This window comes from Mesoplodon densirostris, chromosome 10 (assembly GCF_025265405.1).
Source record: "Mesoplodon densirostris isolate mMesDen1 chromosome 10, mMesDen1 primary haplotype, whole genome shotgun sequence".
Lineage (NCBI taxonomy): Eukaryota > Metazoa > Chordata > Mammalia > Artiodactyla > Ziphiidae > Mesoplodon > Mesoplodon densirostris.
The window spans coordinates 22,558,646-22,663,014 of record NC_082670.1 but is presented as its reverse complement, the minus strand read 5'-3'; the positions used below and the strand labels follow the sequence as shown (position 1 = coordinate 22,663,014).

General features: G+C 41.8%; 6 protein-coding genes and 1 non-coding gene across 12 annotated transcripts; all 7 read right to left on the bottom strand.

Moving 5' to 3' along the window:
- Window positions 1-1,963: 1,963 nt before the first annotated feature.
- PGBD1 (piggyBac transposable element derived 1) lies at window positions 1,964-17,067 on the bottom strand. Of its 3 annotated transcripts, none has more exons than XM_060110416.1 (8): window positions 16,392-17,067; window positions 15,651-15,821; window positions 14,103-14,512; window positions 12,580-12,736; window positions 8,901-8,989; window positions 7,221-7,350; window positions 6,488-6,584; window positions 1,964-3,815 (listed from the first exon to the last, which is right to left on the bottom strand). In XM_060110416.1, the coding sequence occupies exons 2-8, from the start codon at window positions 15,712-15,714 to the stop codon at window positions 2,258-2,260; spliced, it is 2,505 nt and encodes an 834-aa protein (XP_059966399.1). In that variant the 5' UTR covers window positions 15,715-15,821; window positions 16,392-17,067; the 3' UTR covers window positions 1,964-2,257. The 3 variants fall into 3 exon arrangements, with proteins under 3 accessions (XP_059966399.1, XP_059966401.1, XP_059966400.1); XM_060110418.1 differs by having other exon boundaries at window positions 15,670-15,821; XM_060110417.1 differs by lacking the exon at window positions 15,651-15,821.
- A 1,654-nt stretch (window positions 17,068-18,721) lies between these two features.
- On the bottom strand, window positions 18,722-28,845 carry ZSCAN26 (zinc finger and SCAN domain containing 26). 3 transcript variants are annotated; one of them, XM_060110441.1, is made up of 5 exons: window positions 28,786-28,831; window positions 26,976-27,126; window positions 25,577-26,062; window positions 25,150-25,267; window positions 18,722-21,730 (listed from the first exon to the last, which is right to left on the bottom strand). In XM_060110441.1, exons 3-5 carry the CDS (start codon window positions 25,994-25,996, stop codon window positions 20,829-20,831), a joined length of 1,440 nt encoding a protein of 479 aa, XP_059966424.1. In that variant the 5' UTR covers window positions 25,997-26,062; window positions 26,976-27,126; window positions 28,786-28,831; the 3' UTR covers window positions 18,722-20,828. The 3 variants fall into 3 exon arrangements, with proteins under 3 accessions (XP_059966424.1, XP_059966426.1, XP_059966425.1); XM_060110443.1 differs by having other exon boundaries at window positions 25,580-26,062; XM_060110442.1 differs by lacking the exon at window positions 26,976-27,126 and having other exon boundaries at window positions 28,786-28,845.
- A 3,824-nt stretch (window positions 28,846-32,669) lies between these two features.
- NKAPL (NFKB activating protein like) lies at window positions 32,670-33,923 on the bottom strand. Its single transcript, XM_060111393.1, is given in 5 exon segments — window positions 32,670-32,749; window positions 32,752-32,789; window positions 32,791-33,276; window positions 33,278-33,686; window positions 33,689-33,923. Coding segments are annotated over 5 exon segments (1,248 nt in total).
- A 4,778-nt stretch (window positions 33,924-38,701) lies between these two features.
- On the bottom strand, window positions 38,702-47,505 carry ZKSCAN4 (zinc finger with KRAB and SCAN domains 4). Its single transcript, XM_060110433.1, has 5 exons — window positions 46,830-47,505; window positions 45,298-45,445; window positions 43,532-43,614; window positions 42,437-42,560; window positions 38,702-41,416 (listed from the first exon to the last, which is right to left on the bottom strand). Exons 1-5 carry the CDS (start codon window positions 47,250-47,252, stop codon window positions 40,554-40,556), a joined length of 1,641 nt encoding a protein of 546 aa, XP_059966416.1. The 5' UTR covers window positions 47,253-47,505; the 3' UTR covers window positions 38,702-40,553.
- Window positions 47,506-57,444: 9,939 nt separating this feature from the next.
- On the bottom strand, window positions 57,445-63,243 carry LOC132497338 (zinc finger and SCAN domain-containing protein 9-like). Of its 2 annotated transcripts, XM_060110454.1 has the most exons (4): window positions 62,851-63,243; window positions 62,521-62,668; window positions 59,425-59,508; window positions 57,445-58,007 (listed from the first exon to the last, which is right to left on the bottom strand). In XM_060110454.1, exons 1-4 carry the CDS (start codon window positions 63,241-63,243, stop codon window positions 57,445-57,447), a joined length of 1,188 nt encoding a protein of 395 aa, XP_059966437.1. The 2 variants fall into 2 exon arrangements, with proteins under 2 accessions (XP_059966437.1, XP_059966438.1); XM_060110455.1 differs by lacking the exon at window positions 59,425-59,508.
- Window positions 63,244-75,026: 11,783 nt separating this feature from the next.
- Window positions 75,027-75,108, bottom strand: TRNAS-GCU (transfer RNA serine (anticodon GCU)). Its single transcript has one exon. It is a non-coding gene; the product is annotated as a tRNA-Ser (tRNA).
- Window positions 75,109-87,250: 12,142 nt separating this feature from the next.
- On the bottom strand, window positions 87,251-95,146 carry LOC132497339 (zinc finger protein 595-like). The gene is given in 4 exon segments (XM_060110456.1): window positions 87,251-88,339; window positions 88,341-89,028; window positions 93,156-94,277; window positions 95,107-95,146. Coding segments are annotated over 2 exon segments (1,152 nt in total). The 5' UTR covers window positions 88,790-89,028; window positions 93,156-94,277; window positions 95,107-95,146; the 3' UTR covers window positions 87,251-87,636.
- Between the last annotated feature and the right edge of the window lie 9,223 nt (window positions 95,147-104,369).

Genomic DNA, 104,369 nt, shown 5'->3' with positions numbered 1-104,369 from the left:
ATTTTTATTTTCCATATAGTTTATTACAAGATATTGAATATACTTCCCTGTGCTATACAGTAGGACCTTGTTGTTTACCTACTTTATATATAGTAGTGTGTATCTGCTAATCCCCAACTCCTAACTTACCCCTCCCCCACCCTCTCCCCTTTGGTAACCATAAGTTTTCTATGTCTATGTGTTTGTTTCTGTTCTGTAAATAAGTTCATTTGTAGCCTATTTTAGATTCCACTTATAAGTGATATCATATTTGTCTTTTTCTGTGTGACTTACTTCACTTAGTATGATAATCTCTAGGTCCATCCATGTTGCTGCAAATGGCATTATTTCATTCTTTTTTATGGCTGAGTAGTATTTCATTGTATATATGTACCACATCTTCTTCACCCATTCATCTGTCAATAGACATTTAGGTTGCTTCTGTGTCTTGGCTATTATAAATAGTATTGCTATGAATACTGGGGTGCATGTATCTTTTCAAATTAGTTTTTTCTCCAGATATATGCCCAGGAGTGGGATTGCTAGATCATATGGTAGCTATATTTTTAGTTTTTCTAAGGAATCTCCATACTGTTCTCCACAGTGGCTGCACCAATTTACATTCCCACCAACAGTGCAGGAGGGCTCCCTTTTCCCCACATCCTCTCTAACATTTGTTATTTGTAGACTTTTTAATGATGGCAATTCTGACTGGTGTGAGGTGATACCTCATTGTAGTTTTGATTTGCATTTATCTAATAATTAGCAATGTTGAGCATCTTTTCATGTGCCTTTTGGCCATCTGTATGTCGTCTTTGGAGAAATGTCTATTTAGGTTTTCTCATTTTTTGATTGGGTTTTTTGTTGTTATTGATTTGTATGAGCTGTTTGTCTATTTTGGAAATTAAGCCCTTGTCAGTCACATCATTTGCAAATATTTTCTCCCTGTCCATAAGTTGTCTTTTCGCCTTATTGTTCCCTTTGCTGTGCAAAAATCTTGTAAGTTTGATTAGGTCCCATTTGTTTATTTTTGCTTTTATTTCTATTGCCTTGGGAAACTGACCTAAGAAAACATGGCTACAATTTATATCAGAGAATGTTCTGCCTAGGTCCTCTTCTAGAAGTTTTATGGTGTCATGCCTTATATTTAAGTCTTTAAGCCATTTTATTTTTGTGTATGGTGTGAGGGTGTGTTCTAACTTCATTGATTTACATGCGGTTGTCCAACTCTCCCAACACCACTTGCTGGAGAGTGTCTTTTCTCCATTGTATATTCTTGCCTCCTTTGTCGAAGATTAACTGACCATAGGTGTAGGTTTATTTCTGGGCTCTCTGTTCTGTTCCATTGATCCATGTGTCTACTTTTGTGCCAGTATGACACTGTTTTGATTACTGTAGCTTTGTAGTATTGTCTGAAGTCTGGGAGGGTTATGCCTCCAGCTTTGTATCTTTTCCTCAGCATTGCTTTGGCAATTCTGGGTCTGTTATGATTCCATGTAAATTTTAGGTTTATTTATTCTAGTTCTGTGAAAAATGTTAATGGGTAATTTGATAGGGATTGCATTAAATTCTGCCTGCATTTTAAAATGGCATTCCCGAGGCTTCCCTGGTGGTGCAGTGGTTAAGAATCCACCTGCCAATGCAGGGGACACAGGTTCAAGCCCTGGTCCGGGAAGATCCCACATGCTGTGGAGCAACTAAGCCCATGTGCCACAACTACTGAGTCTGTGCTCTAGAGCCCGCAAGCCACAACTACTGAGCCCATGTGCCACAACTACTGAAGCCCGTGTGCCTAGAGTCCGTGCTCCGCAACAAGAGAAGCCACCACAATGAGAAGCCCACGCACCATAATGAAGAGTAGCTCCCACCCGCCACAACTAGAGCAAGCCCCTGCGAAGCAACGAAGACCCAACGCAGCCAAAAAAAGAAAAAAAAAAAAAGACATTCCCCAGAGAAAACTACCAGGAAAAAAAAGGAGGCAGGATTTCATTCTTTAAATGCACAAATTAATCAATTCAATTCAACTAATAAAGGAGTTCCCACGTTTGATATCAAAACTAGACCTAGTAAAAGATACCAATAGATTTCAACATTTTTACAGATCATTAACATTGTTATAACAGTTTTTGAAACTCTACATAGATTTTTTAAAAGAAATATTAGTCAATTAATAATTTCATTGTATACATACATCAGGTTTGCTTTGGGTACAATCTGATGTGTAGTTGTGATTTTTCTGTGTCTTACTAATGTCTGCATTGTAGCTGTTTTACCTGCCTTAATCTGACATACTTGCATTATGTGCCAAGTAGAAATGGGCAACATCCCTCCGAAAATCCCCGAGTTCTAGAGAGGCACCTGGGTTACAGGCTCTGTGCAGGTGCCATGCATTGCTCATGGCTACATCAATCATGTAGCTCACCAAAACTGAGTACCATTTCTTGCCTCTTATTCTCACCCTATATTTGGAAATGATCTGTTCCATTTTAGCTACGCCTTCCCTGCATTCATCATACAGTTTCACTATGGAAGGTTGACTTATCTGAGGGATCTCCTTGTCATCGGCAAAACAACATATCTCATTGACTGGCTCTATGCCAACAGCGTTGGAGCACAGACTGATAATACCATCACCATGCCAATGACACACAATTATCTCATCATTTTCTTCTACTCGGAAATCGAAATACCCCTTCTTCATTTTTTTCATATGTTCTACACTCACCAGGGGACATTTTTCAGTCCTGTTCTCACGAATTGTTCCTGTTGCCCTCACCCCTTTCTTCTTCAAGGCTGACATCAATTTGACACTTGTAAAGAAGCTATCAAAACACAGGTGATAGGGATATTGACCTCTCTCTAAAAGAACATCAGCAAAATTCATCACTAGATTTCCACCTAAACCAAGATCAAGATCCTTACCTGCCATCATAGTTGACTCTTCTTGATAGGGCTCAAACCAAACCAGATAACCCTGTGTGGTTGTACCACACCAGACTTTATAGCCAATTCTAATAGGTTTCCCATTCAGGAATTGGTCACTGTCAAAGCACTCACACATTGTCTTATCAAAACAATAGTATTCTTCAAGGGGAGCATACAGGAGAAAATTTTTATTCATTTGCTTTATGAGAGGCCTCAATTTTGTAAACTTATCATTTTGATCTAGGTGGCTATTATCTGCAAAATGCAGGTATGAGAAAATCAATTCAAATCTGTCCCTTCTGATTGAATCTCTAACCAGATTCTGATCGGCATCAGACATTTCCCAATACATTCCCCTTCTGGGACGCCTCACAAGGCCACTCAAAAGCAGGACACCAAGCACACACCTCATTTCCTGAACTGTGACTTCCAAGTTGACATTTTTCTGAGAAGCGTAATTGTTGGTTTCACTGACAATCAAGTTGAATGTTTCATCATCAAAAAATAACTCAAAGAGCTCCACTGGGTTCAACTTTTCACTCTTGAGATTCAAAAGTCCAGAATCCAGTGCTGACCAGCTTGGAAAGTTGGGTTTAATGTCTCTTTTAATCCAGTTCTTCTCTGGGATGCTTGACACCTTTGGTCTTTTTGGAGGAGGCTGAGTCTCAGGCTCGTCATCCTCTTCCACATCTGAATCACCAGAAAATGTGAGGCCTTGGAGCAGTTCACTCACTCGAGCTTTGTCTTTTTTTCTCCCTTTTCGGGTAATGTCTCCTGCAGCATATTCCAGGGATGAGATGTGCATCCGAGCCCACAAGTCAGCAGGGTGACGGTCCTTCAGAGTGTTCGAATGTGCAACTGTCCTTTCAGCAGGAACAGGGGTACTACAAGCGGCCTGGGGTACACAATCTCTGGGAAAGAAAAAAGAACATATGCTATAAAAATTCTGTCTCATTCACTGATACAGGATAAATCCACTGACGCCTAAGGATGCTTTTGTGGGGAATAATTCCTTCTCACTCCTCATGTTTCCCTGGGGAGGGCTTTGGCCAGACTGAACATTTCTGGCCTCTTTCCACTTCCCACTCACTCCTCATGACTTAACTAATTGTTGAATCTGGGAGAAAGAACTGGGCTGTCCTCTTTAGAAGCCAGTTGCAGACATTCCATGTTCCTTTTTCCCCCAAGATGGATCAGGAAGGCCTATGTGGGGGTAGGGTCTGCTGTCACTATGCGGCCACTTAGCTCTGCCTCTGAGCGGCTTTATCAGTCTAGCTTCTGTCAGTCATAAAGCAGAGGTTTCCAGAATCATCTGTTTTACTCCTGTGTCTCTATCAATTGGTTCTGAATTTGGACAAGGAAATGGGTTGTTATTTACTGAGCCCCCTCACCTCTCACAGAATTTCTGAACATGGAACAATTTAGCCTCCCCTAGTTCTGCATTCATCTGGTGGACACACTGTTTCTGGGGAGAAACAAAAGAGAAACTCAAACTTATTGCCCTTGGACTGATTTTTATGCAGTTTTCAAGGAACTAGGCTAAAGTTACTACGATGAAAAGTATTATTTTACACAAACTTCTTTAATTCTAGAAATGTGCATTTCATTTACAAATGTCCTGTTGGTACATTAAATTAGACCAATTTAAGAAGACATAAGGGAGGAAAAAGCAGTGAAAAGAGTATGTTGTAATATAATTTACACTATATATACTTATTTGTTTGCTTAGAGCATTTATCATCCTGGGTGTCTTTAATGTCTGCATGTATGATCCATTCAGTAGATCCATCTTAGAGTTCCCTGACATCTTCAACTTCCGGGGCCCTCCTTGAATCCTGTCACTACACTGAACTTTCCACTGGTGAAAACTGAACTCCAAGAGCTCATTCTAGCCTCCTCGCACTCTTGTCCCACAACACCTGTTCTTCCATCTCACTCTGACTCCTCCGTTTCCTCCTGCTTTTACCTCCCTTCCTATTCTGTCTAGACCTCGTGATCCATCATCACCTGAGTCCTTCTCTTGCCAGGATCATCAATCACCCTGCCCCAGTGTCCTTCTGTAGTGGTGGGCTAGCAAAACTCAGCACCAGATCAAGTCCATCCTTAGTCTTCTCTGTTCCTCACCCAGGAGTGAGTAGTGCCAGAGAAATCAAACAACGAGGTAGACCGACACTGCTAAATATGATGGTCTCCAAAACTCAGCTAGTTACTCAACACTGCCCAGAAATCCTTCTCATGGCCTCTCGTCCCTTTCTTCCCTGTTCCCCACAACAGGTATTTCATCACTCTTCTCAAATCTACCAGTCTATCTCCAAACATGACTTCTTTTCCTACTCCAAAGAGGACCCAGAATTTTTCAAGCAGAAACTTGTTTTTTTTTTTTTTTTTTTTTTTTGTGGTACGCGGGCCTCTCACTGTTGTGGTCTCTCCCGTTGCGGAGCACAGGCTCCGGACGCGCAGGCTCAACGGCCATGGCTCACGGGCCCAGCTGCTCCGCAGCATGTGGGATATTCCCAGACCGGGGCACGAACCCGTGTCCCCTGCATCGGCAGGCGAACTCTCAACCACTGCGCCACCAGGGAAGCCCAGAAACTTGCTCTTTAAAATGATCCTCTGGGACGTCCCTAGTGGTCCAGCGGTTAAGACTGCGGTCCCAGTGCAGGGGGCCGTATCTGACAGACACAACAGCAGGTTCCTATTCTCCAGTTATAACTCTGAGCTAAGTCAGAGTGTTCTTTCTCTTACTTTAGTGCAGCTTGGCTCGGACTTCACCAGCTTTATGAAAGATCTTACTTCTCTTCTTAGGCTTCAAGACATCTCTTTTAACTGAGATTTAGCTCCCTGTTTCCCTAAGATGAACAAATGTCAATAAGGAGAATCCTCATCCCCTGCCCTACTCTTCAGTGTAATTATCGCACGCTGTTTCCTTTTTCTTCTTTTCTCACTTCTCCAAGGAGTTAATGGCCTCACCAGAACCCAACCTTTGCTCATGATCCGGTCCCTCTCCTTCTGCTTTAGGAACACCTATGCTAGACATCCATTGCACAACCAACACTCATTAAACACCCACTACTATCTTTAATTTGTCCTTCGTCATCAGCTACTCTCCTTTTAATTCTTGCTCAGGATCCTCCTAATGGAGGTCGAAGATACCCTACCTGTCTTCCCTAAGTCCTCTTCCAGGTCTGATGATATTTCTTTCTTAACCATCGTGGCAACAAATGTTACCTGCAGCCCTCACTCTCTTGTCTAAGTCCTCTGCTTCTCTATATTCTTCTCTTTCTGGCTTCACTATCTGTAGCCCCATGACATAAGGGAGCCAGGGGAAGAGTGATCAGGCAAGGTAAACTGAGTCAGAGAGGATTCTTGGAGGCAACTGTATACCAACTGGAAGTTTTGTATAATTATGATACACTGACAGGTCACCTCCTTGGCGTGGGACCTCCTATGATCACAGAAGTGAGTGTTACTCTTTCTGTATTATTCCAGGGAAGCAGGCTTTTACCAACTGGTTTCTCTGGTTTCATTTCAATTTCTTCTTACATTTGTAGGATTTGTTCTACTTAGGACCATGGACACTCACCTGTTGGGTATTCCTGAGACCTCAGCACCTTGTTCCATTTCTTCAGAAGTTTCTTGCTTTGTGTTAAACAATCCATCTTTAGTTACAACTTCTTCAGCTAAAATAATATGTTAATAATTTAAATGTCATTTGTTGCCTGAATCTAGAAAAAACAATCTCTAGGGTAAGGAACAGGATGTTCCAAATTAAAACAAACAAAAAATCAACAGGTGTACCAGGAGTGCAGTCACAACAGTCCTAAAAATGTGGCAGAGTACAGGAAGATAGTAAGAAAGGTCAATTTGCAGGGGAGAGTATCTAACAGGGCAAAGCATATTTAAAGAAAATTACACATAGACAGTAGTGTTCACAGAGAGTGAAGAGAACTTCCTCTGAGGTAAAGAAGGGATCAGGCAGAGGTGTTTGTGGAACTTTCAGGTATTAAGGGATGTCTGAAAAGGACAAATTATATGGGACCCTTGAAAAGGGAAGAAAACAGGGAGCAGAGGAGGAGATGTTGAGGGAATCGTGATCAGAGATGACAGCAAGACTCAGTAGTGATTAGCAACAGAAGGAGATAAGGGCATTGGGAGGGGTTCAGAATGGCGGGGCTGAGAGGAGTGTGGAAGCAGAGCCAGAAGAAGGGGAAGGAAGGGTGAGGGCATGTAGGAAATGTGGGTTCACAAGGGCCGAGTCAGGGTTAATGATGGGAAAGGTGAGCACAGCTGGGGACCAGCCAGAGGCCTGTCCTTACCCATCAGACTGATGTTTGTAACCTTCTCCTGAGCCGAGTTTCCACAGAGGTTCCTCTGGGGCGGACTCAGATGTGGCCACTCCTCTGGGACAAGAGCCTGGGCTGCTGCTTCCTCAGTCTTCACTGATGTCTAAAAAGGCAAAAAATGGCCTCTTAGTCTTCACTGTGGTAAGGATAAGGGGTCCAGGTGTGAAGGGTGTTGAATACCACACTGCAGACCAGTCGTACCAAGCCAACCAGCAGGGGCCTGCTCTCTCCGAAGGTCTAAGGGACGACTGTCCTGCCTCTCTCTCAGCTTCTGGGGGTTGTCAGCAGTCCTGAGTGTTCCTTGGCTGGTAGATGCATCACTGCAGTCTCTGCCTCTGCAGTCACATGGCCTTCTCCCTGTGTGTCTCCCTGTCTTCACATGGCCTTCTTATAAGGACATCGACCGTTGGATGCTGGGCCCACCCTCCTCCAGTAGGACCTCATCTTAACTTGATTACATCTACAAAGAATCTATTTCCAAATCGGATCACAGTCATAGGTACCTGGGGTTAGGACTTCAATGTATCTTTTCGGGACACAACAGAAGCCATAACTTCATCTTAGCTCTACTTCAATTAATGTTATTTTTCTCTCTCTCTGGCTGGTCTTTCATTATTCAACTCAATGCTAGTTTCATTCTACTGTCCACCCACATCTCTGCCCTTTCATTTTCCTAGCCTTTTGATCTTCTTATTCCTCCTTAATTCAAACCTAATGATTACACATCAGTGCAAACGTTTAACTACTTTGTTATTTCTTGGTGTGATCATGTCCAAACATTTGCATTTTTGAAATATTTTTTAATAAATTGCTTTTTGTTTCTCCATTATATAGCATTTTAGATAATTATATTGATTTAAATATACATATAGGTAAGTTTTACTTGCTATACATTTCTTTTCAGGAAGGTGAAGTATTTGTTAAGAACAGGAGGCACTGGGTCTGATAGGATTAAGAACGAATTAAAAGTCACAGAATGAGGAAAGGACTCCATGAAGACCCTGTTCTTGAGGAAACTGACTCAGCAGCAGAGGACTTAAATAGGAGACTTAAATATTTTTTAACTAAATGACTAGGAAAATTATTGGACCACTAAGAGAATAGGGGGAAAAAAAACCAAGAGTCTATTTTGTGGAGATGTGAAGTTTTGCCTTGGATACACAGAATTTCCATTATCATCTCCAAATATTATTGGGTATGTGCAGAACACTGGGACTATAAAGTAACATGAGGAAGAGTACTGCTTCTCAGACTGGGGGGAGAAACCAGAGACCCCCTCAAAAGATAAAACATCAGTCACTGAGCATCAAATGAGTAGAGGCACTTTCTGAAACCAAGGGCCTAACTCTGCCCCTTATTCTCATACCTTGAGATCTGGATGTGCCTCCTGCATACAGTATGGAATGAGGCCACTGCATAATCTATATGATCTATGTGCGCTCCCCGGATCACATAATCTATGTGATCTATGTGAGCTCCCTGGATGAGGCATAAATGGTCTGTGATATTCTGTGACAAGGTGAAGGCAGAGGGACCGTGCCACCTGAAAGGCTCCCAGGGTGAGCAGTGTGAGGCAAGAGAAGGGCAAGGGATAGGTGGTCGAGGGAAGGAGGGCTGCTACTGAGGTTTGCATAGGCCGGGCATCATGCTTACCTGGGACCTGGCTGAGTTAAACCCCAGTACTGCTGCCTGGTCTCTGGGATTCTCTTCCTGAGGAGGGGCTGGTCCCTGGGGAGCAGGCCCTGTGGAAGGAGGAGACAAGAGTCCTGAATGAGACACAATGGCTTTTAGGAGAGAGCCCTTTGTGGGCGACCCAGACCCCAAATCTTCTTATGTTTGTTAAACATCCAGGAACTAAGATACAGATCTTACGCTAGAACATCATATCTGCTTTCATTCTGTCAGAATTCTAAAATTCTAAAACTTTAGGGTCCCTACCCACAAAATAAGTGGTGTTTATGAACTCATGAGGTGATCTACAGTGATGCATTTTCACGTTCATAAAGAAAAATTAGAAATCATTGATGAAAATAAGGAGAGGGAAGGCAGAACTTGGTGATAAAGGAAACATTAACCAGAGAACAAAGAAGAAAGAAAAGAAGTGGAGAACAGAGAGAGAAGGCAAAGGGGAAACAGGAAAGCAGATAAGAGGAAGATGAAAAGAGAAAATAAAGATACAAAAAATAGAGTTGATAATGGGGGAGGCAACGTATGGGGGGAGGCAGGGGGTAGATGAGAAATCTCTGTACCTTTCTTCCAATTTTGCTTAACATAAAACTGCTCTAAAAAAATAAAGTCATACATGTACACCTGAAACTAACACAACATTGTAAATCAACTGTACGTCAGTAAAAAAAAGTAACACACACACAAAAATAGTCATACATACATACATAGAAGAAATGCTAACCGTGAGCTAGGAGAACTTTTGAAAATCTGCCACACTGGAAACTGTAACAATAATTCAGACAGTCATAATGATTGCAAGGTGCCAGGCACTGCACTGTTACTTAAAAAAATTCTTTCCAATTTCTTATCTGTACAATGGGGAGAACACAGTCTACTTTACAAGGTTAATGAAGATTGAGGCAACATAAAAACTCTCTGTAAAAGCCCTCTGTAAATTGTAAGACCCCACACAAGGTAATGTATCATTATTTTTCAAGATGGCAACAATATAAGGAGCCCAAAATTACTAAATGAAGAGTACAGGGGATAATTCTAACCCAAAATAGAACATAGTACCACTTTTCCTTGCTCCAGACCCAGTGGATCACTGGAATCTTTTTGTTGCTGTTGTTTCATATCTAGAGCAAATAAGGCTTGCTAGGAAAATAAAATAGCCTTGCCCCTGATTCACTGTTACTACCTTACCTCCCCACAATGCATATATGCCAAACACCCAACAGCGTAAAAAGCACAGTGTAAAGCAGGTCTGCTGTCAGAGAAAGGGCTAAGCTGAGGAGGGACAGGATGGCAAGAGAGAATGGAAGGGGGCAAAGGTATAATGCAGTGAGGAAAGAGATCAACAGCAATGAGAAATTTGAGAGAGTAAAGGTCAGATCAGATGCTGTGTTTGCCTCTTATAATCCTCCTGAGGTGGAAAAGCATTAGGGTTAAGCCTGGGAAGAAGGCGGAGCAATGTTTTCAAACATATTAAAGTTCACTACAAATACCACACTGATCTGTTGCTCTATATCTCTGCCAAAGACAGAACAAGAGAAAATGGGCTTAAGTTTCAATGAATAAAATGATCTCAAGATCTTTTCTACTTCTCCGTCAACATATCGAAAATTTAACAATGTGTCTGACCCTAAGAATCAATCACACTTGAGCATTAAGAGACTGACTGGCAAAAATAAAGTACTCAACAGTTTTCATTTTAAATCTAGTGTTCCATGACAGGTGAGAATGATATACTATATACACACAAATAACACAGTCACTATAAATCATATTTTTGATTTTAAAAAAAGGCTTCAATGGCACCCAACTTTTTAATGATAAAGTCCAAACCTCTTGGTTTGAATTTAAACACCCCATAAAATGGCCCCAACTGACCTTCCCATTCCCCCCACCCACTCTTTCCCCTAAACAAACCCCATCCTCCTGTCATGCTGGTTGACTTATTACCCCATTGAAAATACTAGCAGGAGAGGAGGGAATGCAGGTAGCCTGGGAAACTGATCTTCAGTTCATTTGGTCGCAGGTATCCTGGAGAAATGTGCTTGGGTTACGACTAGTAGGCAGGGAGGCCCTTAGCCAGTCTCCAGAATATTTGGGAGGGCCTAAGAGGGTATAAAAAGCCCTTGAGAATGACAGGGTGTGCTAACTAAAGGACAACAGAGCATCCTGATTACACACACCACAGCAGTGGCGCATCGCACGGGGACCTAGAGAACCGAAGAAGCCCCCCCTCCGCCCAGTAGATACTGCTGGGGTCCAGTTCCGTGAGCCAGCTCATGCTCACACGGAAGAATCTTATATCCTATGACCGCTGTTATCTTTCTGTCAATTACCATCACCATTCTGACAAGTACCTCCATTTTCATTACCCCCTCCCCCTCCACAGTCAAAATGAGATGAAACTGATTTCATGCATGTTCATCATCTCACAGGTAGATGGGAATGCTCACCCTATGCCTGCTCCACTGCAAGTCCTCATCTATCAAGGCTCAATGCAGGCTCATGACTCCAGGAAAGCTTTCCCACCCCCAGGGCCGTAAGGCTCCCTACCACCTCTAAACTTCTTCACGTAAAACATTTGGGCTTCATGTCATGGTGGTTTTTAATAACCAAAGAAATAAGACAGAACTATCAGTCAAGTAAGTAGGGAAATATCAAGTTCTATTTATGCTCCAATGGGTAAATATCACAAGTAATCTGAGCCTCATACATTTTCTTTTATTTCCCTTGAATGTTCTCAAATCATTTATTATATGAACCATTTATTCTGCACTTAATATCAAAATATCAGTATTCACAGATCACCAGTGTGGTGACTGTAAACCAATGTGGTAAATCATGAAGTTGTGTGCATCATTTTGTATGCCTTTTCTAGGGAAGAGAGTTAATCCTTCTCAATAAATTCTGGGGGAAAATGATAGCATCCCTCACCACAAAGGTTAAAAAACACTGCACTACGGAGTTCTGAGGTCTCCTTTTTGAACGATCTGTATACTTCTGTGTGTTCTCAAGCCATCTGCAAACTGCAGGCCACAGACTTTGCCTTCTTTGCATGGCCTATCTTACTGCACACAGCTGAAATATAACCAATAGCTGGGATGGATATGGAAAGTGAGAGAGCCATGCACACAGGAGGGTACACTCCAAGTGCAGGAAGGAGAGAACCTGTTTAAACCTAAAGCTGTATGTAAATTACTGAAAGATTAGAGGCAGGGAGGCTACTGAAGAAAATGTTACCATGGGAAAAAGACAAATTTATGGAAAGCTACCAAGTAAATGTTTAAAATATTCACAAGTGTAGAATTAGAAATGTGGAATAGAGATATATAGTAAAGAGAGAATCTTGGTCAGAAGGTCACGTGACTTAACTCTGCCTCTGTTGACCCTGGTCAAGTCACTTAAACTCTGAGTTTTGGTTTTCCTAACTATTAAGGGTGTTGGATGAGAAGATATTAGATTTCTAACATTTTACAATTCCAAATGTTTTTAAAAGTTTGCTTAGGTATAGGGCTAACAAACAAACAAAAAAAAACAAAACAAAAAACAAAAAACACCCCACAGATAAACAAGCTTTTACTTAGAAGACCATGCACCTGCCAGCGGCCTGCTCCCAGTGTCCTTACTAAACTCACCCTCCGGCACTCACCACTCACTTCTTGGGCGACCTCTTGGTGGGGCTCTGGGGGTTCACACTTCAAGGTGGTTACCCCAGGCAGTAGCTGGGGCCTCTGACACTCCAAAGAGGTTCCTTGATATTCTGTCACTGGTAGGTGCATGTCCTGTCCCTGAGTGTAGACAGAAGCCTGGGGACAAAAGGTTCACTTTGAAAAGGCATCCTGGGGTGGGAGGGAGACGCAAGAGGGAGGAGATATGGGAATATATGTATACATATAGCTGATTCACTTTGTTATACAGCAGCAACTAACACAACATTGAAAAACAATTATACTCCAATAAAGATGTTAAAAAAGAAAAGAAAAGAAAAGGCATCCTGGTGGGAACTGGACCGAACAGCAGTTAGGGATATCCTCAAGGGAACACCAGACAAGCCCCATTTAATCCTTAAGCAGCAGCAAGTAAGACAGAGTAGCAAGACAGAGACATTCACTCATTTGGCGAATATGGACTGAATGCCTACTAAAAGCCAGGCTCTGTTCTACGTGCTGGGGATATAGTGGCAAAGAAGAGACACAAGACAGGCAAAGATCCCTGCCTAGAAAAACAAAACAAAAACCCAGACGGATGCTTAACTAGTGGGTGGAAGTTCAATGAGAAACAGGATATGTACACTGTCTCAAAATGTCTCCCACAAATTTCTTATTAATTACAAAGGGGAAAATGGTAACTTTACAGTAGAGAAATCTGACAGATACCACCTTAACCTCATCAGTAATGGGACAATCCATCACCATGTGCCTCCTGATGTGATGCACTGAGGAGACCACAATGTCACTTCTGTGGTATTCTAGCCAAAATGCACAACCCGGGTCTTATCATGAGAAAATACAAGGCAAACCCAAATTGAGGGGCATTCCAAATAATAACTGGTCTGTACTCTTCAAAAATGTCATTGTTATGACAAAGGAAGACTAAACAACCTTTCCAGATCTACAAAGACTGAAGAGACGGCAACTAAATGTAATGTGTGATGCTGGACTGTATCCTGGATTGGGGCAAAACTGTCATAAAGAATACTACTGGGCTATCATGGATGTATCTAAACAAGGACTACTGTTGAGGTGATAGTATCATAAAAATTTTAATTTCCCAAAACTTGATTGTATGTATTCTGGTTATACAAGAGAATATCTTTCTTCTTCAGAAATACACACCGAAGTGTTTAGAGATAAAGGGGTATGGTATCTCCAACTAACTCCAATCTCAAATGGTTCAAGAAAAAAAATGTGCGAGCCTGTGTGTGTGTGTGTGTACACACATATATGTACATATACAGAGAGAGAGGGAGCACGTGCTCGCACACGAGAGGGGCACATCCTGTAACAAATGTTAACAACTGGTGAATCTGGGTGAAGAGTACACAGTAGTTCTCTGTACTACTCTCCCAAAACTTCTGTAAGTTGTAAATTACTTCAAAGTAAAAAGTTAAAACTTAACAGACAAATGTTCGCCATTATTTCTCCCAGGCCACCACGCACATTCTCTTCCCACCTGCTGTCCTGAGTCTCCTGTGTCTTTCTCTAGATTCTCCAGCACTGTCACTGCATCTTCCCCACTCTCCAGAGGATATGCCTGCACCCAGGCCTGGAGCTCCTGGGGCAGGATGGTCAGGAACTGCTCCAGCACCAGCAGCTCCAGGATCTGCTCCTTGGTGTGGGTCTCCGGCCGCAGCCATTGATGGCAAAGTTCTTGGAGCTGGGCCAGAGCCTCCCGGGGCCCGGTTACCTCCTGGTAGCAGAACTGCCGGAAGCGCAGGCGGCAAAGCTCCAGTGTGTGGGAGCTGCTCTCCTGTGAGCTGCACACCTGCTCCCATGTGGGATCTTCCTCCTTCACTTTCACAAGGCTGTCTCCATTCTCAGGAGTGGGGCCTGGCGAAGCTTCATCCATGTTGACCTTAAAGGCTAGAAAAAGGTTCACTTAGCTGAGGTCTATGCTCCAGAAATGTTTTTCCAAATGCACATCTGAAGCATAAGAATTGATCAGTAACATAAAAATTATAAGAGCTTCAAAACTCTATGTAACATACTTATATTTTTGTCCCCACTCTAAGTGATGCTCAAAATCTGAGGCTTCTTGTCAATATTATCAGTGAAATTAATCAGAAGTCTACCTTGAATCCTAAGGGAGTTGAGCCCAGAAGTAAGGGATGTAAGGTAAGGGATACCAGGGAAGAAGGGTTAACAGTAAGAATGCTTGAGCAGCTTATACTTTAGATGGAGGGAAGGGATAATTTGATCCATGGAGGAGCCAGACGGCTGCCTTTATGGACAGATTAATATACTCTTAAAGTTCATCTATCTCTGCATATTTCTCACAGAATACTCCACCTTAAATGTAGGTGAGGTAGACTGTTTCCAAAGCCTCCATCCCCCAAAACCTGTTATGATGAGATTTTGTCACTTTTCTCATCATGAGGTAGAGTCTACTTTTCCTTCCCTTGAGTCTGTGCTGACCTGTGACTTGTTTTAACCAATAGAATATGGCAGAAATGACAGTGTAAGAGGAAGTGCTCTTGTAGTGCCAGACACACAGCCATGAGACTTCCATGCTGTGAGAAAGCCCAAGCTAGCCATGCAGAGGTCACGTGGAAGAAAACCATGGAGCCCCAGCTGGAGCCCAGCTGATTGACCAGCAGCCACATGAGTAACTCCAGTAATACTGCCCAGTCAATCCATAGAATCATAAGAATAAGCTGAGGTTGTTTTAAGCCACTAAGTTTGGGGCTTTATTTTTTTATGTAACAATAGATAACAAACCGTAGAAATACTTCAACTTCTGTTTCTCTTCTCACCTGTTCCTTTTGTGATCTCAATTAATCAAAATTCAATATGTCTCTATTCTAAGAACACTTAAATCTCTGTCTGGCTCTGACTTGCCTTTCGTATTCCAAACTCACATCTTGGGCCTCTCCTGCACTGTAATTTCAACACATCCCAAACTGAAATCAGAGTCCCCTCAAAGCTGCACTCACTCTGTATTTTTCAGTTTCTACTGGCATCACCACTACCTTCCATGCATTCAGGCTCAAAACCAGCTTACATATATTATATATAATCACCAGGAGTCCAGTCAATTCTTCCTCCACAACGCCTCTTGCAGCCATTCCTTCCTTTTTACTCCTGCTTTACGATTTACAATCACTATTACAATAATTTTCTGTGTGGTATTCCTGCCGCACCATACACTCCATCATCACTGGATCGGTATTTCCTAAAGCACAATTTGAAACATATTCGACACATCTGTCCCACCAAAAAGCGGGTTTCAACTGCTCCTAGTTGAACTAAATTCAAACTCCCCAGAACATTTCTGGAGCATAGACCTCAGCTAAGTGATCTTAACTGAGTTTGACTTGTGTGTTTGTCACTCGATAAACATTTATGGAGCACGTTATTTTCCAAGCATAACGCTAACCCCATAATAAAAGACATAGACCCTACCTCCAAGAAAGCCATCGTCTTCCCAAATGCCTCGTAACACTGCCAGCTGATACTCAGATTTGTTCCACCAACCTTGTACTTTATGGCCACGACCAGTCATCTAACGGTATATTCCCAAGGCCCCGTGCAAATGCCACCCCCAAACCTAATGTACAGTCTTCTGTCCTCTGAGCCACTCAGGTGGAGGGTGTTCCCATGGAAAAGTGAGCCCAAACCTGCCTCACCAACCCATTTCCCTCTCCAACCCGCATTACAGATCACACCCCGCATCACCACCACCAACCCTGCCCCTTGAGGACAAGGGTTTATCTTTGCATGACCTCAGCGAGCCCGGGCTTACCTGGTATTCAACAAATACTGGCGGACGTCTTGCCGGAGGCATGTAGATGTACTGGGATGTCGGTAGCCGGGACCTGCGACGGGCCCAGAACGCATCTTACTGCGATTGCCCCCCAGCTCCTAGCGCTTGGCATATAGCGGGCACTCGGTGAGTGTCTAATGGCTGGTTAACGGACCAGAAGTTCAAAGAACATGCACAACGAAGCCGTGGCCGACCCAGTGAAAAGCCCCACCAGAGGGCGGAGGCCCGGCTCTCCACAGTCGGGAGGAGCCAGTCGCCTGTCCCCGCAGGGCCCGGGCGTCTGCCGCTTCCGGCCGTCGGGACTCGGGGGCAGATTTCCCCTCCCGCCGTGCGGGCAGCCGAACCTCAGCCCGGCGGGCTCCATGCCTCTCTAGGAATGCGGCCGCACGTCTCACTGGTGCGCCTGGCGGACCCCCGCAGACACCGCCCGCCCTGCTCAGTTGCTGAGTCCCCACCAGGCCATGGGGATGTTCCCAGCCTGCCCCTCATTTTTGCAATCATTTCAATTAAAAACCAACTAGATGATGAAGACAAAACTGAGTTTCTGTCTTTAGAGTCCTCACAGGCTGCTGGGGGAACAGATGAACAATACAGCAAGCAGCACAAATTTTAAAAACTTAAAATATACAGATCACATATATATATATATCAGCCATTTCTGTTTGGGTCATTTTTTAAAAAATTAATTAATTAATTAATTAATTTTTGGCTGCATTGGTCTTCGTTGCTGCGCGTGGGCTTTCTCTAGTTGTGGCGAGCGGGGGCTACTCTTCTTTGCCCTTGCGGTGTGCGGGCTTCTCATTGCGGTGGCTTCTCTGGTTGCGGAGCACGGGCTCTAGGCACATGGGCTTCATATATATACAATTAAAACACAAGGTGCATAGAAACTATAAAATGAAAAGTATCCCACTCCCCAGAGTTAACCATTGTTAATATTTTGTATATATCTTCCCAGGACGCTAACAGCCACATAGTAGCACTCATTAAACATCTGTTTAATAAGTATGTATTTTAAACCACCTCTGGCATCACAATATAATTTTGCACCTTATCTTTTTCAGTTAAGAAAGCTTGGAGATTTTTCCAAACCACTTTATCTTTTAACAGCTAATTAGTATTCCATTGTACGGGTTAATTTACGTAACTATTCCTACTATATTTTTTCTTTAAGTAGAGAACACCATTGAATATCTTTACATGGTTTTATGAGTATATTTCTAGGGTAAATACTACACACTGAAATTTATTTGTCAAAGGGCATGTGCATTAAAGTTTTGATATACAGCTCCCTTATTTAATTTTTAAGAGCACTGCTGTTTAAGAGTAAAAGGAGAATCTAATAGAATAATTCAGCCAAGGTGAACATGGCGGTTCAAAATCAGAATTAACATGTTACTTACCAACCAATTAACATGTGAAAAGACTTTCAATTTTGACAGTAAAACTATTCTTTAAAAACTCTTTAAAAAGCAGACCCAGGGACTTCCCTGGTGGCGCAGTGGTTAAGAATCTGCCTGCCAATGCAGGGGACCTGGAAGATCCCACATGCCGCGGACCAACTAAGCCCGTGCTCCACAACTGCTGAGCCTGCGCTTTAGAGCCTGTGAGCCACAACTACTGAGCCCACATGCCACAACTACTGAAGCCCATGTGCCTAGAGCCCGTGCTCCGCAACCAGAGAAGCCACCGCAATGAGAAGCCCGCACACCGCAAGGGCAAAGAAGAGTAGCCCCCGCTCGCCACAACTAGAGAAAGCCCACGCGCAGCAACGAAGACCAATGCAGCCAAAAATTAATTAATTAATTAATTAATTTTTTTTTTAAAAAAAAGACCCAAACAGAAATGGCTGATCAGTAGAAGATACTGCTGCAATACAGTTAGTCTTCCTGGACTTCTGCTCTCTGAAAAGATTTTTAACTGCCTTTTAGGGTGTCTAGGATGTCTTACATTGCAAGCAAACCACCAATTAAGAGCTGTTATAACATTTGCCCTTTGTTCAATGTTTCTATAATTTTCAGGAATAAGGAAAACACGTTATTTAAATATATCTGTATCCAAAATTTTGCCCAGGTGGTTATGGATCTGCCCCAGGGTACGGATGAGAACACCATTTCCTTTGGAACTGTAAGGAAGAATTAGGTTAAGGTGTCAATGAACTTAGAATGCTTATAATACCTATACGATGGAATCATCATGAAAAGAGAAAGCCAAAATAAATTTTCCAGATATTTAAGGTATATATCAATTCTTCATACTTTGAATCTTTTAATTATCTTTACTTTTTAATGAGAATAATAAAGATACTCCATGTTCTTTCCTTAAACTGAACAGAGAATCAAATAGATTTAAACTACGACATGGAGCTAAATGTTTAGGTGCTAAACTCAAAACTCTTGGAAAAATCCATTATCAACTTAATTTTACTCATAAAGACAGAATAAAGACACATACCTTTATGGTTTCCTAAGCAATGGAATATGACTGACTTTCCATAAAATTCTTTAATTTCTCAAAAAATTACAGCTGCCCCTCCTGCTGGCTTGGTCCTCCTCCAGATAATGGTATTAACTGTTGCTCTGCTCAGCTTGCACCCACTCAGATCCGAGTGGGAAGTGGGCCAAAGACTCCTAAGTGCCAGGCACCTCCCTTGTGGCGCAGCGGTTAAGAATCTGCCTGTCAATGCAGGGGACTCAGGTTTGATCCCTGGTCCAGGAAGATCCCACATGCCGTGGAGCAACTAAGCACATGCCTACAGCCCATGTTCCTCAGCAAGAGAAGCCGCCACAATGAGAAGCCCACCACTGCAACAAGGAGTAGCCCCCTCTCCTCAACTAGAGAAAGCCCACACGCAGCAACGGAAGACCCAACACAGCCAAAAATAAAAATAAAAATCTGTATCTATATCTAGAAAAAAGGCCCCTAAGTGCCTATTTCAGCCTTCACTCTCCCCTTTACTCTTAGTGTCAGAAGCCTGATTTTCAGCTGGGCATTCTGCAACCCAGGATAAGACACACTTTCCAGCTTCCCTTTTCTAAGATTTGGCCTATGATACAACCGCTGAAGTGATTTACAGGAAGGCTGCTTAAAGGGAGCTGACTGACCAGGAGGAGTCTCTTTTGTCCTTCCCTTTTGTCCACATTTTGCACGTGATGGCTGGAGCTTCAGCAGCCATCAAGGATGATGACCTTAAGGAATGATGGCATGAAAGGCAGAAGCTGGGTCCCTAGTGATGTCATGAAACCACCTTACCAGTGCTGGACTGCTGTCTCTGGCCTTTACTATTTAAGAGAAAAACGAACTTTTATTACATCATTCCCACTTTTTTTTTTTAAACTATATTCAGCTGAACAAAAACCTCAGCAAAACATGAGGGCTCACTAGTCTTCCCACTCACGTGACAGAGTGAGAAGTACCCCAAGCAGCTACCACCAATCAGCAAGTGATGTTTATCATCCTGGTGACATATTCAGAAGTGGACTTCCCTAAGGTTCCTATTCTTCATCATTACCATGACATTTTGGCATTCACAACATGAAGATCATGATCTCTTCCAAGCTGATTTTCTGATTTGACTTTCAAAATTCCAGAACAAGCAGCATTTTAAAATTCTGTCCTCAGTATTAAAGGAAAAAAGTCCAATTTCTTTCCCCGTTTATTGAAGTTTCTATGCAGCAGCCACTAACTGACACTGGAGTTATGAAGTAAGACAGTTGCTACTTGGATTAATTCAGCCCAGTTCATTCAAATGGCTTATGAAATCTCTTCCATAGTCTAAATAAAACCTTACTCTCTAACTTGAATCAATGAGGTATTATGGCAGGGATGGGGCTGCGAAATGGTAAAATTAGATCATCTTTGCTTTCCAAAATGTTGATTGGGGGTGGGGAAGGAGAGGATAATGCTAGGGGCAGGCAGGTAGTAAAACCAGTGGGTGAAAATGTTCACCATTAACCTGTGCTTTAAGATACCTTTGAGTGTGATATATTTCCAAACATCACTGGTTTTATTGTATAGGAGTCTGTTGCTGTAGCATATGCAAAAATATCAACCTGCTCTTTTTCTGTTTAAGCCTGTAAATCTGTGGACACTTGACTCATTGCTGACTTAAAGCCCTCACTCAATCATGAGGCTCTCTACTACTTGGAGATGCATAGCTATGCATTTAGCATGCTAAAGGCTCTGAGAAGTCCTGCAGTAAAGAATGCTATTTACCTTTGATCCCCCAGGGTCTAGGATCAAATTACTGTGGCCCAAAGCTGACTACAAGGAAAATGAAGGAAAGAGAGAGGAGGCAGATAGCCTCCAACTTGGTCCCCAAGAGTTCTCTGCCAGAGTTGGCTAGAGTGACTTTTCCTAAAGTGCCAGCTTGATTGTTAATGTACTGTCTCTGATGGTCCATAAGGAGAGGACACCTCATCAAGCCAGTTTGTCTTTGTGGTGATATCTCTGATGTTGAAAAAGACCTGACCTCTGCCTGAAGGCTTCTCCACATTCATTACACTCGTACGGTTTTTCCTCATTGTGGATTCTCACGTGCTGAGTAAGGTGTGAGTTTAGTCGGAAGGCTTTCTGGCATATAGTACACTTGAAAGGTTTTTCTCCAGTGTGAATCCTGTGGTGTCGAATAAGGTCTGAGGTCAAACTGAAGGCTTTCCCACACTCATTACACTGATGGCTTTTGGAGTGGCTGTGGATTCTCTGATGGTGGGTGAGGAGCAGGGCCTGACTAAAGGTTTTCCCACACTCCTTGCACTCACAGGGCTCCTCCTGACTGTGAATTCTCTGGTGTCGATTAAGGTGAGAGCTGCGCCGGAAGTTCTTTCCACAGTGGATACACAGGTAAGGTTTCTCTCCAGTATGGATTCTGAGATGTTCCAAAAGGCCTGCATTCTGGCTAAAGACTTTTCCACACTCCTTGCACTGATAAGGCTTCTCGCCAAGATGGATTTTCTGATGTCTGACAAGGTGTGAACTTCTCTGAAAGGTTTTCCCACACTCATGACACTGATGACCCTTCTCTCTAGAGTGGATTTTCTGATGTCCAGTAAGACTAGAACTCTGACACACTTCAGATTCACAGAGCTTTTCTCCCCTGTGTGAACCTTCATGCTTAATCAGGTCTGAGTGCTGGATGAACCCCTCCCTACATTCTGAGCATTTATAGTCAGTCCTCTCCTTGGCCTTGGCCTGTTGCCTATCCAAGTTAGAGTCCTCATAATAAGCCTCTTTGGGTTCAGATATTTTCCCAGATGATTCCACTCCTCCACAGGAGTCTGTCTCTACAACCAGCTTCCCGTTCTCAATCCTTGTCTCCTCACCTGAAACATTAAATATATACCACCAGTTACTTGTTTTTTGGTGCTTAGGGAAAGGAATCTACAATTAGGAGGAAAAAAAATTGAATCAAGCCATGTGTGCAAAGCGGAAATGCTGTGGGTGCTGGTGTTTGCATAGAACATACGTGGAATGATACATAAGAAACTGTTTAACAGTGGCTGCCTTTGGGGGATTATGGTGAGAGGCAACTTATTTTAAATGGTTTGAGGTTTATCATGTGATATGCACATCTATACATACATACACACACACAGAAGTTAGCAAGCAAGCAAACTGTCATAAAGGGCATGGCTGTATGTTCTTGATAATGGCCTCATGTGGAAAATTAGAAAGCTAGGTCAACTGAGTACCCTGCGGCCAATAAGAAAGGGCTAGCACCAGAAATGAAGAAATAAACTGGAAATGAAGACATGCAGATGTGGTGCCAATTTTATCATGATTAACTGTGTAATCTTAGGTAATTCCTCTGGGCTCAGTGTCCTCACCAATAAATCAAAAACACTGGGCCACAAGGCCCTGAGGGTAACATGAAGTCCACAAAAATGTCTTAGCCTTTCCTGATCTCGTTGGACAGCAGTAACTGCTTTCCTGTGTGGTTCAATGGAGCTATTATATCTCAGTGCTGTAATAATTTGCTTATATGTCTGGAACATAAGACATATAAGCAAACTATAACAATGTGCGCTGAATAAAACCTTAGCTCAGACACACAGGGAAGAGGGTGAGAGGGAACAGTAGATAGGATAAGTCTTTTAAGTCCAGGAGCCTGAAAGGGGGTGCAAAGTCAGAATGAGAGAGTAAAAGGGGAGATGGATGGAGAAAATAGAAGAGGGAGCATCTAAGCAGCACTCATAACAAGCAAATGAGGGTTACCCGGTGTAAGCAAGATAAAGGCAGCAGATCATTTAAAGAGTGAGAGTAGATGAGAAAGTGAAGGGTGTGGGAAGGAGACATCAGGAAAGTAAAAGCACATGTGGGAGAGGGAAGATTAAAAACATGTACTGTGTGTAAAGGCCTTTTGCAAGACGATGAAGTAGCCTCCATGGGGGAGGGAGTGAGAGTTAAGGGATGAGAACAAGAAAGGTTCTTTTCCAGTGATTTTATAATGACATACACAACTAAAAGGGGAGGCAGGGGCCTCCAAAACTGAAAAACAACCTGAACTTGAATATAAAATAACGGGGCTTCCCTAGTGGCGCAGTAGTTAAGAATCCGCCTGCCAATGCAGGGGACACGGGTTTGAGCCCTTGTCCAGGAAGATCCCACATGCCACGGAGCAACTAAGCCTGTGCACCACAACTACTGAGCCTGCGCTCTAGAGCCCACAAGCCACAACTACTGAGCCTGCACGCCACAACTACTGAAGCCCGCGCACCTAGAGCCTGTGCTCCGCAACAAGAGAAGCCACCGCGATGAGAAGCCTGCGCACCGCAACGAAGAGTAGCCCTCACTCGCCACAACTAGAGAAAGCCCGTGTGCAGCAACGAAGACCCAATGCAGCCAAAAGTAAATAAATAAATAAAAGAAGAATATAAAATAACATTTTCAACAGATCTACAGGGTAAGGAACAGTTTCAAGAATCTACTATTGCTAAATCTACTTTTCATACTTAAACACCCATCACTGATTACATGGCATAAATTCATTTCTGCAAGGCTGTTTAGAAAAGGTAGGCCTCTCTCTTTCAACGACTTTACTCAGAAAGCTTCCAGAAGAGGAGGACTTTTGAAGCAGACTCAGAAATTGAGCAGGGGAAGTAGGTAGTAGGTAAAAGCCTTTAGAATTGAAATCAGCCATTCATCAAATAGACATTTACTGATGGTCTGCTCTAGTCCAGGGACAGTAGCAGACTCAGGAAACAAAACAAAGCCCCTGCCCTTTTGGTCTGGTGGGAGAAAAAGAGAAGTAAACCAGCAACTCTAATATAATACAATCAGTTCCGTGGTAGGAGAAAACTTGGAGCTCTAGCAGCAGAGGTGGGGAAACTGATCCAGACTTGGAGAAATTAGGGAAGGACAAAGAAAGTGATATCTAAGCTAGGTCCTGAAGAATGAGTAGGAATTAGCCAGGGAGAGTGAGGAAAAAGTATTCCAGACAGAAGAGGAGCAAATGGGAAATGGAATGCAACTCAGCATTGAGGGGAACACACAGTGTGAGCAGGTGGGACAAAGGGCGATTAATTGTCCCAATGTGTCTGGGACTGGGGTTTCCCAGCACGTGCAACAGCTGGAGCTAAAAGTCTCAAGCAAATCGGAGCAAGCTGGTGATGTTAGTGGACATGGGGCTGCAAGGTCTGAAAATGCCAGAACATGCCGTGTGAGGCCTTTGTTAAAGGCTATTGGGAGTCACGGAAGATGGTGGGTTCGTTTTTATTTTTTATTTTTTATTATGGAATTTTTCAAACATCAAAAAAAAAAGTTGAAAGAATAACATTACTTAGCTCACTGAAGGGCTTTAACGAGGAGAGCAACATTAATGAATGTGTTTAAATAACAGAGAATGAACAGGAGGTAATTTAACTTCAGTGGAAGCACTAAAATGACAGACAGTAAAACAAAAAGAGAAGCAGGGCTTGTATCAGACTGGAAAGAGGAGAAAATGAAGGGGATAGAAATTAGAAAGAGAAATTCAGAGTCAAAGAAAATATGGTAGAGCAAAAAAAAATAATTCAGGCAACATTTAGAAGTAAAAGACAGTAGTAGTTTACAATAATTTGCATGTGGTAAGAAAAAATGAGTAATGAATCATGTGGCTGGAATTCTTTGCCTTGGGTAAGAAACTAGCACTCCTTTTTTAATTCACTCCTACAGTAATGGGGAGAAGAGGAAGGTTATGGTCTACACAGGAGAAGCATTCAGTTTTAACTGAACAAGAAAAACCCCAGGGCTTCCCTGGTGGCGCAGTGGCTGAGAGTCCGCCTGCCGATGCAGGGGACATGGGTTCGTGCCCCGGTCCAGGAAGATCCCATATGCCGCGGAGCGGCTGGGCCCGTAAGCCATGGCCGCTGAGCCTGCGCATCCGGAGCCTGTGCTCCACAACGGGAGAGGCCACAGCAGTGAGAGGCCCGGGTACCGAAAAAAAAAAAAAAACCCAAACTAGAAACATCCAAAAACAGAAATAAGGATTAGGGAAAAAGGAAATGTCTGGGGTGATGGAAACTTTTATATCTTAACTGTGGTGATTATTAGACAAGTACAATTATTTCATGTTTGTGAAAAGTCATTGGCCTGTACACTTACAAAGAGTGAATTTTACTGCGTGTAATTTACACCTCAGTAAACCTGACTCAAAACAAGAACAAGACGCAAAATGCCAAGGGTGCTGAGCAGGGCCTCGGGTGCGAGGGGACCACGAAGCCCACCAGATCTCACATGCAGGAAGATGCAGTCTACTTCTTACCCTTCTGTCTCTTGGGCTTGGGAATTTCACCCTCAGGCTGGACCTGCAGCTTCGGCACTGCTTTCAGAGGGGCTGTCTCCTCCACAAGCATTTTCTGTTTCTTTGCCTGGTTTGGGTCCTAGGGATGATTAGGTACACGTGGGTTTAGGAGGAAACTGCTGTTCAGAAAAACACTTCAGTGTTAGAAAAGAGAGCAAAGAGAAACCACAGAAGGGCAAAGAAAAGAGGCTGGAGAAGCTGGAGCACATTCAGTTTCCTCCCAGCAGAGACAGGTAAGGCTGAGGTAAGACCTTCAGCAATGAACAGCCAGACTGAAAAGAAACTGAACCAAAGCTTAGCGATTCTCCCACTGGTGAACTCATGGCCACCGCTCTGGCCAGAGGTCTCAATTCCTTCTTTCCTACAAAAGAGCACATCTGACCCTTACCACCTGTTGTTCTGTTCCTCCCAGTTCTGGCTGCAAATCCTCCAGTACAACAACCACATCTTCCCCACTCTCTGGGTGATGCTCCCGCACCCGGGCCTGCAGCTCCTCGGGCAGGATGGTCAGGAACTGCTCCAGCACCAGCAGCTCCAGGATCTGCTCCTTGGTGTGGGCCTCGGGCTGCAGCCACTGTCGGCAGAGCTCCCGGAGCCGGCTCAGCGCTTCTCGAGGTCCTGTGGTCTCTTCATAGCGCAACTGCCTGAACTGTTTGCACAATGGCTCCTGCCCGAGGCCTGCGCCGTTTCCTTGCAGCTTGACCCCCTGCTCCCGAGGAGAGAGGTGATCCTCCTTCACTAAGTGAAGTCCCTCCTTCTTCAGATTCAGAGGAGCCGGGGAAGGAGTGGTTACCAATGCTGTCGCCATGCCCAGCTTCAGACTGCTCTCTCTGTTCTGGAGAACTTTCTTTTGATGGCCTCCTCAGGGATACCCCTGAAAATGTAACAACAAGAATCACAAAAACAGTAATAGTATAGTAGTAGTAATGATAATAACAACCATAGCAATACCCCTTTGTTGGGTTTATACATTTCCAATAATTACTATCCATTTTTTTTTCTCTCTGAAACAACCATACAAAATGAGAAGACTGTTTTACAGAAGACTGCCAGCTAACATAGCAGGAATAACAGATTTGAAAAAAATCACCATTTTGTAGCCCTTGAGGAAATAACTGTTTCAATCAAGGACCACAAATGGGTGAAATCATTGGGTGAAAGGAGTAGGGGGAAAGGACAATCTCATAGTCTCAGGGAATCACCACACTGATTGCTTATGAATTACAAGGGGAAGAATGGAGCTATCTGGCAGTCACAAACTTAATCAAATGAAACCTAGTAACACCAACAGCAAGACAACTGACCTTGTGCCTTATCACTTATGTAGCATTTTTACTAAAACTATTTAACATGAATCTAACAATGAGGAAACTTTCAGATAAATCCAGAATGTCCAGAATGCAGCTTCTCTACAATAGGCATGTACTCTTCCAAACAATCAATATCGTGAAAATAAAAAGACGGTGTGGGGGGGGTATTTTTCTAGATTAAAGAGATACAGCAAAATGCAAAGTGTGAAATTTGCTCTTAAGTTAAAAAAAAAAGATACAAATATGTTTTGAAGAATTCAGAAATCTGAATATGAATAATATATATATGCAAACTATGGCCCAGCAGACCAAATAGAGCCCAAAGGCTGTTTTTGTACATAAAACTTTACTGGAATACAGCCAAACCCATTTGTTTAGATAGTGTTTACATCTGCTTTCACAATACACTGGCAGGACTGAGTACTTGAACAATGGTGCACTGACCCCTGTGTAGTCAAAAATCTGTGTACTACTTACTATTTCTGCCTCAAACACAAAGGAACTGGTAGATGACCAAGGGTAGGAAGCTGAAACAGCCTGGACAGGATCAGGATTCAAACTCTAGTTCTTTTGACTCCACATATTGTGATCTCTAATCAAACACAAACTTTTCCCCACACTTAAAGATCTGTAAAATGAAAACACAGGTATTGATACAATTGATATATTTATTGAAAAAATCCACACATAAGTGGACCCATGCAGTTCAAACCCTTCTGTTCAAGGGTCAACTGTAGTTGCCATAGAGATCGTATCACCTGCAAAGCTCAAAACATTTATTATCTGGCCCTTTACAGAAAAAGTGTGTAGATCTTAAGAGTTTTCTCAGGTGGTCACGTAAGAGAATATCCTTATTCTCAGGAGATGGTACTAAAACTTACTTTCAAATGTTTTGGGGAGGGGGGATTATAGGGGGCGGTAAGTGGAGAGAGAGAGAACACAAATGTAGCAGGAAGTTCACAGCTGCTGCTATATGAGGGGTATATCGTATTAATTGTACTACTCTTTCAAATTTTCGGTAGATTTGAAAATTCTCCAAATGTTGAGAGGGGAAAAAAGACACAAAATGAGTAAAACTGCTTGTAGGTTCATTAATTAAAGCCAGTATCAGAATTAACTAAAAGAATAGACGGATATTCATAACTCATCTCATTTACAGATTGTCTACAATGTGCCAGACTCTCTTAGTTGCTGAGACACAGAGATAAAAGAACTCCGATGCGGCCTTGTGAATACAGAGGACTGACTGTAAAGTTATACTCAGATTTTCGACTGCACTAGGGGTAGGAGCCCTTAACCCCGGCATTGTTCAAGGCAACGGAACTCTTAATAAAAGTGAAAAAAAAAGTCTGCGAAAATAATGATTCTTAGACAGAAAATAAAAATGGTTAATTTTATGTGACAACTTGACTGGGCCACCGAATACCCAGATATTTGGCCAAACATTACTCTCGTGTTTCTGTAAGGGCGTTTTTGGATGAGATTAACACTTAAATCAACCGACTGAGTAAAGCAGATAGCTCTTATTAATGTGAGTGGGCTTCATCCAATCAGTTGAAGGTCAGCATAGAAAATAAAAAAGGCTGACTTTCCCCAAGTAAGAGAGAATTCTCCCTGCCTGACAGCCTTCAAACTGGGACCGGCTTTTTTCCTGCCTTCCTACAGTCTGTTCTCATCATGAGTTCCCAGCTGTAGATGCTTTAAAACATGTCAGATGTTTTTCCTTTGCTTAAAATTTTCCGACAACTCTTCACGCCAAGAAATGACCAAATTCCTTACACAATACAATGCCCACTTTTTCTACAGGCCTCCTCCCACCCCCCAATCTTTCTGATATCATCTTCTACACACTTCCCCCTTATTCACTGCGCTCCAACCACTCTGGTCTCCCTGCTATTCCTCGAATATGTTAAGCAAGCTCCCGCTTTAGGGCCTTTGCACTTGCTGTTCCCCCCTGCTTAGAAAATTCGTACCCCCAAAGGCCACACAGATCTTTTAACCTCCCTCAGGTTTCTGCTCAAATGTTACCTTCTAAGGCTTACCTTTAATAGGTATTTAAAATTGAGCCCAGTGGATGAAAAATATGCAGCAGAAGGCTGTGCCCCAATAACTAGATCCACAGCATGATTCCCCTCCTAGGGCCCAGGACTGACACCTCTCGCCCGCCCCCGCCCCAAGTCCACACGGCCCCTCTGTCGGGTAAGGCACTTCCACCCTCAGGGAATCAGTTAATCCCCAGCCCACGGGCTGCAGTTCCTCCCCAAGGTGGGGCACAGTCACCACTCACCGCTCCGACGACCAGCAGGAAGGGCCAACCGTTCTCAAGCCCCGTCTTAGCTCTTTACTGATCTCCGGCTCTCGCTCCGCGGTTTACTTTAGCGTCGCTCTAGGACTGCGGGAGGACCGCGGCTCTATGGCCTTCTGCTCCCTCCTCGCAGGAGGCGGCCAAGCTTCCAAAGGTTGGCTGAACGTTCTCCAAGTTCCGCGGCTGAGAGGGGCGTCCCGGTGTGCGCTTACGGTTTTTTCATGTTTTAAGCCGAAATTTATTTTATTCATGTAAAAAGCGGGCCAGCTCACTTTACTGTTATCACAAACAGCTGGCGTTCCACTTTGCTTACTCACGTAATTAAAACACGGACACATATATTACCATTTCTTCCCAATTTAAAAAGTCATCAAATACAATGGAAAAAATACATGTCAAAGTATTTTGAAGATTAAATTGAACAATGAACGTATATTTGGATTGAAGGGTTTAAGGTAATAAAAAATTAAGAATTGTTACAAAACGCAGGTTCGTGAGCTGGACGCACAGTGAGGCCAAACAAACCAAAACGTCGGAGTCTGGAACAGAGAAAGGTTTATTGTAGGACCAAGCAAGGAGAACGCGTGGTCCGTGCTCAAAACACCCCCAACTCCCCAAAGGTTTTCAGCAAAGCATTCTTTTAAAAGCCAGGTGACGGTGATCAAGCTCCTAAACACACTTCTCTGATTGGTTGGTGTTGCGGTAACAGGGCGGTTAACATTATCAGTTCTTAGGAGCCTGTAGGTCTGGGGGCTCATGATCATCAAGTAGTTAATTTCTTCCATTTGGTGGTAATTTTAGCATCTGTAAAACAACTCAGGAAGAATGCATCAGATACTATTATCTATGTATCTATACATCAGAGAGAAGCTACAGCAGAGGATATGGGGGAGGTGTCTGTCCTGGGAAGGCCCCATAGGGTCCTGCTCAGTTACAGTCTGTCTATTACTATGGGAGAGGATAATCAACGATTATTCTCTGCAAAGTATGGGGGTGAGGGGGTGATGCAGGGGATCATATATCACTACAAAAATAAATTCTGCAGAAGAAAACAAATATTCCCTCTCTTGCCCACCTCATCACAAACTGTATTTTTATAGTCTGTGAACAAAATAAACCCTTTAAAAAACCTGAACAAACTTTGGTTTAATCATTGATAATTTTGAAACAAATATCATACTAACCATGGTTTTATGACATAATTCATATTGTTTCAAGCCTGAAATTTTCGTAACAGGAAAGAAAAAAAAATCTATCATCAGGAGAGTTATCTTCTCCTTGAGGGTCAGAGCTCGAAAATACCTTTTAAAAGTTAAAGTAAAATATATTTACTTAAAAACTTTTCCTTAGGCTAACAAATCCAGTCAATGCAAATATTTCACTAATTAGAAGTTAATATTCTGTCCTGAAGAGAAAACATACATCTGATTTTTCAAATTTATGAAGAAGAGCTTTCCCCAAAAAAAATTATGAAAGGAGTAAACATAAATTTTAATTTTAAAAGGAAGTAAATGTATTCAAATTCATTTACCCCCTTTCAAACTCCCTACCATGGCTGGCTTCTTAAATGTCACTCATATTATCAAGGCTGAGATTATTGGCATTGCGTTGTTTATCCCATGAAAATAAATACACTTAATGCAGCTTGACAAACAAGAGTTTTTCAACAAAAATTCAAGGTGTGCATTTTTATGTAGTCTGTTTGTATCTTTTGGAAGGGGTAGAGGTAGATAAGGTGAGAACAATTCAAAATGCAATTTTTACCAGGACAGAGCTACATTTCACTAATAATACAGATCAATTTTCGAACTTGAGATTTTCATTTTCCAGGATTATCCTCATTTTTGTAAACAAAACGGTCGTTTATATGTTTCCATCCGGTCCATTCATAGGATATTTAAAATAAAAGCTTCCTTTTCTATATGATCAGAGGCACTGTTGCATTACAGCCATGAGTTACAAGTATCCCAGTAGCATGTAAAATTCTTTGATAGCAGGGATCAAGTGTAACTTGCTCTTTGGTTTATCCCTAATATATGCTATAGTGCCTAGCACATAGAAAGCATTTATAAATATCTTCCCTTTGATTTAATAATTCCACTTCTAGATGGCCATTTTTAGATCACCCAAAGGACTTTTGACCCAATAATTAATTCTATTTCTAGATGAGTATGCTACAGATAATACTCATACATCCACAAAGATTTTCACTGCAAGTATTGTAGAATAGCAAAATACAGAAAACATCTTAAACATTGGATAAAACATGGTTCTTCCATACAACAGATTATAAAGTCATTAAAAAGAATGAGATAGATTTACATGCATTGATATAAAATATCTCCAATATATATTGTTTAGTGAAAAAAGCAAGGTATAGATCCATCTGTATAGTGTGGTATGGTTTGTTTCTAAAAATGGAAATATACATATGTAACAAGGCGGCTTTCACCCAACTCTCTTTGGGGAAAATCTCAAGCTAGTGTGGTCCAGTGTCAATCAAGTCACATACTGGGGTAAAAGTGCCCTTCTACATCACTCTTACCTGCCAGATTCTAGAACTGCACTCCTTCTTCAGCTCTGTGGGGTTACCAGGGTCTTGAGACTTGAAAGGGGGCTTATCCAAATTAGTTTGGTTAGCGCTGAAGTCTCAGAGTTCAGGAAGATGTCACTGGATGACAACAAAAACCTTACCACGAAACATGAGTGGAGCACACTCTAAAAGTCTTTTCCAGCATTGGTGCTAGCCAGTCTCTCAATGTTAACTCTCTTGTCCACCTGGTCCCTCCTGATCTGATCTCCTTTTCATGAGCTCCTCCTTTATTCTCATTTTGTTCTTTCTCCTCCTAGTCTAGCTGGTGCCTAATCTACTCTTTGGAATACTCAAGCACTCTGGATCGTTATCTTTTTTATGTCTATTTTTATGGATAAATCCTATCATCCCTTCAATCAGGTACTCGGCTTCTAAGTCAAAGCCAAGCTTTTCTTCAAGAAAACTTTGGCTTTCAGCACCTGTACTCTCTATTCTGTATTAAAAAAAAAAGTCATTCAAAACTGCAGTGGGCATTTGTTGGTTGCCTACCCCTCCCTTCCCAACATTACTCTGATTTTCTCTCAGGTATCCATTCCTTGCCCATGTAGCTCATTAGGGTGACAAAACCTGCAGATTCAGGAGTAGGCCGTTCTATTTCCCTTGCAACAATTCCTTTTCTGAGGAAGGGCATGTGACCTAAGCTAATCTAATTAGGCTGCATCTCAGTATTCTTGTTTGGAATGCCAGGACAAAAATGTTCTCTCTTCATAGGTGGACCAGGAAAATATATAACCAAACTCAGGAGCTTTGGCAGCCGTTTCATCATTTAAGGGAAACCAGCCAGAAGAGGAAAATGAGCCAATAAACCTCTACTTTTTAACTCAGTGTTAAATGGAAACCAGAAGTATACACTCAATTGAATCCTTTGTTCTTTCTGGGGTTCTTCTGGTTCTCCCTGGGGTAAATGAACGGCTCCATGAGGCAATGAAGCTCTCAAGGAGAGAAAAGTCAGAGCAACAGGGAAAAAAACAAAAAACCCTTCAGGTTAATAGATCCAACTTTAGCCTGCAACATACATGCTTGTATATACACGGAACTTATGGACAGATATAGAAGATTCCAAAAAGAGATTTCTTTGGGGAGAAGGATCAGGGGCTGGGGTAAAAGACTTACATTTTACTGACTTTCTTCCTGTAGTGTTTGAATATTTTTAAGAACGGGCACATTTTACTTTTAAAAATAAAAATAACAAAAAATAAATTGCTAAAGAGATCTCAAAAAGCAGTTTTTTCTTGTGGAACTTATAGTAGGTACAGCAGCATCATAAAGCCTTTTAATTTTGGTGATATAAAATTCTTAAAAGTCCAGCTATAGAACAAAAGTTCTTGTCATCTTTCCCTTTTGTCTTTCGGTCACCATCTCTCTGAAACTAGCTAGAATCTTATTCTCTCTTCCGTCTCTCTTCTTGGTTAAAGGATGCAAGGGCTCTCTTCTCATCAGCACTATAGATCTGGTTCTCTTTACGCAGTTGCACAGCCTCCATTCTGCAATGCCTGCTACCACTCATAACATAACCTAAGCATTCAAAAGAAGCAATCTCTTCACTTCTCAGCCCAATTTCACCTCTTCGTGGGATACGCTTTCCAGCTTTTACATACTCAGCCATAGCTGCACCTTCATCTGGAAGCAGAGCATGGCCGTAGTTCAAAGGTTCCTCATCTTAAGAGGTGTGTATTATAGGTGCCTCTGGACCTATTAGAGCCATGTTATCTGCAATCTTTGACTGCTCAATCCAGATATCTTCCGGCAACTCCCCTTCTGAATCCTTACAGTTTTTGTCACTGAATTCTTTTTTAGTCTTCTTCATCTTTTTCTTGGGCTTTTTAGCTCTGTGTTTCTTTTTCTTCTCTTTCTTCTTGGCTTTTGTTGCTCTCTTTTTTATCATCATCAGAGCTAGTGTCGTAGTCTGAATTATTGTCGCTATTATCAGAATATTTCCTGTGTTTTCCTTTGGACTTTTTCTTTCTTTTCTTATTTTTTGAACGACTAGCCTCTTTCTTTTTTTCTTTGGAGCAGGAATGTGAACTGCTGCTCTTCTTAGTCTTTACCTCTTTATCCTCAACCCAGGTGTGTTCACCAGAATCTGGCTCAGGAAACTCTGGAGACAGCCCCCACACCTCAGGTGCTCCCAACTCCCCAGTCTTTTCTCTCTCTTTCAGCCTCCCCTGACGATAGCTCTCCTTCTCCTTCTCATAGTCTTCCGCCCACTGCCTGTCGCCCGCATAGTGGTGGTGATCGTAGCGGTATCCGCCATAGTAGACAGAAGAGGACGAGAAAGCACAGTTGCGGAGCCGGTGGGCCGCTCTCGAGATCCAGAGCGGCTAAAGGTACAAGGAGCGCCGACGCCCGAACCACCCCACTGAGGCCTGAGGCCCTCGCGGCCGCGGGAGTGCGAGTGGGAGTGGGAGCGGCTGCCCCACGGGGATGGTCTGGCCTGCGCGGAAGGCAGGCTCCCCGACGAGCTACGTCGCCGTCTCCTAGAGCCTGGGGTGTCCTCGGGGTAGCGCGACCGGGACACTGGCACCATGAGCCGCGCTTTCACAAGGGCAGTTAGTACAAAGAACTGGACTGACGGCGACTCCCGGCCACGCAAGAGCTCTAGCAACGGTCCGGCGCACGACTTCCGCTTCCGGCGCTTGCCAGAAGAAAACCCAATCAGCATGTGGGCTGTGAGGCCCGTTTTGGCTGAGGCTGCGTGGTGGCCTCTTCGCAAGAGCGGATAAAGGGGGCGCGGCCGCGCCTGTTGTCAGGATTTACGTTCCCCATCCTGAGCCCAGTGGGAACGTAAAAAGAGGAATTCCCATCAATGAATCCCCCTACTGTTCAAACACTCCCTTCTCTACCTGGTTACTTGCCTTTAAGCATCTTGATACCCTCTCTCCTATCATTCTCACTTCCGCCCTCTTTACCCCTTGGTGAAGTTTCCCTACTTCTCACGCTCCTCTTGTTAACTCCTTAAAAAGGACCTTGTCCACCATCTTTATGGCAGAGATACGTTTACGTTTATTAATGACTACCAAATCCCACTTGGAAGCAAGAACCAGAACTTATTTTAAAATCAGAGTTTGAGCTCAGCCTGAGTTAAGTGAGGACCGGAGTCATGATTTGTATTCTTAAATTCACAGAAACACAGGGAAGCATCTAACCCAGGCTTGTTGATGTCTCCTTATCTAGTTGAGCTTTTCAGAAACTGTTGTTTGGGAACCACGTTCTGCACACACTTTGTTCACTCTCTAAAATGGCAAACATTTCATGCAAGATTACTTCCCCTGGATCTTAAAATGTGCATAGACATTACCGTCATCTTGGTTCTCTATAGTTAAGTTGACCTGCTCAGTTAGTTGACAGACTTGGAAAGTGACAGAAAAGTTAAGTCAGAACTTAGGAATGGTGCTTTCCTGATGCTAGGCGTCTAAATGAATAAAATGGAGAAATTAAATTAAATAGAATCAAATGAGGTCATTTGATCTAAGTAAAATTTTAGTAATGTGATTGAAGGAGACAAGGACTGGCATGGTGCCCTGCCATAAACTATGCTACCTTAGGAACTGGCAAATAGGAGGGAGTATTAAAAATGAAATGGTTACATGTATGGTGAAAATATCACAATGGATAAAGTATTACAGATTCTCTGTAAATAAAAATGTCATACTATATGTAAAAAAAAATTCTTTTGGATAAAATTAAGCCACTTAGTATTATATGGGGTTTTCAAATATTGATTGATTGATGGAATGTCTCTTTCAGCTAATATATGGGAAAATTAGTTTTAGAATATAGTTTTGTTCCTTAAGAAAACTATTATCTAGAACAGGGATTAGCAAACTTTTTCTGTAAAAGGCCAATAGTAAATATTTTAGACTTTGTGGGCCAAGAGACAAAATTGAGGATATTATGTATGCACTTATATAATAAGACAGAAAACAAATTTCCACACATTTTTATTAATGAAATATAATTATCTTATTCAAACTATAATAATTGAGTACAATTTTTCATAATACAGGTCTTCTGATGGGAAGAATGAAAAAATTTTTTTGAGAAAATAACATTTTGCTTAATTGGGGTGCTGCCATTGTAGAGCAAAAGCAGCGCCATAGACAATATGATCACATTTATAAACTAACTCCAGAGTGAATTTTTCTAATGATGACAGAGGCCCAAACATGGAGAGAGAGCTTTTCTCTACATTTCATTTTAAGGGCCTTTTTTCCCATTAAGAAGGAATGTTACCTTTTAAGGAGTACCTTGTTGGTGCTAGAATGTTGCTCTTTATGGTTGAACAGGTATTTCTGCTGATGGGGAGGTTTGGTTGATGCATAATGCAGATACACAATGCACAGTAGAGGAAAGAGAGGAGGCCAAAGGGCAGAGAAAAAAATTTTTTTTTCTTTTGGCCACACCACGCGGCATGCAGGATCTTAGTTCCCCGACCAGGGATCGAACCCAGGCCCCCTGCAGTGGAAATGCAGAGTCTTAACCACTCGACCGCCAGGGAAGTCCCCAGAGAAAATTTTTTATGTTTAAATTTCCTTGTCTTGCCATAAAATATGAATTTTATTTCACAAATAATACAAAAGAACAAGCTGGATCAATTTCCAGATTCACTCATTTAATAGCAACTCTGCTAGGGGCTAAGGATGCTCTGGTAAGCCTGTCATTTATCTCACACACATGACTCAGCCCTTCTATACCTCCTGCTGTTGCGGGTCTGAAAGGCTACAAACTTCATTTCCGAGGATCCCAATGCTGATGGGCAGAATTGGTGAGGAACAGAGGGAAGAAAACGGTTAAAAGTTTTAACATTTTAGTTAATACCTGAAACTATAGTTATTTTCTGACAGCTTAGAAATTATGCAATGTGTTAGCTGTTTAAGAATTCACTCAGATGAAATGAATAATCACATGGTTTATTACTATTATACAAATAAGTTACATTAGGGTTGTTCAGATTTTTTTTCCTAGACCCTTAAAAATCTTGAAGTAGCTTAGAAATTTGAATAAAAATGGGAATTTGGAAAGTTGTGCAGAGGATTTTGGATGACAACCCAATTCCTAATAAACAAAATACATGGAACAGGCAGGAATATATCATACTATTCAGCCATTAATTGGGAAAGGAGACCAGGAGCACTTGCTATGTTCAAATTCCAAGGTCTTAGATTGATGTGGTAAATAGAAAGGAATTGCTAATGCTACAAAGTGAGAAATGTGGGTAGATGCAGAAATAAAAGGATATTTCTACAATAAAATGTTATGTTAACAAAAAAAGTCCACAGGAAAGTAGTCATCCCCAGATATTTCTGTAGCAGCAACTCCATTTGAAACGTACAAAATAGGTACCACATCTACAGAGCTGACCAAAATAAAGTTCCCGCATTTGAATTCGTCAGACCCAATTTTAGCTATCACAAGGAGTAACAAAAGATAGACTAAAAAATGTATTTAGAGAAAAGTAGATAAATTAAGTTTACTGAGTAAAGTTCTCATTATGAATAATTGAGATGGAACCACACAGATGATTTGGGACATCATTACAAGATAAGATCAACACTGTCACACGCTTGTGTCAGGACACTTTTTTTAGAGAGCCTTTACTATTAAACAATTGTCATTCCAATATATAGAGGTTTTGGCTAACAAAGTGTTTAACCTCCATTTCTCTATCAATATTAACGTTTTCAGATTATTTACCCAGCACTTCTTATTTGTATGAGCAGATCCTCAAAAGCCTGTGAAGTAAGTTGGCACTCCTACTATTTTTTTTCCCACTAAAGGAGGAGGAAGAGGGACTTCCCTGGTGGCGCAGTGGTTAAGAATCCGCCTGCCAATGCAGGGGACACGGGAAGATCCCACGTGCCCCAGAGCAACTAAGCCCGTGTGCTACAACTACTGAGCCTGCGCTCTAGAGCCTGTGAGCCACTACTACTGAGCCCCTGCACCATAACTGAAGCCTGGGCGCCTAGAGCCCATGCTCTGCAACAAGAGAAGCCACCACGATGAGAAGTCCATGCACCGCAACAAAGAGTAGCCCCCGTTCACCCTCAACTAGAGTAAGCCCGTGCACAGCAACAAAGACCCAACGCAGCCGGAAAAGGAAACAAAACAGAATCTTTTGCAGGAATACACACATCTTTACCAAAATTAAGAACCCATCTAGGAGGGCTATTCATCAAAAATCTCTTTTCATTGTAACTATTCATTCTACCCAAGTAGAAAAAATAGCTATAATTACTTATTAATGAAAAGGAAGAAGAAAGAAAATGGGGGATTTCAGCATTGTTTCAGTTGGAGAAGTGAAGTATTGGGTTGGCCAAAAATTTCCAAAACCCCAATGAACTTTTTGGCCAATCCAACAGAATGGCTAATTGACACTAAAATTCCTAAAAACAATTTTTAAAAGAATGAAAAGTGATGTTTTATTCCACTTTGTATACTGCTTATATCTAACTAAGCAGCTTATTTTATGGGGTCTAATTTCATCTGAAAATAATTTTTTTGACCATCCTTTTAAATAGGCTAGAGTTAAACCCATTTTCTAATTCACTTACTTATAAACACACATTTGTTATATACAAAAGTGGGGTGTCTAAAAGCCTATCAGCAAAGTAACTTTTCAATCTGAAATTGTACAATAATGCCAGATAGTTTCCTAAATAATATTTTTATCATAAAATGTCAGTGGCTTCCCAGTGTTACTGAATAAAATTTCAACCCCTTGCTCTGGCACTGAAGTCCGCTACAATGTATGTATCTCTTCAAACTTGCCTTAGTTACTAAATTTGACAAACTCCTTTAGTCTTTTCAGCTAACATGTCACCCTGTCCATGCAATAATAGCACACAGCCAGAAGTAACCTTTCCCTCCTCTGAACTTCCACAGCATTCAGTTCACCACTCACAAGTTATTTACCATGGCACTGTCTTATTTTTATGTGCAATTCTTATCAATGTTACTATACTGAAAGCCTAAGCCCAAGTATGTATGCATGTGTGTGTGTATGCTTTATCGCTTTCATTGTCAGGCATAGTAGGCACTCAAAAGTATTTTTCTATAATCTTTCCCTCCTCTATGGAGAAGTCTTTCAGGTTTGGAAGGCACAGAAAGAGTGAAAGGAGGCGCAGTGGTCCTTTGTTAATCTCAATAAATTATACTTATTAAGTGTATAATGTTTTCTGGTTTGTGAAAGGCTTTATATGTATCTCTTCACATGACATAAGAAACAAACACCAAAGAAAAATGAACAGTGTTTAAGATCAGGGCTATTAGCAAATATTTAGGAAAAATAAAGATAAGGCGACAAGAGGAAATGGCTAGCTTTGCAGAGGTAACAAAAATATGGTTAATTTAAAAGGAAATTTTAAAAGGCTAGAAAAGATTAACTGGAGGACGTCTACAGGATTTTAGAACACTAAGGTTTTAAATTATACTGCAACAAGGGGATAATGAAGGCAATGAAAGATTGTAGGGAAGTGATAAAGGAAGAGCCCCACAGTTTGCAAAGTCCCTAGTCAGCCAGGGGTACTTCAGAGCAGGAATCCAGCAAGGGTACTTGAGAACAGAAGAAAACGCTATGCTGGGGACTGAACAAAACGTGGTCTGGGATTTCCTCAGAGGCAGAACCCATTCTTGTTAAAGCTGGAAGCTGGGGACGGGCACTCAGGCACCTACGAAGAAGGTAGCAGTCTCTAAAGAACTTAGCAGAAGGTGATCTGGGTGAAAACAGGAGATATCATGAAATTCATATTGAGAGTCTTGACCTCACAGGTTGGTACTTTGAACGTTGTGGAATCGTTTTGGTCAGATACCCAGGACTCCCAATGTGTTTCTGAAAAGATACATTTTCTCCTACTGCCTATACTCGGGTCTCTATCAACATTGGCTGCCTCTGACCCAATCGCCCTCTCCCCAACCACAGGGCAGTTTTGAAAACATGAACAATACTTGTTATAAACGTTTGGTGTGAATCCTCTGATCTGGAGGGAGTTTAAGCTTAGCTGGCATGAGCTTTCATGCACACCTGGCTTTAAATTGGGAGAGAGGGATATGGATGGGGTCTTGGCACTTGGTTAGGCCCAAGATAACTGAAAGGTGAGAAACAAGCTGTTGAGGATCATAGGATTTTTTTTTTCTTAATTTAAAATTTTTTTTGGCTGCACAGCCTGTGGGATTTTAGTTCCCCGACTAAGAATCGAACATGGGCCCTCAGCAGTGACAGTGTGAAGTCCTAACCACTGGACGGCCAGGGAATTCTCGTATCATAGGATTTTCATCAAGATTCATAATAGTTTTGATCTGACTTGATAAATTGATTTTTATTTACCTGAATGTGAAAGGTTTCCCCCTAAAGAGTAGCAAAATTAATATGAACTAGTGTAGTTAACATTGACTATAGACTGGAATTGTACAGATGGAGCAGTCTCACAATGTCTTAATGATAAAGAAGCTGTTTAAGGCATTCCTACTATAACTACTATGCTGGTGAAGAAATATGGATTCCTCCACCCCAACTCTGACAATCTTACGTATTTGACAATAAATGTACTAGAATCCAAATCTAGATAAATATTCTAGACCCAGAATCTAGAACCTCAGAGAATTAGATGAACACAAATGGCCTTAGATAGTCCTCAGAAATCTAGACAACAATAGATTTTCAGAGCTATGAAGGTCGTTTCACTGGTATATTTAATAAATGCTTATAGCACCTGTATGCAAGGCACAATGGGGGTATAAGACATCATTGATCCAACCAACTGGTGAGGAATTCATTATAGGCAAAATGAACAGTCAGAGCATCAGCCCCCCAAATCAGAGCCATCGACCCAGGAGACGTCATAAAGTGCTGGCCGAGGGTGATTAATTAGCCAGTCTAGAAGCCCATTTAAGTCTAAAAGGTGAGAATCATTTCAGGTCTGACCTCTTCCAGACAACTCTCCCATAGCCTCTTATCAAACAAGTTGTTTTTTTTTTTTTTTTAATCACCTTCTAAGATGTAGTAGATAATTCATCTCAGCCAGTTTCTATTTTCTAACAAACACCTGATGATGTGTGGGAGTAAATAAAGCCCAGCTCACAATTTTCTAGTCAGCAAGGGCTCCAGGGTGGCTTCAGTTCAACGAGGAGTGAGCACCAACTGTGGCATATGAGACGTGGGTCATGGAGATAGAATTTTTTTCCCAACATGGCTTCTCTGATGTTGAATAAGGTATGAAGTTCGGGTGAAGCCTTTTCCACATGTATCACACTGATAGGGTTTCTCACCAGTGTGGATTTTTTGGTGCTCAATAAGGCTTCTATTCCTAGTGAAACTTCTCTCACACTCATTACATTTGTAAGACACGGGAGCCTCAACATTTTCCCACTGGCTTTCCATCCTCCCCTGACTCTCCCAGGTCTCTCCACTGTTAGGATTCTCAACGTTTTTATTGCCGTGGATCCTCTGATGTCTCAGGAGATGTGAATTGCGCCTAAAGGCTTTGCCGCACACATTGCACTGGTATGGCTTCTCCCCAGTGTGGATTTTGTGATGTTCAAGGAGGCTGCAGCTCTGGCTAAAGGTTTTCCCACAGTCATCACACTCGTAGGGCTTCTCTCCGGTGTGAGTTCTCTGGTGTTTGATAAGGTTTGAACTGTGACTGAAGACCTTGCCACATTCCTCACACTCATATGGTTTCTCCCCAGTGTGGACTCTCTGATGAATGACAAGGGCAGAGCTCCCAATGAAGGTCTTGCCACACTCCTCACATTCATAGGGCTTCTCCCCAGTGTGGATTCTCCTGTGCTTAGTCAGGCCTGAACTCTGAGCAAAAGTCTTCCCACATTCATGACAATAATGCCGCCTATTTCCTGCAGCACTTTTCTGCTTTCTTTGTAACCTGCCCTCCTGATCACCAGCTTCTGCACGTGCAGGAATCTTGCCAATGGCTTCACCCAAGTGGCATGGTATCTGACCAGACTCTTGTCCTGGATGGTCCTCGTCTGGAGGCAGGTCCCTGATCTTCGTCTGCACTGCACCACCTGAACAACAAATGGCCAGCAACTGTCAATTATGCCCCGCCACAGAGGAAAGCTTTGTGATGAGCCCCAGGGAGGCAAGAATTATAGAGGTGTATATATGCCATGGATGAAGATTTAAGTATTAGAATAAAGATGGGAATAAAGGGGGAGAACAGGGGTGCTGGGGAGGGAGACCTGAGAATGAGAATGGGGCCATTGGAAGAAGGGTACAATCTGGGAATGGAGAGATTGGAGGGAAGGTGGTGAGGCCTGAAGACTGTGCTGGGGATAAATGCAGATGCTCTAAATTCTAAGAAAGTAAGGCAGGGCCATGTGCTTAGCATTAGATACTAAAAGGGCTGAGCAGAAGGTGACAGTAAACAAGGCAAGTGAAAGGATTTCTGAAATGTTCTATGAGAAACAGGGAAAGTAGGAACTCAGAACTCACTGACCACTGGAAGGTGCAGTCATCTCTGGCTGCACCCCAGGCAGAGGCAGGGTCTGCCAAATAAAACTGGCATCAGTGCTTGGAGATCTGAGCTGGACCCCCCACTGTGCTGCGAGTGAGCTATGTGAACTCAGACAAGCCAGGCAATCTTGTGCGCCTCTGCACTGCACGCTCATCTCTAAGGCCAGGCTCTGCAGTCAATCTCTGGCTCACTTCTAGCTCTCACTCTATGGTCCCATGGCCCACTTCCTGAAGAGATCCCTCAGCTCTCCTGCACTATCAGGGCTAGCAACAGGAAGGGAAGGGGAAGAAATCAGCATTTACTGAGCATCTACTATGAGCTGGACCTGTACTAAGGGCTGTACCTCCTTCATCCCACTTAAACTGAACTGACCAGGACACTGGCAGGACAGATAAAAAAGCAATGCTCAGAAGGGTTAATAAACTAGTCACACAGCTGGTTAGTAGTTGGGATTCAGAAATGGTGGTTCTAATTCCAAACATAATTCAAACAGTTTCTAACAGCCTAGCAGATTCTAATATACAAAGGAAGCCAGGAAACCTTATAAGAAATCAGTGCCCATTAGTCTTACCCAAGGAGATCAGGCTGCCACAGTTCTCCTGCCTTTCATCTCTGTAGAAGTTCACCTGAGATGAATCCAGCTGTGTCCATCCAGGAGTGAGGGTCAGGGCCACATCTTCCATTTTCAGCAGCCCCTGAAACAATGAGTAATTCCATGTAATCCCTCTTGCCCAAAATCACTCCCAAACCTGGGTACATGCAATGAAGGAGCATCCCCTTTACAGGAGCTCTTTACAGAGAAGCAAGTATGGCATACTTATGCCTACTTAACCGTATCTCTAATAACATCTCTGTCAAAAAAATAACCATTAAAGGAAAGAAATTTACACATTATCAGTACTTTCATATAAACATCTAAACAGTACAGAGGTGAAAGGTTTGGAAAAACAAGGGCCAGTGCAGTGAAAGGAGTGGAACCATATCCAAACTTTTCAAAGTATTTGTGGTGTGCTTTGGCAAAGTGGGGATGAGGGCTTATTTGTATTAATGATTTTAACATACAGTGAAATCTAGGTCTAAGGTGAGGAAAAACCAGGGAAAATAGGTTCTACAGAGCCTCAAATACTGAGATCTTCAAGCAGGACATGAAAGATTGGGTAAGAAATTAAAATCCAGGTTAAGTAAAGACTATTCAAATCGTAATATTAAATCTTAGACTAAAAGCACATGCCTTATCTGTTCCTTCAAGTTTAAGTTCCTAGAGGGCAGCAGGCATGACTTTATATCCCTCACTAGCAGCACAGTTTATGATACTTAAAAAAACAAAACTACATCACCATCACAACAAAATCTTCAGTTTGTATTTGCTAAATTTCCCTTGCTGAAGAAGAAAATCTCCTTGATGAAGGAGCTGACCAAACAGATGGCTAGGAAGAGCAGGGAAGCACAGTCTCCAAGCTAGGAGTGAAACAGGAAAATCCTCTTAAGTGAACACCAAAATAATGACAGATGATGATTAGCAACCTTGGGATAAATGAGAATACTCAAACTCCATGTAGATCCAGGATGAGGGTGGAGGAGGCATGGAGAGAAAGGGATCTGATGGGAAGCCCATCAGCAGTGAAGGGTGCTGGGTGCTGGGGGAGGGACAGGGGCTCCACCTCACCTGGGACTCTGGGCCAAGCCTGGCGGCTACCACTTCATCTTCTCTGCAGCGCCCTCCAGAGGCAAGCCTAGGAACCTGGAGAACTAAGAAGGAAAGAAGCTCTGGATGAGACTGACCCTGACATTCAACCTCCCTGGCATTCAGCCTCCCTGGGCCATGAAGTCCAAGTTCAAAAACTGCATAAATTCCCATAAAGAAGTTTATACAGTGTGTCTTTCCAAAATTCCTGATCCCTGCCAGCTCAAATCCTACGGCCTGAAGAGATGTGGTGTACTCCACAGATGCAAAAAACGATGGGCTGGATCCTTGGTAAGAAATGGTAGCAACATAAAAACAAAACAAAGCATTCCATCTGAAGAGTCTTTAATCTTGAATTTTCCTGAGAGAGGGAATAAGAGGATTTCTGTGGTTTCTTTTTTTGGCTGCACCACGCAGCATGAGGAACTTCCTTGACCAGGGATTGAACCCACGCACCCTGCAGTGGAAGCATGGAGTCTTAAGCACTGGACCACCAGGGAAGTCCCAAGGATTTTTGTTGTTAAAATTTCTTTAGTAGCTCTTTGGGTGCTTTATTCTTTTTTTATTATTATTATTATTTTTGGCTGTATTGGGTCTTCGTTGCTGTGAGCAGGCTTTCTTTAGTTGTGGCGAGCGGGGCTACTCTTCGTTGTGGTGCACAGGCTTCTCATTGCGGTGGCTTCTCTTGTTGCGGAGCACGGGCTCTAGGCACATGGGCTTCAGTAGTTGTGGCACGCAGGCTCAGTAGTTGTGGCTTGTGGGCTCTAGAGCACAAGCTCAGTAGTTGTGGCACACAGGCTCGGTTGCTCCACAGCATGTGGGATCTTCCCAGAGCAGGACTCGAACCCGTGTCCCCTGCATCGGCAGGTAGATTCTTAACCACTGCACCACCAGGGAAGCCCTGGGTGCTTTATTCTTTAGTTCTGAAAGACTAAGAGGAGTCAGATAAGGCTGGGCCCAGAAAGGAGGAAAAGGGAGTCTGCCTATATAGAACTTGCTCAGATTTGAGAGAAGTAAAGGGGAACTTTACTTTTTCCTATGAAAGGTGAACTTTGCTGGAGGCAGGAAACAAGTTAGGTTAGGCTAGGACCTCTGTTCAGAAATAAAGATTTCCTGTTGGCTGGTGTATCCCAGTGCTGTTTGTCTTGGAAATCTGCCCAGATGTTCACAGTACATGGGGAACACTCGGGAACATATAACAGTTTCCTACTGAGTGATTTTCACCCTGTTCTAAGTGACAGGTTTAGAAGATTCATACTCTTTGGTTTGTAGAAATCCTACAATTCTGGAATATTCTGACTGGCTTTACATATTCTGCCTTATATTCCTCATAGCACTCACCAATATCTGAAGTCATATTAATTTATTTGCTATTCTCCTCACTAGAATGTAAGTTCCATTGGAGGAAGAAATCTGTCCCTCTGACAATGCTATCCCCAGTACCTACAACACTGGCTACCGTGTAGGGAGCCTCCAGAAATATATGTTGAATGAATGGAGATCACTGTGTTGCTATAAAAATCAACTCTTTCCAAACACCAATTTTAATAAAGTCTTATTTACCATGTCCAGGTTTGGTTAGGAAAGCTTTCCACTGTTGTTTGAAATTTCCCTATTAGTCTCAGTCTCAAAGTAAAGTAGATCTGCAAGGGGCATATAAGACACCTATCAATAGATCTTTTAGGTGATCCTTAAATAAAATTGGTTGAAGTCTGCAGAATTCATACTGCCCAGAAGATCATACTCACCTCTGTCTGGTAAGGACTGGGATCCCAGAGATTCATGCTTGAGTGGAGTCTTTCTTGGCTGGAACTGGGTATTTCGTGACCTCTGAGCTGGTGTCAACACTGCCATCTTGCAACAGAACAGTTCTTGCCCCTGGTCACCACCTGGGACCTAGAAGTCATTCATTTATTTATTCATCAGACACTTCTATCACACTCTCTATGTGCTAGTACTTTCTATTTCCCAGGCACTATTTCTAAGAGCTTTATATTAACTCACTTGATGCAGAGCACAACAACCTTATGAGCTAGGTACTTTTATTATCTGTATTTTTGTAATGGGGAAACTGAGGCACAATGTTTAAGCAACTTGCCCAAGGTCACCCAGGTAAAAGCAGAAATGTTAGGATGGTAGCTCAGGCAGAATGAATCCAACGCCCACGCTCTTAAGCATTACTCTGTGCTCCCTCGTTATATATATTTGTGCTTTTATGAAAACTCTTTGGGAATTGGGGTCAAGTTCTCAGAGAATACTAATATGTTTTCTTATCTAAAACATGAATATAATAATTTCTAGATTACAGGGTTTTGGAGACCAGCAAATAAGATTGCAGTGTGTGAAATCACCTAACACAGGGCCTGGTACATGGTATGTCCTCATTAAATGAAGGTTTCCTTCCAGACATTTGTCATTAATTAATTTTCAAGTCACTTTCATAATAATTAGCTCATGTGCAGCTTAGAATTTCCTATATCTTCTGTAAAGAATGAAGAGCCTGAAGCTGAGACTTGAAATGATTCTTCTCTGTTACAGGGCTAACAGGCACTAATGCCAACTCAGGAACCTTGGTCTCTGGGTCACAGGTTAGAAGTCTTTGGTCTGGTTATGTACACGCTGAAAGGAACACACAAGGACACAGGATACTGCAAAGGGAAAATAGACTCATACAACATTCAGGAAGATGCAAGTAAAAATGAACCCTGGGGTTTCTAACTTGTGGTCCACCGACTCCCTCCCACGTATTCCATGAATGTGAATAGGAAAAATAACTTTATTTTTACTAGCTTCTAAGCAAAATTTAGCATTTCCTTCAATTATGAATGGAAGCAACAAACCAAGGTGTTATAAGAAGTACACAGGAATCTGTCACCAGCTGAAACTGCAGATGTTCTCATACCACATTACAACCAGGTAAATGTCAAAGTCATTCATCACCACTTTGAAATTATACTAGTTATTAGGTCTGTCCCTAGATGTTAATATTTAGTGCGTTAATTTTAAAAAGCACATATATAACTTTATCATACATTTAATGCTTTGCTAACTGTATTTCAGTATAATTGAGTTCTTTTTAATCCTTTATATTTTCCTTTAGGTATTTAAAAAATACTATTATGTGAAGGAGTCCAGGGACTTCACCTTACTGGCAAAGAGGTTCATGGTACAAAAAGAGACTGAGAACTTCTGGATCTTAAAGAAAAGCCCCTCACTCTGATCTGGAGATTTCAGGAAGAAACAGACCACAGCTTTCAGAAGATAAACCTGTTCTCTCTACCTGAGGCATCGGCTCATCCAACTGCTTCTCCAAATACTCCAAGAGCACCACCACGTCCTCCCCGCTCTCCGGATGCTGCTTCCGCACCCAGCTCTGCAGGTCCCCCGGCAGGATGGTCAGGAACTGCTCCAGCACCAGCAGCTCCAGGATCTGCTCCTTGGTGTGCACCTCTGGCCGCAGCCACAGTCGGCAGAGCTCCCGGAGCCGGCTCAGAGCCTCGCGGGGCCCCTCAGCCTCTGGGTAGCGGAAGCCTCGGAAGCGCTGGCGGGAGTGCTCGGTGTCCGGAGCTGGGCTGCCTGGGGCGCCCGCCTCAGTAGCCAAGGCGGAGGCTTCCTCCTTCTCCACCTTCACGGTCAGGATCCCGGTCCGGTCCTCTGCAGACTGGGCGTCCAAGGCTGCGCTTTCCTTCGATTCTCTAGCCATCCTGGACCAAGGCAGTACTTGGGCCTCACTCTAGCTGGGAGCTGTTTCTTCGGAAAATTCCTGAAAGGTGGGAAATCACAATTATACTGTAAAACTGCAGTGGTCCCCTTCCGCGTGTCCAGGGGCCCAGGACACCCCTGGGGCGCAACTTCACAGATTGCCCCCCGTAGTCCGTGCCTTTGCAGCGTCCTCCTCTGCACCCCACCCCGAATCCCACAATAAGTAACCCCAAAGGATGTCTTGGTGGAATGAACAGATTCCAGATGCTGGAGAAAAATTGAGGATGGGGCACAGGAAGCCTCGGTGGGAATCAATGCCACTTCCCGGGCTCTCTAGGAAGCACCTCTCGGTGGTTGTCCTCGAGTTAACCCGTTAGCAACCATGCCCTTACCTCCACTCAAGGGAAGCAGTTAGGGGAAGGAGAAAAAAAGGATGACAGGCTCTGTATCATAAGAAATAAGACTAGATCTTTCAGTCCTGTAAGGATGCTGTTGTGCCCCCCCACCATGCTCTGATGTAAAGCTTGACTACAGAGCTGGCATAAAATTGACACTAAAATTCAGTAGAAAGCAGGGCTTCCTCAGAGCACCAGGCAGGAGGACATGCCCTTTCTCTCAGAAACATCGAGACCACATCACCAGGCACTTGCTTGGAGAAGCAGTGGCTCCCCCTGGCTCTTGCTCCACTCCAGCTGCCATTCTTCCCTCCCCTTCAAGGCTAAACTACTTGAAAGAAAGCCCTCCTATCTCTGACTCTAGTCCTCACCTCACCTTAACACACTGTAGGCGGCAACCTGCCAACAAAGCCATTGAGATTGCTCCTGCAAAAGTAACTAGAGATTCTGTCCCTCTTCCCCTCCACACACAACAGTTACCACTTTCTATTTTCCATGGCTTCCTCTCAGGCAACCAGGATTTCCAGGCTTCCCACTACCAGAAACTCTCTAGTCCCTGGCATCAGGGACCATATTACCTTGGGCTTTCATTCTTCTTGTTTCTTTCCAGCCCTCATTTATGGTCTTGCATAGTGGTTAGAGCCACTGACTCTCAAGCCGTTACCTGGGTATGTAATCCTGGCTGTACTACGTACTAGCTGGGTGACCTTGGTAAATTACTTATCCTCTCTGTGCCTGACTTTCCCAATCTATAAATGGGGATAGTAACAGTAGATAGTGATGGAGGAAATTTTCACCTGTTGAGGTATGGGGAAGTCATTCTGACTTATATGATGTACATCTGTTCTAACCATTAAAAAAGAATGCATTTACCATATTGTTCACAATGTCCACTTTGAAGATAGAAATAAATGTCCCCCCATCCCGCCCATGATGCCAATGCTATTACTCCTTCGAAGATGAGGGTCCCTTCCCAGACACCAAGGTCATGCTGACTTGCTGTGCATGTGCTAATCTGTCTCTTTTGAAACCTTGAAGGAATGCACCCCTGTTTGATATTTGTTCTTTGTTCTGACAAGATATGAAACTGTGGTTCAGGCATCCAAAATGGAACTGGGTAACCATTGTGCATGTGGTTTCAGAAATGTTCCTGTGTCACTGAGAACCTGAATTTCCTGAACTGTATCAAACTCAAGGACACTACCAGCTGTTCTCAAAACAATATCTGCTAGTAGCTGCCAGCTGCAACCTTAAGGTCTCAAGGTCTCTCCTTGTAACTATGTAACCTATTTTGGACCCCAACCAACCCTTGCTTAGCAAGCACCCTTACTTCTTGCCAGCTCCAATCCTAATTCTTTTATTTATTTATTTGGCTGTGTCAGGTCTTAGTTGTGGCATGTGGGATCTTTCGTTGTGGCGCATGTGCAGGCTCAGTAGTTGCAGCATGCAGGCTCTCTAGTTGTGGTGCGTGGGCTCTAGAGCACGTGGGCTTAGATGCCCTGTGGCATGTGGGATCTTAGTTCCCTGACCAGGGATCGTACCCATGTCCCCTGCATTGGAAGGCAGATTCTTAAACACTGGACCACCAGGGAAGTCCCCTCCAATCCTAATTCTTGACAATTTGTGTACAAATAGTTTTTTGCCTCCCTAAGCCCCTGCCCCCCATTTTGTAGTCTGACAGAACATAATTCAAGTGCTTCTTGAATCCATGTCTGTTGGGTTACAGTCCTCAGTTTGGCTCGAATGAAACTCTTTTCTATTATTATTATAGATTGTTTATTGCATTGATGAAAGGGATGTTGTGAGCATTAAGGTGAGTTTTTGTGTAAAGTGCTTAGAACAATGCCTGGCCTATAATAAATTAGGCCTACCCTAAAATGGAAGCCCCGAGATTCCTTTGAACCAGGCAGGATTAGATTTTAAGCCAGAAATGACTGCAAAGTTATTCTGGTGGACCAAGATGTCAGTAAGTCCCCTTTCTACCCAATGGAATACAAGTTGGGTAGGAGTTTATTAAATGGAAGAATACCATGCTGATACCTTCCTGAGTTTGTTTGTTTGTTTTTATAAATTTATTTATTTATTTACTTTTGGCTGTGTTGGGTCTTCATTTCTGTGTGAGGCCTTTCTCCAGTTGCAGCGAGCGGGGGCCACTCTTCATCACGGTGCGCGGGCCTCTCACTGTCGCGGCCTCTTGTTGAGGAGCACAGGCTCCAGACGCGAAGGCTCAGTAGTTGTGGCTCATGGGCCCAGGTGCTCCGCGGCATGTGGGATCCTCCCAGACCAGGGCTCGAACCAGTGTCCCCTGCATTGGCAGGCGGACTCTCAACCACTGCGCCACCAGGGAAGCCCCCTTTCTGGGCTTTTATTCCTTAGTTTTTATTCCCTCTGCAGTTCAAGGGATAACAAAGAGATAAAACTTAATAAAATGAGAGATGTCAAGGCTGTTACAAAGTAAAACTACTAGAAAATATACTTCTCTTGATGAGCTGCCACAAGGTACAGGGCACTGCCATGAAGCATTGGCAAAAAAAAGTGAACCTGAATCTAGTTTCTAGATCCTAATGCCTTTGTATAGGTGAGATACAGAAGCAAATTAAGCAGTTTTCAAACACCTCAGCACATTAGGATCACTGGGGAGCTTTTAAAACATCCTGATACCTTGGCTGAAACCGAAATCAATTAAATCAGAATGTCAGAGGGTGGGACTCAGGCATGAATGACTTTAAATATTTTCTAGGTGATTCCACTATGCAGTTGAGTTTGAGAATTAATGAGTTAAATGATACTTAAAAGAAGTAATCAACCAAATCCAGAATGTGGGACATTCTATATTCTATAGAACAAAAGATTCAGGTTCTTCAACAAATAAATGGCATCTTTCAAAAAGGCAGGGGAGAAAGGGGAGCTGTCATATATTAAAAGAGACTGAATAGATATACCAACCAAATGCAGTGGTAAACCTTATTTGGGCCCTAATCAGACCAAAACAACTGTAAAATGGCATATTTGAGACAACTGGGAAAACTATAACACAATGACATTAAGGAATCACTACCAATTTAGTTGCCACAATGATACTGTTTATGTTAAGAAAAAAGTCCTCATTTGTTAGAAATTCATACTGAAATTTGTACTTGTGGGTGAACTGATATAATGTCTAGATTTGAAATACTCAGAAAGCAACAGAGAAAGAAAGTAAAGGGTGCGAAAATGAGAGTTGTTGAAGTTGCGTGAGAGGCAGAGGGGGGTTCATTGTAATATTCTCTTTACACTTATATATGTTTGAAATTTTCCATAGTAATTTTCTTTTAAATTAAACAAAATCCTACCTTCCTTCCTGAATAATTCCATCCAAAAGCCTTTAGGTAGGGCCAAAGGAAGTGGGAGAGGAGGTGGCAGCCCAGCCCAGAGTGAGTTCGGAGCCCCAGTGAGTGAGAAGAGTGTTCAGAGGGGTGAAGGGAGGAAGCTACAGCAGGAAAATTTCCACTGATACATTACAACTACCTACTCCACAGACCCCATCCAAGTTTCACCAACATAAGATCTGAGGTCTGAGCCCATAAGAGGAGCAAGATGACATGGGGAAATTGATTACACACAGGAAGGATTAATCAATTAAGTAAATATACAAGATATTGGGAGCCAGATTCCTCATGCCAGAAAAGGAGTTACAAACATGAAAAAGAGAAAGGCCAAAATGAATCCTGTGGTGTTGGATTGGAACTGAAGGTATCAGCGTGAACTCAATTCCCAATATCTACAGTTACTTATAGAAATAAATATAGATGTAGGCATGTAGGTGTATAGGTGTATATACAGTATTTGATAAATAGCACTGCAATGTTTTGATATAAATGGAAAAAAATAAAATTTGGTTGACAAATAACAAATTACTTCCAGTTGTTTAAAGACTTAAAAGTCAAAAAGGAGGGCTTCCCTGGTGGCGCAGTGGTTGGGAGTCCGCCTGCTGATGCAGGGGACGCAGGTTCGTGCCCCGGTCCGGGAGGATCCCACATGCCGTGGAATGGCTGGGCCCGTGAGCCATGGCTGCTGAGCCTGCGCGTCCGGAGCCTGTGCTCCGCAACGGGAGAGGCCACAGCAGTGAGAGGCCCGCGTGTCGCAAAAGGAAAAAAAAAAAGTCAAAAAGGAAAACTTTCACACTTTTAGAAAAAAATTAGAAGCATTTTTTATGCTCTTGAATAAAGCAAGATTTCTTTTAAAATACACAAACTGCACAAAATGTGAAGGAAAAATTTCATAAATTTGACATCATTAAAATTTAAAACTACATCAAAAGATATCGGAAACAAGTAGAAACTACAAATATAAGACTGACAGAAGATATTTGCAAGCCATATGATCAACAAGGATCAATATACAGACTATACAGAGAGCACTAACAAATAAACAAGAAAAAAGCCAACAATCAAACAGAATAATTGACAAGAACTATACACAGGCAATTCATAGATGTGGAATCTGGAATGACCAACAAACATAAGCAAAGATCCTTAACCTCATTATTTACTAAGAGAAGATAAATTTTAAGCCATTTCATACCCATACCTCAGCAAAATTTTGCAGAGCTTCAATAATATTTGCTAGTAAGAATGTGAAAAATTTTGAACTCTTGTACACAGCCGATGGGTGTGTAAGCTGGTATGCTCATCTTAAAAAGTAATGTCAGGGACTTCCCTGGTGGTCCAGTGGTTAAGACTCTGTGCTCCCAATGCTGGGGGCATGGGTTAGATCCCTGATCAGGAAACTAAGATTCCACATGGCACGGCCAAAAAAAAAAGCTATGTCAGTATATACTGTATAGTAAAGTTGAAAATGATATACACATGGATTTAACAGCTTTAAATTATTTAAACTATAGGAGTCTGGTACATGAACAACAATGTTAATTGAGTCACTTTTCTGAGCCAGCCACTGTTTTAGATATTCAGGATACAACAGTAACAAAAAAAAGGACAAAGATTTCTGCCCTCATGGAGTTTATATTCCAGTGGGGATTGACAAAAAAATAAACTATGAGAAGAATAAATACATAAATTTTAATAGGACGTCATGAGCACAATATTTTAAAAAAAGTAATAAAAGAATAAAACAGAATTAGGACAAGACCCTGGTCATTTTTTTACCAGTCTACTCCTCAAGATTGTTTATGTAGCTGGTAATCTTGAAAGATGAGATAACACATCCCAGTGGTCAATTACCAGGCTTATTTACTGCTTGTTATAAAAGCTGAGGATTTCCTAAATTCAGGCTTCCCTGGAGGCAACATAGGCATGTTGTGTGTATAGCATCCACCTGAGCCCATCATGTCACCTCCTTGGGACTTGGGGGCAAGGGCAACTGATGCAAATACGATGATCTCATGCTGCTTGCTATCTATGAATAACAAGTGTTAGGCTTGCTATCTATAAGAAATGGGCTGGGAAAAAAAGAAAAAAAGTAAAAAAAAGATCAGGGCCTTATATCCTGGACCCATGCAACAAGACATGTAGGAGCACAAAAGGCCCAAGGAGGACTGTCATGCCTAAGGTTTTTGAGAATTGGAGAAGAATAACAATTACAAAGACTTTTAAATAGTATGGCTACTTGTGGGGTGGGGAGGTGGGTGGGCATCGATGCATTGGAGAAACACAATGAAATTCTGAAGGCAAAATGTGAAAGGCATTGGGCCTCCTTGGAATCATATAAAATCCTTTGTTTCTGACCCAGGAACTCGTATTTTATGCCAGATTCCATGGAACAATCACAGGCTAAGTTAATTAGCTTGTTACTAGAGTAAAATGAAATCCCAGACCCCTAAAATCTGAGAAAATATGCCCAACAGTCTTTGTCGATGTCCTTTTGCATGTATTTGTTCTGGGGTCAAAGACTCTGGTTATGCATACACATCTATCTCATGATTTGGAGCATTACTTATGAATTTTCTTTAGACATATATTCCCTTTCAGTATTATAGTGATAAAGCTTTGCATGCATAATGATTTTTTAATAATTCTAATTCCCTCAAGATATATACATATATTGGTATAGGAGGCCAGCACTCACTCTAGACACATTTTAACTCTTGCACTGCTTTTACCTCTTGAGGAACAGTCACCTTGCTGTCAGAAAAAATTAAAGGTATTATGGCTAATTTGTAGACTCTTTAAAAATATTTCAGTTTATTAACTCCTCCCCATGGTCACTTTTAAAGACCCCCTAGAAACGAAAAGATTCACTTCTCTGCTGAAACACAGAGAAATTTAGGGACTGCACAAGTTCCCCGTCTAATTACTAGCAAAATTAGCACTAGAAGCTTTGTTACCCAGAGCTTCAGTTGTCCAGTAAGATTTCTACCCACCTATATTGTTTCTCATGAACAGTACCCCTCACTTACATTATTCATCAGCTGTTGTACAGGTAACAGTGGTGACTCTCCTGGCTTGGGTAGTCCACAGTCCCGTGAATAAGACTGGAATTTCAGTCATACCTAAGGAAACAGATTCAGGAAAGTAAATAATAGAAGTGGAGGAAGTTGGAAAGTGGCAAATGACATCAAGCACTTGGTTAGGTACTGCCACTGTGAAAGGCTACAGCATGAGCTGTGATGAAAGCCAGCCTTTGATGTGATCTCAAAGAGAAGTCTAGTATAATCCTTCTCTCTCCATTTCTCTACCTTGCTCCCAAGGGGATTGGGCAAACCTGGAAACACTGCATTTTCTCTATGAGTCAAAGAAAGTTTCCTAAGGGAGAACAGAATGTAGAAGACATCTAGAATTTCCCAAATTGTGGGTTGAGTTCTGAGTTAACTTCTTGCTATATGAGCTTCAGAGAATCTCCTGGTTACAGCCTTCATCTAGCTCATCTGATAGTAATACCTTTCTGTTCAACAATTAGTTCTATACCTTAAAAGTGCCCTCAAAGCATTGGCCTCTGATGCATTGGGTATCATCTTGTTAAATATTCAAGGGTAGAATGACCAGCAACTGGTCTGAGTGTGAGGATGTCATCCAGAATGTGAAGAGGAGGTGGTGACTGTGCTGAAGGATCTGGAGAGAGAACTTGGTGAACCAGGAGAGCAGATGAAAAGGTTGATGTGGGACTCTGTGTGTGTGTGTGTGTGTGTGTGTGTGTGTGTGTGTGTGTATGATACAAAACGAAAGTGGGTGAGTCAGGGCTCTTTCTGAATAGGCTCCACCACACCTATTTCTTGTCATTCCACCACCCCTCGAGCAGTGGTTCTTGACTTCATTTAGTTCTCCAACACTTTTGAAAATATGATGGACATTATGGGTCCTCAGTGTATTAAAATTAACCACTACCATAGTAATGCCCTTTTGAATCTAAATGTTCTTAATTACTCATAGGTCCCAACTGATCCTCTCGGGAAGGAAAAAAGTTGTTGTCTCCAAACAGATCAGGAATCCCTGAAATTTCACCTCTGGTCCCATAAGCCGCATCCCTTTTAAGAGGCTGGTCAGGGGAAAGGCTGCCTCTGGGGGCTCACCTTTTCTAGAAAGCCTCAGCTGACTTCAGTGAGTGGTGAGCCACTCTGCAGAAGTGAGAGTTTCAGGTAGTCAAATGGACAAGTATGAATTTTTGGTTTTTTAACACGTTTTTTCTGGTTACACACATTTTTAAAAAAATTGATTGAATGCTAAATTTGTAATTACTCCTTAGTTTATAAGGACAGAGAGACCAGAATCACATGGTAAATAAAAACATCTCCTGAATTGATTCTCTTTAAACTGTAATTTTTAAAAAATCTTGACTCAGTTTTTTGGGATGTTTGATCTCTGACAGCTGTCAACCTCTATCTTCCCCTTCCCTTCTGCCCCACATCTGGGCAAGTTTATAAGAAATCCCAGTGCCTCCTCACTTGGCACCTGAAGGAAGTTCAAGCTATGCAAGCCCTTATCTATTTGTGCAATGAGAACTATTTCCTGGACCCATCCCCTAACCACAATAAAAACCACAATAAAAACCAGGGCCACTAGCTCTCTCTCTCCTTATGCTACTCAAGCCAGTTCTGGACCAGCTTGGGTGCTGCCCTGCTATCCCCAGAGAGTTCCATGATGAGAGTAATAAATTTTTCATACATTCTTGTCTGTGTGCATGGCATCATCCCTAGTAACTGGGAAGGGGGGTGCATACCACCTCTGTAGTATCATCACATTCACAGTTCAAAGATATGTAACACAGAATGTGAAAGGGTCGTATAATCCCCCATCTACCCTAGTTAACCATGTTGACAGTTTGTTGCATATTTGCCCTGCACAGTCAAATCTTGACACATCCATAACCATTCTGTACCATTCTGGATAAGTTCCTATGCCCATCTTCAGTCCTTTTACCGACTGATGTCCACTGTCTGAACCTTTCCTTCCTTTCTTCATCCCATGTACATGTTCTCTGTGTTTCTGGCCCCTGGCACCACAGATTTCATCTTTCTCATGCCCTTCTCATATTATTCCCTTTTCATATACTTTTCAGGTATACACAAACTTCCTACTCTTGCATTTCATTTGGAAGATTTTCTCCCTTACAACAGGTCCCTTCTTTTCACTGGATTATTGTTTCAGATGGAAAGGTCAGGACTGATAAAGGGATAGCAGTTCCAAAGAAAATACAGAGTTAAACGGGAAGGTATGTAGAACACTGAATGGGAGCATTCACCAGGATCCTAAGTGTGAAAAAAACAATGGACATGAGATTAGATCAGAGCATCAGCAGACAGTTCCAGACCTAAGCAAAGCAACAGAAGGGAAAAACTCAGGAGATTTAATATGGTAGTTTTTAAAGCATCTTACGGATGATGACCCAATGCTCTGATGTCTTATACTCAGAATACCGATGACTTTTTGTAACGCTGAAGATGTGATGGGAAAGCACTAAGGGAATTTCAGGTGACTAAGCTTAAATGAGGGAATCTGAGAATACCAGTATGAAGCATGACACTGTAAACAGATTGGAATTTGGAGTCAAAAGCCAAGGGTTTAACTAAGAAGACCCGATGTGAGACATTAACATTAGAGGAAGCTGGGTGAATGGTATATAAGCACTCTATCTTTGCAACTTTGTTATAAGTCTAAAATTATTCCATAATTTAAAGTTACTAAAAATAAAAGTCCAGGGTTTAAGCCTTGGTGCTGGGGCTTGGGTTTTGTGAATCTGCAATTCCTCATCTGTAAAACAGGATAATGATAATACTCATTTCCCTGTGTGGTTGTTGTGAGGACCAGCTGTGGTTAAGTAAGTGGAAGCACTCTGAAAAACAGCAACGCCCCAGCCAGTGCTGGTCACTATCCCAGGGGAGCATCACACAGGTGTCAGAGGGAAGCAGTCGGCACAAAAGCTGTTTACTATGCAGGTACTAGACACAGGGAACACCAAAGACCCATTTACTGTAAAACATCAGCAGAGCTCTATGGGATCTTTAGGGATTAAACACAGATACAGATCTTCCTGGCATGTTGGCTACAGCAGTGCCATTTATTACATTATTAGAAGAGTTTAGCAGCCATCTCAAAGAGAATAAATAAGAGAGATGGGGGTAGTAAGAAACAGGAAGGCGCGAAGGAACCAAAAGGAAAGTAGCAGCTTCAAAAACCCAAACCTGCCTCTCTGAATGTCCCCAGACCAAAATACACTTAGTGGAGACAGGAAGAAAGGCATTTTCTAGTCTTGACCTACCCAGTACGACTTGGCCAGTGATTTGGAAAACTTGCACACAGCTTGGATTAGACCAGCTCTGCCACCACGTGGATCTTCTGATGGCGGATGAGGTTGCAGTGGCGATTAAAGCTTTTCCCACATTTGTTGCAATGGTGAGGTCGTTCCCGTGTGGCTTCTCTGATGCTCGATGAGAAATGAACGCCGACCGTAGCTCTTGTTGCACTGGCTGCACTGATAGGGCTTTTCTCCCTTGTGGATTCTCTGATGCTGGATGAGACCGGCACTCTGACTGAAGGCCTTCCTACACTCCTTACAGTGGTACCGTTTCTGAATATTGTGGATTCCTCGGTGATTAAAAAGACCCGAACTCCGACTGAAGGTTTTCCCACACTCATTACATTCGTAGGGTCTTTCTCCAGTATGAACTCTTTGATGTCGAACAAGATCTGAGCTCTGAGCAAAGCTCTTCCCACATTCTTCACATCTGTATGGTCCGGCTCCTAAGGGGTTTCCCCAGTACCTCTCTACCCCACCCTTGTGGTCACCAACTTCTCTGTGTCGTGGATCCTGCTGTGATATCTCCCAGGTCTGTCCGTAAGACATTTTCCCATGTGGTTCCACTCTCTTAGGACAGTCTTTCCTTAGCACCATGGACACCTCTCTGTCCTCAGTCTTGGTCATTCCATCTGAAATAAAAAAGACCAGGTAAATGTCACTTGTTCCCTGAGCCTAGTGACAGGAGGGTCACTATGTGCACAGAAATGCAAGGTGCTTCTATCCTGATGTCACTCTACGTCATAGAGTAGGGAGGAGGTTAGAAGCAGAAGGGCCAGTGTGTTAACACCTTCCTCTAGGTAATGAGGGAGGTTTGCCCTCTTTGGTGAAATGCAGCTTGGTCCACCCCAACATGGATGGGGCCTGGAGAGAATTTTTTTTATACTTCTTCATGGGAAGAGAAGGGTCAGGATCAGAGTGGCTTCTTTGGAGTCTTCCCTGGAACTCCCTCCCCTCTGTGAGGCAGGGAGCCTCCAAGTGACCCTTTCCAAGGAAACTGACCTCATGTATACATTCATTCATTCAGTCATTTATGGAACAAGTGCTGAGCTTCTCCTGTTCTAGGTGCTTCAGGCAGTACTTTATGTTTCTAATCCATAACCATCCCGGGTACATCCCCAGCACAAAGCCTTTGCTCTAGCGCTTCTCTCTTTCTGGAAAGCTTGGACCTCAGATAACAGCAAGCCTCACTCTCTCACTTCCTTCAAGTTTTTGCTCAATTCTCACCTTAATTCTTCTATTTAAAACTACAATCTGGGCTTCCCTGGTGGCGCAGTGGTTGAGAGTCCGCCTGCCAATGCAGGGGACACGGGTTCGTGCCCCAGTCTGGGAAGATCCCACATGCCATGGAGCGGCTGGGCCCGTGAGCCATGGCTGCTGAGCCTGCGCATCCAGAGCCTGTGCTCCGCAACGGGAGAGGCCACAGCAGTGAGAGGCCCGCGTACCTCAAAAAAAAAAAAAAAACCCTACAATCTGTGTGCCCCATCCATAGCAGTCATAATCCCCCTTGGGCAATTCTATTTGTGCTTCATTCCATAACACCACCTCCTAACATATCATCTCCTTATTTATATGCTTATTGTCTCCCCCTTGCTACAATCTCATCCCCACGGAAACAGTATCTTTCTGGTTTATTCCCTGAGAAGCAAGCTTGGCACATAGTGGCTGATCAATAAATATTTGCTGAATGAATAAAAGAGAAAGGACTGAAATCAGTGCTATTACTATGGCCTCAATTGACTGGCCCAGGGACCAGCACTGAGGCAAAGGCTGCCTGTAGGACTGGTTCATGTTGGACAGTGTCCAACCAACCCAATTAGACCCTCTCTGCTTGGAGGAGTTGAAGGTGAGAATGGTGACAAACAGACCCAAACTGTCTAAACGTTAGAGAGCAGCTGCTGTGGAATTCTTAGGGTTCCCCAGGTGTGATTCCCACCTTGCAACCCAGAAAAGCCCAAGGAAAATTGTCCCCAACCCCCTCCTTTGACCAACATCTGGCTTTTTCTCCCACATCTAACTGCACTGTCCCTCACACACCTGGATAGGTACCTCTTAGGACTCCTCTGGGGTGAGACCATGGTTCTTCTCCTTTTAGCTGGGAGATGACAACAGGTTTGCAAAACAGAGATGTGCCTGCAGAGAATGGGTCACAAGTGAGATCAGTACTGCTGCCCAAACTTCACATTTATATCTGAAATGCACAAAGGAACTGGGTAGAATATAAAAATGAAGACATTTCTCACCTTTTAATAATAATCATTTATATAGCCTTCCATGACTTACAAAGCACTTTCACATACATTATCAAACTAATTCACCACAAACCCCCCTGATGCTATTATCCCACTTCTTTAAAGAACTAGGAAAAAAAAAAGAACTAGGAAAAAAATAAAAAGGAAGACAGACATATAGCTAGACAGACTATTTAGAAAAAAGTCTGGAAAATATACAGCAATTTGACAAGAGTGGTTACTCCTGGGGAGTTGGACTTAGAGGAACTTTTACTTTTTACTATGTAAACTTATGCATTATTTGGAATTTTTTTACTATCACTATGAATTCTAAACGAAATTCAAACTTGGTGATATAAAGTAACTTTAAATGTTGCTTGGTTAAAAAACCAAACAGCTGGAACTTCTATTTGGTCCTTTTAATCCCAAACACTATGTTACTTTACAAAATAAACTTGTCCTAAATGTATAACACACACCTGCATTGATAGTCCTATAGGGAGAATTCTCTGATCTGTAGATGCCCTCTGGATACTCTCCTGTAGCCACTGTAGATGCTTAATAAATATTTGTTGAATGAATGAATGACTAGATGGATGGATGGGGGAATAGACTTACTCAGATGTACCCTGGAAGAAGGGTTCTCAGCAGGGTTCTAGGTGCAGTTTGGAAAGTAGAAGAAAGGAGAAAATAGATGGAAAATGAAAAATCCAAGTCTATGGGGAGAGGAGGAAGAAAGTAGCAAAGGAACTCACTGGAAAGATGCTCATAAAGGGGGAAAATGAAACCAGAAAGAATTTTAATAAGATGAAGTCATGGGAGTCAGAGGAAGGTCTGCAGTGTGCACAGAATTTACTCATCAAATATAATTTTAATTTAAATCAAGAGATGTGTTCCAAAATCCATGATAACTGTATGACTGGTAGGATAAATGAAATAAATAGAAGTAGGAGGCACAGTGGCAAGAAAAGCTGTGACTTTGATACATATGGAGGTAAAGTGAAAATGAAAACAGGAAACCTCTGCTGTAGATGGGTTACCAGAAGCGTAACAAAGTCAGAAAGAGGCTGTGATGTTATGTGTGGGAAATTAGACAGAATTTGGAGCCAAATGCTGCAGGGAGAGCTAGAATGGGAAGTGCCCACTACTATACCCACTGGTGCCCAGTACTGACACCACTAAGGAGACTGCATACAAGGAAATGGCAAAGTCTATTCCATTGGATTTTCTCATCCAGTCTGCCACCTACTAAGCATATCTCATCTCTTCTGACTGCAAGTGTAAACCCAAATTGACAAGGGTGGCACTGGTAATTTCTGATAAGACCAGTTACTATATATTAAGCATAATGCATGCCAAGTGTTTTTCACAAATTGTTTGTATTCAATGCTCACAACAACCTTCTGAGGTACATTTTTGTTATAGACTGAACTGTGTCATTCCCCACTGCAAATTCATATGTTGAAGCCCTGTTTTTGTTTATTTATTTTATTTTGGCTGCATTGGGTGTTCGATGCTGCACCCGGGTTTCTCTAGTTGTGGCAAGTGGGGGCTACTCTTCGTTGCGGTGCGCGGGCTTCTCACTGCGGTGGCTCCTCTTGTTGCGGAGCACGGGCTCTAGGCGCACGGGCTCAGTAGTTGTGGCTCGCGGGCTCTAGAGTGCAGGCTCAGTAGTTGTGGCACATGGGCTTAGTTGCTCCACGGCATGTGGGATTTTCCCAGACCAGGGCTCGAACCCTTGCCTCCTGCATTGGCAGGCGGATTCTTAACCACTGCACCACCAGGGAAGCCCTGAAGCCCTGTTTTTGGAGATAAGGCCTTTAGGGAGATAATTAAGGTAATTAAAGGTGGGGCCATAATCCAATAGGACTGATGTCCTTAGAAGAAGAGGAAGAACTACCAGAGTGTTCTCTGACTCTCTCTCTGTCTCTCTTTCCCTCTCTCCACAGGCACATGCAGAGAGGAATGCCCATGTGAGGACACAGCAAGAAGGCCGCTCTCTACAATCCAGGAAGACAGGTCTCACCAGAAACCAACTCTGATGGCACTCTGACCTTCAATTTCTAGCCTCCAGAACTATAAGAAAAAAAACTTCTGTTGTTTAAGCCAACCAGTCTGTGATATTCTGTTACAGCAGCCTGAGCAGACTAAGACAATACTATTCTTTTTTTTTTTTTTTATTGGCACCTCAGCCTAGAAGCAGGTGCAACAGTGTGTCCCCACTCTGAGGGAAGGTAAGGAGTCACTCCCTGGTTCCTGGCCCTGAAAGGGGCAGGGCCTGTGGCTGGTGCTCACACCTTCTCGGGTTTTTTTGGGGTCTTTTTTGCGATATGCGGGCCTCTCGCTGCTGTGGTCTCTCCCGTTGCGGAGCACAGGCTCCGGACACGCAGGCTCAGCGGCCATGGCTCACGGGCCCAGCTGCTCCGTGGTATGTGGGATCTTCCCAGACTGGGGCATGAACCCATGTCCCCTGCATTGGCAGGCGGACTCTCAACCACTGCGCCACCAGGGAAGCCCGACAATACTATTCTTAACCCCATTTTTCAGAGGAAGAAACCTTGATCAACCAGTTAAGTAACCTGCCCAGGTACAAGCAGCTTCCAAGAGGCAAAGCCATGATATGAGCCTGTCTGTCAAACCTTGAAGCCCATTCTCTAAAGTTGTGCTCCACAGTGATTCCTAAAAGTCTTCCTAATGTACCACGTGCCAGGAGACAAGAGAGCTTCCAAGATGGTACCAGGGGAAGACTGTATGCAGGGGATCGGGACAAAGACAAGCACACTAGGCACTTGGAAGCACTGAACATTGCTGGTAAAGCGTCTTCTGACCCCCTGGTTTCCCAACTCTGTTTTTTTGTTGGTTTGTACTTGACCAGGTGGGATATGTTCAACACCAGATAAATCCTGTCCCTCACCTGTCTTTCCAATACGGTGGGGCTCCTGAGCAGGGTCACATGTGAGCTGGGGCTCCTTAGGCTGGGACTGAAGGCCCAGTGACATCTGCTCTCCTAGAGAAACTGTCTCTTTAGAGAGGACTTCTCGTCGGTGTCTGTAGGCTAGCATCTAGAAATAAAGAGACAAGATTTGACTTCTGAAGAAATTAACTGTCTAAAGAAACATTTCCCAGAGAGAAGCAGAAAGCTGAGTCTTATTTAATCAGCAAAGTCAAGAGGATACAAAGCAGAGGGCACAAAGGTCCTTGGTGACCTACATATACTCTTTCCCTGGCGAATCTCCCTTCCTACCTCATGTTGTGGTTCATTGAGCTCTCTCTCCAGATCCTCCAGCAAAATCACTGCCTCTTCCCCATTCTCTGGACAGTGCTCCTGCACCCAGCCCTGCAACTCCTTGGGCAGGATACACAGGAAGTGCTCCAGCACCAGCAGGTCCAGAATCTGCTCCTTCGTGCTCACATGCGGCCTCAACCACTGGTAGCAAAGATCACGGAGTCGGGTGAGAGCCTCCCTTGGTCCAGGGGTCTCTTGGTAGCAGAGCTGTCGAAAGCGCCTTCGGAAGATCTCTCTTGCCAGTGGATTACTGTGTTTCAGTCCGGATTCCTGCATTTGGAGGTGACTTTCTTCCCAAACATCACGAGCTTGAACATCCAGGGATATAACCTCCTTGGAGTCTGTATTCATTTTGACCTTGAACAGCTTAAAAGGCACCCTCTAGCTGGAGCTATGTTTTAGAAACACCTTTGGAAGTTCCCTCCTAAGCAGTAAAAATCATTGTTTAGGTAGAAAAATGGCAATAGTTAATGATAAAAAAACTGATAATATAAGCAACTGTCATACACCTAAAGCTCTTCACTGAAAGTAAAGTGACTTGGTGACCAAAGATGAGAATAGTGGAAAATATAAGGTCATAATGTACAAAAAGCATAGGTTTTCAAGTTACCCAGACCTAGGTTTTATTCCAGTTCTAACTTTTACTAGTTGTTTGACCTTGTGCCAATTTCTTATCTTGTTTCAATCTCAGTTTTTTAATGTGAAAAAGAAATAACAATAATACCATACAGAGTTCACGGAGGAATTAAGGGCCATACAGATCACTCAGAATGGTTAAAAAGTTCAGACTCACTGTATAAAAATCAAATTAGAGAAAGAATAAATGGAAATATTGTTCTTGCCTTTAAAAATAATTTTTTTAATTTATTTATTTGGCTGTGCTGGGTCTTATTTGTGGCACGGGGGATCATTTAGTTGCGGGGGGGGGATCTAGTTCCCTAACCAGGGATAGAACCCGGGCCCCTTGCATTGCAAACACGGAGTCTTACCCACTGGACCACCAGGGAAGTCCCTGTTGTCCTTGTCTTTGACTAAATGAACTAACTTTTATTGAAATCTTTACTTGAGTTTTTAAAATTAATCTTCAAAACAACCATTAAGGCTGGTTTCATTTTTACTAAATTTACAGAAAGGAAAGCTTAGGTCGACTCCAAGTCCTGTGAGCTTTCCACACTGCTCTGCTGCTTCCTAAGAGTAGCAGCCAACACTGCACAACAGTCTACAACATGCTTTCAGATACAAGACCATATTTAATCCTCACAATTACCCTCTGAGGTTTGATTACAATCACTATTTCACTAGATAAGAAATGGGGGCCAGGGGAAGTTAAGTAAGTTTCTTAAGGTCAAATTCTTTGTGCAGACAGTCCTAAGAATCCACAGAAGCCCAAGAGAAAAGTGTGCTCATATCCAGGCAGTGCCTGAGACCCAAGAGGACTGAGTGTCTCCAAAGAGTCAGGAGTGCAGACCAGAAGCTGAATTCCAGCTTGACAGGCCCTGTGGCAGACAGCTAGCTAGGAAATCGGAATCAGGGGCTTAGGGGTGGGAGGGGAAGAGCAGGGAGCCCTGATTGTGTACCTTTAATTTCTAGGCTCCTCAGGGATTTGTACGCACTCCAAGGTTTGAGAATCAATGAACTAAGGGAAAGGGAATCGGAAAATGTCACATTCTGCACTTGACAAGCGGTCCATTCAACGCCCCTTCATCTGCTTTTAGAACCAAAGAGTTAGAGTGTATAGACACTGGCTCTCCACGAGGAAGGCTGCAAAAAGTCTTTACAAAATTGTCTTTAACTTCCTTGTCCCCGAGGATATTTCCCCAGACTCCAGGCGTTTCCTGCCCTGAGTCCTAATCCTGCTGCCGTTATTCACCGCGGTGACCCTCCCCGAGACCTCTCCCGCTTAACGTCCCCCCAGCCCAGGTGACGGAACAGCTCCAGGAACGCGGAGCACGACCACCGCCCCCTCCCCCCACTCCGCCCTCCCCGGGGCCGAGGCTCACTTTCCACACCCCTTTCTCAGGCACACCCACCCAACCCCGGTTCCCGGGATGACTCACCGGACCTGGAAAAGGTGAGGAGGTTGGGGGCTCCAGCCCCGACGCTGGGAGGAGCGCGCCGGGAACAATGGCCCTGCGGGGAAGACGCCAGCCCACTGCGCACGGGCACTTCCGGCCGGTCTAGGATTCAGTGTCTCGTTTCCTACCTCCTGCGCGTGGCTCACCTGGAACCAGCCGCCGATTTCGAGGGCGTTCGGTTCGATTTCAACGGTGAATCACATAATCAGAATTCGTTACGTGTGTGGGCCCCAGATAGATTTTATTTATTTATTTATTTATTATTTTTTTGCGGTACGCGGGCCTCTCACAGCTGCGGCCTCTCCCGTTGCGGAGCACAGGCTCCGGACGCGCAGGCTCAGCGGCCATGGCTCACGGGCCCAGCCGCTCCGCGGCATGCGGGATCTTCCCGGAGCGGGGCATGAACCCGTGTCTCCTGCATCGGCAGGCGGACCCTCAACCACTGCGCCACCAGGGAAGCCCCCATGATGCATTTTAACAACAAAACTGTAACTGTGTAAATTTCTTTAGTTGTTTTACGCAACCTAGCCGTCTGAGGTCATTAAATAAACTCAAGCTTCATCTTTACTTCAGTTTCTTCCAAATATCCAATAACTATGTATTAAGAGCACCAGCATGAAGAAAACTTGCCCCCAATCCTGATCATTTTCTCCAGCATACCTCACTTGCAAAGCCCTCAGTACAACTTTCCTAAAAACTATAAAATGGGAGTAAATGCTCAACTTCTCTTGGGATTTAAATGTGTTATTCTCTTCCATTTTTGATGCCTATCTGTGACAAGTAAACACGGTTTTCATGCTCTCAAATATCTCACTAACAGTTAATTAGGCTCTTTAACTGGTTTATGTGTGCTTGTTAAGTAGGTCAACTATAGGACTCAGGCCGGTTAGACTCTAGGGTCAAGTGGACAGCACATTGAACTTCCTTGTGGTCCAGAGAAAGACTGGCTCCCACTTGTCTGTTTGGAGGAAGATTCCCCTATAGCAGTACCTTGATGAGTGTCTTGGTACAGAAGGGATTATTTTTAACTTAGAATTGGGACTTTCTACTCAAAATATTTAAAATGCCATTAGCTCAGAGACAACAGGAAATGCTGACTACATGCCTTACTAAAAAGATTGAGGGTCACCTGAATCTGGAAACAGGCATATTGGGATACTGACTTTACTGTGTGTTATGTCGTAAGCTCAAAAAAAGAAGAAGGAGGAGAAGGAGGAGAAAATGTTTTGGAGGATTGGTAACACAGAGATTGAGGGAACTAGCTGGTATGTGGTTAGATTCAAGTGTAAAAATATTTGTGTCCCATACAAATCTTCACTAACCCACCATGTAAGAGGTTTCAGTAAGCAAGTGGGTACACTGATCTGCTCTATGGATGTCAGCAACTGTTTTTTCAGCTCAGTGTTTGATCATGGAACTTTTGAACATGGTGACCATAACTACCATGATAAAGGATGTGCATAGTCTCAAAAAAAAAAAAAGCCTTTCTTTCACTAAAGCTAATCAAGACACCACCACTGTTGAGCCACAACAAATCCGAAACCCTAGATATGGTGTAATATCCCAGTGGGAACAGCCAGTCACCTAATGGCAAGTTGATTACATTGGACTCTCTATGACAGATCTAACAAAATCTTACTTCAAAGCAATAGACACTTGTGTTGGATTTGGGTTGGCTTTCTGTGCCTACCATGCTTTTGCCAGTACTGACTTGATGAAAGCTCTATGCACACCAGCCCCAAATTAGTTGGACATTAAAATGAAATGATTTTCCCCTCAATCTCTATTATTAATTGGATACTTGTGAATCCTTTCCTGTCCTTTAATGATGCCTTGACAGATCCCATAGCTTTCTGGTCAATTTTATGTATTAAAGGTCTCATCCAATTTGTTTCTAATTTAAAATTGTATTATCTATTGAATAAGTTATAGAGCCACAGATTCAAAATACAAAAAGTACAAAAGGGAATACACTGAAACAACTCCATTTGACTTTTCTCTTCTGTTGAGCTTGACAATGGTATTGCAGTTCTGTAGGAAAATGTCCTTATTTTTTAAGATTTTTTATTTTTTTTGGCTGCACTGTGTGGCATGCAGGGCCTTATTTCCCCAACCAGGGATTCAACCTGTGCCCCCTGCTTTGAGAGCACAGAGTCTTAACCTTTGGACCACCAGGGAAGTCCTGTAAAATGTTCTTATTTTTTAGAGATGGGAACTGAAGTGTTCAAGGGTGGTATTATCATGATGTCTATAATTTGCTATCAAATACTTCAGCCAGAGAGTATGTGAGAGAGAGCGCAAATATGGCAAAATGAATACTTATAAATGTAGGTGAGTATATGATGTTCATTACACATAAACCTTTGGGAGTAACTATGTTTCAGAATTCAGATTTTTTAAGACTATAAAAAAAAAAAATCCGAGTTCAGTTCACTTCGAGATTTGCCTCAGATGAGTTTTAGTGCCAAATTCATGGCAGAAAAAAGTTTTCAGAATTTTATAGATTTTGGAACTGTGGATAAGGGATCCTGGATATGTACTAGTCTCCCTCTCTCCCTCTCCTCCCCCCCGTCTATTTAAACATTTTCAAATTTAAGAACTATTTAATAAAAATTTCCATCCTACTCCTACCCCCTGTCACCTAATTTCATCCCCTAGAAACAGCCAAAACCTTTGATTTCTTCTGTAGGTCTTCAGAGATATTTTATACATATAGAAGCAAATATTTATTTATAAGTTATCTCCATTATTTTATACAAATAGTAGAATATTATGCATACAGCTCCCCATTTTGCTTGTTTAATTTAACAATATATCTTGGAGTTTTTCCCATAGCCATAGACATAGATTTACCTCTTTATTTTTGACAGTTGTATAATATTTCATCATGTAGATTTTTTTTTTTAGGCAGTCCTCTATGGATGAGCAATTAGATTATTTCCAATTATTTTCTATTTATAAACCATACTAAATTAAATAGTTTCATACATACATCATCTTACTCATGTATGATATATCTCTAGGGTAAATTCCTAGATGTAGAATTTCTGAGTCAAAGAATATATGCACGTATGTATATAGACTACTAAATTGCCCTCAAAAGTATTAATAGTTATGAAAATTTGCAGCTCTCTAATAATATCTGAAAGTGATACCACCCCCAATTTTCATCAAACTTTTTGATCTTTGCCAAAATAAGAAAAATTGGTATATTATTGTAGTATTAATTAGCATTTCTTTAAATATGAACAAAATTGAATAAATTAATATTCATGTACATTTTCTTTCTGTGAAGTTTGTCTTCATACCCTTTCCCTTTTTCCTTTTGTGACGGTCTTTATACTGATTTGCATGATCATCTTATATTAGGGAAATTAGCCCGTAGTGGTAATTTGGAATTTTTCCACTCTAGTTCATGCTCATTTTAGTTACACAGAAATTTTAAATTTTAAAGTAAATTTACTAATCCTTTATGCTTCCTGTGATTTCAAGAAAGGCCTCCCTTGTGCCAAGACTATAAAGGAAAATTCTCATGTGGTTTCTGCTAGGAATTTTATGGTTTTTTTTTCCTTTTTAAATTTTTGAACCACCTAGTTGTAAAATGTGAGGTGTGGATTACACTTAATTTTTTTTAGATGTCTACCCAGATGTCCCAGTACCATTTACTGAATGATCTATCTTTTCTCCACTGACTTGAAATGCCATTTTTATCAAATTCTTAAATATTTGTGCCTACTCTTGGATTTTTCTATCCTGTTCATACTACAATGTTTTATTCATTATAGCTTGTAATATGTTTTAAAACCCCAAAGGCCTGTGTCTTCTTTGTTATTCTTTTCTGAATTTTCCTGACTACTAATGCTTGTTTACTTTTCACATAAACTTTAGAAGCTGTTTATCCAGTCTGAAAACAAAATTCTATGTTAATTTTTATTGGCATTATATTAAACACCTAGACTAACATGTAGAGAAAATTGATATGCCTTCCTCTCCATATCTTGATTCAGTCAACAACATTTAAAGTTTTCTTACTATTGATCTTGTAATTTGCTCTTAAATTTATTTCTCAACAAAACGAAAAGAAACCTACTGAATGAGAGAAAGCATTTGAAAATGATATGACTGATAATGGGTTAATACTCAAAATATATAAACAGCTCATACAACTCAATATCAAAAAACAAACAACCTGATTAAAAAATGAGCAGAAGACCAGAATAGACATTTTTCCAAAGAAGACATACAGATAGCCAACAGGCACATGAAAATATTCTCAACATCTCTAATCATCAGAGAAATGCAAATCAAAACCACAATGAAATATCACCTCACACCTGTCAGAATGGCTATCATCAAAAAGTCTGTAAATAACAAATGTTGGAGAGGATGTGGAGAAAGGGGAACTCTCATACACTGTTGGTGGGAATGTGCATTGGTGCAGCCACTACGAAAAACAGTATGGAGGTTCCTCAAAAAAATAAAAATAGAACTACCATATGAGCTAGGAATTCCATTCCTGGGTATGTGTCCAAAGAAAATGAAAACACTAATTCAAAAATATACATGCACACCAATGTTCATAGCAGCATTATTTATAATAGCCACGATGTGAAAGCAATCTAAGTGTCAATCAACAGATGAATGGATAAAGAAGATGTGGTATATATACACAATGGAATATTATATTATATTTATATTTATAATATTATCACTTATATGTGGAATCTTAAAAAAACAAATGAATAAAAACTGAAGAAAGTTTATTTCTCAACGTTTTATCTCTTTTGTTGCTATTGTAAATGGGGGTCTTTCATGTTGTGTGTGTGTGTGTGTGAAGGCAACTGATTTCTCTTGTTTATTTTTATAAATATATTTAATTTTATTATCAAATCCTTGGATACCTTCATATAATTTTAACTCTTTCTTTCAAATTCATTTATTTTTCTTGTTAAATGCATTGTCTAGTTCCTCCAGAATAATATAAAATAATAGTAGTGAGAATGGACATTTTTCTAACATGTTGCTAGCTAGCTTCAAAGAGAAGGCATAAAATGTTTTCTCTGAAAAGCAGGATGATGTTGATGTTAGTTAGATATGTTTATCACGTTAAATAAGGAACTATCTATTCTTTTTATTTAAAAATTTTAATATATCAAAATGGATGTTAACATAATAAAATACCATCCCCACATGTATTAAATGCATATATGCTGTTTCTCCTTAGATATGCTAATATGGTGAATTGTGTTTAAAGCTCTGAAAATTTTAGACAATGTTCATGCTCATCTCCACTTTGCCATAGTAAATGATTTACTCTAACGTGCTGCTGGATTCTGCTCCTATTTTATTTAGGACTAAGCACAAATAAGAATAAGAATATATGGTTTTCTTTTTGGTAATCAGTTTTGGTTTCAAGATCATTATTTGGATTGTTCTCCCTCCCCACCCCGCCTTCCAAGACCGAAAATTCTCTTCTTTATCTATACTCTGGAACAGTTTTAAATGCATTGGAATTATCTGTTCTGTAACTAGTTTATTAAAATTCACCTGTGAAACTTATGTCTGATATTTTTTCGGGGGTAGTTTGTTGACAACTTTATGTCTTCAATTGTAACTGGTCTGCTCGGATTTTCTATTTTTTCTAAAGTTGTTTCGGTATATTATATTTTCTAGAAATACATACACATTGCAACCAGGTTCTTAAAACTATTCTGCATAGCGTTGATTCGGGTAGTATCTTTTAGTTTTACCTGCATTTGCGGTTACGAACATTCCGGCCACCACGGGCTGTGCCCGGCGACCGAGAGCGTTTCAGGAACTCACCCCAAAGAGAACAGCGAACCTCAGGATTGAAAGTGGAGCGGGAGGGGGCACCGCATCGCCGCCATTTCGACAGGCTCGCTCTTCCAGCCAGGTTATTTGAAGACTCGCGGTAACTGGAGATGCAAGAGAATGAAGAAACGAAAGAATTGGACTTGGAGCAAAAAAGCGGACTGAGAGAGCGCAAGGCGGAGGCCGGGGGATTCCGCCGGGGCAGTGGGAGCTCAGGAGCCGCCCTTTCCACCGCAGCCGAGGCCGCTAGTTCATTTCACTTAAACATCACCGTAAACACCGCCAGGTAACTGTCCTGCTGTGTAACGGTTAGCATTATGGGCTTTGAATCTGATGATCGGAGTTCATATCTCGATGCGACCTTTGGGTCTAGTTTTGCATTTGCCTCTCAGGTAAGTGACTTGAAGGAGCTCATCTCTCCCCCTTTTTTTGGGTAACACTCCTTTCCGACATAATGATATAGTCATTCAGCTTCAAGGAGTGAGTTATATTTCAAAGCGAAGGAGTTCTCAAGCCATCATTTAATGCCTCTTTCTGAGATTCCCAAGTGGGCTGAGCCCTGGAGAGGTCAGAAATGGGCATTTTCTCTTGTAAGTTTACAAACCCTCGGGAGCCGGTGGAAAGGGCGGGAGAGTGACATTTCCTGAGATGGAGACGCCCTCTGGCCTCTGAATCGTGGAGGAAGGGAACCCTCCCTGCCGCCCGCCCTGCCCTGAAGGCCGATCACGGACGCGCAGCCACCAACTAGGTTTGCCACACTTGTATGTAAAAAATTGTTCGTTCTTTATCTGAAATTCAAATTAACTGGGAGTTCTGTTTTACCTGGCAACCTTACCACCGACCTCCAGCGGGGGGCGCTTTCTTCGCAGCTGGGCGTCCGCGGGAGGAGACCTCGCAATTCGCCGGGATAATTCACGCGAATCGGCCTTCTGTTCTGCCTTCCTCACCACCCACCCTGACCCCAACCCTAGCCTGGAAAGGCCTCAAAACCCAGCAGCAGGCAGAGAATGCGAGAGCTCAAGTTCCCTCTGCGGGCCGTTCTCCCGCGCCTCGTCTCTTAGGCCCCTTGGATTGGGGTGAAAAGGAGGAAACCTCGGCCTCCTTCCTCTCCAAAGTCTCCTGAACAACCAAAGTCGAAGCAACCGGGGAGTAGTTCCTTGAAGCCGAGGCTCAGGAACCTGTCTAGATGAAAAGGAAGAAAACCTACTCCAACTGAAAAAGAAAAAAGTGAAGCTGCTGTTATTGGGCTGGGAGGACAGATACAGGTAATGCCAGCTGCAAAGTAAACAGGAAACAATGTTTTCCCCAAGATCATGCAGCAGCTGTAAAATGCCACTACGCCCCCCCCCCCCCCACTTTGAGTGATAACTGCCTTCTTACGACGCCAGAGACCCGGTCGGCTACGTCCACCTATTACTGGGATACCTAAAACAGCCCTCTCTTCATGACCATACCCAATCCCTAGCTAATCCGCGCTTCTTCTAATCCCGCCTCAGATATAGCCACCAACCCAGACCCGCTCCCCTTAGAGCCTCTTCAGAGTCGTCTAAAGTAACTCAATTATTAATAAAAGAGGTTTCTCTCATTTCTCTTGTTGAGAGGTATTTCCCGGTTACCTTGGAGTATCCTGTCGCTGCATTAATTCATTACACTGATTTTGTCAGGTTTGTTTCTGGTGGTCTTTGGCTGGTGTCTTTACACCACATTAGCTTGCTCTGTGGGTCCTAGCTCTGTGGGCAGAGTAGGGTTTAGAACGATTAATCCTGGCAGAGCAGGGGAAAATCAAGATAGACACTCATGTTGATGTTGGAATGATGGGAGAAATGTGCATCCTGGAGAGAAAATATATTACCAAGATGGACAGAAACTAGGTTAACCATGTTTTGAAATAAAACAAAACAAAACTAGATTTCCAAACTTTAGCATAAATCAGGATTATCCTAAGAGCTTGTTCAAGTACAAATTGCTGGGCCCCAGCCCTGGAGTTTGTACTTCTAACAAGTTTCCAGGTGATGATAATGCTGTTGCTTGGGAGAACTGCACTTTAGAGAACGACTGAACTAAAGTAATCTCATCAGTTGCATATGATCTAATGCTTCGAATCCAGTGATCCAATTTCAGATCTCTGATTTAGACATTTAAAATTTTCATTCTAATAAAACAATTAAATGAGTTCTACCTTAAAACCACACAGCAGCTCAATCTCACCAATATCCCAAATCCATTAAATCTTGAATCTTTAATCAGTCCAGTCTATAAACTGCCACCGATTATCCAGAAAGTCTGTAATAAACCAAAGTCACCAAGCTTATGAGAAATCAGGATTCCTATTTCCTTCCACTGTGGGTACTTGTGCTTCCATTTGGATGATCTGTGACAATGCTAGGTGAAATAATCCCTCTTATAGGGCTGCAGAAGCAGGTGTGGTCTGGTCTGCTTTCTACTTATTTGGTTGGGGGTGCAAATCAGTACAATCCCTATGGGGGAAATGTGGCAACATCTTACAAATGAATACACCCTAGAACACAGCTTATCTCCTTCTAGACATTTATATTATGGCTATAGACACACACATGCAAAATGTTGTATATATTCAGATATAGATATATTTACCTTTTTTTATAAGTAGCATTATACACATTGTCTTGCACTATGCTCTTTTTCATTTAACAATATATCTTGGTTACATGCACCCCTGTGTTCAAAGCAGCACTATTCACAATAGCCAAGACATGGAAACAACCTAAATGTCCATCGACAGATGAATAGATAAAGAAGATGTGGTACATATACACAATGAATATTGCTCAGCCATAAAAAAGAATGAAATAATGCCATTTGCAGCAACATGGATGGAACTAGAGATTATCATACTAAGTGAAGTAAGTCAGAAAGAGAAAGACAAATACCATATGATATCACTTATATGTGGAATCTAAAATATGACACAAATGAACTTATCTATGAAACAGAAATGGGCTCACAGACATAGAGAACAGACTTGTTGTTGCCAAGGGGAGGGGTGGTTCGGGAGGGAAGGATTGGGAGTTTGGGGTTAACAGATGCAAACTGTTATATATAGAATGGATGACAACAAGGTCCTACTGTATAGCACAAGGAACTATATTCAAATCCCATGATAAATCACAATGGAAAAGAACATATATATAAAAAGAATGTGAGTGTGTGTATGTACATATATATATAATATATATGTGTATGTATATATATGTATATGTATATATATATATATCTGAATCACTTTGCTGTACAGCAGAAATTAACACAATATTGTAAATCAACCATACTTCAATTAAAAAATAATATATCTTGGAGAGCTTAATATTACACGTGCATTCTTTGTTTCTGGAATGACACATGAAGGCCAGTATTGGTAAGAAAACTTTGGTGTATAGATTTTTATAGTTTTTGAATCATGTGTATGTAGTACTTACTCCAAAATGGCAATAAATAAATAAATAAATAAAGAAATACATTATTCTTTTTTTTTCCTCCCAAGGTCTAATATGGAAGTCACATGTAGAAACTACACGTTACTAACATTTTTTGGGGGGGCGGGGGTGTGCATCGCGTGCGGCATGCGGGCAGGATCTTACTTCCCCGACCAGGGATCAAACCCCTGCCCCCTGCAGGGGCAGTGCAGTCTTAAGTGCTGGACCACCAGGGGAGTCCTATATTTTTATTACCTTTTCTCAGGAAGAAATATTTAGCCCTAACTGAGAATGTTGTATAGCGTGTACTTTTTAGTTTTGTCATATCTCTAAGAGATACATACTCTTCCTGGCCAAAGACTGGGATACTTAGACAATAATGGTTGCTTTAAAGTTAAAAGATAATAGACAAAAATTGCATAGAGATAAAATCAGCCCGATAATGCCTTAAATAACCCATAATTTTGTGTACATTACTCTATAGACAATTTTATCAGCTCCTCTAAATTTATTAGGCAATGTTTTTCTACGGTCCTCAATTCTTCAATTATTTCCTCAATGGGGAATCCCTGCTAAGCAAAACTTGTAATGGAATGAACATTTTGTGGGAGAACGAAACATGAACCAAGCATATCAGTTAACAAAGTTCACAGCCAGGAAAATGCTACTGAGGAAGTGGACAATAGGGGGGATTAGAAGGAATTACTCAACTGAGTGATGAGTAAAGAATTAACTCACCAAAAAGGAGCATTCACTCTTCTAATGCGTAGCAAACCGACAAGGATGGGATTCGAACCCACGCGTGCAGAGCACAATGGATTAGCAGTCCATCGCCTTAACCACTCGGCCACCTCGTCACATGTGAGTTTTCTTTTATTCAGCTTCTTCCTGGACCGGTGGGATGGGTAATCCCTGATGCAGGAGGCAGGGTGCAGTTCCTGGCTGTGGCTCTTTCCTAAGCCCCACTAGGGAGGCCGGACTGAGTAACCCCTAACGTCCCCTGCAGCTCTGACAACCTCTGTGATAAAGTGACCATCAAGAATCCTGGGGGCCCAGGTTCGATCCCTGGTGGGGGAAATAAGATCCCACAAGCCGCACGGCGCGGCAAAAAAACAAACAAAAAAAAACCTCTTCCACTCGTGAGAGTTTGTGTACTTTTAAATATTTAGTGCAGAATTTTGGAGGTTGAATTGTTCTTTTCTACAAAAATGTTGTTGCCTTTTTCCTCTCTACGAAATCTCTTAGCTCTGTTCTCAGCTTTGCTGGGAGGGACTACTCTCTCTCACCCCAGTTCACCGAACTTCAAAATATCTTCGATCAGCACGAAACCTTTAGAGGTACTTCATCTGCAATACTGAATGAAACAATACTTGTTCCTCTGAGTATTGTTACACTTTGAGTCATCCGCTACCACTCACACTTACTTTTCAGAGACTCAAAGGCAAGCTCATTTCACACCAGTGACTTCAGAACTGTTCCTAGGGGAAGCCTCGGGCGGGGCTGGATTTCTGCTGTTAACTAAGAGCTTCGGTGAAGTTTGACTTAGACCACTCTCGCTCCAGCAAGAGGGCAGGGAATGTATTTGTTTTGGTCTTAATACACCAGTGTCCGTGTAAGCAAACGATAAGTATTGTTAACAGATTTAATACCAAATCTAAGCCTTAGAATTAAGGCTCCTAGAAAGGATATTTTCAATTAATTAAAACTTTTGGTTTAATAATCGTACTTTTTAAAAAACCATAAGGTTACGATGAGTATTAAATTAGTTAACATCAGTGAAATGCTTAGAAAATTGTCTTGCACGTGGATGGATCTAGAGACTGTCATACAGAGTGAAGTAAGTCAGAAAGAGAAAAACAAATATCGTATATTAACGCATATATGTGGAACCTAGAAAAAATAGTACAGATGAACCGGTCTGCAGGGCGGAAATAGAGACACAGATGTAGAGAACAAACGTATGGACACCAAGGGGGGAAAGCGGCGGGGGGTGGGGGGGTGGGTGATGAACTGGGAGACTGGGATTGACATGTATACAGTGATGTGTATAAAATGGATGACTAATAAGAACCTGCTGTATAAAACAATAAATAAAATAAAATTCAAAAATTCAAAAAAAAATTGTCCTGCAAATAGTAATTGCTGTGTAAATCATTTGATATTATGGTAGTTGTTTTTATTACTAACAAAATAAATAATACACTAATAATTAATTACATGAAATTGTGTTCAACACGAAAAGAAAACCCAGTAGGGGGAAAAAACAAAACAAAAAACAAACAAACAAACCCATGTATGGTCGGAATTCCGTGGCTGTCCAGTGGTTAGTACTCAGCACTTTCACTGCCATGGCCAGGGTCCCATCCCGCAAGCCTAGGCGCGGCAAAACAAACAAACAAACAAAAAAAAAAAACCCAAAACACTTATGGTCAATTCACAAAAGGAAACCAAATGGTTAATAAATGTAACTGAGGATGCTCCATCTAACTCATGTAAGGATGTGCCATTTAAAGCAATAATATATCATTCTCCTTCCCCGACTCCCACTTTAGATTTCTGAAATACTGTCCATGCAAGCGTAAATCGGCCCAATCACACGGAAGGACAATTGCATAAGAACTATTAAAATTTACGAAATTCATATCCTTCCTTTCTTCTTTCCCTCCCTTTCTCCCTCGCTTCCTTCCTTCTTCCTTCCTTCCTTCCTTCCTCCCTCCCTCCCTCCTTCCCTTCCTGAAACCCAATAGTCAACCTACTAGCAGAGAATTATGCTGGAGAAATGCCAACACTAGTGTGAAAAGTATGTATACACACACATTATATATATACAGTGGAGCACTACTTTTTAGTTAAACTATTAAAAACTATCCAATGTCCACCAAATGTAATATTGAGTTAAATAACTTATGATAAAGCAAAACGTTAGAGCAGTTATGTGTTCATTAATAAGACTAATACATATCTACATGTAGTAACTTACAAATAAATATTTTCCCACTGTTAAGTTTTTTTTTAAAGGCAAGTTGCAGAACAGTATGTATAGTATTTTTGTTTGTTTTAGATAATAGACTGAGAGAGTAGATATTTAATATCAGTGAAGGCCATTTAGCTTTAACCTCAATTTTATGAAGCCCCCACACTTAGACTTTTCATGTTGTCTTCAAAGGAGTATTATGTATGTATGTGTATATCTATACATATATTATATAAACAATTGTTTGTTTCTTTTTTGAGTTAACTGAAGGGTCTTAAACATATCTCAATATCTTCAAACCTTATTTGGCATTTCTTTATTTTTATATACTGGTAATGAAGATGACATGAACCTTTTACAAATTCTGGAAGGCTCCGATTGATATAAAATTAAAATATCTTGAAGGATGTATACAAATTGTAAACAGCTAGTATCAGAAACTTTAAACTTTTCTATGTTAAAACATTTTTCAAGATTTTTTCCTTTACCACGAGTACATGTTATTTAGTAATTTACTTTTTTAAGTAAAGAAAAATTTAAACAAGTTTTTTTTCTAAAGACGGAAGAGTGGTGAACAGAGCTAAATCCTACTCATAAATGGAGATATTAATTAAGAACTGACCACTAGGGACTTCCCTGGTGGTGCAGTGGTTAAGAATCCGCCTGCCAGTGCAGGGGAGATGGGTTTGAGCCCTGGTCCGGGAAGATCCCACATGCCGCGGAGCAACTAAGCCCGTGTGCCACAACTACTGAGGTTGAGCTCTGAGCCTGTGAGCCACAACTAGAGCCCACGTGCCACAACTACTGAAGCCCACGTGCCTAGAGCCCGTGCTCCCTAACAAGAGAAGCCACCACAATGAGAAGCCCACGCACCACAAAAAAGAGTAGCCCCCGCTCGCCACAACTAGAGAAAGCTCGCGCACAGCAACGAAGACACAACGCAACCAAAAATAAATAAATTAATTTAAAAAAGAGAAATGACCACTAGATTTAACAACAACAATTTTTACATATGATAAGGTAGAGTGTCATCATAATATCTTTACAGGTCAAGGTTACACTACTTGTAAGAGGTCTGATTCCACAGACTACTTCAACACAGCACAATGAAAGCATCCTTTTCATTGTGTTCTATAGCGTAGTGATTGTAATAGCTGTTTTTGTACCTCAAGCTCCTTCCTGGGCTTTCCTCCTACCAAAGCTTCATAATCTCACGTCTTACTTCTCACCAAACTACAGAGGATTAGAGCTTTATATCCCCACATTTTCTCAGAGGGATTTGGATTCACTTTCCATTTCCACAGGTAGAGCATACAATTTCCAGAAAAAGATATTTGACTACAAACCTCTCTGAAGCAGAGTCTGAGCAGAATTCCCATTTGGTGCCCTGCATTAGTCCCTTTCTCTAATAACCTGCTTATCCTCTTGATTCTTCAGCTCTGAGGACCTTCAGATCTCATTGTCCTCTGTGCCTGTTATTCTATTTTTTCTCTCCTTCCCTACATGTACAGATGGAGCCAAATCACTGAGTGGTCTGGGAACTTACTGTTGAAGCTTGGAACCTCTCTGTTTAGATCATTTTTAATAATCTATAGTAGCAGCAAGTCTGCCAGGAAACAAATTTGTACTTGAAGCATGATAAAATCACACCATCCACCATCTATGTACCCATTCTCTCAACAATTATTTAACATATGTCTCTTCTATTCCAGGCACTGTGCAATGCACAGTGTGCACTGTCTAGGGGGGAAGACAGATATTTAGACAAAAAAGAACACAAAAAGGTATATGATCACAAATTTTATTAAGGGATATGAAAACATAGAGTGTCTTGAGAAAAACCATGGGGGGAGAATTAACATTAACTGGGAAATTAGGAAATGTGTCTCTTAAATAGATATCCTTTGGATAAATAGGTGACATTTAGGATAAAATTCAAGAGAAGTGTAGGGGACAAGGAGGCAGAAAGTGAAGCAAAGGGTATTCCAGGCAGAGTGAAAAACATGTGTGAAGTTCCAAAAACAGGAAGAACTGGAAAAATTAGGAAAATTGAGAGAAGGCCAGTGTGACCTGAACAGAAGTGAGCAAAGGAGACAGTGGGGAAATGGCACTGGAGAAGCCAAATCAATACAGGCCTTGGACACCATGTTCAGGATTTGAAAATTTTACCCAAATTGCAATGGGAACATATTGGAGCTTAAAAGTAGAGGAAGAATGTGATCTGTTTAATATTTTTGAAAGATCATTCTGGATGCTCTGGAGAAAACAGGTTGAATAGATTTGAGCAGATCCATTGGGCAGCCATGGCAGCAGTCAGCATGAAAGATGGTTGGTGGCTTGGGCTAAAAGAATGACTACAGGAATGGAGAGAGGTAGATGAATCCAAGATATATTTTGGAGATAAAATCGTTGGGACTTGATGATGATTTGGATACACACTGTGAGGGACAGGTAGGGTGACTAACTACTGCTGGATTCTGGAACTTTTTTGTTTCAGCACTGCAAGCCGTGCCTCTCTGGGAGCCCCCTCAGTCCCAAGCAAACCCAAACATCTGGTAACAAGGAAGGACAAAGGATGATTCTCATGCTTCTGACTTGAGTGATGGAGCAAATGGAGAAAGTGTTTATTGAAATTGGGAGGATTGGGGGAGTAACAGGTATTGTGGGAATGACAATTTAGCTTTTGTATGTTAAGACTGGACATAACCTCATTAAGCCAGATGTCTGAAGTAGAATATTTTTTCCTTCATATTAGAGTCAGCTGATGAATTTTGATTTTTAAAAGACTGTAAAAAAAATCAGATTTATATCCATAATGAGTAACTTCTTTCCTCTTTCAAGATTTTAACTACAAATGGTAAAGATTCTGGAATTTTTTCTTTCTTGCTATGAAACTAATTCACAGGAAATTATTTGGTGATTCCTTGGTTTATTTCCCATTTTTAAATGATTCTATTCTTTCCTTTATCCATTTATTTAAAGATTTTTTTGATATGGACAATTTTTTTTAAGTCTTTATTGAATCTTTGTTACAATATTGCTTCTGTTTTATGTTTTGGGTTTTGGCCATGAGGCCTGTGGGATCTTAGCTACCAGGCCAGGGATCAAACCTGCAACCCCTACATTGGAAGGTGAAGTCTTAATCACTGGACTACCAGGGAAGCCCTGCCCATTTATTTAAATACTGCAAGGTGAAATTGTAAGATTAATTTATTCAAAAGAAAAGGGAAGCCTCCAAACAAACAAAAAATTCCTCCAAAAGAAAAAAAACCCTAAAAAAGAAGAAGAGAAAAAACTTTTAAGAAAACATCCAATCTTGCAAAAGCGTTGACAGCCAATTTGTTTGAATCCACATTAATTGGAATAAAAATAATTGATTAGTTGATGTCTTCTTAGCAAAAGTGAAATTCTTAGCAAAGGTGAAAGACTTAAGGTCAGTCTTGAAAACTGAAGATCCTAAGTGCAAACTTCTATAAAGAGAGTGTGTTTTGACTAAGACAATGTCTTAGGTTAAAAATAAGGAGAAATATAAAACCTAAGGAAAGGAGACTTTTAGGAGACAATTGCAAGGCATTCAAGTAGAGCTGAGAAGTAGGGGAAGATACCCCACACTGCCAAGAACATGAATATTTAGGTGGCTCGGTTCTTAAACACTGTTGCTGATTAAGTGCAAATTAATAAGGATAAGATCAATATTTAACACTGACCCTTAGAAGGAAAATTATTTTGCTGACCATGTAAAGCAAAACTCACCCCACCAACTTTGTGCAATGGAATTGTTCTCTTGAGCCTTTAAGTTCATTCTAAGAAAATTAACACACTGATCAAAATAAAATAGGACAAAACAAAGGAATCTGAAGAAGCCATTTCCCCCCTGCTAGCCATCCCCATTAAATAAGAAGGGCATATATTTAGAAATTCTATCTCTCTTACATATTGAAGTCCTTATGGATAAAATTATATGATGCCTGGATTTTCTTTAAAATACAGGAGAAAAAGGTCGGGAAATATAAATAAATAAATGAATAAATAAATAAATTATATATACATATATATATATAGGGAGAGAGACTGGCAAAAATATTGCTAATTCTTGCAGTTAGGTGATGAATACATTAGGCTATGTCATATCATTTTCTTTACTTTGTGTATTTAAATGTACATACTAAAAGTTATAATATGTTTAACTTCACTTTATTTCATAATTATGCCCGATGTCATGGTCCCTGCAAGGAAGAATTAATGCAGTGGTCAGGGAGAGTACAAGTAAATAAGCAAAGACATATATAACTGCTGACAAGAAAAGGTGATGAAGGGGTTATTACCTTATTTGTCGGAAACTCCTTACCGAGAACCTAAAGGCATGCAGGTAAAACTGCAAAATTGAAGAGCGTCGCCGTCCACGGGTTGACAGTTGCATGAGAAGTACTCACCCGCCCGCAGGCCGCAAACCTTTCCACCCGACGGTGAAGACCCCTCGCCAGCAACGACCCCGCGCTCGAAGCTTTAGCTTTTACTTTATTCCCTGGAAAGCGCAGAAGGTTGTGGAGCACAAGCTGGTGGCGATGCTGCTAAACCGGACATGCTCCTTGTCGGGGGAGGTGGGGACCTCTCTGGAGGTTTACAAATTTCCTGGTTTCTGTCTTCTAAAGTCTTTCATAGCTGGGTAATAATAATAATAATAATAATAATAATAATAATAATAATAATAATAATAATGGCAAACTCCTACACAGAGCCTACTTTGCTTAGCACACTCCTAAGTGCTTTACACGCATTAATAAAGGGAATCCCATAGGAGATGCAAACTATTATATATAGAATGGGTAAAAAACAAGGTCCTACTGTATAGCATAAGGAACTATATTCAATACCCTGTGATAAACCATAATGGAAAAAAGTGTGTATATGTGTGTGTGTGTGTGTGTGTGTGTGTGTGTGTAGCTGAATCACTTTGCTGTACAGCAGAAATTAACACAACATTGTAAACCAACTATACTTCAATAAAATAAATTTTTAAATATTTAAGGCAATCCCAGCATCATCCTGGTAAGGTGGGTGCCTGCCGAGGGCCTCACGCAGAGTTGCCGGGATGCGGTTTAAACGGGGCAGTCCGTCTCCATAGCCCATTCTGTTAACTACCACGCAGTATTTCAAACGCGAAAATGGCAAATTATTTTCCCCTAAAATTCAATGGAGACGCGATCGTGTTTGATTGAGTGGTTTGTTTTAGGCTTGAGAGGGAAGGGAGAAGGGGAAACCAGTGGTGTCAAAAGTCTTAAAGAGAAGCAGAACGCTGGGAAAACCAGAAGCCATTCTTAGGACTTAATTTGCCAAATAACAAACCAAAAGCCAGGAGACAAAATCTGCTCAGTGCGGAGGTGAAAGCTTCCCTCGATTTTTCTGGAGATTTTTGAAGGATATTGCTCTGGGCTTCAGTTCTCTAGACGGAGAAAGCTGTGATTGTAACTAGCTCTATAACGCGCTCCGCTTGGCTCTTCTTGCCCTGGTCACAATACCCACTTCTGTTCAAATCAGTTGCCCAGAACTGAACCTTTCCCATCTGAAGGAGAATCTTAGCTAATATTTCAAAACTGCGCCTCCTTGCATCCTGAAGGGAACTGGGGACCAGGTACTGACCACCCTCTCCGAGAAGTATGTGTCCCCAGGAGCACGGAGAAGAAAAGTCAAGGAGGGTAACGTGAATTGCAGGGAATTTCGGAGGCGGTGACGTGATTGCAGCCTTTCTCGCTCCCGCTGGGATATGCACTTGAGTTTCTGAAATCATTCTAGGTTGTGAAATCCCAGGAAAGTAGCCCGATCCTTCCCTTTGGCTGTATCCCTCCCGTTCTTTCTGTAGGTATAGAGGATCTTGGAATTTCAAAATAGTCAAAGCTGGGAGAGAGGGGACGATAGGGTGGATAATGACCAGGAAAAGGATCCAACAATTTCCCGTGTTAACATCTGGATCCTAGCAGGGCCATAATTTTCGTCCACCCAACTAGCTTTCGGAGGTTCCCAAGACCACAGACCTTTCTTTCAAATTGCCCTCCTTCCCTGTTTCCAGGAGACCAGATATAGGGAAAATCTGGTGGGGAGCGTGGCTGACTTTTCCTCTTACCCGGGAATGCTAATGAGCTGGATGCAGGAAGAGCTTCGTGGAAATTTGTCCAGTGCAGGAGCACTCCCTGGGTATTGCTTGGACGTTGAGATTAAGACCCCTATCTTTCTGCCAAGTGAGACCTTCTCTGTAGTTGAAGGAATTGCTTTGCCAGAGTCTCTGATGAATCAGTGCTCACTTGTTTTTTTAATTTAAGTATACTTGACATACAATATTATGTAAGTTACAGGTGTACAATATAGTGATTCAAACATTTTAAAGGTTATACTCCATTTATAGTTATTATAAAATATTGGCCATATTCCGTGTTGTACAATATATCATTGTAACTTCTTTTTTACATGATAGTTTATACCTCTTATTCTTATCCCTACATTACCCCTCCTCCCTTCACTCTCCCCACTGGTAACCACTAGTTTGTTCTCTGTATCTGTGATCCTTTTGTTATATTCACTAGTTTATATTTAGATTCCACATATAGGTGATACACAGTGTCTTTCTCTGATTTATTTCACTTAGCATAATACCCTTCCAAGTCCATCTATATTGCTGCAAGTGGCATTATTTCATTGTTTTTTATGGCTGAATAATATTCCATTGTATATATATACCACATCTTCTTTATCCATTCATTTGTTGATGGATACTTAGGTTGCTTCCATATCTTGGCAATTGTAAATAATGCAGCTATGAACACTGGGGTGCATGGTATCCTTTCGATTTAGTGTTTTAGTTTTTTTCAGGTATATATGCAGGAGTGGAATTGCTGGGTCATATGGTAGGCTTACTTTCCCCCAGTCTCTGATGAATCAATACTACTCAGTTGTTTTCTTCCCTACACTTATTTTTTTAATGGATATTTCTCATTTTTAAAAGAAATTACAAACATTCCTGAAATTCTACCTTTAACATCACTTTTAAGAGAATACAAAGCTCTCATGTTCCTAGAGTTAAAGAATAGAATCCCCAAAAAACCTCTTTCCATTTTCTGGAAGTGACTAGTTGTCACTGAGGGTCTTCAGAATCCCTTACAAGATTTTACTGTCTGTGGGTAAGGCTGTGTCTTATAAAGGACTTGTTTTGGTTGATAACCAAATTGGGAACCAATATTTTCACTGAGATAAGAATCCCTTATAAGAAGTTACTTTAAACTTTGACACTGTGCCATACAATCCAGAGCAATCTACAGATTCAGTGCAATCCCTATCAAAATTCCAATGGTATTTTTCACAGAAATAGGACAATTCTAAAATTCATATGGAACCACAAAAGACGCCAAATAGTGAAAGCAATGTTGAGAAAGAAGAATGAAGCTGGAAGCAACACACTTCCTGATTTCAAACTATATTACAAAACTATAATAATCAAAACAGTATGGTACTGGCTTACAACAGATACACAGATCAATGGGACAGAACAGAGTTCAAAAATAAACCCATGCATATATGATCAATTAATTTACAACAAAGGGTCCAAGAATATACAAGGAGAAAGACAGTCCCTTCAATAAATAGTGTTAAGGAAACTGGACCACCACATGCAAAAGAATGAAACTGGGCCACTATCTTACACCATACACAAAAATTAAGTCAAAATGGATTTAAGACCTGAAACCATAAGACTCCTAGAAAAAACATAGGGGGTAGTCTCCTTGATCCTGGTCTTGGTGATCATTTTTTGGATTTGATACCAAAAGCAAAGGCAACAAATGTAAAAGAAAAAAAAGTGAGGCTACATCAAATTAAAAAGCTTCTGCACAGCAAAAGAAACCATCAACAAAATGAAAAGGCAACCTACCTGCCAAATGGGAGAAAATATCTGCAAAATCACTTATCTGAATAGGGGGTTAATGTCCAAGACGTATAAACAACTTATACAACTCAAAAGGAAAAAAAAAGATTAAAAAATGGGCAGAGGATCTGCATAGACGTTTTCCCAAAGAAGACACAGATGGTCAATAGGTACATGAAAAGGAGCTCTATGTCACCAATCATCAGGGAAATGCAAATTAAAACCACAAGGAGATATTACCTCACACCTGTTAGAATGGCAATTATCAAAAAGACAAGAAATAAGTGTTGGTAGGATGTGGCAAAAAGGGAATGCTTGTACACTGTTGGTGGGAATGTAAATAGGTGCAGCCATTATGGAAAACAGTATTGAGATTCCTCAAAAAATAGAACATGATCTGGCAATTCCATTCCTTGCTATTTATCCAAAGGGAACAAAAACACGAACTCAAAAAGATATCTGCACCAGCCCGCAATGCTCCTCCTGCCCCTGTTCACTGCATTATTTACAATAGCCAGCACATGAAAGCAACCTAAGTGTCCATCAGTAGATGAATGGATAAAGAAAATGTGTGTGTGTGCATATAGTTCAGCCATAAAAAAGAAAATATTGCCATTTGCAACAACTTGAGGACATTATGATGAGTGAAATAAGTCAGACAGAGAAAGACAAATACCATACGATCTCACTTATATGTGGAATCTAAAACAAGAACAAACCAAACTCACAGATACAGAGAATAGATTGGTGGTTGCCAGAGGTGGGAGAGAGGGTAGGGGTGAAATGGGTGAAGGGTGTCAAAAGGTACAATCCTCCAGTTATAGATGTCATGGGGATGTAATGTACAGCATGGTGACTATAGTTAATACTGTACTGTATATTTGAAAGTTGCTAAGAGAGTAGATCTTAAGTGTTCTCATTGAAAGAAAAAAAATTAACTGTATGTGTTGATGGATATTAAGTAGACTTATTGTGGTGATTCACAGTATATACAAATATTGTTTTGTTGTAGATCAGAAGCTAATATGTCAATTACATCTCAAAAAAGTGTTGGACTTGTGGCGATTCACACTTGAATTGGGTTTTAAGGACTGACATAACATTTAATAACTTTTGATGCTCCCGTATTTGCCATTTCTTTTAAGAAAACATTGTATTTATATGGATAGGCTGGAACCTGGAGATAGTTAAATATCACTGGCCTGTAAGAGAAACGACACTTCTATTCACCATGGAAGTGAAAAGTAAAAACTATAGAGACAATGGGAAACATTCTCTATGACCAGGAAAGTTTCAAGTCTTATATTCAGAGGATCAGAGGCAGTAGAGCAGAAAAGAAAAGCGAAAGAATGACAAATTAGCAGACTAGATAGCCTAAGGGAGACTTAAATTCACCAAAATTTTTTACCATAGCTGGGCCAGAGTTTCTTTCTATTGACAGGGAATTATGTTGCCCTATAAATACTGTAACTCTAGTAGAAGTCAGAAGCAGTCACAAAAATGAGGAAATATTCTTCCAGTACTTGAAAACTATCATCAGCTTCAGCAAAGTCCCTCACTACATTGAATGAGGGAGATAGGCAGTGCTGAAGCTGAAAGAGGTTTCAGTTCTATAAATATACTTTGTAGGAGATGGAAAATGCTGGAATGAAAGGCTTGCTTTCCCCTCTTCTCTTTTGCCCTCTGTTGTGAGCTCAAGAAGCTGTGTTCACAATCAAAATGTATGCTCTGTGCTTTAGCCATGATGGCCACACTAGATTTTGATGTACTGGGGGCCCAAACCTCTATGATCTCCGTATCACTTAGAATATAACATGTCCTTTTTCACCAGGAAATGCTAGTTCTGGGGGTGGGGATCAGGAAGGGTCTGCAGGCCACCCTTGACCACTTATGGTCAAGAGGCTTGGTTAGGTAGCCAAGGTGGGAGGGAAACAGAGACAACTCATCTCACACATTTTAAGCTCTTGGATAGTCCTATGACCTCAACTGGTACTGAGAAGCAATTTCAACAATAGACTAGGCTAAGGCTAGTTAGAAATCAGAATGATGTGAAAAAGCAAAACATAAAAACTCATGAATTCAGTATAAAATGTATTTTTTACAGCTGCCCTTGTGTACCTTTTCATTGTATTAAATGACGCTTCACTGCATTTAACAAAGGTAATCACAGGTAAATTTCTTGTTGATGTTTACTTTTCCAAAATCCCAACTTTTCCAGCATTTATTGACCTTTAAACAACTCTTCAATGTGTTCTCTCTGACGTTCTTTAAATAAGGAAGTTCAAGAAACATTTTATCTCACTTAAAAAAAATGTGAATTCTACTTGAAGTTGTCACCAAACACCTTGGCACGGAGTCATTTTAGTGGATTCTCTGGTGCTTAATCAGAACTGAGCTTCTACTGAAGGCTTCACCTCCTTCACCACTGCTGGGGCTTAGTAGGATGTGGCCTCTCTGATGTTGGATCAGCATTGCGCTCTGCTTGCATGCCTTCCCACACTATTTACATGTACAGGATTTTTCCTCAGAGTGGACTCTCTTATGTTTATTGAGATTTGACTTACAGCTGAAGGCTCGCCCACATTCAGAACATTTGAAAGGTTTCTCTACTGTGTGGATTTTGAGATGATGACTAAGACCTGTCTTCTGACTGAAGCCTTTGCCACACTCTTTACATTGATAAGGCTTCTCCTTGTTGTGAATCCCCTGATGTTCAATAAGATGCTCTCCCCTTGTGAAGGCCTTGCCACACTCAGGACATTGGTAGGTCTTATCCCCAGTGTGGATTCTTTTGTGGTTTCTCAGGCCAGTTAACTGCGTAAAGGTCTTCCCACATACATCACACATATATTTTCTTGGTTTAGGAGGGTTTCCGTGCTTCCCTCCTAACTTGTGTTTGTTGAGGCCTGAGTGTTGACTGAAGGCTTCACCACACTCATCACATTTATAGGGCTTCTCTCCAGTGTGACTTCTCTGATGTATGACCAGGGTTGAGTTCACTCTAAAGGTTTTTCCACAGTCGGCACATTCATAGGGTTTTTCCCCTGAGTGAATTCTGTGATGTATTATAAGTTCTGAGCTCCGGCTAAAGGCTCATCCACATACAGGACATTCAAAAGGTTTCTCTCCAGTGTGGATTCTCCGGTGTTGGTTAAGTCCTGCATACTGAGCGAAGGCTTTTCCACATACTTTACATTCATAGTTTTTCTTTACTGTGAATTCGCTGATGCTCAGTAAGATTTGAACGCTGCCTGAAGGTTTTCCCACATTCATTACATTCATGAGGCTTCTCTTTGTTGTGGAATTGCCTATGTTCAGTGAGGTCTGCACTATGGCAGAAGGTTTTCCCACAGTATATACATTCAAAAGGTTTCTTTCCAGTGTGGAGGCTTTGATGCTTTGTAAGAACTGATCTCTGACTAAAAAATTTGCCACATTTATTACATTGATGGGGCTTTTCTCCAGTGTGGATTTTGAGATGTTGGGAGAGGCCTGCTTTCTGACTGAAGCCTTTGCCACACTCTTTACACTGATAAGGTTTTCCCTTGCTTTGAAGCCCCTGATGCTGGGTAAGTTCTCCACGTCTGATGAAGGCCTTTACATATTCTGTACTGGAATATGGTTTCTTCCCAATGTGGATCCTCCTATGCATCTGAAGGCCTCTTATCCAAGTGAAGGTTTTCCTACATTCATCACATTCATATGTTTTTTCACCTGTGGCATCCCCATCCTGCAACTCCAAACTTCCACTAGGCTCACTGTCTCCTCTGTATGTGGCATGCTGACACACAGTTTCATCATGTCCATCAGACCCCTCCCTACACCATAATGGTTCTTCATAACGTTCCTGCTTCACTTCTAATGTCAGGTTCTCAGTCCTCACACCACCATCTGAAACAACACATCATATAACTTGAGGAGAAAAGGTAACTCAAAATTAACAGACAGACAGGTAGGAGGGTTAATCTTTATTTTAGATTTAACAGAGGATTTTATATCTTTTCTTTATTTAGTGTCAGGGGTTCAGAGAAACAGGTCAGCCAAGTAGAAGGAATGGGAGTAATACAGGTGTGGGAGTGAGAAAGAATAAAGCATGGCCGAGCTACCAATAGAGTATGGTAAAACTGATAGGATGTCACTTCTGTGATTACCTAAGACTGTAAGTTCCACCTACTATGAGATTTTCTCTATTGACACTCTCCCTTGCTGGTTTGCTGGCTTTGATGAAGAAAGCCACCATATGAAGAAGCCCATGTGGCAAGGAACTGAAGGTGGGTTCTGGTCAGTAGCCAGCAAGGAAATGAGGCCCTCTGTCTGTGTGAGTGACTGACAGAGAACTGAGTCCTGCCAACATCCATGTGAGGGTGGAAGTGGATCCTTCCTCAGTCACAACTCAGATGAGATCCCATCTTTGGCATTTTGACTGCAACCTTGTGAGAGACCCAGAAGTGGAGGGCCCAGGTAAGCCATACCCAGACTCTTGACCCATAGAAACTATGAGACAATAAACGTGTGTCGTTTAACTGCTAGGTTTGTGGTAATTCATTAAGCAGCAGTTGATAACTAATGTACCACTACTACAAAAATACAAAGCTTCCTAACTATAAGAACTACTACAATTAAAAAAAGAGGAGGGAAAACAAACCACACACTGAAAATCATATGCATGTATATGTATATCCATACATACATGAACACACACAGATAAGTATTTATGCATATGTGTATATATATGTTTATGTTTATTATCAATAAACACAAATGGCTTAATTTATCTATTAAAAGAAAAAAATTAGGGAATTCCCTGGCGGTTCAGTGGCTAGGACTTGGTGCTTTCACTACCCGGGTTTGATCCCTGGTTGGGGAACTAAGATCCTGCAAGCAGCACAGTGTGGCCAGAAAAAAAAAAAAAAAGAAAGAAAAAGAAAAGGAAAAAAATTAGATTTGGTCACAGAGCAAAACCCAACTCTATTATATATACAAGAAACACATCTAAAATAAAATGATAGAGAAAAGTTATGAATAAAGGATGAACAAGAGAAAATTAAGCAAATGCAAATAAAAGAAAGAAGGCATCATGATCTCAGTTTCAGAAAAAAGGAAGAGATTCAGGCCAAAAGCATGAAATTAGACAAAGAAGAGAACTTTATAATGCTAAATATACAATTTACAGTGACAGTGGAACAGATATGTCTAATTATGCAGAAAATAACAGAGGAGCAACTTTCCTAGAGCAGAAATTATAGATGACATAAAGAGACAAAACAAATAACAGACTTTAATCATCCTTTCTCTGTCTAAAAAAACACCAAATGGGCAAAAAAATAAAGATACAGAAGATTTACAAAATGAAATCAACAAAATTAAATCTTATGGATAAATATGTATATCAAGCTCTGTATCCTGAAAATAGAACATCTTTTCAGATGTGCAGTGACCTTCAATGAAAACTATTTTTTGGGTCATAGGAAAACCATAATAAAGTCCAAAAGGTGTAAACAACACAAACATTCTCTGATTACAATGGAATAAATCTAAAATTAATAACAAAATCAGAAAATAAGCCTTTCCATCTGAAAATTTTAAAACTTCCAATTATTGGTTCAAAGGCAAAATACAAGCATACATTTCCGATTTTCTAGAAAATAACAAAAACACTATATTTCAAAACATTTGGGATTCATCAAAAGCTGTGTTCAATAAAATATCTGTAGCATCAAATATTTATATTAGTAACAGATATATAGATCAATCCAGCTCAAAAGTTAAAAACTAAAAAGGACAACTAATTAACCAAGATAACTTGCTCATTTAGGAACACTTTACTGGCTTTTCTCCCTTCTGTGTCTCATTCCCCTCCCTTAGGCTTCCTGGGAACAACTCTGATACAAATTACTACAATGTAAAATAAATAAATTTAAAAAAAAGTGAGAACATAAGGAAGGAATTAACAAAAATAAATGCAGAAACAAAATACAATATAGAAAAATAATGGAATATTGTAGTGGTAGAACAAAATTGAATACACCATTGTGAACTCATATTTTTTAGAAAAAAAAAGTGTACTTCTAGCTCTACCCATAAAATGTGTTAGAAGTATTGTTACCCTAGTGGTAAAGAACTCCCCTAGCACCCATATTTTATACATCAGTAGCATTCTCCATTAAGAAGAATCAAGGCTCCTTTAGAAAGGGTTGATACCAAATCTGGGTCTAGGGAAAGTACAAGGTGAGCCTGGAACAATTAATTTTGTTCAGAAAGCAAGGATTCAAAATTCATAGGGTCATCGCAAAAAGAGAAAGGGGCAAGATGGGAGACATCCATACGAGGCAAAGATGTGTCAGTCTGAGCATTAAAAAGAGTAATAACTGTGGTAAATTGAAACACACTGACTCAATGAAAATTACTAAGTCCATAATGATACTAACACAGAGAAAGTCCTAAAATCTCACGTCGCCATTTGAGGTACCTATTAAACCATTCCTTGGATATGAAAATTGGTAAATAAAGGGGGAAAACTAAGCATCAATCTTGACTGTTTAATATGAAGTCAAGTCAATCTAACCAACAAATAGATGATTTGACCATTCCTTTACTATAAAGAAGAATGCCAGTTAATAATGTAGAAGGAACAAAAGGATTATAAAATCATTCTGTAACCCTTAATAAAATGGTTGACCCACACAAGAATTCTCAAATATTTTGTATTTTGTTGATGGGAAACTGGCCACTCACAAAGTGCCAAAGTGACACCACACCGTTACAAGGGGAAAAATTAGCTGTTCAATGGAGGGATCATACTTTCATCATCTTAAGCCAGCCAGGGATTTTATAGTGGGTCACCCAGGTATTCATGTCTACTATTATCTAATATTAATTCTAGCCAAAAATGTTTAACTTGAGCCTTTCAATCTTTTTTCCAGTTTATGGAAATCCAGGGTACAGGGGCAGCAAAATAAATGATACAATGAGGAAGCAACCAGAAAAATCCAGAGGGTAGGAGACTGGCCTGGGCTCATCAAAAAGTCTGGGCTGTGAGAGGGAAAATGGGACAGTGAAACTGTTCTAAAGTAAAAAAGAATTAAAAGGCATAACAGGGCCTCCCTGGTGGCGCAGTGGTTAAGAGTCCGCCTGCCGATGCAGGGGATACGGGTTCGTGCCCCGGTCTGGGAGGATCCCATATGCCGCGGAGCGGCTGGGCCCGTGAGCCATGGCCGCTGGGCCTGCGCATCCGGAGCCTGTGCTCCGCAACGGGAGAGGCCACAACAGTGAGAGGCCCACATACCGCAAAAAGAAAAAAAAAAAAAAAAAAAGGCATAACAACCAGATGTGTTATGTGACCCTGGCTTCTATCCTGGTTTGCACAAATCAGCTTTAAAGACATTTTGGAAAAAAATGGACCAGTCTGAATTTGGATTGAGTTTAGATAACATTAAGATGTATTGACAGGGAAAAGGGAAGATTATTAACTGAGCAAAATAGATTATAAAATAACACATAGAGAAGATCCCTTTATGGTGAAAGGAATTTGTGTATGTGTGTATACACACATGTGCACATAAAAGATATACAGATAAAAAATAAAAAGTCATCGATCGTGATCTCTGGGTGATAAGAATATCATGCTTTGCCTTCTTATTTTGCAACTCTGTATTTTCTAACTTTCTACAATGCATATATACTTCTCTGGTAATAATAAGAGGTAACTTGCAAAAAAGTCAATGTAGTTTTACAAGGTTAATATTCTATCAGGGTCTACTTATGTAAGCATCAAAATACTTGAAAGTAACATTTGCTATAGACAATCTGCAGAAAATTCAACTGTGGATGTTTAAAACCGACATACTGCTGAGGCTGCTCTGAGATGACTTATCACCTGTTAATCATTATTACCTAAAATGTCAGCTCTGTCACTCTTTAACAACTCTCATCACAAGGAATTAACAAGTCACACTCCACAAAAAAACCAAAGGAGAGTTCATTTCAGTCTAAATTCCCTAGAGAAATTCTGGCCTCACCTCTTCCCTCTGATGGGTGGGGCTCAGGTCCTTCGCCCTTGAACTGGACTGCTGCAGGCTGAACTCGGGTACATGAAGATTCTTCGTCTAGTGTCTTAAGTGTCACTGTCTGCAAAAGGATCTTCTGTTCCAGAGCACAGGCTGAAAGCTAGAGACAAGCAGCACTCATTAGGCCTGTAAGGATATCATGAATTTAACAGGGACCAAACCTCAGGGAGGAGTCCCCAAGAAACATCCCCCGAGAAGGACTAGGAGGAAGCAGCTAGAAACCAGGCCCTAGGGCGCTGAGAGGCAGCCAGAAAGGTAAGCAAAGCAAAGTTTGATCAAATATTGTTTCTGTCACTTCATTTATGGGCTATGTGTCCTTGGCTAAGTTACACAACCTCTCCGAACTTAGTTTTCATGTGTGATACCACCTACGTCTTTGCTGCTGTGATGTTGAATGACCAGTAAAGGAGCACGATGCCTTCACTATCTTTACTCACCATCCCCGAATCTGCTGTTTCCCACCCTTCCCCTTCTTCCCCTCCTGACTGGCTTAGCAAGAAGCTCAGTTCCCTGCTGAATGCTAGGTTTTCCCACTGTTCTCTCAGAGCCTTCACACTTGAGAAAGTTTTGCTCCCAGTTCCCTGCAACCATATCATACAAGTCTCTTCCTATGTGTACATTTCTCTTTCTTTCCAGATTCTCCAGCATGGTCACCACCTCCTCCCCACTCTCTGGATGATGTTCCTGCAGCTGGGCCTAGAGCTCCTGGGGCAGGATGGAGAGGAACTGCTCCAGCACCAGCAGCTCCAGGACCTGCTCCTTGGTACTTGTCTCTGGCCTGAGCCACTGATGGCAGAGCTCCCGGAGCCGGCTCAGTGCTTCTTGGGGACCAGGGGAATCCTGGTAGCAGAAGTGTCTAAACTGCTGCCTGAAGATCTCCCAGGCAGGAGGCTGGTTCTCTGGAAGGCTGAGACCCTGATTCCTGGGGTGGTCTTCCTCCAACTTCACTTTCACCATCACAGGCCTCTGCTGACCCCATGGGGCTTGGAACAGCTGGCCAGCAGACTTTCTTGTGTCCACGGCCATCATGCCTGGCTTCTGCTGGAGTTTCAACTGGAGGCTTCTGAGGGCACCCTGGGGAATAAGAATTAAGTGATAAAGGGATACATGGCATATACTTAGAAGAACGCACACAAGAAAGAAGACCTGTAACCAGGGTAACTAATTTTATTAATTCACTGAATCCACAAATATTTTTTAGAGGCCTACCTTGTACAAAAACTGTTCTAGGTGTTTGAGATGCATTAGCGTACAAAGATCCCTGCCATCATGGAGTGTCCATTCTAGTAGGAGCAATCAATAAACAAAACAAATATGAAAAGTGTAGAGTATGTTACGGAGATAAATAAAAATATATAATTGCTGGGGTGTGTGTGTGTGGAATGAAGGCTTTCACTTAATGGAGGAAAGTTTCTCCAAATCCGACATTAAATACATGTATGTGGCCCCTAACCTAAAGCAAATTTTCAAGTTATCACTTGGCACCGTTTTTCCATACTTGAATACATACGACCCAACCTGTGGGAGAGGAAAAGTTACTAGTCACAGCCAGAAAATTATTGATGTTTTCGTGTTAATCTGGCAAAACTAAGAGCGAAATCCCACCTCGCTTCACACAGTGCTGGCGGCCCTGGTTTAGTCAGAGAGTCGGGATCACGGTTCCCAAGAAGGGGATCCCCTGTCCCGGGACAGGGTCCTGTCTTGGGGGCCTTGGGGCCGGCCTTTCCGGAGCCTCCCAGACAGACGTCTGCTCCCAGCCCCGCAGCCCCGAACCTCCCCGGGCACAGGGTGTCCTCCAGCCGTAACCAGGGCCGGTGTTGGCTGCCCCACGCGGCTCAACACGTCCGGGGTTTCGCAAGGCCGAACCCGATATCTAGACGGAGGGACGCCCCCGTACACTCACCTGACAGGGACGCAGAAGTGCGGCTCCCGGAACTGGACGCTCAGGCGCACCGGCTTCCGGCGTCTCCCGGAGGTCACGCCCCCGAGCGCGCGCCCGCGACCCGCCTCCACCCACGTGCGCAGCGTCTCCTAGTTACCCTGCGGCCGGGTACGCTGCGTGTTCAGTTCGAGCGGTTCGGGACTAAAGGCGGTGAAAATAGCAACTGTGCTTTGACAATTAACACTAAACCCAGTTCCTGGATCTCTGAAATTAAAAAAAAAAAAGTTTCGGACACCCGCCTCTTGCCAACCCGGCAGGACCTCTTAACTGAAAATGTAGGGGAGGAGTGCTAGATGACAACAGAGAAGAAAAATGATTGCTCTCTTCCATAAAGAGCGTTCCCGGGAAGTAGGCCGTTGGCGGTCAGCATCACTACCTGTTTGTCTCCCCTCTGCCCTTCTCCTGGGTGCTTTCATCTCCTCTGCGCCCAGAACCCTCTCCTTCTCAGGAAGGAACACGATAGCTATCCTTTAGGATAGCTATCCTTTAGGATACTGAAACCAGGAAGAAACACAGAAAACAGTGATGGTCGAAAAGTGGGAGCTGTTAAGGCAAAGAGCTTGGGCCAGAAGGCAGTGGAAATTTGCGAGAGTGCATGACCCTAAGAGCAGAAGAGGATTAAGTGATGGAAGAGGTTCTACTGTGGAAGAGTTGGAAGAGGGGGCGATCGAAGTAGGTGGGCTCACTGCTCTGAGGGAGGTTCCTCAGTGAGTTGCTGCTTTAGTCAGTCAGCAACACAGGGTTGGGAATAATAAAGGGAGTGGCAGACACAAAAAGGAGAATAAACATATGAAGTAGGGTGCTGGAATTTTGAAAAACCAGCCAGAACTGTAAAGTTGTCCTTGTCCCACTGTGCAGGGACCGTGGTGTATTGGGAACAGATTCCTCATGGCTATTACCACAGGAAAGCAAGACTCTCAGAACACTGGCCCTACAGAAACAATGTTGCTCACTTTGGAGTTTCTCTTGTGCTGAGGCAGATATTCCCCGTCCTTCACAGTGCAGGACGTGCATATCTTAAAACAATCTAGTTCTCTCTCAATTCTTTTTCCTCTCTCAATTCTTCTTTTTTTTTTCTTAATTTTGTTTTGTTTTGTTTTGGTTTTGTTTGCGTTGGGTCTTCATTGCGGTGCATGGGCTTCTCATTGCGGTGGCTTCTCCTGTTGCACAGCACCGGCTCTGCATGTGGGCTTTAGTAGTTGTGGCGCACGGGCTTAGTTGCTCCACAGCATGTGGGATCTTCCTGGACCAGGGATCGAACCTGTGTCCCCTGCATTGGCAGGCAGATTCTTAACAACTGCGCCACCAGGGAAGTCCCTCTCTCTCAATTCTTGATACCTCAGAGAAAATTCAAAATCCCTTCACCTAGAAAGAGGAGAAAGGACACCAGTGTTGTGATACTGAAGGGATTATTACTGAGTAGAAAAGGGGAAAGCAAGCTATTTTGAAAGCACCTGGAATGAGCTTAATGGTCAGATCTTAGAAAGCCACACTGAAGATGCTACATTTCAAGGCAAATACCAAGGACACCACCACAAAGCAACCACGGCTTCCTGAGGAGACTGGAGAGTTGACCACTGCTCACATGTGTAGGAACTGAAGCCTCTGAACCCCACACCCAGGATCTTCAGTTCACAGAAGGGCTGGCACCTTGGGGATGTGGAGAGCTGAATGACAGAGCAGAGTCCAGAGCAAAAGCAGCCCTGCCTTGTAAACATCCCTCACATTTCTTCCCTTCCCCGTCCAAAGTGGCTAAACATCTGTCAAATTATACTTACTAGGAATTATATCAAAAATCCAATAAGTGAGATCAGATAGTATAGGACAGTGGTTAAGAGCTTATAATTTGGGGTCACTGAATTCAGGTTCCTGTGCTGCAGTGCCCCTTGAGCAAGTCACTTAACTTCTCTAAATCTGTTTCCAATTAGGGGACAATAAGAAAACTAAGAGCACTGGGCATCAAGAGGATTAAACGAGATCACACAAGGGAAAACCACGAGCAGAGTTTCTGACAGAGTACACACTATGGATAGCTTTAGCATTTGTGAAAAACTCTGAGTCCTGAGAGTCTAAGGAGAAATGACTAATGTATCCATCCCATTTACTGTGTTTATGTGTAAAGTACACACTTTTACTGAGCCTGCCCACAAGGGGTCAGTTGATCTGCAGAAGATATAAAGTGGGCAAATTAGTGTCCTCCTTGGGCCTGAACCATATACCAAAAAAATTACATGATCTTTATAATCCAGAGGCCTATTAGGTAATTAGGGCACAGACCTAGAACACGTGACACTGATGAACAACAGAATGTTAATATGTAAATATATTATGTGGTCCTGGATTTAAATGTAGAAGGAGTTCAAGTATGGAGATTCACTGAGTCCCAGTGGTTAGAGTCTTCACGGGAGATATGGAAGGCAGGATGGGCCCTGGAGAAAGGGAGCAAGTTAAGAATTCCTCCTTCTCAGGTTGGGAAAGGTTCAGGAGTTGGGGAAACCATCCTGGGGCTAGAAATGGAAAGGAGGCTTGTGAACTGAACTAGGAGGCTGGCAAACAGCAGTTGGCCAGAGGCCTCCAGGATGGGGGAGATGACCAGCAGGGCACAGTCTAGAAAGGCTGTCAAAGATCTGCTCAGATCTTTATCCTCTTCAGGGAGTGCCCTGCATCCACTCTTACCCTGAAGTTGTTGCTTCACTCGCTATGGTTACATAGAGTTTTCCCAGACTAAACCCAAGGAAAAGGCAAATCTTTTAAACATGTTACATCAATCTTGGGAGTTCCCTGGCTGTCCAGTGGTCAGGACTTCGTGCTTTCACTGCTGTGGGCCCGGGTTCGATCCCTCGTTGGGGAACTAAGATCCCGCAAGCCACGCAGCCTGGCCAAAAAAACCCCCAAAACAAAACAGAAAACATGTTACATCAATCTTGCTCCTAGGTACTTGTGATTTTTAAATATCTACATGTGCCAACTTCTGAAAACATGGAGGGGTCTCAAGACTGAACATGACTGTAATGTAAACTGAACATAGTTAATTTTCTCATTCATAATTATTAGGCTCATTTTGAGAAGTATCAGAAGCCAGCAATTGAGATTCATGAGGGCTTTGGGCTCCTCTCCCCCAGCTATCAGTTCTGGTTTTAGACTGAAATCTGCTATGCATACAGACATTTATTAGCAATGTTCAGGAAATTTATCAAAACTTGGAAATAGGCAAAAATATGCCAGAACATGTTGACTCTCTTGGGGAATTTAACATTGACTCACAATTGATTAGATTTCAAATGTTTTACAGTCCTATAAAGTTAGAGGTTAACTTATAGAAAACTGAAAAGATATAAAAATTTCCCCTGCCCAGAAGAGAATACTAACCAATTTTGTGTCTAATTTAGCAATTTTATTGCAACATTTCCCCCTCACTAATTATATGAATTTCAATGTTGTATATTCTTGTGGAATCAAGTCTGCCATTCTGTTGGCTCCTCCATTAATGAGTTAAATAAAATTTGGACACTTGCTCATTATTTGTTAGGATGAACCATATGAAATGATTGCTTACTCTAATACTTATAACCCAATATTTATAAGAAACATTTTCCTTAACAATTTAAGAGTGAAACATTGACAGCAAGCATGGACAGAAGTCATATAGCCTGTTCTGGGAGCATGATGAATTCCCAGTTTCTCTGTCTGCGTGGTTGCTCCTCTCACATCTTGGGTGAAAGGTTCATTGGAAGGAAATGTTGCTAAGGATGCAGTTAACCTTAAGAGTCAGGATCAGGCAAACGGAATCTTCTGACATCAGAAAAGGTTGAGAATCAAGCCTCGAGTGCCATTCTAAAAGGTGAGCCATGAAGGACTCTAGATGTTCATGCAAAGGTAGAAGGAAGAGACTCTAAATTCTTTTAGTCACTATATATCTTTAATATCACAAATTCCACCAATGAAAACTCACTTCTAACATTCAGTATGTAAATTAGTAAAGCCTCTGCTATTAATCAGAGATAGAGCTAATTGCTGTGCTTAATGCTAACTTCCTCTGGAGTGTGGCCTTTCTGATTAAGTGTTGGTGAGCCACCCCTGAAGGATGTATTACTGATTAGAGGATCTATCCGCGTAGACAGTGAGGTCAACTTTTTGTGGTGTTGCTTGTTTCTTAGTAAATTACAGACCATACAACAAGGACAACCTGTTTTCATTAGACAAATGGGATGTAAGTTCAATAACCAAACCATTTTCCCTCTTCCATACAGGATGTTCCTGGAAGGTATGCAATCTTGTCTCAATGTTGGATTGTATCTATTTCCTAATATCATTTCAGACAATTCACAAAAATAGAAGTGTACCTCAATAAAAAAGACTCTGTTCATTAAAAAAAATTTTTTTTTGATGTGGACCATTTTTAAAGTCTCCATTGAACCCATCACAACACTGCTTCTGTTCCACGCTTTGGCCCCTTGGCCACGAGGCATGTGGGATCCCAGCTCCCTAACCAGGGATCAAACCTGCACCCCCTGCATTGGAAGGGGAAGTCCCAACCACTGGACCACCAGGGAAGTCCCTGTTCATATTTTTTATTGGCATAATGTGCCTTCCTAATCATATTTGATTTTGGCACTATTTTTCACATAGATTTATAATAATGTATAAGAAATGTATGCTTGTATATGTAGGTGTGTATACATATCCACACACATATATGTGTTGTCACCAAGTGTTCTTTTGTAAAGAAATCCCAGATTTCTTTGTTTTTGAATGTCATCTTTGTATATTACAATTACAAATAAGGTGTCAACAAGTTCTCTCCCTTTTTTCAAAGTTGTACTTATTAAAAGCTACCACCAATGTCTTCTTTTCTGTGAAGACTCTGCTGACTCCTTCAGTCAGAATTAATGTGCTTTAACATTATTTGGACTTTATAATATAATTACTTATTTATGTAGCCTATTCTGCTTTAATACATTATAAATTCATGTCCTACTTATCTCTGCATATGTCCTTGGTATAGTTAATGACACACAGGAAGGGCTTCATAAATACATACTCTGTACAACTAATACTTTTAGGAGCATGTGCTGGGGTTAGGTTAACACTGAGGGGCTGCTATAATTAGATTTATGGAGGCTCTTGGTTCTATGGATGAGGAAGGTCCAAAAAGCTCAGGTTGATATTTATGGTATGCTTTATTGCTTTTCTTTAATATTATAATGTTAGACTAAAGAATCAAATTATTAATTTCCTCAACTTACATCTTCTCACTATTTGATAGAGCTACACCCACTGAATATATCACATAAAGCAGGGATATTGTATTTTCCTCATATTATTCCCTGTCATTAGACTAAAATCTCTTGTAATTTTAATCTCTATTGAATTCTCACAACCACGGAACTCCACACATCAGGGGATTAGCTGGCTGAATGACTGATACAACTATTCAATATGTCAATCAACCTAGGAGAAGAGGCCAGTATGCAGAAGACATATCACTTTCCCCATCTCTGGCTTTCATGTATCTGATCTTATTTCCTTTGTTTTTAAATATCAAATGTCCCAAATGTCTTTTTAAATATCAGGTCCCAGGCCTCCCTGGTGGCGCAGTGGTTGAGAGTCCGCCTGCCGATGCAGGGGATACGGGTTCGTGCCCCGGTCTGGGAGGATCCCATATGCCGCGGAGCGGCTGGGCCCGTGAGCCGTGGCCGCTGGGCCTGCGCTTCCGGAGCCTGTGCTCTGCGACGGGAGAGGCCACAGCAGTGAGAGGCCCGCATACCGCAAAAAAGAATAAAAAAAAAAAAAAAAAAAAATCAGGTCCCAATGTGACCTGAGAAAATAATCCAAGAGACATTTTTGGCCAGTGAGTACCATTCCTTTAGCTGCACTACTCTAGGCCCTGTCTATGGGCTGAAGACACATCTGGCACAGAGACACCAAGATCCCCACTCCTACTTTCCTACACTAAAAGCTGGGAGGTCCCTCAAACTCAGTTGTTCCTTGTCCACCAATAAGTAGTAGACATATCCCACCATATCCCAATCATGCAGTTTTCCATCTTTCCTTCTGGAAGGACAGCCTAAAGAGGATTGGATTTATTTTGTACTTTAACTTGGAGTGTACTTTTTGTGCCTTAAATATACTGGGAAAAAGACTAGAGAATAGGGACTTCCCTGCTGGTCCAGTGGCTAAGACTCCGTGCTCCCAATGCAGGGGGCTCAGGTTCGATCTCTGGTCAGGGAACTAGATCCCACATGCTGTGACTAAGAGTTTGCATGCTGCAGCTAAAGATCCCACATGCTACAACTAAGACCTGGCACAGCCAAAAAAAAATTTGAAGAAGACTAGGGAATATACTTGAACGTTTCATACAGATGAAATTAATAATAGGATATACGGCCATATTTATATTTTGATAGGAATTTAAAACATAACAAACTTAATATACCAAGTAGAAAAACTCTACAGGTCCTAAATGCTTGTGTTTTACATCATTTTGACTTAACATAGTGCTTCTATGGGAATAAGGTCAGGTAGAATTTGGTTTCCATTTGTCACAGGAGATACTATTAGTGCAATTCACTTAATTCCTCAGAGGAAACTGAGCATTCATTAAGTCTCCCCAAGCAAGAAACTGTGCATGGCAAACTAAAGTTCCGTAGACCATAAATAAATTACTCTGAGGGAAACAGGTGCCTTTCAGATTGTATCATACATTAATCTGAGGGAAATGTGTATCTTTTTCACGTGGTTGTTTCATGATATGCATACCCCTCATCTTTCAAATGTTTTCTCTGATTTGAGTTTTTGTAAAAGCAGCATACCTTTTCTCATTAACCCTGACAGGTTATTTTTGCAAAAGTTAATAGAAAATAGGAGGTTAAATGGAAAGCATTGTCCTTGCATCTTTGCTTCTTTGACCAAAAATTAAATGGTGGTATAAAGGTCACTCAAAGAGTAATATAATAAAAATAAATATAAAAATAAATAAACAGTGTAAAGAGCAAGAACATCCAACGGCCAAGCCCCAATTAAGATGGTAGCTGAGAAGTTCTCCTCAAAGCTAAGTTCTCGGTTCTGTGTAACTGATGGCAAAGCATCATTACATGTAAGATGAATTTTCTGCCTTATTCCTACTCAGATCAGACCTGGCTGTCCTTATGAAGCATAAAGACAGGCATGTCATATTGCCACTTGAGAAACTACTTCTTCCCAGAAGGCTCTTTTTTATACTCACCACTTTGCTATAGAGGGGTGGGCTCCCAAGGGTTATTCTTGGGCTAGATATTCAATGACTTCTCTGGTTAAAGATCTTGCCTCCTTCCAGAGTACTTTCTGCTTTTGTGCATGGGCTTGAACCTAAGGATAAAAAAATTTTTCTCATTGTACATGTAAAGGATTCTGATGAGATTAAATAACTTGCCCAAGATCACAGAGCTAGTAAGCGGTACAGTCTAGATATAAATTCTTGCAGTCTGACCACTACACTTACTGCTCCTTTACAAACAGGCCCAATTTGTTTGTGAAATCATTGCTAATAGCTAAAACCTCAGCATTCAGTCAAAAAGAAAATTTCCAATGGAGTTAGGAGACAGACAAATATCACAGTCTCAAGAGCAATGAGCAGCAGATCTTTGAAGAAGAAAAACAGAAAGACACTGCTTTAGCCCCAGTAAAGAAAGGACAGAAAATCTTGATTTGCTTGCATCCCTTCCCATTCTTGGAAGCTCAGGATTCAGCAGTTTTATAACATAATATTGGATTACCCCTTTCCCACTTGCTGGCCTGCATATCCAAGCTGTGTCTTCAGACTCTCCTGCACAACTACTACCTCTTAGCTGGATGATTCTCCTGTATCTAAGTACAAAGCTCTCCCGTTCCAACAGGGTCAGGAACTACTCCATCACCAGCAGTTCCAGGATCTGCTCCTTGGTGTGCATCTCTGGCTTCAGCCAGTAATGACAAAGTTCAAAATTTGTGAGGTCCAGGGATCTCCTGGTAGCAGAACTGCCTGAAACGCTAGGGGCCGAACTTCTGGTGAGGATGCACCTTCCCAGGCAATCTAGGCCTCTCCCAAGCATGTGCTTCTTTTCCACTTTCACTATGTGCAAACCCTCCTGCTCCTAGTAACGTGAACTACAGAAGTCAGGGTTACACCAAACTTTTGATATCTTGGGCTATGATGGCTCAAGACAAAGTTCACTTGACTTAGGGTACAGAGTCAAGGTGAAGGCTCTCCTGGGCTCTGGGGGATAGGAACGTATTGTAAACAGAACAAAATTACCTGGGCGGCCAAAAATTTACATAAGCTTTTTAACTTTATAAGATAAAATAGTGACAAACCAAGCCTAACAGTTTAGGGACAAACTGTTGCCAAGGCTGCGGAGACAGGTATGTCTTTGCATGGCAGCAAACGCCAGGGAAATCCAGCCCACCCTGCTTCCCCTGCCCCTACGAAGTCACACTCCGCATGCGCTATGGGGGTCTCGTGGGGGTTAGGGCGCACCTGGCAGCCGCGGCTGCGCACGGAGAGCGGGGCGTCGCCCCCACGCCCCCCAAACTCGACTCTAGCATCTGCCCTCTCTTTACAACCCACTCAGGAACCCCGGTTCTTCACCACGAGGCCGGAAAACGGCTGGCTCTGCTCTAGAGAAAAGAGGTTGAAGCTCTGGAGTGCGACCCGACACGTGCACACAAGTATACAGCTGGACAAGTCACCTAGGATCTCGGTCCCGGAGACTCTACTTCCGGGGTTTGTACAGGAACTTGGAAGGTCTGAGCATCTCTATGATCTCGCCGGCGCCCCACTGGTGGTTACCGGGCGCTCCCTCCTCACCCGGGCCGCCCTGCCGCCGGCCTCTCCAGGCCGCCTTCCAGTGCTCCCCCTCCTTCACAGCTTCTGCAGACCCAGACTCTTCTAGAGAGCAGTCTGGCGCCCTCTCGGTGTTTGTGAGTCGACCACTGCACCCAGGAAATATACGTCGGAAAACAGTAGCATAAAGGACGCCAGACTTGGAGTCAAGAAATCTTAAAGCCTTGCACTAGGTCACTTTAAACAAGTCACTCACTTTCTCTGTTCCAAGGACCAGTCAGTTATATCGACAGGTCAGATTTATTATAAAATGTGTGGATGGATAACGAAATGAACTCAGGGAAGTTTTTCCAACCTGTTTAGCTCACCAACCAAGTTTTATGCTTTCTAAGGGGCACTGGGCGAGTCAGGGTGAGATTTCCCT

What these genes read in the sequence shown, in the direction of transcription:
- PGBD1 (XM_060110416.1), bottom strand. Translation starts at nt 15,714, where the DNA reads ATGGCTGCAAGAGGCGTTGTGGAGGAAGAATTGACTGGACTCCTGGTG. An exon ending in CAGGAGACTCAGGACAGCAG is followed by an intron (nt 12,737 to 14,102) that starts GTGGGAAGAGAA and finishes TTTTGTCCCCAG; the next exon opens with GCTTCTGTCTACACTCAGGG. An exon ending in GTCTCAGGAATACCCAACAG is followed by an intron (nt 3,816 to 6,487) that starts GTGAGTGTCCAT and finishes TTTCTTTCCCAG; the next exon opens with AGATTGTGTACCCCAGGCCG.
- ZSCAN26 (XM_060110442.1), bottom strand. Translation starts at nt 25,996, where the DNA reads ATGGCGACAGCATTGGTAACCACTCCTTCCCCGGCTCCTCTGAATCTG. An exon ending in GAGGAACAGAACAACAGGTG is followed by an intron (nt 25,268 to 25,576) that starts GTAAGGGTCAGA and finishes AATCATCCCTAG; the next exon opens with GACCCAAACCAGGCAAAGAA. An exon ending in CAAGCCCAAGAGACAGAAGG is followed by an intron (nt 21,731 to 25,149) that starts GTAAGAAGTAGA and finishes TTAATGTTTCAG; the next exon opens with GTGAGGAGACAAGGATTGAG.
- ZKSCAN4 (XM_060110433.1), bottom strand. Translation starts at nt 47,252, where the DNA reads ATGGCTAGAGAATCGAAGGAAAGCGCAGCCTTGGACGCCCAGTCTGCA. An exon ending in TGGATGAGCCGATGCCTCAG is followed by an intron (nt 45,446 to 46,829) that starts GTAGAGAGAACA and finishes AATGACTTCTAG; the next exon opens with GTCCCAGGTGGTGACCAGGG. An exon ending in TGGCAGCCTGATCTCCTTGG is followed by an intron (nt 41,417 to 42,436) that starts GTAAGACTAATG and finishes TTTGTTGTTCAG; the next exon opens with GTGGTGCAGTGCAGACGAAG.
- LOC132497338 (XM_060110454.1), bottom strand. Translation starts at nt 63,243, where the DNA reads ATGAATACAGACTCCAAGGAGGTTATATCCCTGGATGTTCAAGCTCGT. An exon ending in TCAATGAACCACAACATGAG is followed by an intron (nt 62,669 to 62,850) that starts GTAGGAAGGGAG and finishes CTTTATTTCTAG; the next exon opens with ATGCTAGCCTACAGACACCG. An exon ending in CCACCGTATTGGAAAGACAG is followed by an intron (nt 59,509 to 62,520) that starts GTGAGGGACAGG and finishes CATTCTCTGCAG; the next exon opens with GCACATCTCTGTTTTGCAAA.